General features: G+C 39.9%; 1 long non-coding RNA gene and 1 pseudogene across 5 annotated transcripts; one reads left to right on the top strand and one right to left on the bottom strand.

Annotated features, from left to right (window-relative positions):
- Positions 1–234: 234 nt before the first annotated feature.
- 4930562F17Rik lies at positions 235–56,433 on the bottom strand. Of its 5 annotated transcripts, none has more exons than XR_373639.2 (5): positions 54,543–54,759; positions 53,536–53,713; positions 39,877–39,951; positions 23,158–23,320; positions 17,006–17,156 (listed from the first exon to the last, which is right to left on the bottom strand). It is a non-coding gene; the product is annotated as an RIKEN cDNA 4930562F17 gene (long non-coding RNA). The 5 variants fall into 5 exon arrangements; XR_373638.2 differs by lacking the exons at positions 17,006–17,156; positions 54,543–54,759 and adding exons at positions 22,653–22,970; positions 55,987–56,433; XR_373637.2 differs by lacking the exon at positions 17,006–17,156 and adding an exon at positions 22,653–22,970.
- Gm4953 (predicted pseudogene 4953) lies at positions 20,361–20,934 on the top strand (annotated as a pseudogene).
- Positions 56,434–121,896: the final 65,463 nt, after the last annotated feature.

Below are 121,896 nucleotides of genomic sequence, written 5' to 3'. Positions count from 1 at the left end.
GATTTTATGCGTGCATCACAACATCTGATTTTTCTGCTATGCTAGTTAGCTTTTCTTTTGTTTGCTTGAAATCTCAATTGATAGAGTAAATGGATAGTAATAATGGTTCACTTTTGAATATTCACATTGGACCTCACATCCCAGCAACGTTTATGTAGAGATATTTTGTGAATTATTTGTCTTTTTCTGCATACTCCAACACGTCATGTGAAAGCTCACTAGATAAAGGTGCTTACCATCAATTTGATGATTTGAATGAAATCCTGGAGACTCAGATGGTGGAAGGACAGAAGCAACTCTGGCAAACTCGTTCTAGGACCTGTATAGATATGCCACGACTCAAGTGCACACGTCTGTACACACATTCTATAAATAAATGAGAAAAATGTTATGTGCAAATAATAGTCATATTTCCTTATTTCCAATTTGTCTTTTTTTTCTTCTTTCCAATTTGTATGCCTTTAATTTTTTTTGTCACTTTTCACTGGACAAAAAATGTCACTCTGAGAGTATGATATGAAAACCTTCTTATGGCTAATCCTATACCTTTTCAGTTTTCTATTTCCACTATTTTTTTCTTTTTGTTTTTGTTTTATAACTTGAGCATACTTAGGCAGCTAAGAATGTCTGGATGCACTTCATCTCTAAATCCACTGTCTGCTTTCTAGTTGGGTAAATTAGAATGAGGAGGGGAAAGTAGAATTTATGGGACCCAAGTAAGTTTCTTGATACAAAGACAAGAGAATGTGATTTAATTCCTACAGAGGGACTCAAGAATAGATGATATGGAGTGCAGAATTCCACTAACTAAAACTGTTTTGATCTGAGGCTAAAGTGGAAGCACAAGGACCCAAGACATAGGTAGAAGAGAAACAACCAAGTAGAAGAATCAATGGATACTGTTAGTTATGATTCTGGCTTCAGCTGATATAGTTGGAAAACAGTAACTTGTTTGATCGATTATTGTGGTCCCTGCCTCAGAGTTGGGGACATATCATGAGGGGAATTCAAGGGCTTTTCCTCCCCTTTTGGGAAAAGGGAGCTTTCTATGATGTTTTAATCAGACTATGGAATTGTGATTAATAGTCTAAAAATGTTTTCTAAATTACTTTGACTGACAATGAAACTAAATTATCCCTTCCAACTTGCAATATGTTCTCATTTGTAGTTTACAATGTTAAGTATTTGACTTTCTCTTATGGTTTCCATTTGGTTATGGTGTTTTACTGCTGAGTTGATTATGGGTGATAACAGACACGGCTAGATGTTGTCATACAAACACCCTGAAAGCATCCTGGTGCTGGAGGGTTGGCTTGTTGTTAAGAGCACTGGCTGTTCCTCTGGAGGACTTGGCTTTGTTTCCTAGCACCCACATGGCAGCTCACAACAATTACATGTAATTCCAGATCTAAGAGATCTGACACTCTCTTATGGTTTTTTAGCCACACATAAAAATTCTGAAGTTTGTAGAGTAATTAATACAAAGTCATGTATTAGATTTGTATTTAAACTTACTTCATTTAGTGTCCAATGTTCAGAGATCATGATGAAGCTTAAAAAAAATTCAATACAGCGAAACAATAAAAACGTTGTATAGAAGCACAGATTAATTAATATAAAGGTAAGACAATGTTCTAAATAAATCCAAGTCAAGTAGAGCTGTGTTGTTGTGTAAACTTGTGGGAAGGGCTAGTAGTTGTCACTGGGGTAGGGTTCTAAACACCATTATTCAGTTAGGTGCATAGCTATGTGTTTAAGCCAACAGAAATATTAGTTCTTGGGCTGTAGGAATCAGAAACAGTAGCATGACCAGTGAGTATTGGCAATAAGGGTGGTAAAAGGCTGCTATGAGTTGTTGATGGAAATCTGGAGCAAAGAGCATTCATGATTTCAACTCTTCCTGTTGCTCAATTACTTAAGGAAAAAAAAAAACAACTTCCAGTTGTGGAGGAGACCACAGTATTATCACAACATAGACACGTTCTAGTTTGGAGAACACTTGCAGAAAGTTTTGAAACTCTATAAGACGGTCTGTCCCTTTCTTGTGTAATACCCTTGAGGCCTCTTAGGTCCCTGTGGTTCCCCTTTTGGCCCCAGGTCAAAACAGTTTTAGAATTACTGGGATCCTCCACTCCAGTCCTGACCTCTTATGAGTCCAGCTACAGGGCTTAAATCTGTTGTCTTTGTATGAAGAAATTGACTTGGGCCCCGTGGATTCTATTTTTGTCCACTCAGTTGTAGTTTTACTCAACTAGCTTGCTTTTGTTTTTAATCCCCTGAGCCTTTCTATTTTTTCCCCTGGACCACACCCCTAGCTTTTCATTGATTTAAGCCCATGTACAAAGCCATTTATAGTATGCTTTTCTCACTAGTAGAGTGAATTATATCCTCCCATTTTTCAACAGTTTGGTGGAAAAATCCCCTCTCGGCTCTCATCCAGCTTCTTTGTTACTGCTGCTGTATATTTGGGACTCAAGCATCTTTCTTTTTGTTTGTTTGTTTGTTTGTTTGCTTTTCCTTCAGGGAAGAAATTGGGAGATACATGCTGATGCTCTGCTTTCTAATAAATTGAGAATGCACGCAGTGACATTTTTGAAGATGTTTGCCCAGCTTTATTTATAAGCTAAGCATGTCCTTCAAGGCTAGGATTTCAGTCTGTTTTCTTCCCTTCCCGTCAAGAATGACTGACAGTTTGTTGTGAAATGTAATACACATGCCTGGCTTATTAATCCTTCACAAGGCCCCACTGATTCTTTACCCACTGGACCACTAATGAAGTGATGAACATGTTTAGTTTTTTGAGGTACCTAAAGATGACCTTTTAAGTTATGCTCTCATTTTCCTTTCTAGAGGTAGGGGCTGTGAATGTCATTCTTTAGACTCTAGACTTCATACTTGTTCTTCATTTATCTCTATAATAAATATAAGAACTGTCTTAACTATCCCCTGGTCTAAACTGCAGGGCCATTCAGGTCTAAACTACCAATTGTGTTTAATGTGTGATTCCCTTATCTCTTAATTTTCATGGACTTTGTATCTGATTGCACAGGCAGTGGAAATTTTGGCCACTGTGGAACCTTTCCACAGGTTTCTTCTCTAAACTCAGCTGTAGAAAAAGAGTGAAAACAGGTTAGAGAAATGGCTCAGAGGTAAAGACCACTGACTGCTCTTCTAGAGGTTCTGAGTTCAATTCCCAGGAAGGACATGGTGGCTCTCAACCATCTATAATGAGAGCTGGTGCCCTCTTCTGGACTGCAGGTATATACACAGGCAGGAAGCTGTATACATAATAAATAAATAAATATTAAAAAGGAGAGAGAGAAAAAAGTGAAAACAATTGTCTGAGACCTTTGTCTTCTCTGCTTACAGTCTCTGCATTCTGAGGTGAGATGGTAAGGATAACTGGAACTACTTTAAAAGCCCTAGAAATAAGGCCTGAGATATCTATCTATCTATCTATCTATCTATCTATCTATCTATCTATCTATCTACCTATCTATCTATCTCAGGTATCTGAATCAGGGGTCTCTGGAAGAATAGTAATTATTCTCAATCACTGAACCTTCTTTCCCAGGCTCCAGATATAACTTTCTACAGCACTTATTTTTATTTTATTTTATTTTTTGTAGAACATGATTTTAATATTTGCAACTGCTAATATTCAACAAACAGAATCACTATTTTAAGATATATTTTGTTGTTATGTCTTCCTTTTCATTTCTGATTTTGTTAATTAGGATACTGTCCCTGTGCCCTCTAGTTAGTCTAGTTATCCATCTTGTTGATTTTCTCAAAGAACCAGCTCCTGGTTTGATTCATTCTTTGTATGGTTCTTTTTGTTTCTATTTGGTTGATTTCAGCCCCGAGTTTGATTATTTCCTGCCATGTACTCCTCTTAGGTGTGTTTTCTTCTTTTTGTTCCAGAGCTTTCCGGTGTGTTGTCAAGCTGCTAGTGTTAAGCACTCTTCAGTTTCTTTTTGGCAACACTTAGACCTATGAGTTTTCCTTTTACCACTGCTTTCATTGTGTCCCATAAGTTTTGGTATGATATATCATCATTTTTATTAAATTCTAAAAAGCCTTTAATTTCTTTCTTTATTTCCTCCTTGACCAAGTTATCATTAAGTAGAGCATTGTTCAGCTTCCCTGTGTATGTGTGCTTTCAGTTGTTTTTGTTGGTATTTAAGACCAGCCTTAGTCCATGGTGATCTGATAGGGTGTATGGGATTATTTCAATCTTGTACCTGTTGAGGCCTGTTTTGTGACCAATTATATGGTCAATTTTGGAGAAGGTACTGTGAGATGCTAAGAAGAAGGTATATTCTTTTGCTTTACGATGAAATGTTCTATAAATATATGTTAGATCCATTTGGTTCATAACTTGTGTTAGTTTCACTGTGTCTCTGTTTAGTTTATGTTTCCATGATCTATCCATTGCTGAGAGTGGGGTGTTGAAGTCTCCCACTGTTATTGTGTGGGATGCAATGTGCGCTTTGAGCTTTAGTAAAGTTTCTTTTATGAATGTGGGTGCCCTTGCATTTGGAACATAGATGTCAGAATTGAGAGTTCATCTTGGTAGATTTTTCCTTTGAACAGTATGAAATGTCTTTCCTTATCTTTTTTGGTAACTTTTGGTTAAAAGTTGATTTTATTCGATATTTAGAATGGCTACTCCAGCTTGTTTCTTGGGACCATTTGCTTGGAAAATTGTTTTCCAGCCTTTTACTCTGAGGTAGTGTCTGTCTTTTTCCCTGAGATGGGTTTCCTGTATGCAGCAAGATGCTGGGTCCTGTTTACGTATCCAGTCTGTTAGTCTATGTCTTTTTGGGGGAATTGAGTCCACTGATGTTAAGAGATATTAAGGAAAAGTGATTGTTACTCCCTGTTGTTTTTGTTTTTAGAGGTGGAATTATGTTTGTATGACTATCTTCTTTTGGGTTTGTTGAAAGATTACTTCCTTGCTTTTCTGTGGGTGTAGTTTCCCTCCTAGTGTTGGTGTTTTTCATCTATTATCCTTTGTAGGGCTGGATTTATGGAAAGATATTGTGCAAATTTGGTTTTGTCATGGAATATCTTGGTTTCTCCATATGTGGTAATTGAGAGTTTTGTTGGGTATAATAGCTTGGGCTGGCATTTGTGTTCTCTTAGGGTCTGTGTGACATCTGCCCAGGATCACCTAGCTTTCATAGTCTCTGGTGAGAGGTCTGGTGTAATTCTGATAGGTCTGTGTGTTACTTAACCTTTTTGTTCCCTTACTGCTTTTAATATTCTTTCCTTGTTTAGTGCATTTGGTGTTTTGACTATTATGTAATGGGAGGAATTTCTTTTCTGGTCCAGTCTATTTGGAGTTTTGTAGGCTTCTTGTATATTCATAGGCATCTCTTTCTTTAGGTTAGGGAAGGTTTTTTTTTTTTTCTCTATAATTTTGTTGAAGATATTTACTTGCCCTTTAAGTTGGGAGTCTTTGCTCTCTTCTATACCTATTATCCTTAGGTTTCGTCTTCTCACTGTGTCCTGGATTCCTGGATGTTTTGGGTTAGGAGCTTTTTGCTTTTTGCATTTTCTTTGACTGTTGTGTCAATGCTTCTATGGTATCTTCTGCACCTGAGCTTCTTTCTTCTATCTCTTGTATTCTGTTGGTGATGCTTGCATCTCTGACTCCTGGTCTCTTTCCTAGGTCTTCTAACTCCAGGGTTCTCTCCCTTTGTGATTTCTTTATTGTTTCTATTTCCATTTTTAGGTCTTGGATGACTTTGTTCGTTTTCTTCACCTGTTTGATTGTGTTTTCCTGTAATTATTTAAGGAATTTTTGTGTTTCCTCTTTAAGGGCTTCTAGCTGTTTACCTGGGTTCTCCTGTATTTCTTTAAGGGAGTTATTTATGTCCTGCCTAAAGTCCTCTATCATCATCATGAGAACTGATTTTAGATCCGAATTTTGCTTTTCAGGTGTGATGGTGTATCCGGGACTTGCTATGGTGGGAGAATTGGGTTCTGATGATGCCAAGTAACCTTGGTTTCTGTTGCTTCTGTTTTTATGCTTGCCTCCACCACCTGATTATCTCTAGTGCCTCCTGCCCTTGCTATATCTGACTGGAGCCTGTCCTTCCTGTGATCCTGGTTGTGTCAGAACTCCTCAGAGGTCGGCTGTCTCTGTGCTCCTGTGATTCTGTGATCCTGTGATCCTGAGATTCTGGGTGTGTCAGAGCTCCTGGGAATCAGGCTGCCTCTAGGACCTTGAGATCTTGGTGTGACCAAACTCCTAGGATCCTGGCCTTCTGAGATCCTGTGGTCCTGGGTGCGTTAGAGAGCCTGGGAGTGGAGCTTCCTTTGGGTGTTGTGGGACTGGCTGTGGAGTTTGTGCCCAAGGTCTGCTCAGGGTACCAGTCCAGACAGGAAGGAACCTGTGCACGGGTTGGGTGGAATTCCTGGGTGCCTGGGTCCCGCTGGTCTTAGCTACTCCCAGTGTTTGGGCAGATATTGTGTCCTCCTCACCTCTGATCCTATGGCACTTATTTTTAAATTGTCTCTGAAAAGAGGATAGATCCAAAACTTGTCGATTATTTTAATTGATGATGTTGAAAAACATGATTATTCATCCTGAGATCAAGGCTATATAGGTAGAGTTTAGTTAATTTAGGGAAGCACCAAATAAATAAGAAATCTTTGGCTTGTCCTGTCCATCTGCAGATTATAAATGCTATCTAAAACCTCAAGCACCTTTGAAGGTTATGCAAAACTAGGTGCCATGGGGCTAGCTGCTGTAGTGCTCCTCTCCTGAATTTCACAATGTCTATACTTTAGCTGTAACAGTTTTGAAACTTGTTCCACTGTGGATCATGTTAGAAATCAAGGCTATTAATCAAATTGCACTTTGGAGAGTCTAAACATTAGCAAAGATGACTCACTAGGGTTGTCACTGGAATGACCTCCCTAAGATCAACTTGTCAAGTAGCTGTATTTGAAGTTTTGAGGATTTTCACAAGTACATAAATTATGCATACAAGACACAGTATAGCAAATGATTTTCTCGTCATGGATCAGCTTTGATTTATTGGTGACAGAGATTTTGAGACAAAATCTAGTTTCTGTGCTAAACAGTTGATCTGAAGCAATCTATAGCATTGGGGTGACAGCAAACTTGAATTCTTATCATGCTCAGTTATGACTAGACTATGTGAAATATCAGAGACAGTTCAACTAGCTAACTATAAAAGAATGTGGTTAAAGATGACGAAAGTAACCTTACCCTTTTCTCAGGTCTGAAATCAATTTGAACATAAAGCTTAAAACAGTGGGAAATAAATTGTTTGATGTCACTAAGAATTTGTCACAAGGCTAATGATAAAGAACAATTAATAAAATCAGACCAAGAATAAAATGTGAAAGGAATCTGTCTATCTACTTACTTGTCTGTCTATCTATCTATCTATCTATCTATCTATCTATCTATCTATCATCTATCTATTATCTATCTATAGATGGGGAACAAATTTTAGGTTTTTCAAAATACACAGCTCATATTTAAAGAGTTTTAACATTTTTTTTTTTAAACCAGAATCTTATCTTGTAGTCAAGGTAGGTTTTGAACTTACAGTCTTCCTGCTTCAACTTCCTGAGTGATGGGTGTTACAGGCTTAGGAAGAAAATTAAACTTCATCTTATTTTCATAGAATTACCGAGGAGGCAAGATTGAGGGATTTGAAAACAAAGCCACTATTTCATGAAGAAGCGGGTGTACTATGGTCTGGTAAAAGAGTAAAAGTGAGCGGCATTTCACTTTTTATCTTCTGATTATTGAGCTGAATTAGCAGGTGGCTTGGCTACATAAACAGCATAGAACAGACCACACTACAGCCTGGAGATTCTTTATTAGATAACAAACCTTTAGTTGTAGAAATTGCTTGTATGGTCACACACTTTGAGACCTTTATTTCCCCCAGCAAATTAAAGCCCTGGAGAAGAATTATTTAGAAATGCAAAATGCTAGAGCTTAAGTTCAACAAGTACTAAGGGCTGCCAATGGGTACATGTCAGAAGTTATACTAAGGGAGAGTTGAGCATTTCAAATAAGCACAGCCATGGTGTCTATAAAATTTCATACATTAAAATAAGAAAACCAGAAGAAATACCAGTCTTAAAAATAATTTAAGAATATATAAAGAGGTGAAAAAGTGAACTGGAATCATTCAGAAAAGAAATGAAAAGTAAAAAAACCCAAACATTTCAAGAGTATAAGTAGCTGAAAAAATTGGGTCTATAGAAGACAATGTTGAGGAACATTTTGCAAAATAGCAAATAACCTTAAAGTCAGTGAAAAAAAGGGAAGAGCTGGAAATTGTTAGAGAGAACAATGTGCTTATAAGGCAGGTCAGAGTTTGTAGAGGCAACCATGACGAATAAACTAGACAGTAGTTGGAACTAGGGAAGTTTACTATAAAGGTTTTGACTATAGTAACTGGTTAGAATCACCAAGGATTGGACAACATACTAGTTTTCTAGGGTTTCTACATCATAAAGCACTTCAAGTTGTAATAGTTGCACAAAATCCCATTTATTTTACTTTTATAATTCTGGAAGCTGTAAGGCTAAGACCAGAGTGTTGGCAGGACTGCCCTCTTCTGAGGCCCTTTTCCTTAGCTGCCTGTCTCCACCTGTCTGTCTTCCCTCTGGCGTTTCTGCACAGTTTTCCTTCTGTGTCTTCAGATGATTTTCCCTCTATCTGTGTTTGTATTCCAATGTATTCTTCTTTTAAGAGCAACAAACCACATTCATGGCTTTATTTTAACTTTCAAAAGATCTCATTTATCCCAAATACTCATATTTGAAGTACCCAAGGTTGGAACTTCAAATTGTGAATTTAGAGAGGACAAAATTCAGCTCTTAACATCTAGCAAGAAGTAAAAAGCACTTAAACCCATGAATACACAGTAGATGTAGATAGTTATCACTCCTAGATGTAAGGTAGATTATTTAAGACATAGATGACCCATGCCCTGGGAAACCTTCCTTCTCTATTGCTATAGTTTGGATGATGAACATTCTCTCAAAACCCATGTAATGGAAGAGATGATTCCTGGAGTGATGCTCTTTAGGCTTCTGGTAGACCATGAAGAAGCACTTAGTGAGAAGTTCTGAAGTCATTGGGGGATAGCCCTAGAATGAAATTAATTGGCTTTGGTGACTCAGTTTTCCCTTTTCTTTCTGGTTTGAGACATGAGCATTTGGTCTAGTAAATGTCCTAGCTAGTAGGCCAATCAACAGATAGACTTGGTCTTGGACTTGAGTCTTCAGAACCATGGGCTAATATATTATTTTTTTTTACTTCATATGTAAGTTATGTCCAATATTTCACCACAGTGATGTTCACCTGACTCATATGCCTTTCTGCGTGTCTATAATTTAAACATTCTGCAAAGATTGCATATGACTTACTGGAAGGAAAACTTTTCTTTTCTTTTTTTAAAATTTTTTTTATTATTACGTATTTTCCTCAATTACATTTAGAATGCTATCCCAAAAGTCCCCCATACCCCCCCCCCACTTCCCTACCCACCCATTCCCATTTTTTGGCCCTGGCATTCCCCTGTCTAGAAAGATATACTGAGCTAGACAAGGACATTCTAGAGAGATTGCTTGTGGAGTTTCTATGTGGTTCTAGTATAAGGGAAATTCTCTGTACTTCTGGTCACCAAAAGCTACTGGAACTTGCTGCTGAAAAAGCCATGTTTGCTGCTGGGTCAGGATACTGCTGAATCTGCATGTGTGATAGAGTCTGGAGTAGAAGAAAGAGAAATTCCTTTCTCCTTTAGTGTCTTCCCAGTATCCTCCATTAACGTTATGCCAGTTGACAACAGAAAAGTATAGGATTTAATTTCATTATCACAGAACATGCAATGAGGTGGATTTTATGTGTAAAGGCGATAAGTTTAATAGCTGGCACAGGAGATAATCATGGCATTTTTGCTATTAGTGTTACTTAACATGGCAACAAATGGAACAGAAAATACAGTAAGAAGGAATGCTCAGGTCTACAGACCCTACAAGGGTAGTCTTTGAAGGTCATCAACTAGTTCTATAGTGTATTATATGAGTAGCCCTTTGAATTAAGTTCTTTAAATGTTAAAAATTTCCACAAAATTGCTCGTGTTCTTGTTTAAGAAAATGCCACTCCTGTTTTACATGCAAGGCAGAGGAAAGGGTAGCTGAAAAAGTCGGGAAAGATGAAATTCAGACTTTATCAGTTTTTTCTTGTATAAAACATTGACATTGCTGTCTTTTATGTCATTTCTCTTTGGGATATGAAGAGATATCACAATGTAACATCAAGCTACATCTAGAAACGACTGTCTCTTTTGACCTACGTTAATATTGTTTCAAAGAATATCCCATGGTAAACACATACATTTGTCTACATCTATCTATGTTTATATTGGAAACTGGTTTTTTTACTGCTTTAGGCACATTTCTCATGTTTGGATATTAGTTACTGATCATCATGATGATAAAATACTTGAACATATATTTGTAAAGAAGTAAAGACTTATTTTGGCTTCTGGCTTCACAGGTCTCTTTCATGGTTGTCTAACTTCTTTTCAGGTGTGTGATGAGGCAGAGCATTTCAACAGTGGCATATTGTAGAGGAGGCTTCTTATCTTATACTTGTCAGGAAACTGAGATAAAGAGAGGAAGAGCCCATGGCCAAGACATACTTTCAAAGGCATGCCCCAAGTCACTAATTTTCTCTAGTTGAGTCTGACTTTTTATTTTTTACAGGTTCTACAACCCAATGAGTAGTTCATTTTATTATGATTGCATTGTTGGGTCTGTCCACTTATTAGGTCAGTGCTCTCCTAATACAATAATTTTCCCAAAACCTTACCACTGAATATAGCTTTAAAGAATAGCTTTTTAACATAGCAACCGTTTTGGATGTTCTACATATTCAAAGTACAACAAACCCCAATTTTCACTGTATTATTTCATCCAGAGAACTACTTGCTAAATACTTAAGAAATACTTGTTGATTAAGATACTGACCAAATCATTGGAGGCCAAAGGGAATACAGAGAAAAGTTCTGGAGTTTTGCTTGGTTGGTTCCACTCAATAAAAACGCAGAGTCTTTGTACCACCAAGAGGTGCTAATAGATTTATTGGAGACTCTCATATTAGCCCACAAATTATATAAATGAACATGAAACTTCACTGTCTACAAGAACAAAAATATCACCAGGAACACAGAGGAAATTAAAACAATTTTATAGACTAATCAACTCTAAAGAAATGTATTTGAAAACGTAGATGAAATAGCTTTGTAAGAAAATATTAATCATAAAAAGTGTGATGATAAAAAATGTAAACAGACTCATTTTCCTCTAAGAAATAACTTTGTTCAAGGATTGTCTAGTAGGAAATATCAAGTCTTACTGATGTAGAGATGGAACAACAGTTAAGAAAATTGGCTGTTCTTTCAGAGAACTAGGGTTCGAGTTCCAGATCTCACAGGGTGGCTTTCAACTGTCCACCTTTAACTTGAGTTCTAGGGGATCCCTTGTCTTCCTTTGGACTCCTTGGGCACAAGGCATGTAAGTGGTAAGTAGATGTATATACCGGAGAACACACATTTAAAAAAAGACAGATCAAGCACATGGAGGAAAGATATTAATCTTTGGCCTCCATACACATGCACATGTCCACACTTGTGTGACACTATTCCTGAGAGATGTGATTAAATGCCCACTCACCAAAGATAGGGACCTAATGACAGACAGAAATATGGATATCACCAAATGCCAACTTGGTGAAGTGGGTCTTATTGGGGTCAAACAATCAGTTTTATTGGGGTTACTTGCAGAAATGTGGGTAAGGGTTTATTATAGGAGCAGAAGTGACCAAAGACAGCTATATGTCCAAAGCCTACTCCAGTATGCATAATGGCTCACAAAAGCTGGAAATCTGGAGTACACTGCACAGCCTGCAAATTGCTCAACAGGTTAGAGAGTGTTCTTTCTCAGTGGCTTGGAAAGGTCTGATCCTTTTCCAAGCAACTCATCTTATCTGAGAGTTCCCTAGACACTTTGACTGGTCTCTGCTTCTTTCAAGCAGCTGGGCATGTATGCGAGTGACTCTCAACAGTCTTCATTGTTTCGATTCTCTTGGGGAATAAGAGGCCTCGAGAATCTGCTCACTTTCAGGAACTTCCTGAAGTTCTTTTGAATTCTTTGCTTCCTGTCTTAAGCAGCTTTCCTAGTGATGGAGTATTTCACCTCCCTTTAGAATATCCTGTTGCTTTACTTCTCTTTGCACATCCTATGTCTTAAGAAGTTTCTCTCCAAAATGGAAGGTTTTACTCTTAGAGGAAACTTAGAGACAACAAGGCTTTCCCCCACACACACAGAGTACACATACACAGCACACTACAGACAAAACAATTAACACACAATTAAGAAATACCAAGCCTGGAAGTATTCAGAGATGATACCTCTCAAACCTCCAGAGAATAATCTCAGTGTTTTTTGTTTGTTTGTTTGTTTGTTTTTGTTTTTGTTTTTGACAGGATTTCTCTGTGTAGCCCTGGCTGTCCTGGAACTCACTCTGTAGACCAGGCTGGCCTCAAACTCAGAAATCCGCCTGCCTCTGCCTCCCAAGTGCTGGGATTAAAGGCGTGCGTCACCACCGCCTGGCTGTGCTTTTTCAACTCTTAGAGTTCACAAAGAATAAAAACTTTCAAATATGCTCCATGAGAGCAGAAGGCAACTATTCCAAAGGATATTAGATGTATTTGAAATATGAAACCCATTGACAAGTGTGACTCGGGAGCATCAATATGAAACTGTTAAGTGGTTAGTTAACCGCCAGTTGTGCCAGAACCATTTGTTGAAAATGCTGTCTTTTATCCACTGGATGGTTTTAGCTCCCTTTTCAAAGATCAAGTGCCCATAGGTGTGTGGGTTCATTTCTGGGTCTTCAATTCTATTCCACTGGTCTACTTGTCTGTTGCTCTACAGTATCATGCAGTTTTTATCACAATTGCTCTGTAGTACAGCTTTAGGTCAGGCATGGTGATTCCACCAGAGTTTTTTTTTCTCCTTGAGAAGAGTTTTTGCTATCCTAGGTTTTTTGTTATTCCAGATGAATTTGCAGATTGCCCTTTCTAATTCGTTGAAGAATTGAGTTGGAATTTTGATGGGGATTGCAATGAATCTGTAGATTGCTTTTGGCAAGATAGCCATTTTTACCATATTGATCCTGCCCATCCATGAGCATGGGAGATATTTCCGTCTTCTGATATCTTCTTTAGTTTCTTTCTTCAGAGACTTGAAGTTCTTATCATACAGATCTTTCACTTCCTTAGAGTCACGCCAAGATATTTTATATTATTTGTGACTATTGAGAAGGGTGTTGTTTCCCTAATTTCTTTCTCAGCCTGTTTATTCTTTGTGTAGAGAAAGGCCATTGACTTGTTTGAGTTAATTTTATATCCAGCTATTTAACTGAAGCTGTTTATCAGGTTTAGGAGTTCTCTGGTGGAATTTTTAGGGTCACTTATATATAATACTATCATATCATCTGCAAAAAGTGATATTTTGACTTCTTCCTTTCCAATTTGTATCCCCTTGATCTCCTTTTGTTGTCAAATTGCTCTGGCTAGGACTTCAAGTACAATGTTGAATAGGTAGGGAGAAAGTGGGCAGCCTTGTCTAGTTCCTGATTTTAGTGGGAATGCTTCCAGCTTCTCACCATTTACTTTGTTGTTGGCTACTGGTTTGCTGTAGATTGCTTTTATCATGTTTATGTATGGGCCTTGAATTCCTGATCTTTCCAAGACTTTTATCATGAATGGCTGTTGGTTTTGTCAAATGCTTTCTCCAAATGTGGTTTTTGTCTTTGAGTTTGTTTATATAGTGGATTAGGTTGATGGATTTCCATATATTAAACCATCCCTGCATCCCTGGAATTAAACCTACTTGGTCAGGATGGATTATTGTTTTGATGTGTTCTTGGATTCTGTTAGTGAGAATTTTATTGAGGATTTTTGTATCGATATTTATAAGGGAAATTGGTCTGAAGTTCTCTATCTTTGTTGGGTCTTTCTGTGGTTTAGTTATCAGAGTACTTGTTGCTTCATAGAATGAATTGAGTAGAGTACCTTCTGCTTCTATTTTGTGGAATAGTTTGTGCATAACTGAAATTAGATCTTCTTTGAAGGTCTGATAGAACTCTGCACTAAACTGTCTGGTCCTGGGCTTTTTTTCGTTGCGAGACTATTAATGACTGCTTCTATTTCTTTAGGGGACATAGGACTATTTAGATCATTAACCTGATCCTGATTTAACTTTGGTACCTAGTATCTGTCTAGAAATTCATCCATTTCATCCAGGTTTTCCAGTTTTGTTGAGTATAGCATTTTGTAGAAAGATCTGATGGTGTTTTGGATTTCTTCAAGATCTGTTGTTATGTCTCCCTTTTCATTTCTGATTTTGTTAATTAGCATGCTGTCCCTGTGCCCTCTACTGAGTCTGGATAAGGGTTTATCTATTTTGTTGATTTTCTTAAAGAACCAGCTCCTTGTTTGGTTGATTCTTTGAATAGTTCTTCTTGTTTCCACTTGGTTGATTTTGCCACTGAGTTTGATTATTTCCTGCCATCTGCTCCTCTTGGGTGAATTTGCTTCCTTTTTTTCTAGAGCTTTTAGGTGTGTTGTCAAGCTGCTAGTGTGTGCTCTCTCTAGTTTCTTTCCTCTTAGAAATGCTTTCATTGTGTCCCATAAGTTTGGGTATGTTGTGGCTTCATTTTCATTAAAGTCTAAAAAGTCTTTAATTTCTTTCTGTATTCCTTCCTTGACTAAGGTATCATATCATTAAGAAGAGTGTAGTTCAGAGTCCATGTGAAAGTTGGCTTTCTATTAATTATGTTGTTATTGAAGATCAGCCTTAGTCAATGGTGATCTGATAGGATGCATGGGACAATTTCAATATTTTTGTATCTGTTGAGGCCTGTTTTGTGACCAATTATATGGTCAATTTTGGAGAAGGTATCATGAGGTGCTGAGAAGAAGGTATATCCTTTTGTTTTAGGATAAAATGTTTTGTAGATATCTGTTAAATCTTTTGTTTCATGACTTCTTTTAGTTTCACTGTGTCCTTGTTTAGTTTCTGTTCCCATGATCTGTCCATTGATGAAAGTGGTGTGTTGAAGTCTCCCACTATTATTGTGTGAGGTGCAATGTGTGCTTTGAGCTTTACTAAAGTTTCTTTAATGAATGTGGCTGCCCTTGCATTTCGAGCATAGATATTCAGGATTGAGAGTTCCTCTTGGAGGATTTTACCATTGATGAGCATGAAGTGTCCCTCCTTGTTTTTTTTGATAACTTTGTGTTGCAAGTCGATTTTATTCGATATTAGAATGGCTACTCCAGCTTGTTTCTTCAGACCATTTGCTTGGAAAATTGTTTTCCAGCCTTTCATTCTGAGGTAGTGTCTGTCTTTTTCCCTGAGATGGGTTTCCTGTAAGCAGCAAAATGTTGGGTCCTGTTTGTGTAGCCAGTGTGTTAGTCTATGTCTTTTTATTGGGGAATTGAGTCCATTGATATAAAGGGATATTAAGGAAAAGTAATTGTTGCTTCCTATTATTTTTGTTGTTAGAGTTGGCATTATGTTCTTGTGGCTGTCTTCTTTTAGGTTTGTTGAAGGATTACTTTCTTGCTTTTTCTAGGGCTTGGTTTCCGTCCTTGTGTTGCTTGTTTTTTTTTTTTTTTTTTGTTTTTTGTTTTTTGTTTTTTTCCTGTTATCCTTTGAAAGGCTGGATTCGTGGAAAGATAATGTGTGAATTTGATTTTGTTATGGAATACTTTGGTTTCTCCATTTATGCTAATTGAAACTTTGGCTGGGCATAGTAGCCTGGGCTGGCATTTGTGTAGGCTTCTTGTATGTTCATGGGCATCTCTTTCTTTATGTTTGGGAAGTTTTCTTCTATTATTTTGTTGAAGATATTTGCTGGCCTATTAAATTGAAAATCTTCATTCTCATCTACTCCTATTATCTATCGGTTTGGTCTTCTCATTGTTTCCTGGATTTCCTGGATGTTTTGAGTTAGGATCTTTTTGCATTTTGCATTTTCTTTGTTGTGCTGATGTTCTCTATGGAATCTTCTGCACCTGAGATTCTCTTTTCCATCTCTTGTATTCTGTTGCTAATGCTGGCATCTATGGCTCCAGATTTCTTTCCTAGGGTTTCAATCTCCAGCATTGCCTCACTTTGGGTTTTCTTTATTGTGTCTACTTTCCTTTTTAGGTCTAGTATCGTTTTGTTCATTTCCATCACCTGTTTGGATGTGTTTTCCTGTTTTTCTTCAAGGACTTCTACCTGTTTGGTTGTTTTTTCCTGTTTGTCTTTAAGGACTTGTAAGTCTTTAGCAGTGTTCTCCTGTATTTCTTTAAGTAAGCTATTAAAGTCCTTCTTGATGTCCTCTACCATCATCATGAGATATGCTTTTAAATCCGGGTCTAGGTTTTCGGGTGTGTTGGGGTGCCCAGGACTGGGTGAGGTGGGAGTGCTGGCTTCTGATGATGGTGAGTGGTCTTGGTTTCTGTTAGTAAGATCTTACATTTGCCTTTGCCATCTGGTAATCTCTGGAGTTAGTTGTTATAGTTGTCTCTGGTTAGAGCTTGTTCCTCTCCTGATTCTGTTAGCCTCTGTCAGCAGACCTGGGAGACTAGCTCTCTCCTGAGTGTCAGTGGTTAGAGTACTCTCTGCAGGCAAGCTCCCCTCTTACAGGGAAGGTGCACAGTTATCTGGCATTCGGATCTGCCTCCTGGCAGAAGATGAAGGCCTGAAACAGGGCCTGTCCCAGAAGCTGTTAGCTTCTGTAGTCCACACTCTCACCTGCACAGACTAGTCTTAGAGGGATCCGGGAACCAAGATGGCTTCCCCAGGTGCTCAGGCAAAGCCCTCCTGGGCGGGGAGGACACCTGTCCCATGGCAGGGAAGGTGCCCGGATATCTGGAGCCTGAAAGGGGGTCTGCCTCAGAAGCTGTCCTCTAGGCACCTTGGGGGTGTCCTTTGACTCCTCGCCCAGGTGACCTGGTGCTGGGTCCGACCTGAAGGGACTTGTCATACAATGCCTTTCTATAGGCTGTCCGTCGTTATTACATGCATTGCTGTAATGGAGAGAAAGAAGGATAAGTAAGCTAATAGGAAATAACTCAATTTAAAAAGCAGAAAAGCAATGATTGTGAACCTGTGGGTCATGAATCTTTTGGGGGGAATCTAATGACCCTTTCACAGGAGTCAAATTCTAGATATCCTGAATATCAGATATTTACATTACAATTCAAAACAGTAGCAAAATTACAGGTATCAAGTAGCAACAAAAATAATGTTCTGGTTGGGGTCACCACAACATGAGGAACTGTATAAAAGGGCCGCAGCATTAGGAAGGTTGAGAATCACTGATGGAAGGGTTTGGTCGTAGAGATCCACTCTGCCATTTACTGATTGTAGTAACATCTTACAGTGTCCAGGGGCTTTTATGCTGACCAAGAATATAGGCATTATTCCTAAGTGATGAATGGTTTTGAAAGAGCAATGATGTTCTTGGTACTTTTGCAGTTGCTGCAACATTAGTTCACTGATGTCTAATTGCAATATTTTCCGTAGGTTCTCATCTTCCTGCTTGCTTGCCTCTGCCTTTTCCCCTGGGAAGGGCATGCTTCACTGCCTCGTAAAGACAACTGAAGGAAAGCTGAAACTGTAGTATTTTTTACAGACTCTAGGAATTTGATTTGTCCACTCTGTTGTATAACTTTTCCTAGGTTTTTAGTGGCTTTGTATGTTAGAGTTACGGAATGACTTCTTTAAGTGATAGTGCAGGTACCGTTCTCAGCTTGGTAAAATCAGTTTGTGCTGATGCACAGCCCTGGCCATCTCCTGTAGGTTATTGTTGGCAGCAACTCAACCCCTTGGGTTAGCAAAGTTTTCCCATCTGTGTGCCTTCCACTTAGGATTTCTGTACAGTTAAATGGCTTTTATGTAAAAAGGACTGTCCACAGTTCCTGACACATAGTAAGTGCCAATTAGATACTAAGAAGTAAGGGCTAATTATTATTAAGTGATCCACACTAAATATTTGTGTTGAATTTGATGTGTATTAAACACTTGTAATTTATGCCTTTTCCTACCATTCCATGCCATTAACCGACTGATAGACCCTCTTTCCTTGTTAAGCTCTAGCTAGGGTAAAATTGCTTATTGAATTTGAATAATGCATTGGTCTCATTTAGGAATGTAATAGATATTTATTAAGTGGGATGCATGTAACATACAAACCATTAAGGGTGAGTTTGTCCTTAAGTATTTTCCTGTGTAGGAAGGGAGCCAAAGTGTTTTATTGACAACTTAAACTGAAACCCTAGTGCTGCAACATTGTAGCTGGACCATGAAGATGCATAAGTTGGGTAGAGTAAAAAAGTATTTTAGGTGGAGGAAACTTCAAAGGCCATCCCACAGAGGCAATAAGCTTAGCTATTTATGGGAAACAGTTCATTCATTTCAGAAAGATTTATAAAACACCTGGTATTTGACAAACACTGTTCTAGTCCCTGAAGCCCAGCACTATAAAAGGAAAATAAGTGTTTGTTTTGGTGGGACTTACACTCAGAGAGGCAAAGCATAAATGGAGAACAGATCCATTACATAACTTCAGGTTGTGATAAGGACCGGGAAGCATTCAAACCAAGGTGCCTTAGAATTTCTGTTGCTGTGGTAAACTATCTTGAGCCAAAGTCACTTAGGGAGGGAAGAGTTGGTTTGGCTTTTGTATCATGATCAGAGTTCACCACAGAGAGAAGCCAAAACAGGAACTCAGATTTTCAGCTTTTTCCTAGATTATAGAGGGCTGCCATTTTGCCTCATCTCTCTCTCTCTGTCTCTCTTTGTCTCTCTCTGTATCTCTCTGTCTCTCTGTTTCTCTGTCTCTCTCTCTGTGTGTGTTTCTCTAGTGAATTTCTCTGGTATCCCTTCTAAGGATACTAAGTTTCATTAATTTCATTCTTAGAGTGACATATCTTTAAATAGAAGCACATTGGGGATTAAGGCCTTAAATATAAATGCTGAGGAGAAATGGCATTTATCCCATAAAATATAGAAAAGAGGATACAATTTCTCTCTGAAGCAAAAAGTAGAAACGTATTACTTCAATTGAACACCAAACTCACCCTGACAAAAAGAAGTTCCTTGAGGCTTGTGAGCTCTTGTCAGTGGGAAACCTTTTCAGTGTTACATACCTATTCTCTAGCATCTCCTCCTGGTTAAAGCAGTTTGACACTGATTGTACATTGACATGCCTTCTGTATGCTGGTGTGGGGAGCAGTGGGTTCTGTGGCTGTTAAGTCTAGTACACTCTACTGAGTTTGTTTCCACCTAGGATGCTGACTTCAAACCCTGACTCCATCTATTGGAGCTTGTGTGGCAGAGGTCAGATAGTGTATAACCTGAGCCAGGATTTATGCCATCAGAATGAGAAATTAGCATCTTTGAAGAGGTGCTACTACAGAAGCAAGAACAGAAAAAAACAAATGACAAATCTCAAACTCTGTGCATAGTGACATTCTCAAACTCTGCATTCAGTTTCTTTCATAACAGAATTTGCAAATCCATGCCTGATTCAAGTTAGCAAGTATTTTACAAAACAAATGCCAATGAAAACCAACTTGTTAATTCTTTTGTATTTAAGTGAGTTAAAATTATTTGACTCTTAAAATTGCCCATCTGTGAGACAACTGGAGACAGATTTATTGGTCACGAGCTAAGGCTGTTTTTATTTTGGATGCTGTGAACCAGTCAGTCAATGTATACAGTGCAGAGGGTTACACAACAACTTGAAAGGATGCCTTTCAGAGTCAATTAAGAGTTCTAGATGGTTTTCATCATTCTATGATTTGTGTAGCTTGTCTAAAGCTTTCCTGGAGTTTAACTTGGTTCTGAAATCCACTTTGCTGTCCAAAAATCATTGATAAGGGTAAAACAGTCCCTAGCCATTGGCATCCTTTCATTTGATCAATGCTTTATTGAATGATTTCTATGGACAGGGTATTTCTAAGCCCCAGGAAGGGGCTAGCTGGGGAGACATCTCAGTTGATAAAATGCTTGCCTATATAAGCATGAAGACTTGAGTTTAGTCCCTATAACACACATAAACCAAGGCATGGTGGTGTGTGTTTGTTATTCTAGCACCGTAGGAGACACAGATGGATCTCTAGGGCTTTCTGGCCAATCAGCCTAATGTAAATAGGTAAATCTGAGGCCAGTGAGAAATCCCATCTTAAAAACATACTGATTAAAAATTGCCTACTTGGGGCTGGAGAGAGAGCACTCCGCCGGGGGTCGGTGAAGTATCCCAAGATGGTTGGGTGTAAACTTGCTCTAAAAACCATTGATTGGGTATCTTTTGTGGAGATCATGCCCCCAAACCAGAAGGCAATTGGAAATGCCTTGAAGTCCTGGAATGAGACCTTCCACACCAGGTTGGCTAGTCTGTCTGAGAAACCACCTGCGATTGACTGGGCTTACTACAAGGCCAGTGTGGCCAAGCCTGGCTTGGTGGATGATTTTGAAAAGAAGTATAATACCCTAAAGATTCCTGTGCCTGAGGATAAATACACAGCCCTGGTGGACCAGGAGGAGGAGGAGGATGTGAAGAACTGTGCTGAGTTTGTGTCTGGATCTCAGCTCAGGATCCAGGAGTGTGAGAAGCAGCTGGAGAAAACGAGGAACATAATTCCCTTTGACCAGATGTCCATTGGTGACTCGAATGAGATTTTCCCAGAAACCAAGCTGGACAAGAAGAAGTACCCGTACAGGCCCCACCAGCCCATCGAGAACCTATGAAGCATCCTGGGACGGAGCCCTGGCTGACATGAAATAAAACATTTAAATAGTGCTGGCAAAAAAAAAAAATTGCCGACTTGGTAGAACACATCTTTATCCCAGCACTTGGGAGGTGGAAGATGGGATTTCTCTAAGTTCTAGGCCAGCCTGGTCTATATAGCAATTTTCACATCATTCAAAGCTATCATAGTGAGACTCTGACTCAAATCAATCAGTAACCAACCAGACAAAACCCAAAGCTGAATGGTGCTTGGATGATAACAAAGGTTGGTCTTTTGCCTACCTCTCCACCCCATACCTCACACAAAGAAAACAGCTCCCGATAAGGTAGTTGTTGTGATGGTGAATCTCAGTCATTAACTTGATAAGATAAAGACTTGTCTTGCCTTTGGTATGTCTGTGGTAGATTATCTTTAAAAGGTTAGCTGGCCTGGGATGATATCCACTGTGGATCGTACCATTCTCTGGTCTGGGATCTTGGACCATATAAAAAGGGGGGAAGAATACTGACAGAAGCACTCATCACTTCCTTATTTCTGACCATAGATGCAATGTGGCCAACTCCTACAAGACACCCCACTCCCAAGCCCAGGCGCTCAGTGCCTTGACTTCTCCACCACAGCAGAGTATTCCTCAAACTGCTAGCCAAAATAAACCCTTCCTCTATTATACTACATATTATGTTTTTCAAGATATTTTGTCACAGTAGTAGGTAAAGTAACTAAGAAAGTTGTCTTCTGGGACTTTTGCAACGGCAGAAAGTACAGGTGAACAGGCCAATAAAGAGTTGATGTGCAATGGATACTAGCCATGTTACCAGAACACTTACAAAGGCCACCTTTTCTAGATGTGGCCAGTTAGATTTGCTTCTGGGAAAAAAAAATGACTGGGAGCTGAAGGTGAAAAGGTTCAAACTATGGAAAGATTGCTGCATGCACAGAAGAAGGTAATTCCAGGCAGACCACCAATAACTTGAGGTGGCACATGTGTGATAGTGAAGCTGAGAAAGAGGTTGAGTGTACTATGAGGCAAGAGATATGGCTGGAAGAGAACTTAGAATGACATTCTAATCTGGCACCTTTCCCTAAAATCTCTGATGATGCCTTTAAGGGGTTTCTCCCAATGGATTGACATGCTTGCATCTGCTTTTAAATGACAGTTCCTGATGTGTTAAAATAGTGGCTTGAATCTGAACACAGCACACTGGGTCCAAACAGTTCCATGTGTGAGAGGTTTGGTTTTTTGTTTGTTTGTTTGTTAGCTAGTTTTTTGAGAGGCGGGGGTAGGGGAAGGTTTAGGCAGAAAGAGAAGGGGAAAAGAAAGAGAGGGAGGGAGGGAGGGAGGGAGGGAGGGAGGGAGAGAGAGAGAGAGAGAGAGAGAGAGAGAGAGAGAGAGAGAGAGAGAGGTGTTCCCCTTACTTATATGGAAAATGACGTAATTCAGGTAAAGGTGGGAGGTGAGCCAAGTGGATCCTGGGAATATGGTGCCTGTTGTCTTGGGAACAGATCTGCGATGTTATAGGTTTGGGGGGTCCTGATGCCAACAGTTCCAGTAGGAGTGTGGTATTTGTACCGAGGGTGTGACAAGAGGATAACGGTCCAGGATAGTTAGGAACCGTCGCAGTGATCTGGGCAAGTAATGACGAGGTCCTGAACTAGATTATTGCTTCCCAAAGACATAAAAATAAATCTTTCACACAGTCTTGGGCCAGATCCCCTTTGTGTTGTTTACAAGAAAGCAGATAATCATATCTACATGCAGGAAGAGCTATTTGATTTTTTTTATAAAAATAAAACAGGGACCTGTCAACACTGTCTCAAAGTTCTGTGATTTTTCAGATCTCTTCAGCAGGAAAACAGTTGAGCAGACATTCACTCATCCATGCTTACAGTACGTCTTCTCCTTTTCTAGGAAACCCTATGTAGATTCATCGGAACTGAATACATAAATCTTAATCAGGGCATATGTTCTGCCATCTGCCGGTGTATCTTCAAGCCTGTGCAGGTATGACCTGATGCCACAATGAACGAACAGACTAGGAAGATCAAAGTTATTTCATCGGCTCCTGTGATTTATAATTTCCAAATCTATGGGAAGAGAAAACAGCAAGCATCAAGCATCCATCTCTGCTTGTACCAGGTCACACACTGTAATGCTATCCAAGCACAAGTTTCCATGGTAAACAGGGTAAGACTTGCCAATACCTCACAGGGTTCCAAAAGGAGGCAATGTCCCTCTTGGGAGAACTTTGTAACTGGAAAAGAAAATCTTTACCAATGAAATCTCCAGCAAAAGGAAAGTCACAGATGATATTTTTGCAAATGGCTTCTTGCCAAATATCTCCTCAACAAGGATGGCTGGCAGTGACCCATTCATTCGACTGCAGAGGTGGTAAAGATGCTCTCGCCAATACTTGTTTTCATTTGGACCCAACTTCCTAGAAAAAGGAAAAAAAAAAAAAAGAAGAAGAAGAAGAAGAAGAAGAGGAAGGAAAAAAAAAGACTTACTTTGAGTTGAAAGTTTCTATGTTTCATCTCAGTCCAAAGGTGACTTAAAAAGATTTCTTTTGAAAGTTGAATTAATTCAAGTGACATCTGTAAAATTTAGTCACTTGCAAAGGTACATCTATAAGAAAAATCTGGGCAACACCAAAAAAATTTACATTTTCCTATTTTTTGTGACTTTTGGAAGATTAATGATTTTTAACTGTTTCTCTTGAAAGAGTTTAACCCTTTTAGTTTCAGGCAATTTGTCCTTTTGAAATCATTTGATCCAGATTTTTTTGCCTATGATTAACATAAAATAAGTTATGAATTTAGTTTAGTTATGAATTCACTAGGTCTTTTAAAAATTAGGGTGCATAGCATATGTTTAACAGAAAAAAAATCTTTTTATAGATAAGAGTTTAAGTTGGGCACGATAGTGCACACTTGCAATCCTAGAACATGGGAGGTTGAAGCAGAGGGATGGAGAGTTTGAATCAAGCCCGTCTCAATAGAACAATAGAAGGAGAAGGAGAAGAAGACTAATTCAAGAATAATACAAAGCTTTAAAAGAGAACTTCCTGTTGGAATATTGTCTTAGTCATTGTTCTATTGCTGTGAGGAGTCACTATAAACATGACAGCTCTGTGATGGAAAACATTTAATCAAGACTGGCTTATGGGTACAGAGGTTATCATCAAGGTCGGAAGTATGGCAGTGTGCAGGCAGACATGAGGCTGGAGAAGAACCTGAAAGTTCTACATCTGGATTGGCAGAAAGACAGAATGAGACACTGTGCTTAGCTGTGCTTCTGAAACCTCGATGTCAATCCACAGTGAGTGACATACTTCCTCCGACAAGGCTACACTTACTCCTACGAGGCCACACCCACTCCTACAGGGCCACAGCCACTCCTACAAGGCCACACCCTCTCTTATAAGGTCACACTTTTAAATTTATTTCTTTATTTTTATTTATATGAGTACACTGTAGCTGTCTTCAGACAACACCAGAAGAGTGCATCGGATCCCATTACAGATGGTTGTGAGCCACCATGTGCTTGCTGGGAACTGACTTCTGAAAGAGCAGTCAGTGCTCTTAACTGCTGAGCCATCTCCCCAGCCTCCAAGGTCACACTTTTTAATGTCACTTCCTAAGTTTTCAAATGCATGAGTCTATGGGGACCATTTTTATTCAAACTGCCACAGATATATAAAGCTACTTCAAGTAATACATTATTTGATAGTAAAGAATAATAGGATAGTAAAAATGCAGTAAGTTTTAGAGATGAAGACTAAACAAGGTGACTTGAGAATGCAAAAATGGGAGAAAGTAATATTGATAGGAGGACAGATGCCGTTTTTTCTTTGTTTTGAGAGTTGGGGACCTAAAGGATGGGTGAGTTGGAGATGGCACTTCAGCTGAGAGCTTCCAGTGAACACAGACATGGGGGTTAGAACCTGGACTAGTCAGGGTAGCTAGTAGCATAGGAGAAGAAGTGGAAAATATAAGCTGTTTCTTACTGGGTGTGCTACTCATAGTTTGGGTGGGCAGATTTTTGACATTTTAGTGACTATGTTTCCTGATTTCAGCCTTTGAAAAGCCAGTACTATTCTTTGTCACAGGGATCACTACACATAATTGTTCCTTAATACTTTCAAACACTTTCCGGGAGGCAGTTAAATTGATTGAGTACATATAGGACACCAATTTTAGTTCTTAGGTGGTATGGGGACTGCATTATAGATAGCATGACCAGACTCATGAGTCTAAGAGTTGTTCCAGAGACTGACTCTGAGGAGGAAAACACCAGGAAACAGGAGAATCAGTTCAGCCTAAGCAAGAGTTAATGCACACTTGATCTAAACAATTTCGTCACTTTCCTGCTTGAAAACACTCATGGAAAGTTTTAAAAAGCTATTTTTTCTTCTAAAGCCCCACAGCACTACACTATAGAGCTCTTTCTGCTGTAGCTGCTTTCCTGTTTTCTGCTTTCCCCAAATTAATATCATATGTTATATTCAGAATTACAAAAACAAGATTCTTAGAGGGTGATCATAACACCCTCTCTACAACACATGTACTAATTATAGTATCAACACACGGGGCATGGAAAGCTTTGTTTACAAAAACAAGCCCGCTTCTCTGTTTTTTCTTAGATAGGATTTGGTTTCTTTCACTTTTTGACTCTTTCCCCCTCTTTAAAGGAAGACTCTGTTGACAGTACACTGAAAGATTTGGAGTCTCAGATGTCAGAGCAGTGGGAACTGAATGTGGAGAGGCATATGGAGCCTGTCAGAAGCACTGTGAGCAGCCAAAACAGGAGACAGTGCCCAAGGCAAGAGAGGCAAAGAGATGTTTGCTTTGCTGTGTGTGTGCAGGAAATCCAGGAGACTAGTGGTGACGGCCAGAGGGCCATGGCTGCCTGGCAAGCATTAGTCTGCATGTATCAAAAGGGTGTCCCAACTCAACACAGCTGTGACTTCATCTTGTAATGTGTCCCCTCCCTGCTGCTGAAATCCTGCTGCCTTCTGCTTTTCTGGAAGAACTTGAGAAGGGACTGTGTCAATGGGATATAAGGCACAGACATTTTATGGTTAGATTTTCCTCAGAAAATCCATTTCAGGTGCTTTTGTGTTTGTTTGTTTGAATCAAAAAAAGGGGATTTTAGCATATTCCATTGATGAGGTTTGCACATTTATGCAGCTGTCCTGGGACTTACCATCTCAAGTTTGAATCTGATTCTATTCATTAGCCAAGTTTTTATTCTTTATAACTCTTCTCTTGGTTCAAGTTCCTTTAAAAAAGTAACCTCAAAAACAAAACAAAACAAACAAACAAACAAAAACAATCCAAAGTCATTGCATCAAAATCCAGAGCTCAAATCTAAATTCTCCTCTGCATACATACGTGGTTCTGTCTTAGACAGGGCCATTTTCAGTGACTGGCATTCTGATGTCACGAATTAATTGTAATGAAGGAGAGATGTTTACCTTTCAAGCTTACCAAATTGGCTTGCATTCTAGATTTTATGGGTCTATATTCCCATCAGGATTCCTTGTGAAAATTCACTAATGGTTCTATTTATAGGGGAGGGGACACCCTGAAAAAAAAGTGATAACATCATTGTTTTTAGTTTCTCTGGCATTTTATATGGCATAAAGATTTTCAGATATGTTAACTCATTAAGTCCTCCAAACACCAAAGAAAGGATTGATCCAAAATCACAGCATCAAAATCCAGAGCTCAAGCCTAAATCCTCTAATACAGACTTACCTGTTTCTGTCTTAGGGTCATTTTCAGTGGCTGGTGTTCTGATGCCTTGAATTAATTAAGAATAGACTTCTGAGTAATGAGCCTTTCCAGTTATGACTTAGGGCTTGCAGCCTTGAATAATGAATTGATATTAGTTATATGGGAAGTTCCTGTCTTCTAAGTTCCTGTCTTCTGATCCCAGGGCTGGGAATGTAATTCGGCGATTGTATGCTTTATGGTTGGGAGTAAGAGTGAAAAGAAGGAGGAGGAGGAAGAAGGGGGGAGGAGGAAGGGGGAGGAGGAGGAGGAGGAGGAGGGGGAAGAGGAGGAAGAGGGAGAGGAGGAGGAGAAGGGGGAGGAGGAGGAGGAGATTTGTTTTGATGCCAGCTTTTGTGGATCATAGACCTAAGTGATGGAGAACAATGGATGGATGACAATGACAGCTTCTGGTTAGTTAGTATTTTCTCTACATTTTGTATATAATGACTCCCAGAAGTATTTCTGATGACTGTGGTAGCCTTCAGTTGCTCCTGTCAACAGTTCTTTGAAGATCTTGAGGGTCACTCTAGTCTTTTGCTTCCTGGGGTAGCTCTTTAGCAGGAAGAGGGCTCAGCATCACCTTGATGGCAGATCACATTGCTTGAGAACTTATCAATTTTTTTTTAGAATGACCCCAGAGTGAACAGAGGGATCAAGACTGTTGGGCCTGAGACTTTCCACTGCTTGAGAATTCCTGAACTCTGAGGTAGCTTTGATTCCTTCCTTAGAAGTTCTATGAATAGTCTTAACATTTCTCTCTACAAGCTCATTCTTTTTCTTTCTGAACATTTATGTGAAACAAATCCCAGGATCTGTCTTAGGCATCTTCAGGTTCTCAAAACTTCATGATTTTCTAGCATTGGCCCTGTGTTGAATAGAACTCAAATAAACTCCCATGACCACTTAGCAGCAACAATATGATAAAGTCTGTTAGGTTTGCTCCATGTGCCAATCGCCTTTTTAATGCTTTAGCGGCAGAAATCCTCATAATAATCATGATTGAAATACATAGTACGTGTTCTCAGAATTGGCCATTGTGGTCTCTGATAGCTGATTGGTATGCTTTTCCCTGAGAAACTTTCGTTTTAAAGACGACTTATATAGTGAAAAAAAAATGCTAAGAAGTAGTGAATGGGTCATTTGACTTTTGGTAGCAACTGGATTCTAAAAATTTCTAGTGGATAAGAAATATATGTCATAAAAATGAAATATATATCATATCAAAACACTTGAATGTATTCTTTTTTTGCCATGGAAAAATGGCACATTCTTTCTGAGCACAAATTTCTTGTGCCTCTTCTCATCTGGCCAGAACTTTTGTAGTCAACACTTCTCTTACTCAACCACCAGCTCTTACTTTCCTTTGAGAAAACCCCTGCCTTCCCAGGTAACAATGCTCTTGGCCTCTCCCATTCAGCCAGAGCAATCCTGATAACAATTCATTATCATCAAGGTGAGGGCATGGCAGCGTCCTGACAAGTATGGTGCAGGAAGAGCTGAGAATTCTACAACTTTATCTGAAGACTGCTAGGGAAGACTGGCTTCCAGGCAGCTAGAAGGAAAGTATTAATGCCCATGCCTACAGTGACACATCTACTCCAACAAAGCCACACCCATTCCAACAAGGCCACACCTCCTAATAGTGCCACTCCCTGGGCTAAGAACAAACCATCACATATTATAAAATAAAAAATGTATCAAAATGGTTCATCTACTGGGAATAATGGTGAATTTTGCTTTTGGATATTTTCTTTATTTACATTTCAAATGTTTTCTTCTTTGCAGGTCTCTCTTTTGGAAACTCCCTATCCCCTCCCCCGTCCCCCTGCCTCTATGAGGGTGCTCACCCAACCACTCACCCACTCTTCCTGCCCTGGCATTCCCCTACACTGAGGCATGGAACACCCTCATCCTCCCACTGATGTCCAACCAGGCCATCCTCTGACACATATGTGGCCGGAGTCACATGTGTATTCTTTGGTTGGTGGTCCAGTCCCTGGGAGCTCTGGGCCGGTTGATACTGTTGCTTCCCCCATGGGTCTGCAAACTTCCTCAGCTCCTTCAGTCCCTTCTCCAACTCCTCCATCGGGAGGTGGGCGTGGAGCAGGAGGGAGAAGCAGGCTGGGGGGGAGCTGTGCTCAGTCCAATGATTGGCTGCAAGCATCTGTCTTTGTATTTATCAGGGTCTGGCAGAGACTCTGGGGAGACAGGCATATCAGGCTCCTATCAGCTAATGGTGCTTTTTTTTTTTTTTTTTTTTTTTTTTGGTTTTTCGAGACAGGGTTTCTCTGTATAGCTTTCACTATCCTGGAACTCACTCTGTAGACCAGGCTGGCCTCGAACTCAGAAATCTGCCTGCTTCTGCCTCCCAAGGGCTGGGATTAAAGGCGTGCGCCACCACTGCCCAGCCACTATTTTTTGTTTTTTGACATTCTTTTAATCCCAGCATTTAGGTAGAAGCATGAAAATCTCTGTGAGTTTGAGGTCAGTCTGGTCAACATAGCAAGTTCTGGGCAAACCAAAATTACATAGTGAGACTGCTCTCACTATCAAAAGGCTCATCTAGTGATTTTTGTCTGTGTGACCCACCCATTCATATCACTTTGTATTAATAGTATATGTGTAGTCAGTATGGTTTGCATATTCATGTCTCCAAGAATTCAAGTGTTGGAACATTATTCCCCATTGCAATGGTATCCAGAGACACTGAGAACTTTAAGAGCTGGTTTGGGCTTTAAGAAGGATTCACCTATCTTGCTCTTAATGGACCAGATTGGTTGTTACAGTGCAATGCCCTTCCCCTTTCCTGTTGTGCTCTGACCTACCACCAGTAGCTACTTAAGCTTGGATTTCCAGCCTCTAGATTTCTACCGCTAGCCAGAGTGCGCATCTTTCCTTCTGTTTTTTCTAATCTCTGTTATTCCTTTATAGCTGCAGAAAATGGAGTAGTAATGAGCTATTTCAGGGAGTGCCGGAGGTGGGGAGGGAGAGGGACAGGGACAGGAAGAGGGTGAGGGTCAGGGAGAAGGAGAGAGACCATTTTGACTCTTGATATTTTTGTTACAGAGTTTCCTAAAAATAAACCTAATTGTTGTGTTAATATTAGATTAGGACATGCAGCTATGTGGCTAGTTGGGGGAATTTTGCCAACTGGATTAACCTTTTTCACACTGATCACCACACAGCTAGAGGCTGTGGGAAGATACACTCTCTGCTTCATTTCTTGGTAATGAGACTCCTTAATGGGAGGCAGGATCACGTCTGGAACTCAGTGGAGGTGGTGTTTAGGCATGGCTGGCTCTATTACAACCTCAATAACTGGCACCAAACAAGCCACTTAACCCTTCCAAGTGTCAGCTTTTTGTGTGTGAGGCTCAGAACTAACAGATGTATAAATTGTAGACTCTAAATCTTTTAGACATATGGTTGTTACCTTATATTCACATTCATATTACTGTCTAGCCCCTGATACTGACACTGTGGTATATTTGGATAGTATAGTACACTGTCACAGAAATTTTCCTGTCTCAGGCATAAGCCCATCATCTCATCTGTCTTGAGACTGCTGTAGCAATGTTTCCTTACATGAAGACTGATAGGTGTATGGAGAGAGGATTTCTAAATGATGCTTGGTCTCTGTATTGTTTGATGGTTAGAAATGCTATGAAACTTCCATCATGCATTTCCATATAGGTATGGCTGCTGTCATTCCCCAGCTGCACAATCACAGTTCAACAAGGTCACAACCTCTGTTCTAGTGAGGTCCTACAGAGGAATACTGCAAGTATTCCACTGGATACCATATGAACATGATATGGTGTCAGTACTTTAAAATCCCAGGATACAACTTCAATTGGTAGTACTGTACATGTAGAGCACATTTGAGCTTCAAGGGTCAGGCAGGAAATGAAGACACAGAGGTTCAGAGAGAACACAAGAGTTGCCTGAGGCTGCTCAGTCCATCAGCAGTCTGACGGGCTGGAACCCAGATCACCTGGTTCTCAGACTGGGTTCTTGCCAATATCCAGCATACCCTTATTTACACAGATGACATTAATAGAATTGCCCCTAGCAACTGCTCAAAGAAATACTCATAAAATACCAAAAGAACACAAAACCTCTAAAATTCTTAGATGATTTGTATGTTTTTCTTTTACACCATATGAAAGAAACATAGATAGTTAAGCAAGCATCATTTTAAACGATATAAGACTGTGTATACATAATTTAGTGGCAATTATTGACTGGCTTTGGGGACTGATACGGAAACATGACATTCATCAAACTAGTGAAAATTTACATTCAGATGTTCACATGATTCAAAGTGACCAGCTTCACAGACATCTCAGGCTGGCATTCAAAAGAAATCTTTTACTTGTGTGGGGCACAAGGTAAACATTTATTCCAGATCAACCACCAGGAGATAAGAGTCCATGAGAAATGTCTTGCAACACACAGCATGAAGGAGAGGTCATGGTGGACTAGCCAAATGTGAGTCCATAATGGATTATAGGGAAAACAAATATTATGTTTGGAAATTCAGACGGAGTCAGATGAATTCCAGCCAGAATTATAGTGATTTTCCTATTATTTTTTAATATTTGTCAGTCTCTTAAGTTAGCCCTGAGTCGACTTTTGTAGTTTCCCTGAAGAAAGTTGGTAAAATGCCAAAAGAACTTTAGACAAGGAAAAAACTGAGTTTGTTCCCTTGAAGAAGAAAGCGAAAAGCTCCCGATCATGTAAAGATGTTATAAAATGTTTTAGCTGCTCGAAGAGATGAATTAGAGAAGATCCAGAAAGTGCACCCGAATACAATGGTCACTGAAAGTGACACGCATAGGTAATAACTAATGTTTTGGGCAATATGTTATGGCAAATGCTGTTTGGGAATGATCCTATTTATGCTCACAAATCTATGTGGCACAACTAATTATCCATATGTATTAGATACATACATAAAGGAATTTTTAAAGAGTAATCTTTCTGAGCACTTATAGCTAGAGATATAAGAGAAAGTTTACAAGTTTTCCTCCTCCTCCTCCTCCTCCTCCTCCTCCTCCTCCTCCTCCTCCTCCTCCTCCTCCTCCTCCTCCTCCTCCTCCTCCTCCTCCTCCTCTTCTTCTTCTTCTTCTTCTTCTTCTTCTTCTTCTTCTTCTTCTTCTTCTTCTTCTTCTTCTTCTTCTTCTTCTTTTTCCAAGAAGAACCCTAGTGTTTTTTAATATTGGGGAAATCAAGTTTCCTTCCAGGAAGAAGGAGTGACTTCTAGTTTGTCTGATTCAAACATGGTGATACCTTTTTCTTTGCCAAGTACTTGGTTGTGTCCTGAAACACGAGATGGCGATTTATTTGTGCTTTTTTATTTTGGGACAGAGTCTTGCTGTACTTGTTCTCTTGAACTTGTACTCTTTCTATCTCTGTCCTCCCTGTCCTTTGAGTAGCAAGGATTATAGACCAGTGCTGCCAGGCCTTGCTTGGAAGGTTTTTTTTTTTCTTGCAGGGTTTCTCCCTCCATTATTAGCTTACCAAGCAGTGGTTTCTACAAGGTGCTTTCATAATCCTTTAGTTTTGGTTGATCTGCCCCATACTCACTTCTTTCCTAACTCCCTATCCCATTCCACTTAAACTTGTAATCCCAGCATTTCCCCTCTTTACTTTCATATCATATGTATTCTACTGTCTCCTCCCCTCCTTCCCGTTCTAATGGGTTCAGTGTCTGGGAGGAGCATATCCCTTTGCAGTTTGAACAGCTTGGGTTGGCCATGTAGGGCTGACCCGAGAGGGCTCCCAGCTGGGCTTGGACTCTCTGCTCTCCTGCCTGCTTTTCTACAGAGACTTCCCCTGGCTTACTAATTTCCTTTACAGACCTTGTTTCTGGCAGGAGAAGAACTCACTGTGTTCTATCCTGTCTGTGTCCTTTCTTGGGGTTTAAGTCATGAGATTCCTACTCCGCTGTCTTTCTTGTTGTTCTTAAGGAAGTGTCTTAAGGAGGCATGTTTTCTTTTCTGTCTCTGGTTGCTGTGTTGTGAAGTTCTATTATGTGGAACAGTGGAAGACCCAGGCAAGAGGGAAGGTGGCAAACCAGTGAGCAGAGGTGACATTCCAAGGATGGTAGCATAGACAGATGGAAAGACTTCCCTGAACAATAGACAAAAGAAAAGCTTCACTCATCTCAGGATACCTATGAGAAAGAATAAACACGCTTATCACTTAAGCCACTTTTTTTTTTTTTTTTTTTTGGTTTTCAGCTAGTGTTGCTGAATGCATTCTTGCTGACAAGGTAAAAACATTAATGTTTGATTTCATGTCTCGAAATTGCTAGAATCATGTTTTTAATCACAATAAAAACTTGAAGGAAACAAATCAAAATTGGATTTGCAAAAGCTAAGGGAAATCCAGGGACAAGGAGCAGATTAGTTGAAGCAGATTGCTTAGAATAGTATGGAAATTTTAATAGCATTAGTTCTTTTTAGGTATAAAAATAAAAAAAACCCACAGAATATTTTTACATTTATTTATGTTCTTTTTAATTTATTTCCTTAATGTTTATGGTTTTTAGCACATTGGTCTTTCACTTCTTTTGTGTTAATTTTTGTATTTTTTAAGACATTTTTGGTAGGTTTTATAAATAGTTTGTTTTCATGGTTTCCCTTTTTGGATAGTTTATCGGTATACAGAGATATTGCTTCTTTAAAATTGATTTTTGTATCCTACAACTTGTTGATTTCATTTATTCCTTGTAAAATCTGTGATGGAGTATTAACATTTCCTATTATCTGCAGAATAGTTTAACATGTTTCCAGTTTGGATGCTTTCTATTTTATTTTATTGCCTAATTCTTCTTGACTTATGCTGACTATAATGATGTGAATGGGCATTCATTTTTGTCTTAGACTTAGAGAAAAAGCTTTCGACCTTTCATAATTGAGTATGCTGTTAGCTGTGGGTGTGTCATATGTGGCTTTTTAAAAATTGTATTGTGATAGGCTACTTCTATAAGACATTTTATTATAAAAACATGTTGAATATTGTCACATGCTACGTGATGACCAGACCTCTGCCATTCATTCTGCTAATGTGGTTTATCGTGTTTCCTCATTTGTACTCACCCTGCCGTCCTAGGAGACATCTCAGTTGACTTTTCAATGTGCTCGTGAGTTTAGCTTGGTAGTATTTTTTTGAGGACTTTCTCATCTAGGAAACAGGAATGTTGACTTGTGCTTAAAAATATTTTTAAAGTGTTCATGTCTGGCTTTAGCATTAGCGTGATACTGGTCTGGTAAAGTGAGTTTAGAACTATTTTCTTTTCTTTAGTTGCTTGGGTTTCGTAAGGACAGTGTCGGTTCTTTAACATTTAGTGGAATTCAAGAGTGAAGTCACCTGACCCTGTATGGGAGACATTTAGATCGATCTGTATATATCTTCTATTTCTCATGACCGAGTCTTGTTATATTAAGGAATTTATCTATTTCATCTGTGTTATTTGGTTTGTTGTTAAAATTATTTAAAATATCCCCTTTAAAAATCCCCTGTTTTCTATGGTGCCAACTGTATTGTCTCTCTGATCTCTCTGATTTACGGTGATTAATGTGAATTCTTTTTCAGACAATTTAAAGACATCTAGGTTTTTTTTTGATATGGTTAATAGAAATTTGTTGGCTCCTTTGATTGTGTTTTCTCTTGCTTTTTCAGGTACCCATAAAACGAATGTGTTGCCTGTTATGTAGTTTTATAGACTGACTTTGAGAGGGAAAAAAACATCCTTATTTAGCAGTGATTAATATGAGGAAATGAGAGACTAATCCTTATCAGACAAAAACCTGATAAAAATAAATGAGTTTGGTTGAAAAATACCAGAACAAGAAGACAGTGTACAACTGGCACAAGGTCTTACAACTCAAGAAGAAAAGGCAAAACTTCTGTGGAAGGACACTTCTAACCAGGACATAAAAGATTTCCATGGATTGAGCTGAGAATAAGTAAAAACCCACACTCCAAAATTGTAAAGCACTAGAGAAACAATGTACAGTAACAACATATCAATTAATAGGACTATCATGTATAAGCATACACACACACACACACACACACACACACACACACACATATATATATATATATATATATATATATATTTAAATTACATGAAAGAAGGAATACAATCATGATACATAGGAGTCCGAAAATCAATAGACTATTTAAAAATAATTAACTAGAAGCCAAATGAAATTTTCAGTACCAGGATTGGGTTACATATAATTAACTTGCTGGCTAAAAAAGTTCCATGGGAACACCTCCCCCCCCACCCCCAAACAACCCAGGCTATTGCCAACACTACTGTTTGCTCTCCACAAAATTTCAGTAAGGTCCTATTGCTGAAGACAACACCCTCATAACTCAGTGAACACAGAGAAGTGGAGCTGGTGCCTATCTAAGAGCTTCTATGAGATGGAACCCACACCTGACACTGGGTGGCCAACAACCTGAACCGAGATAAGCCAGGAACCAAGGGGAAAAACCAAATGCTACCGTTCTGTTAAAGGAGCACAGCAATAAAATGACTCCTAATGACATCATCAGAGAGGCTTCCTCCTGCAGCAGCTAGGAGCAAATACAGAGACCCATAGCCAGAGGTTATGTAGAGAGTTTGAGACTTTGGGTCACTTAGTCTTAAATGGGATGTCTCTAACAATTCAACAATTCCCTCCCCTCAGAGCCAGAGGGGATGGAGGACACAAAGGAAACAAGGACAGCTCAATGCAGCAGGACTGAGCATAGATGAACAGACAGAGACTTTGGCAGCATGCACAGGGCTTGCATGGACTTGCATCATATGGAGTCTCTTATGGTTTGTATATGCTTGGCCCAGGAAGTGGCACTATTAGAAGGTGTGGCCCTGTTGAAGTAGGTGTGTAGCCTTGTTGGAGTAGGTGTGTCACTGTGGGTATGGGCTTAAAGACCCTCATCCCAGCTTCCTGGAAGCTAGTATTCTGCTAGCAGCCTTCAGATGAAGATGTAGAACTCTCAGCTCCTCCTGTACCATGCCTACCTGGATGCTGCCATGTTCCCTCCTTGATGATTCTGGACTGAATCTCTAAACCTATAAGCCAGCCTCAATTAAACATTGTTCTTTATAAGACTTGCCTTGGTCATGGTGTCTGTTCACAGAAGTAAAGCCCTAACTAAGACAGGGTCTCAGCACTGAGAGGGGAAGTGAACATAAGTTCCTATCTCTAACCCAGAAGCTAGCTCCAACTGATAACTACTGACAAATGATACTAGTTTTCTCCAAGAGAGTTTCACAGGGCAAAGAAACCACTCTTAAGGGCAGGCCCCATGCCCAGCAATAGATGACCAACACAAAAGGAACTCAATGGCACTTTTAAAGTTTGCTGTGTCTCAAAATGCTGTGACAGGGCCTTTTAAATTTATTTTTACTCTTTCTTCCTTTTTCCTTTCCTTTCCTATCCTTTCCTTTCCTTTCCTTTCCTTTCCTTTCCTTTCCTTTCCTTCCCCTCCTTCCCCTTCCTTCCTTCCTTCCTTCCTTCCTTCCTTCCTTCCTTCCTTCCTTCTTTCTTTCTTTCTTTCTCTCTCTCTCTCTCTCTTTCTCTCTTCCTCTCTTCCTCTCTTTTTCTTTCTTTCCTAATCTTACAGATCCTTTGCACATATATTATGGCTTCTGACTTTGTGTTTTTATGGGATTCTTATGTGTGTGAACATGTGCATACCTGTACCTATATGTGTTTCTTATGCTTTTTCTTTGGCTCTTTTTCTTATGTTTGTTTCTTTATTTGTTTTTTCCTATTCCTGTTAGTTTTATTTGATTTAATATTATTCCTTAGATGGCTGTTTGTTTCCTAATGAGAAACAGAAAGAGGATTGATCTGGAGTGGGAGAGGAGATGGGGAGGAGGTGGGAGAAGCTGGGAGAGAGAAAACTATAATCAGAATATGTTGTATGAAAAATATCTGTTTTTAATAAAAGAAAAAGGTAATGGACTTGGACTGTTAGAAATGAATCATAGACACTGAAATTAATAGATAAATTAAACAGTAGCTAGTATCTTCCAGCTGAACTAGAAGATAAATCTGTATATTATTTGGAAAGCAGTTCAAAGAAATAAAATATCAGAAAATATGAAACATTCTGGGATGCCAAGGCTAAGAGAAACTGAAACATATACTATGAATTTCATCAAGAAAGAATAAGAGAATGATAGAAAAGTAATATTCAAGATGGCTGTTCAGCATCATTAAAACAAACAAACAAACACCATGAATACTAGCTCAGTAGAATCACAAGTTTCTTGACAGAAGAAGTAAAAGAAATCTACATGTAGATGTATTTTAGTAAAACTACAGAGGTCAAAGTTAAAGCATAGTAAAAGCAACTTTAGGAATAATATAAGTTGCTAACAAAGAAAACCTGCTTTGGCTGGCTGGAGATTTTAACATGCTTTAAAATTTGAAACAGGACCTCGCCGGAAGATGGTGGCACACGCCTTTAATCTCAGCACTTGGGAGGCAGAGGCAGGCGGATTTCTGAGTTCGACACCGGCCTGGTCTACAAAGTGAGTTCCAGGACAGCCAGGGCTATACAGAGAAACCCTGTCTCGAAAAAAGAAAAGAAAAGAAAAGAAAAGAAAAGAAAAGAAAAGGAAAGGAAAGGAAAGGAAAGAAAAGAAAAGAAAAGAAAAGAAAAGAAAAGAAAAGAAAACAGGGCCTCTCTGGAACTCAATACAATTGAGGCTAGCCTCAAATTCTCACTATTCCTCTTGCCTCTGCCTCCTGAGTGGTTGGATCAAAGGTGTGCACCTCCAGGCTCTGTTGGTCGGAGACCTTTGAAGAGATGATGACAGATGATAGAAGGTGGGCAGATCTTCTGAGTTCTGCAAGAAAGTCATTATCAACCTAAATCCTGTGGCCAGATAAACTCTCTCAGCAACAAATTACTCTTCAAAACAAAAGCAAAGTAAAACACTTTCAGCAAAATACTTAGAAAGAATTCAGCACAAAAGGAATTTGCTAAAAGAAATACCCCAAACTATGATTCTGAAGAAAGAAAACTGAACCAAGAAGAAAGGAATAAAAAGGAACAGACAGCAAACGAACATTAACATTTTTCCTTATTGCTTTTGGAGGTCCCATGCCTTCTATAAGAGTGTGGGCAGGGTCATCATGTAGAGAGCAAGGTGGAAGACATAACTGATATTCATGCACATTTACTCATGGTGCTAGTGGCTTAGGTTCCCTTGCTGGCATTCAAAGCCTATCGAACTTAGGTTTTATTAACAAACAGAATTATATGATGATCAAGGGTGAAATACTTTGGCCCTTAAAGAATTAGAAGCAAAGAGAGCAAGAGATTTCTCCATCAAGTCTGAAATCCAAGAATAGTGGTAGTGGTAATAGTGGCCGGGCCATGGGGAGAGAAAGTAATTGGGCATCAGGAGACAGCTTCTCTAGACTCTAATTAGATTTTTCATTTTCTTCAGTGGTTACTGAAAATGTAAATGAACAATAACTCTGGATGAAAAAAAAAAAAGATAAAAAAGGAATGTAAGTGTTAACCAGCCGTTGGAGTTCGCAGAAAGGACCATTTTATCAAATGTTCCCCGAGTCTATCAGCCCAGCTGAGTTGCTGCAATATAGTTTAGTGCTCAGCTGTTTTTCTGGAAATGAACTCACGGGCAGACTTTCGATTGGGTGATTTATCAGGCACAGAATGCCTAGAAACCTGCTGAACAGGAATAAATGCCTGAGTCCGTCAGGGAGTGGGCACTGGATGTTAAGAGAAGGGAAAGAAGGGACAGACGCTCTGGGTTTGAGCCAGGAAGTGGTAGCAGGCTCCAGGAAGTGGTAGCAGGCTCACAGATATTCACAAGCCAGACCCAGGATGGGGCTTAGTGTCAGGGAAGGTGTAGTGTGTTAAGGGAATTTCCAGGTATACTGGCTGGTTTTGTGTGTCAACTTGATCCAAGCTGGAGTCATCACAAAGAGGGACCCTTGGTTGGCGAAGTGCCTCTGTGGGTTCCAGTAATGGAGGACATTTTCTCTGTTGGAGATTGGTGGAGGAGTGCCCGGTCCATTGTGGGTGGTGCTTCCTTGGACTGGTAGTCCTGGGTTCTGTGGCAGGGCAGGTCTGGCAAGTCAGGGGGGAAGAAGCAAGGCAGTAAGCAGCGCTCCTCCATGGGCCTCTGCTTCAGCTTCTAACTCCAGATTCCAGCACTGTTTGAGTTTGTATCCTAACTTTCTCCAATGATGGACTATGATCTGGAAGTGTAAGCCAAATATATCTTTTTCTCCCCATCTTGCTTTTTCTCATAGTGTTTCTTTCATAGTGTTTCTTTCGTAGTAGCAATAAAAACCCTAAGACACCCGGGTATGGAGCTCCCAGGGACTGGACTGTAGCCCAGCCTGAAGCAGGCTGATGCAGACCTTGTCGCCACTGAGGTGGGGCCACCTGCGGTGCAGCTTGGCTGGCTTCTTTTGAAGTGTCAGCTGACCTGAGATTCTGCTACCTGAAGAGAGGCTGAACCTGTCTTCCTGAGACATTCCTGAATAAGCAACAGCATGGCGACCAAGTGCTGACAGCATGGCAACAAAGCACCAAGGATGGACTGGCGGGGGGTGGGGTGGGGGGGGTGGGGGGGTGGTGGTTGGGGGGGGTGGTGGTGGTGGTGGTGGTGGGGGATGGGCCTTCCCCCTTTTAAGCACAGTTTCTTAGTAAACTTGAGGGCCTTGATCAGAGAAAAAATTGTCTTGGCTTCATTCTTTTCTCACCCTCTAGACTCTCTCTCTCTCTTTCAGCCCCAGGCTGCCTTCCAGGAATACCAGGTTCATGTAGGCCGTGGGCCGGCCTCCTACTACACTGGACCACCAACCAAAGAGTACACATGGAGGGACCCATGGCTCTTTCCGCATATACGGCAGAGGATAGCCTTGTTGGACATTAGTGGGAGGAGTGGTCCTTGGTCCTGTGGCGATTCGATGCCCCAGTGTAGGGGAATGCCAGGGTTGGAGTGAGTGAGTGGGTGGGGGAGCACCCTTATAGAGGCAGGGAGATGGGGGATGGGATAAGGGGTTTCTGGAGGGGAGACATGTAAATAAAGGAGAGAACTGTAAATAAAGAAAATACCCCCCCCCAGAAGACACCAGGGTAGCTGAAAATGGACAATTTTCTAGGAAAAGGACCCAACTAAATAGAAAAACTCACTTACCCTTTACCTATCTCCATACTCAAATAGAGATAAAGGATGTCGGTCAGGAGGTAGATTAATGCCTCAGAGCATCACCTGTTTTATCGGAAAGAACAGGAATTAGCAAAAAGCATGCAATAAAACCAGTAGCTTCTACGTGTACACAGTCCTCCCGAAAGCTTTTAATCACAGTCTTTTGGGTGGCATGGAAGCAATCAAGCTTTGGTCAGGGTGAAGGCATTATTGAATGTGATGTAGTGAAAGGAAGTGTGAGAGGGAGAAGTCCTTAAAATATACTGCTTTTCCACAAAGGGCTTCGATTTCATAAAGCTTCTCTTCTTAAAGAATAAAATAGTTAATATTCTAGAAAGATGCCGGCAAGCTTAATTAGCTTTTAATTGGGGAATAGGGATGTCATAATTAAGGAACTTGGCAGAACGGGAGCTGAAGAGCTGGCTTGAAGGGTTATGTTAATTGGAAAAGTCATTTATGCAGCATGATAATCTTACCTCCTGGGCACCCCCCTTTCCCCACCCCTCTCTCCCCCCTCCTTTCTTTTTAAGTCAGAAATGTGGGCAGTAGAGAGCTCTTCCACCTCCTCCTGCCTTCAGAACAGCGTCATTGCTACTACACTACAGGAAGACCGTTTTTTATTGTTTTTTTTTTCCCCTATGAACCTTTTATGATAGCAGGGGTTCTATTAAAAAAAAATCTTGGGAGATATAACAATTCAGATTAATATGTATTGGATGTTTATTGTGTCAAACAATACCCTAGGGACTGCAGCCATCAATATGGGACTATGTTCAGACGAGTGAGGGAGACACACAAGTGAAGTGATTGGTTGAGCAATGCATACTGAGGACAATGGGTCTGGCAACATTTTATGTAGCCTGAGGGTGTTATTAATAGGATCCCAATCCATGGGAGGGGGTTTCTTAAGACTGCTTATACATAAGAATTACCTAAGACATTAAACAATATGTCTTGTTCCCCAGAGTCTGATTTTTGCTCCAGGCAAGATTCCTTCCGGACGCTTCTTATCTTAGTACCCATCGGCTTTAATAATGGACCATTTTCTCCCAAACCTCAGTTTCCAATGTCATCATATCAGGTTTTAATTTTCTCCCTGCTAAATAGGATAACACTGGCATTGGAAGAGACATTCGCTGGCAGCTTGCTTTCCACGGGGAGTTCCTATGGTGCCTGGTCGGCTGGTCCCTTACATAGTGTCTATCTATGGTGAGAAGGAATGCATCATGGTTCATGCCTGGGCGTAAGAGTAACTTGCCTGACTGTGCTTTATAGAACATAGTAGGTCCATTAAGAATCCTTCTGGAACCTTGAAGATATGGGCACAGGGGAAAAATTCCTGAACAGAACACCAATGGCTTGTGCTATAAGATCAAGAATCAATAAATGGGACCTCATAAAATTGCAGAGCTTCTGTAAGTCAAAGGACTCTCTCAATAAGGGAAAAAAGCAACCAACAGATTGGGAAAAGATCTTTACCAATCTTAAATCCAATAGAGGGCTAATATCCAATATATACAAATAACTCAAGAATTTAGACTCCAGAAAACCAAATAACCCTGTTAAAAATGGGGCACAGAGCTAAACAAAGAATTCTCAACTGAGGAGTACTGAACGGCTGAGAAGCACCTAAAAAGTGTTCAACATCTTTAATCATCAGGGAAATGCAAATCAAAACAACCCTGAGATTTCACCTCACACCAGTCAGAATGGCTAAGATGAAAAACTCAGGTGACAGCAGATGCTGGCAAGGATGTGAAGAAAGAGGAATACTCTTCCATTGCTGGTGGGATTGCAAGCTGGTACAACCACTCTGGAAATCAGTTTGGCAGTTCCTCAGAAATTTGGACATAGTGGTACCGGAAGATCCAGCAATATCACTCTTGGGCATATACCCAGAAGATGCTCCTACTTGTAATAAGGACACATGCTTCACTATGTTCATAGCAGCCTTATTTATAATAGCCAGAAGCTAGTAAGAACACAGATGTCCCTCAACAGAGGAATGGATACAGAAAATTTGGTACATTTACACAATGGAGTACTACTCAGCTATTAAAAAGAATGAATTTATGAAATTCTTAGACAAATGGATGGATCTGGAGGATATCATCCTGAGTGAGGTAACCCAATCACAAGAGTACACATGATATGCACTCACTGATAAGTGGATATTAGCCCCAAATCCCAGAATACCCAAGATACAATTTGCAAAACACATGAAACTCAAGGATAAGGAAGACAAAAATGTGGATACTTCGATCCTTCCTAGAAAGGGGAACAAAATACCCATGGAAGGAGTTAGAGAGACAAAGTGTGGATCAGAGACTATCCCACCTGGGGATTCATCCCATAAACAGTCACCAAACCCAGACACTATTGCGGATGCCAACAAGAGCTTGCTGATAGCAGCCTGATGTAGCTGTCTCCTGAGAGGCTCTGCCAGTGCCTGACAAATACAGAAGTGGATGTGCACAGTCATCCATTGGACGGAGCACGGGGTCCCAATGAAGGAGCTAGAGAAAGGACCCAAGGAGCTGAAGGGGTTTGCAGCACAACAATATAAACTAACCAGTACCCACAGAGCTTTCTGGGACTAAACCACCAATCAAAGAAAACACATGTTGGGACTCATGACTCTAGCTGCATATGTAGCAGAGGATGGCCTAGTCAGTCATCAATGGGATAAGAGGCCCTTGGTCCTGTGAAGTTTCTATGCCCCAGTATAGGGGAATTTCAGGGCCAGGAAGCAGGAATAGGTGGGTTGGGAAGCACGGGGATGGAGGAGGGGATAGGGGATTTTCTGAGAGGAAACTAGGAAAGGGGATAACATTTGAAATGTAAATAAAGAAAATATCTAATAATTAAAAAAAGAACCCTTCTGGGAATTTGAAAAGACAGTGGAAGGAGCAGAAAAGAAATCACAGACAAGAGAACATTACAGAATGTGTATTTGAACTATCAGTGGAGATGCCTGGTCTTGAAGCCTCCAGAAGTTCACTTCCCTACCTATGCCAAGAGAGATCATCTGAATGCAGCCAACATTTAGAGCAGAATGGACCTTAGAAATCAAAATGATGACAGCATCCTGGTAACCTCATTCGATTCCATGGATCCAGCCTCTTCTGAAGCCAGGAACATCTATCTACTTCTGGGCTTTTCAGCTTTGAGACACAATTCTCTTTGTTGCTAAGCTATTTTGAGTTGACTTTGTTGTATTTGTTACCAATGGTTCTGTCTAGTAATAAATAGCTTGGGGGTTTCAGTGAGGGTAAAATGAAATAGTGTAGATAAGACACGATTCCTGGAATATTGTAGACATGATAAATTCTAGCTGTTGATGTCATAACTATAGTTCTTTGACCTCTCTTTTCCCTCAGGGTTCTCTTTCCTTAACTGACCTGCCAAGTGCAATGCAGCTTACAATATTCTCTCCTTTCTATAGTGTTTATTCAAAATAGCTAGAAGCCCCCCCCCACCTTTTTCTTTTAATCTTTTCCGTAGTTTGGTTTAGTGTTAGCCATGATTCTCTTTCCCATGAATTTATAAGACCACAGCTTTTATGCTAAACAGGCAGAGAAAAAGATATTATTTTAAGGACACTTTCTGCTATCTGTGTTTTCCACATTAGTTAAAAAAATCAGTCTACTGCCTACTCTGTGGCTAACTTGAAGCCCCCCAAAGTGTCTGCTGCCCAGTTATATCTGGACTTTACAGATTGCTCTTATGTGCTTCAATGCCTTTCCTTGCTTCTGCCCCTTCCTGTCCAACTAAGCCTGGCTACTTTCTACTTTCACTTCTCAAACACTGGGAGAACTGGCTTGCCTTTTCTGAAACCCCCTTTATATCCTATTATGGTTCATTATTTTAAAAATGCAATTGTCTTCTCAACAATACCTTACAATCACAGGCAAGGAAATTTTGTGTGCCTCTCTGAATCATTTACCTGGATCAGATTCTCTGACATTTGATTTAAAGCTACTATTCAAATTTGGCCATTTTCTTAGAGGCAAATAAGAGATATCACTATTGGTTAGGTAAGATGTTCTATGGTAAACTTGGCTTTAGAAAGCTACCTGCAGAGAATTCTACCTCAGAGAATCTGGGCACTAGTTAGATTGTTTGTTTGTTTTGTCTCTGTAGTTTGAAGCAGAGTCACCTTACATCTATCTTTTTCCCTTCATCATGCCCCTCTACTGCCATAGAACAGCTTAGGAGGTTAGTGTGAATGGGTAAGTTCCATTAATTTAGATATGGATCTTTATAATTTATTCCATTTTTTTACTTTCTTTTCTGTTGCTGTAATAAAATATCTAAAAAAAGAAAAGCAACTTAAAGGAGATGTTTATCGAGCTCACAGTTCAAGGTTATAGTCTATCACTTTAGTGAAATAACAGTGTCAGGAACTTGAAACAGCTAGTCCCATTACATACCTAGTAAGACCAATGAATGCACAGCTCACTTACTCCACTTTTGTATGGTTCAGGATGCTCTGTCTAGGTAATGGTGTCATCCATAGCAAGCAAGTCTCCTTACCTCAGTTAATATAACCAAGGCAACCCCCTACATGGGTAACCAGAAGCCAATCTTCCAGATGATTCTAGATTTTGTCAAGACGATAATACTATTATAATCATAATTGGAGCATATTCTAGGAGTTGATATCACATTCCCAAATTGTTGTCCTCATTTTGCTGTATCTATAAACTATGTGTACCACCCAGTCAGGTCATCCTTTTGTGTACAATAAGCAATTTCTGCCAGTTTAGACAAATTTAAATATTCACTTAAGATTTTCTCCTTAAATCCGATTGATCCTAAGGCATTAGAAGCAAGGATTAAGATTAATAGTTGTCTGATTCAATTTCTCCTTCAATCTTAAGTTCTTAGTATTTCCTTAGTGTTATTTAGACCGATTGTTCTCAAACTTCTTAATGCTGCAACCCTTTAATACAGTTTCTCATGTTGTTGTGGTCTCCCAACCATAAAGTTATTTTCATTTCTACTTCATAACTGTAACTTTGCTACTGTGATGAATTGTAATGTAAATATCTAATATGAAGGATATCTGATATGTTACCCCTGTGAAAGGGTTATTCAATCCTCAAAGAGATCACAATCCACATGTTGAGAACCACTGTTTTAGACACTTCTCTGTCAAGATTGTAGGCTATCGAAGTAGAGGATATTTTACCTTAGAATTCAAGAATATATTGGCAAAAGACTGCAAGAAGGCAAAAAGCATTTAAAACTTCTTTAAAAATTATAAAACATTACAAAAGTCAGGGCTATTCATATATTAAATTGTTTATGATTCTGTTTTATTTAGTTGTAGTGGCTATTCCTGGTTGTCAACTTGACTATATTTGGAATGAACTACAATCCAGAATTGGATGCCTCACCAGTGACCCTAATCTGGAGGCTGGGAGATAGACGTTTCTGATCTGAATCTTAGTATGGAGATCTTGAGGCATAGTGGCTATGGATTCCAGAAGATTAAGACAGGGAGATCTCCAAATTCAAGGTCATCTGGGATTAAAGGTGTGGTGGGACATACCTTTAATCTGGGCTACTCCTTCTGCTGGAGACCATATAAGGACATTGGAAGAAGGAAGTCTTGCTCTCGCTCCTTCGCCTGCTTGCCGTGTGGGACTGAGTAACTGCTAGATCCTTGGACTTCCATTTACAGCTTACTACTGAGCCATTGTTGGGAATAGGACTGCAGACTGTAAGTCATCAATAAATTCCTTTACTATATAGAGACTATCCATAAGTTCTGTGACTCTAGAGAACCCTGACTAATACAGAAATTGGTACCAGCATAGTGGGGTATTCCTGTGACAACCTGACCATGTTTTGGGGAGGACTGTGGAAGGACTTTGGAACTTTGGGATAGAAGATACATTCAGTGTTAAGAGCTCTGTCAGATGTTGTGTAGGAGCTTGGAAGATAATGTTGAGAACAGTGCAGAAGATGGAGGCCTGGCTTGTGAAATTTCAGAGGGAAAATTAAAGACTCTTCAGGGCCATTGTTATTTTGGAGTTTGATTATTCTGTGGTTCTGGTTAGCTGGGGCTGAAGAATCAGCTGTGATTAACAAGATTCCAGAACTACTAAAGCAAAACCTTTGCATTACTTGGACTATTGATGCTGGTTAGCTGGAGCTAAGAAATTAGTGGTGATTAAGAAGAGACCAGCATTGTTGAGGAGACATCTTCTGGGAAGTGTTTTCTGAAAGCACAAAGAGGCTGTGTTCCAGAGATAGCCAAGGTTGTACTCCTGCTGCAGCGGGACTTGGTAATGTGTAAGGGTCACCCAGGTGGTACTGGTTTTGAAGGCATGAAGGGGTCACACAGAGCAGCTGAGACTCAGCACTGTGAGAGGCCATGGAAGGCCATTGGTGAAGGTGCAGCCTCAGTTGCAATTGACGGCCCAGGACTGAAGGGGTCATGCAGTGTTTTGGAGATGCCAATACCATGAGATGACCACCAAGAGCAGCAGCAGTGGAGTACAGGCATCTGGAGCCTAGAGGACAGCGCATGTGCTGCAAAGGGCAAGGCTGGAGAAGTGACACAAGCCCTTGGAGGAGCCCATAAGATCGTGAGTTGGATCCCAGACATTGGATGGTTGGAGATTGATTTTTGCTTTTGATTGTGACTGTGCCCTGATATTTTTCCTCTTGAAGAAAGAAACTATTTTAGTGGAGGCCACAGTTAAGAGACTTTTTAATTGTAAAAAGACTTTGGATTTTAAAAGAGATGGATATTGTAAAGAGATTGAAAATTTAAGGATATGTAAAGACTGGGACATTTAAAGTTATTTAGACCTTGGGGATGAATAAGAATGTAAGGTTTGAGGCTTACTAGTGATGTGTTTGTGTGTCAAGTTGACAAGGGGTCAATTGTACTGGCTAGTTTTGTGTCAACTTGACACAGCTGGAGTTATCACAGAGAAAGGAGCTTCAGTTGAGGAAATGCCTCCATAAAATCCAACTGTAAGTCATTTTCTCAATTAGTGATCAAGGGGAAAGGCCCCTTGTGGGTGTTGCCATCTCTGGTCTGGTAGTCTTGGTTCTATAAGAGAGCAGGCTGAGCAAGCCAGGGGAAGCAAGCCAGTAAGGAACATCCCTCCATGGCCTCTGCATCAGCTCCTGCTTTCTGACCTGCTTGAGTTCCAGTCCTGACTTCCTTGGTGATGAACAGGAGTATGGAAGTATAAGCTGAATAAACCCTTTCTTCCCCAACTACTTGCTTCTTGGTCATGATGTTTGTGTAGGAATTGAAACCCTGACTAATACATTAGTCTAAGAAGCTTTTTCTTCAGGTATTTAGTAAAACCACCCCAGTGTACACACACACACACACACACACACATACACAGAGTTTTATTGCACATGAAGGATGAAGGGTTTTTTTTTGTTTTTGTTTTTGTTTTCTGATAAAGCCAAATAAATCCAGTAAATATATATGTATAATTTAAAGGAAAAAAAGTTGATTCTGAAATTGCTAAAAGCAACTCTTGAGAAATCTTTAATGACATATTAATCCATCACATTTAAAACTATGAAACACACTGTTCTCTAAGATTATTGAGCATGGCATAAAAGACTATTTAAGACCATTAAATGAGTACAAATGGTAGCTTTTCCGTTATATATCAAATAGAACATTAGTTACCAGGATTGAGAGCATGTTGGCTAGTGTAAGGGGGATAGAGCTGCATCCTGGCAAAAACAGTTTTGTCAGCTGGGAAGGAAACCATCTTTGTTGATTGTTTTAAACATAGAAGAAACCAATTATAAAATGGGGAGAGGTTCTCTTCTGTATAAAAGCAAACAGAAAACAAGCTTGATTATCATTCTTGGTACACACTAGCAATTATGTGGTATACCTTTTGAACAGAAAAAGCTCAAGAACAAACATCAGTTTACAAACAATGATAGGCTGGACATCAGCGGGAATTGCTTCTACTGACTCACAAAATTGACTCTCTGGACAGTGACTTTATAATAATACCTTGAAATTCATCATGGTAGGAATATTTATACTTTAGAAACAGGCAATGCTTAAACATCAACACTCCAAACCCACATCTGGATGAAGAAATAGCTAGACACAAATGACTATCAATAGATCATAACTTTTTCCTGAGACTGCGGAACCAACTCGTAGTTGTTAGCACTGTGCAGTGTTGTGGACTTCTCCATTAGAGCCTTTGGAAATCATGCAGACAGTTTAATAATAAAGCAAAGATCTTTGTCCTAGAGCTATGCTGGATAATAGCTTTTGGATTACTTAATAATTTCAATAGATATTATCTTAGTTAAGGTTTTATTGCTGTGAACAGTCACAATGAGTAAGGCAAGTCTTTTAAAGGACAACTTTTAATTGGGGATGGCTTATAGATTCAGAGGTTCAGTGGGGAACATAGCAGCATCTAGGCAGGCATGGTGCAGATAGAGCTGAGAATTCTACATCTTCATCTGGAGGCTGTTAGAATAAGACTGACTTCCAGGCAGCTAGGATGAGGGTCTTAAAGTCCATGCCCACAGTGATGCATCTACTTCAACAGGGCCACACATCCTAATAGTGCCACTCTCCAGGCCAAACATATACAAACCATCACAGATACACTGTTCTTCAAACCCAAGACATGGGTGCATCACTTGTTTGCAAGGATTCTGGAATACCAGGGTCTCAAGTTTGCAGAGTGGCTGAACATTGTTTGCTTCATGAATGCTGTATTTCCACTAACAACACCCTCTTGTTGTCTGTAGTTCTCTGAGACGTTTTATTGTTTACATAACTATCAAGAATGATCACTCATTACCTTGCAAGGAGGATAAAAGCAGCTGTGTCTAATAACTAAGTTCCTGTCATCTTCAATAGCTTATGGTTTTGTTATAAATTTCTCTGGTCATGAGTGCTTCTTTGCTTTCAAAGGTAGGGGCTCCTAAGGTGGCTGGTAGGTCTTACTGTTTGGTCCACCATGGCTGTTTTCAGTCTGTTCTTTTTCATTTTTACTCTGGCTCCTTTTCTTTCTCCTTCTCTGCCTCCTTCTCCTCTTCCTCCTCCTCCTTTTCCTCCTCTTCCCTCTCCTTATTTTTCTTCTTCTCTCTCCTTCTCTTTCTTTCTCTCTCTCCCATCTACCCTTCTTCCTCACACCTCATTCTCTTCCCTTTTTTCCAGTTGGTTCTCATTACATAGCCCAGAATGATCTGGAATTCATGATCTTCCCACTGTGGTTTCCCAAGTATTGGGATTATAGGCATCCACTACCACTGCTGGGTTTCTTGTTCTTTTTCTAACTTTTGTTTCAAATGAGGTACTATTCTCTTCCCAGCAAATCTTTTCATCACAACATTGTGTGTGTGTGTGTGTGTGTGTGTGTGTGTGACTATAGACTCACGGATAACTAGCCCAAATTACTCTCTTGGAATTTAGATTTCAGAACCTATGTTAATATTGATTAATGGTGATTTGTAAGCCTTCCTTTCCCTACCATTCTCCAACTAATATTGGCTCCAGAACCATGCATGCACAGCATACACATATATGGGTTAGGTCATGTACTCAACAAATACATATTGAAGACATATCATACACAAAACTCTGTATTTAGGCTAGAGATGCCCTTATAATCTAGGAGGATAAAACTGAAAACAAAAATTGTTTAGAAAATTAAAATGTTTGGTGTGAGTGAGAATACAAAATGGAAGCAGTAGCCAGGTACACATGACCAAGATTCTGAACAGAGTGAGCCACAGCTAAAATGATGAAGAGGAACAAATCAAAAGGTTGAGACGGGTTTTTCCTTTTGTTTGTTTTGTTTTTCTACTGTGATAGAAGGAAGAAAAATGTACAGAAGTGTGTAGGGCTAGGAGTAATGGACCACTGTGATATAGAGTGGGAGTTAGAGGTCTTGATAAATTTGTGTGATTGCATATGTACGGGACAGCATTTGTTTATGTGTAGATGTTAACGTACACATGTAACATGTGTTCCAGTTCTACTCACTGGGAGGGAATGGAAACAGCAATTCCCCAGCACCCTTTACTCCATATCATGATTTCTAAATATCAATTTTGTCTTGAAGAAATGATGGATTCTAGGGCATTACTAGCAAAAGTGGAAAATGAACCAAGAACAGCTTCTTAAAAAATGTTGGTATGTGTGTGCTAGAAAGAAAAGAATATCAAAGAATGACATAGAAAACATAGACTGATTCTAGGACAAGTTAGGCATCAAAATAAACCATGATAGTGATAGATTATAAGTTAAGGAGTGAAGAAGAAATTGATGAGTCCCCATAGACACACAGAAAGAGATAAACTGGGGAATCAAAAGTTCTCCATTGTAGAAGCAAGCTGGAAAATAAACACAGAAGGAATGACGGTTTCAACAACTGCCATTGTTGGGACATCCATAAGAGTAATAATTGATCTAGACAAGAAACATAATACTAAGACTAGTGGCTGAAGATGGGTCAAAGAAACCTGAGAGATGGCTCAGTGGTTAAAGTGTTTGCTATGTAAGCAGGAGCGCTAGAGTTAGATCCACAATACTTACATAAATGTTGGGGAAGGAGGTGGGTCTGCTGCCTATAATCCCAGGGCTTGAAAGATGGAGACAGAGGATCCCAAGAGCAAGCTGACTAGATAGACCAGCAGATGGTTGCCCATCATGACTAGAGGGTAAGATTCTAAAATAAAAACATCAAATATGTTGATTGCAAGGCACAGAGATATCAATCTTGAATGACAAGGACACTCTCTCTTCTGACTAGCTTTCATGGGGGCTGGATGGTGCAATGGAGTCTGCCTGGAGGGAAAATAAATGGTTGTATTTTCATGCTAAAATATTGACTGGCCAGGCAAGAAGTGCACATGGGTGCAATAGTGTCACTGCTGTGTACAGAGGTAACCAGCCTCTCTTTCTTGATTAGATTTGAAGCCTGCTCCATAGGAGCATAATTCATGCTTGATACTTTACACGTGGTCAAAAAAACCTCGTCAGGGAAGCCGTGGGCCCTAGAGGAGAACCTGTCGATGTTAATTTCCTAAATGGCTATATTGTCAAACTGTATTCTTAGTATTTATGTCAAATTCATGCTTTTCCTTCCAAGCCTGATTAGAGATGCTTCTTATTGCAGCGGGTAGTAGTTAACACAGAGAAGCATTGTCGTTCACATTGCTGAGACTCAATGACTATGGGCATTCATCCATTGATGGGACATCTATACCAATCCCTACTCCCACCACATATCTCAGAAATGTAAAGGAATAGGGTGCTGAGAGAAGATAGTAGCTGAAGGATGGAGATGAGTCCTGTGCAATGCTGTCCCTTGGACACGATACAGATGTAGCATACAGGGACTCACAGCAGTTATGAGTATTTACACGAGACATGAATACAAATCAATCCAAGTAGAAATTTCAGTATGGATAGTGGAGGGATCTCCTGAGCCCCACCTCAATCTGTGGAGCTATTGGCAGTTAATGGCTGCTTGAGGGGGAGAGAGTCACTTTTCTTTAGGAATGTGGCCAGTAGTAACTCCCCCACACCCTAGTGAATGACCCAGTGCACATGTGCTTAGGTACTGGACTCAGCAGGTTAAACCAAAAACAAACAAACAGATAACTATAAAAAAGAGGACAAAAAGTTGTCAGGAAGATGCGCTAGATGTTCCTGGAGGGAGTTACAAGAGGAGAGCAAGGAATAGATATAGAAATAGAATTATCTAGATACACTGTATATATGAATGGAAATTCAAAATAATTAATAAAAATTAAACTATGGGTGAGAAGTGGGACTCTATACGGTCTCTAAACCAAAACATGTATTAATTTCAATTGAATAATGTCATATAGGCTAACCAGAAGGGTACCACATTGAGTGATCAAAGTGAATACTCACATCTGTTATCAGTTATGCCTTTGTAAGTATATTTTGGATGCTGTATGGACAGAAATGGGAGGGAGAAGGAACAGGATTAAGGGACGACTAGAAGAATATGCTAGAGATGTGATGGCTTAAGTACCAGCAACCATCATGGAAATAGAAGGGGGTGATAAGAATTGTGACATTGGCAAATGGAATTAGTAGGGTATGGTGATGGAGTTAGAGAATAAAACAGAAAAGGCCAAGGACTGTTTGTTGATTTTTGCATGAGCATCTGGGTGGATTATGGAGCTACTTGCTAAAAATGAGAAGCCAGAAGAAAGAGTAAACTGTGAGTGAGAAGTTGAACTATAGTGTGCTGTTAAGATCTATGTGAGTCATAAGTGGAGGCTCACAGTCAGCTATTGGATGGAACACAGGGCCCCCAATGGAGGAGCTAGAGAAAGTGCCCAAGGAGCTAAAGGGGTCTGCAACCCTATAGGTGGAACAATATGAACTAATCAGTACCCCCGGAGCTTGTGTCTCTAGCTGCATATGTATCAGAAGATGGCCTAGTCAGCCATCACTGGAAAGAGAGGCCCATTAGTCTTGCAAACTTTATATGCCTCAGTACAGGGGAACGCCAGGGCCAAGAAGTGGGAGCTTGGGGCGGGGGGAGGGTTTGGGGGACTTATGGGATAGCATTGGAAATGTAAATGAAAAAAATAACTAATTAATACAAAAATAAAAAAAAGATCTATGTGAGTCTTATTCTTTGGAGGATGCTCTAACAAAATACTTTCAGGTTGGTAATTTGTAAACATCATAGATTTCCTTCTCAAAGCTTTTAAGGTGGGCAGGAGGGAACAAAACTCCAGAAGGTGATGATGGTGGTGTAGAGTATTTTGTCTAAGGAAGAGTAATGAGTTTGTTTTATGAAAAGGCGATCAATATATAGGATATATAGTATAGGATGAAGTAGAGCAGATGGATGACAGAAAGCCCACATGCTCAAGTGGGCATTACTTCATAGAATCGCGGCAATGACACCAAGATGAGCAGCTTTAGGTCACCAGGGTGAGAGACATTGAAGGGTACCAGGCAGGCTCTGGATGCTCCAAGATCTGCTTGTTCATGTCACCTTTGGGTCTTGTAGATTCCGGATCATGGCTATCAGACATCCTTGAGTCAAAACTGAGAAATGGCTTTGTGAACAAAAGTCTCTGAAAGGTGGTTTTGGGAAAGAGATCAAAAGCAAAGAGCTGTAATAGTCAACATGGACACGGGGTCATAGATGAAGGTCAAAGGCGGCTATCTGCACAAAACTTATTGTTATAGATTTAAGAGTGTAATATGAACAGGCTACCAGAAATATAATGCCACACGATTTAGTATAATATTTATATAAAATAAAGAACTTTGTTCTTAGGTCTTAGATATGTGTGTGACTGGCAAAACACTGTAGAATATCTTGCTTGTATTTGTTTTACTAAATAGCAGATGTTTTCATTTGATCCCAAATCTGCCATTGTTTTCTTATTTTAAGTAAAAATGGTTCAGGAAGGTAATTAGACTGAATTAACTCATGAGTTAATAGTAGCACAAAGCTTTGAACTCGGGCTTTATATGTTGGAGCCCAGCGGGCCATTTTGCTACCAAGGGAGATCAGTGAAATAGGTTCCATCTGGAAGGATATGGGCATTGAGTCTAGTTTGAGATGGAGCTGTCAGCGCACAATGCAGACATCGGCCACCAGAGGGTGCTCTTACCTCAAGAGAAGTTTGATAATCCTTTTTTCCGCAGGAGAAGATGTAGCTGATGGATTTCTTTCCTGCCTCTCCTTCGAGGCAGCTGTGTCAAGAGCTGGGCTGTCTTAGACCAAAGTCTGCAAAGCGCGATGACGACATAGCTGCTTCAGGCTCTAAGAACTGCGTCAGAGAAGCATATCTGAAATAATCACAGATTATACTGGATGGCGAGAGAAAGAAACAAGTCCAAACAGCTCAGAAAACAGGTCTTTCGGTATCTGGAAGCGGAAGAAGGGTTTCCTGTGATTCTAATGAAAGCTGCCTTTTGATTCTGAGCTGATTTGTCAGCGCTGCTCTGAATGAAATTATATATATAATTTTGCCTTAATAGATTATAGATTTTTCTTTGTTATTTTTTGAATAATTTGTTTTTTGCCGAACATGTGCATTTAGTGTTACTCTCCCATTTATTTTGTGCCTTGTTTCCTGGTTTTCTTCTATTACTAGAGTTATTCCAGCAAAGGACAGGAACTCATTCATCTTGTGATTAAGCATCTCATGGCGGCCAGTATTTAGAGACAATACCAATTCATAAGAGAATTTTATAAAAGTTTTCTAAAATGAAGAGTTTCTGGGGGCAGGGAGCTGGAGGCGTATAGACAAGTGATCACCAGCATATTAGTGACATTAAAATTTACAATACTTGCACAGATCTTCTAGGGATGCTGTAAATCCAAGGAAAGCTCGAGTCAGAGCCCTGCATTTGCAGCATGCAGATGCCTGTGTTCCTAGGAGCACACCTTCACTAAAGCAAAATTTTAGGCCTTAAGCCAAGGGGCTAGACTTCTTTTAAAAAGCAAGTTTATTAATTGTTTGAGAATGTTATAAATTATATTGTGATCATATTTGCCCTTTCCCAATTTCTGACATATTCCCCCTTACCCACATCCACTCAATTTTGAATTCTCTCTCTCTCCCCTCCCCTTCCCCCTCTCCTCCCTCTCCTTCTTGCTCTCACTCCTTCTCACCTGTTCTCTCTCTTCACCCTGCTATTGGTCCTCCTCCTCTCTCCTCCTCCTTTTTCGTATGAAGTTTGCGTTGCCCAAGTACTCTGGGGAGTGGGCCCTGCCCTGGAATCAACCTACAAGGATCACATCTTTAAGAAAAGCCGATTCTTTCTTCCTTTAGCAGTTAGAAAATACCAACGGCTTTTCAGATCCCAGTGGGATTGTCTATCTATCACTCTTGCTCCATGGTGGGGTTTTTCCTCTATCTTTAGTTTACACACATCTTGTGCATGATGTCATAATTGCTGTGGATTCATATATGCAACTGCCCCATGTATCTAGAAAACATAGTTTTTGTGAAGTCATACTTCACCTCTGGCTCTTACAGTCTTTCTGCCCTCTTGTCTGTGAAGTCCCTGGAGTCTTGAAGGGAATGGATGGGATATGTACATTCCATTCAGGACTGAGTACTCCATAATCTCTTATTCTCTGCATATGGACCAGTTGAGGATCTCTGTGTTAGCTGTCATCTACTAGAAGCAGCAGCTTATGGGTTGAAAGATGCACTGTATTGCAGCAACAGCATTAAGCACTACCAGTCACTTTAACGCTATGTCCATTTATCAGAATAATAGCATTAGGTTATCCTTTGTGTGTGTATATAACTTCATGTTCTTGGCTCTGTTAACAATGCATCTGTTTCTATCTCAGACAGTAGGCCATAGATCACATGTGAGAGTGGTTGGTTACTCACATAATGTTTGCGCCACTATTGCAGTAGTGGGCATGTCCTGTTAGGCCCATCATGTTGTAGTTTGCCAACTTTACAGTTGGGTTAGAATGGTGATTATTATTTTTCCCATCTAATAGTATGAATGTCATCTTCCAGCACTATGGAAGCTAGCTTTTAGGGGTGAAGCTTCTAAGTGAATACTAGCTTGATTGTCTGTGAGTCCAGTGTGTGGTGTCTTCAGAAATAGGGTCTTACCCTGAAGTTCTGTAGGAAATGAAATGTATTGGCAACAGCCTATAATGGTTTGAGGATTAAGGAATCCCATTGACCATCAATATGCAAAGAGTCAACCCATTCCTTAATACTGAGGTTTTTATTTAAGAATATGTTCTGTCTGGTTGGGGATTGTGGAGCATCCAAGATCCTGGATGATAAAGAAGTTGTATGGAGACCAGAACTTTCTACCTGGAGTTTTGCAGAGATATTTTCTCACAAACAATCTTGCATTTGGCCTCCACCTTATAGTTAACCCTGGAAAACCCCTTTCAGGATCATTTGTTGTTCTTCAGGAAATGTGATTTATCCCAGAAATTTTGAAAAAAAAAATCCCCCTTGCTCCTGGTTTTGTTTGTTTATTTGTTTGTTTTTCTCCTATCTTTACAGCCACTTTCCAGATACCACAGAAAACAGAAACATCTAGGGCCTAAATAACTGAGATGCCTCTCTACTTACCTCTGGTGCTCCAGGCATAGCCTTCCTTTTGGAGTGTCCTCTTTCCAGCCAGTGTTTATTGTCTTCATGCTATAGCAGGACTCAGTCTGGACAGATGAACCTTAACAAAAAGAACTCCAGATTGCACTTAGGATAAAAACCTGTTGTTAATGTGAAGGTAGAGGTCTGTGACAATCTTCCAGGTGGACAGTAGTTCTAGGTCTTATTCCTGTTTTGTAAAAGTCAGGAGACATTGCCTAATTTCTTCACTGGATCTAGCAACTTTTCCTTATAACAGATACTTTTCACTGGGGCTTGGCCCACAGTATCAAGGACATAGAATCAAAATAGCACCAGTAGCTGGGGACCAACATATTCCCATGGCAGACATTACATGTTCAAACCACAACATAGAGTCACTCTTCTAAGCTTACAGTCTAGAGGTTGGACAGACATGACATGTTCAAACCATGGCACATAGTCACTCTTCTAAGCTCACAGTCTAGAGGTTGGGCAGACATTACGTGTTCAAACCATGACACATAGTCACTCTTCTAAGCTCACAGTCTAGAGGTTGAGATGACAAGTCAACTGTTCGAGTGCAGAGATAGAAATGAGAGTCATGGGATGCTTTGGAAGGATGGTCTACTGTCAGCATCCCCTTGATTTCAAATGACAGAAGACTTAACTCAAACCATGTCACACAAAATAGAGAATTTACTGATCAGTATGACTGGGTCAATGTTATTTCTGGTTTTAAACAGAGCTGTGTTTAGAGTTTCAGCAAGTTTTTTTTTTAAAGGGGAATATTTTTCAGCTCTTCTTCCTTTGTGTTCAAGGCCGATCCTCAACATAGTTCTGTGACCTTACACATTATCAGTTTAACAACCTTAATGGAAAGAAGTTTGTTTTGTCAACCGATATTATTGGACTGATTGGAATCATTTGCCAATTCCTAGATCAAATAGAAGAGATACTGGCAGTGATCAGGACCAGGTCAAATGATGACCCTGCAACTGAAGAAAAAGGAGATTAGCCACACTCATATAACATTGGCTAATTACTGAGGAAGATTATTGTGGTAAAAATAACACAGACTCTTCATACCAGTTGTAGAAGAAGTAGACAGTAGGAATCCAGGGCTGTTTTATTTTAAATCCCATCTAATAATGACACTTATAAGGTAAAAGATTAGTCTTCTTTTAGAACATATCTTTATTAATTCTTTGAGAATTCCATGTAGTGTATTTTGATTGTATTCACCCTCAACTCCTCACAGACCCCTGTATCTCTTACTCTCCCTCCAATATCATGCCTTTAAAAGGGATAACTGATTGGTGTGAATTTGTGCTGTCCATATAACCTAGGTATAAGGATTATGGTAGATGATCAGGAGACATACCCTTAAAGAGAACTGACTATCCCTTGTTCATGAACTGTCAATAGCTCCTCAGTTAGGGGTTGAGATTCATGAACCTCTCCCACTTCATGATATAATACTGACTATCTGGATTTTATGCAGGCTTATGTAGGCAACTTTAGCTGCTGTGAGATCATGAATAAAGTGATTCTGTCATGTCCAGAAGATGCAGCTTTACCTCAGCCCTCTTGGACTCTTGGCTCTTATAATTCTAAGTCATGGGGAGGGGTGTTATATAGATGTCCTGTTTGTGGAGAAGCACTCCACTGATATTTATTCTCTGTACTTTAATTGGTTGTGAGAGTCTATGTTAGCCACCATTCATTGCTCAGAGAAACTTCCCTAATGAGGTCTGAGACTTGCTCTAACTTATTAGTAGTCAGATACAAATTTAGCAGATAGTTGGGTACTATGTCCATGTAGTAAAATGACCATAGTAGGTTTCCTACTTGGGTCTGGAAATTTCCCAACAAGGTTTAATCTCCTATAAAATCATTCTTTTCTCAGGTTCAACTGCAGGTTCAGATCATCTATTCATTTATCCAACTATCTATCATGTTTGGGATTTCTATAGTTCCTCAAGTTGGATATTTTACTGAAACAACCTATAAAATTTGTGAAAGTACTATATTTAGAATAATACATTACTATACAAGGTATTCTTTGTCAAAGCTGGGTAGACATACAGGGCTTTGATAGGTGGTTCTGGTGAAGTCAATACACATTACCCATATGGAACCTTGTGATGGTTAATCTTGATTGTCAATACAATGTGATTTTAGAACCCCTCTAAAATATATCTCTGAGCATGTCCTTGTAAGATCATCAAAACTAGGTTAATTGAGATGGGAAGACCTATCCTAAATTTGGGCAGCATCATCCCACAGGCTTGGGTCCCAGACTGAATTTAAAGGAGAAAGCAAGCTAAGCACAAGCACTGATTCTCTCTCTCTCTCTCTCTCTCTCTCTCTCTCTCTCTCTCTCTCTTTAATGTATTTTCCTCAATTACATTTCCAATGCTAGCCCAAAAGTCCCCCATGCCTTTCCCCCCACTCCCCTAACCACCCTTTCCCACTTTTTGGCCCTGGCATTCCCTTGTACTGGGGCATATAAAGTTTGCGTGTCCAATGGGCCTCTCTTTGCAGTGATGGCCGACTAGGCCATCCTTTGATACATATGCAGCTAGAGGAAGGAGTTACAGAGACAAAGTCTGGAGCTGAGACAAAAGGATGGACCATCTAGAGACTGCCATATCCAGGGATCCATCCCATAATTAGCCTCCAAACGATGACACCATTGCATACACAAGCAAGCGTTTGCTGGAAGGACCCTGATATAGCTGTCTCTTGTGAGACTAGGCCGGAGCCTAGCAAACAAATAAGCTCACAGTCAGCTATTGGATGGATCACAGGGCCCCCAATGGAGGAGCTAGAGAAAGTATCCAAGGAGCTAAAGAGATCTGCAACCCTGCAGGTGCAACAACAATATGAACTAACCAGCTCTTGACACTGATTCTCTTTGCCTTCTTACTGTGGAGTTAATATGACCGTGAGTCTTCTTCTCCTATTGTGTTAACTTTCCTTCAATGATTAAGTTGAACTATGAGCCAAAATGAAGCTTTCCTTCCTTAAGTTTTCTTTGTTAGATATTTTGTTACAGTAGCCAGACAACTAACTAACACATACTTCAATGTGTGTAATAACCAGGAGCTCTATGAACCTCTATGTCCACAGTTTTTGTTGTTGTTATTTTAGTTAACTTTGTTCTTTGACAATTCTATTATTGTATTGTATTGTCTATTATTGTGTAGTATATATTATTCCATTCTAATTGCTCCTGCCACCCACTCTCCTTTATCTCCTTCCTGCCCTTTCATCTCCCTGTCCTCTCTACAATTTTCCCTACCTTTATATTTTCTATTTTGTTTGTGACTCACTGAGTTTAACAAAAACTGTCTGTGTAGCCATGGGTCTGGATCTATGCCCCGGAGTTTGTCAGGGTCACCAGTGGATACACAACTGAAGACAACAACTCTCCATCCCTTAGATTCTACTGGAAGCTAATAAATCAATAGTTCTTTTTAAAAATGAAACTCTGTAGGCATGCTCATTAAATCACTGGTCACGAATGAGTTCAATCTCAAGTTCTGTTCTTTTCTTTGGGAAGCCCCGTCACTAAGAGCTCCAACTCACTTCTGCTGGACTTTATCATCAAGTAGAGATCCACTGTGCAACATATTACTAGCACAGCAAAGGCTTTCTTACTAGGAAAATTCTAAGAATACTTGTGTCTGTGTGCCAGAGCTCCAAGACCAGACATTTCTCTTATAATATAGAGAAGGAAAGCTTCCGGTAGAGATGGTATTTAGGTGGAGTTTTTTTTTACATTGGCTGAGACCACGTTTTTGGTAAAATCACCAATAAACTTTTAGAAAATAAAATAGTTTTAAGAGACAATAAGTACAGCGAGTGGTGTAGAAGAGGAATCTGTAAAGATCAGAGTGTATCCTGGCAATGCTTCACAAGTCTGCTTCCAGCTTGAACAAACTATGGGTAGCCATTGAATCACCGGGATTTTAGTTTAAATCCATGGTAAGGTGTGGAGAGTGATAGGCAAGAAAGCAATACAGAATGAGGTGAGAGCAGTAAAAAGGCAGCATTGAGGGTCCAGAGGCCCACAGCACCTCTTTGTTATGCTGCCAAGGGCTTGTCTTTTTGTCCTAGTGTCCTAGGGTAGCTGGAACAGTTCACCTTAACCAGTGGCTTTAACAGCCTCATAGGTTTGGAGGCCAAAAGCCGGAAAATCAAGGTGTTGGACAGACTGATTCTTCTCGGAAGAGCGTGTGTTCCAAGCCTGTCTCCCAGCTCCGCTAGTTGCCAGTAATTCTTGGCATTCCTTGGCTTTCAGATGGATCATTCTAATCGCAGGGTTTGTCATCACACAGTGTTCTTGCGTGACTCCGTCTAAATTCTCTTCTTATAAGGACAGCAGTTACTGAATCCAGTCCCACACGACTCCAGAATGGCTTCATCTTAATTTGGTTATATCTATGAAGGTGCTGTTTTCAAGTTTGGTCCTAAGGTCCTGGGGTTAAGACTTCAACATATTTTATTGGGGACACAGTTCAGCTTGAGTCACATGCCTTCCCGAGTGCAGAAAACAAAGTGATGGCTTCTCCTGTAGTCTCATCACTTCACAGCTGTTCTCCTGGCCTCAAACAACTACGCAGCTCCAGCAGACACCTTGGGTGGAGTGTCTTTGGCTTTGGTAGCTGGGCCGAGCCGAACTGTGCGACAAGTACTGCCTTCACTACTTTCGATGCTTGCTGCTTCTTCCATTTTTATTCAGTGTGGGGGATGGGTGGAATTTAAGACCTTCTCTCCACCGAACACTAATCTGTAACTCTTATAGCACTTCACATCTCTCTGGAGAGAATAAATAATGGATGACTTAAACCCCAATGACTGCTCATCTGTTACTGGCAGAGGAATGACTGCATGAATAATTATAATGATGATGTCCTGTCTTGACTTCTTTCACTTGCTTTTCAGTTGATACATTGGATGGAATGCCTCAATCTGCTGTCCTCACTGTGTTTAAATTGTAACCCTCATCATAAAAGTGTTTTACTGACCACGTCTTATCCTGAGCATGTAGCTGTGTATTGGGAGTCGTAAAGTTGCTTGATCAGTATGGATTGAAGCTATTTCCAATGTGTAAGCTATGTCCTGGGAATCACTTAGACACATTTAGGGAACCAATTTGTTAAATGGCATGCCATTGCCTCAAAGAGACTAGGGCCTCCAGGCAGAAGCTAAGCAGTTGAGGTCATGAATGGTCAGGTGTTTAGCCTAAGGGGGCTAAATTTCCTGTCTCTCTGGAGTCAGCATTGTATCGTCAGCCACGTCTGATGTCTCTGTAGTTGTTTTTAAAAAAGATTTTGTACATTTCCTCCTATTGATTATGGACTAAGGTAAAAGAGTTAAACTCTTAATAAGTTATTTTATAGTTGGGAGAAATAAGGTATATTTAGGTAATTTGAATTTTCTGTGTTCATATCATAAGGTAGTTTGTCCTGGGCTTTCCTAGGTTTCAAGTTAAGAATTCCAACTCCCCCACACCTCAACTGATAGAGCACAATAGAGCAGACCCTGGTGACATGGGCATGAGAGAGCAGGTAAGCAGGCCCCACCACTCACTTGGGCAAAGTTGGAGAGCTAACAGGCTGACAAACTTAGCTACTACCCAGGCCCAGATCCAGGGCTTTGTGTTGGCACACTACAACATCTATCCCATCTACGAACTGCTGGAATGCAGGAAGGAGCCGGTCCTACAGATCCAAAGCTGCAGGATCTCCATGATACAGGGCATTAGGATACCCAAGAGGAGTCCCTGTGAGGACCCGGTATTGATGGTGTAGTGGAAGCCACAGGGCTCAAAACAGATCAACTGCTCATTGCAATGAACCTTTGCAAATAAAACTGTTTAGGCAAAAGGGTAAACTGTGTGTATCCTGTGACACGCTGCAGCTTCCACAGTGAAATTTTTCCTTCCTTTCTTCCTTTCTTCCTTTCTTCCTTTCTTCCTTCCTTTCTTTCTTCCTTCCTTCCTTCCTTCCTTCCTTCCTTCCTTTCTTTCTTTCTTTCTTTCTTTCTTTTTTCTTTTTCTTTTCTTGTTTTATTTTTGTTGTTGTTGTTTTTTTTTGTTTTTGTTTGTTTTTTTGAGACAGGATTTCTCTGTGTAGCCTTGGCTGTCCTGGAACTTACTTTATAGACCAGGCTGATCTTGGACTCAGAAATCTGCCTGCCTTGGCCTCTCGAGTGTTGGGATTAAAGGCGTGTGCCACTACTGCCTGGCCAATTTTCATATTTTTTATTTTATTTTTTGTTTTCTTTTCGGGGGAGGTTGCAAGGGAGGACAGTCACTACCCAGTGGTACTGGGATGCATGATGTGGAATTCACAAAGGATCAATAAAAAGTCAAAAAATAAAGAAGAAGAAAGGAAGAAAGGAAGAAAGGAAGGAAGAAAGGGAGAAAGGGAGAAAGGAAGAAAGGAAGAAAGGAAGAAAGGGAGAAAGGAAGAAAGAAAGGAAGAAAGGGAGAAAGGAAGAAAGAAAGGAAGAAGGGAAGAAAGGAAGAAAGAAAGGGAGAAAGGAAGAAAGAAAGGAAGAAAGGGAGAAAGGAAGAAAGAAAGGAAGAAGGGAAGAAAGGAAGAAAGAAAGGGAGAAAGGAAGAAGGGAAGAAAGGAAGAAAGAAAATCTTATTATGTAAACCAATCAAACAAACCAAACAAACAAAAACACTAAAAGAGCCTGAGCTCTGGAGGAGCCCCTCCCTCAGACACCATCTACTTTAAACAGGAGTACCGATTCTTCACTAGCAAAGATTTCATCGCGTGTTCTTCATATTTACCATCTTATTTCTTTTCCTCATTATAATATCCAGAGTAATTTAACAAATATCTTCCATCCAAAAGAACATAGGCTTCGAAGCTGTGTTTGAAAACCGTGTAAGAAGAGCCCGACTTCTGGTATTTGACTTTGTTTCTTTAGCATCCCTAGTGCTGCAGAGGCCAAGGCCAGAAGGAAAAGCATGATGGAGATACAGGATGTGGATGTGAGCTCAAAATGCTAATTATAGTTTAGGAGGAGTCTTCTGGTGCCTGGCTTTTCTCCAAAGGTCAAACAGCTCCCAAATTCCCGAGGAAGCCCTGTGAAAGGAACTTTTTCAGGAGTAATTGCCACGTAAATTTCCCTAATGAGATCAAAGCAAGTATCCCTTGGTGATGTCCTGTTCCATTTCCTTTCACCCCTGGGGATCATCCCTCTGATGCAATTTACGGACTGTGATAAACCAAATACTTGTCATAATTTCATAGTCAAAGTGTATTTACATGCTTGTTGTTATGGCAACCATCAATAATATTAATAAAATTCTGTCCAGTTGAAACAGATGAATGGGACATGTAAACACAGACAAGAATAATCACCTCAGATGTCAACATAGAAAAACATAAACACAATAGTCTACACTAGTTTTCACCTTCTACTGTGCCCACACAGCCACATCTTTGCCTTGTTCATGTCTGAAACACTCATTGACTTATCTAATGGCTGTGCAAATAGGTAGAGAATGGAGAGAGATTACTTTTTACCTCAGAAATGAAGAATAAGGAGGAAGAGGAAGAGGAGGAAGGGGAGAAGGAAAAGAAGAAGAGGAGAAGGAGGAGAAGATGAAGACAAAGATGATGACAGCTTACCATAAGTTTATTATTTGCAAAAACAGGGACTCCCCTGTATGATATTTGTACATTATTCACCAATTATGGTCATCATAAGACACATTGTCTACAAAGCTTGTTCTTATTAAGCATTCATTTTGCACATGTTGGTGACTTAAATAGTACTTGATTTCAGCTGGAGGGTGAATGGACACAATAGCCTGGTGATCACCACATTTAATCAGATCCCTTTGCAAATAGAAACCTACCTTAGAGACTTTCCTGGTAATCTGTTGAGATAATGGAAACAAAGCCACTAGTAGAGTGGTATCAGTTCTTAGCAAAACAAATTCCACCAAAGTCTTTTTCATAATGTGGTCATGGACTTTGGAGTTAGTTGAAAAGTCCATGGCTTTCATCTTCCAGCTATGCTTCCCTGGGAAAACTTTCTAAATATTTCTCAAGCTCAAAAAAGTTTCCTCATGTGCAGGATAAAGGATTAAATGACACTGTGCACCAAAGGTGTTTACTCAGTCCTTGAGCTTTGACCAAGCCTTCACTAGGCTACAGTAAGCAGAAACTGTTGTTGGTATTACCTGTAATAGAGGGTTATGCTATCACTTTGGGGTGCCTGGGATATGAGAAAATAGGGTTAGAGCAAAGCATTGAGTGAGAGAGATGCTTCAGTGACGTGTTTCAGCAATGGACAGGGTTGTGCAGATAATGTATGATGTTGTGCATTTTCCCCTTTTCAACTTTGGTCTGCTGTGGTGCCACAAACCCAGTATAGCTTCAAAAGGTTCTCAGCTTGTTTCAGCAACAGACTGCAAGTACTCTTCTTAGGAGGTATTTCCAGTTTTTAAATCTCTCTCTCTCTCTCTCTCTCTCTCATATCCCCCGGAATCAATGAGTGTTATCAGTAATCAGATGACCGTATCCTATTGTTTATTTACTGTATTTTAATGAAGGCTTTGCATGTGTGGGGATCAGAAAACTTTTCAGGAGTCACTTTTCTCTTTCTTCCTCTTTGAGGCTGGGTTTTTCATATTTCTGTGTTGCTCACCCCAGGCTATTTGGCCTGCAAGCTTCTGGTTAGCTGTCCTGCTATCTCTACCTCCCATCTTGCTGTATGACTCCTAGAATTACAGATGTTCACCACTGTGTCTGGCTTTTTATGTAGGACCTGGGAATTAGCTGAGGTCATCTGGCTTGAACTGCAACTGCCTTTACTTGCTAAGCCTTCAGAACTTGCTACTTCTTTGTGAATGATGTATCTTCTAAAACAGTTCTAGCTTCTAGCACCTATTTTTGCCAAAGCTTTGCACTGTCTGTCATTGCTTTTGCTATTTCCCTTTACATATGTCACTCTCTACAGCCATCATTCTAATTGTGTATATTGTTTAGTAGTCAGAAAACTGTATTACCAAGGAGGGGAATGGGACGCTATTATCTTGACAATCTTCAACCATGGTGTTCCATGGTGTAGGGCCCTCAAACCTTAGTCACCCTCTTTCTTTGAATGCTCTTTCCTCAGCTCAACTAAGAAAGCACATTGGTTTTAAAGATGACCCACTGTTCCCAACTTCTTTTTTTAAGCCTTCACTAGGAGATTTATTGAAATGCAGACTTTTCCTAAAACACACTTACAGCAATTTGGGCTTTTTCTTAGCATAGTCTTCTACACGCAAAGCCACTCCCACACCCTAGGTATTTATTACAGTTAGTCATATTAGTTACTAATTATCCTAGGACTTAATGATTTTTAACAACAAAAACTGCCACAATTTTTGTGGGTATAGAACAGCAGTGTTGCTTTGCTAGCTATCTCTATTTAGGGTCTCCTATAAGCCAGCCATTACTTTTTTTTTTTTTTTTAAAGCTAGTGCTTTATTTCATCAGAAAGCTTGCTTGAGGCATGATCCATTTGCAATGGATCACCCTTATTGACGGATTCAGTTCTTCATGGACTACTGAACAGAGCTTCAGACCATCACCAGCTGTTGCTTGGGGCCTCCATACAGTTTCTTGCTGTATAGCATCTCCAAAAGTTCAAGTCCCAGAATCAAAGGAGAATTTTGTTAGGTCAAGGAAAAGGGAACATTGGTTGCAAGGCTCTTATTTTGAACCTAATCTTGGATGTTATGTATTATTGTGTTTCCTGTGTTCTGGGTTAGCAGTAGACCACAGGGCACACATCACACACTCAATCACCCTGGTGATCATGAATTTAGTAGTTCAGGAGTACTAGGATGTGGGGGTCCTGTTGGTGGGTGGCTTCCATATACAGCCATCATTAAATATGCATCAGGTAGAGGGAAGGGACAAGGTCTATAGAAACTTAGAGATGAGACACCAACATGCCTTCACTCCCAGATATATTTCTAGAACCTATTTGTCTTTGTGGGAATCAAATCTATTGCATGCCTCCAGCTTCTGTAATACACTCATAATCTATGTAATAAATTATTATTTTTCCATAAGAGACCTTGAGTGATTGCTATTGTTTGTCACTGGGAAATCCTTGACTGAGGCAGGATTATGCTTCATTAACACAAATCTAGGTCCATATTAGAGTCTCAATTATGGTTGAACTAATTAAAATGTTCTTTTTCTAGGGTATTCATGAAAAACTGTGGATGGCATTACATTAAAAATAAATGAACACTGGCAGGAAGAACTTCCACCTCAATGTTTGGTGTCAACAACTCAATCTAAAGGATACAATTTCATGCAGACTAAGGGGTTAGGCCAGGGCCTGGTAGTGTAAGTTTCTTGTTTCTGTTTTTGTTCAGATTTCCAGACTTAGTGTGAGAGGGAGACTTGCTGTCATGAGCCTCCACATTCCATGCATAGATGATAGTATTGAGGGGAGATGCTGAGGCTGTAATAACTGGGGAGAGAACTGAGAGCTACCCACAATACATTCCTTGCTCCAAATAGTCTAAAGCTGAGGCAGGGGCCTTTATCATTAGTCTCTGTTTAGTCCGATGCATTTGAGAGTTTCATTCTTCTTGTTACCACTGCTCTGTCACTAGAGTCTGGCTCTGTGGTAATGTGGACTGATGGTACAGGATTCAAACATTCCATGTTTTGGCAAAACGTGGAAATTCTTCTGAGTACCACTGCGGCTCATTGTCAGAGATAATCCTTTCAGGAATTCCAAGTCTGGCAAACAAGACCTTCAGTGTTGGACTCCTGTGGTAAATTGGTATTGTTCAGGCATTCCAGGCCTGTGATTTTTTTTTTTTATTGTAGTTATCCACTCTAATGATACAGTCTCTATTACTTTTTCTTCTAGATAAACATCCTGGTGCCAGCGCTCTGTAGCAGCCTGGTTCTAGAGGTTTGGGATGGCATTAATTAATACATATTCTCTTCTATATTTACCTTTCCAGTGATGCTACAAGTTAGTTGATACACTGGCCTATTTACTGATCAAATCACTGAACTATGAGAGTGGTCTGCTAGTGGTGGTTTGCATCCTGCCTGGAACCGTGGCAGAGCTGGACAACTCCTAGAGAACATAGGGATTACCCTTCTCACCAGTGCTCAGACCAATCAGGCTTCGAGGATCCAACACTTGGATGGGATTCACATTGCTGGCTCTCTACCATACTATTTTTAACCTCAGCTAGTCTATTATATGCAGACAAAAGAAATGGAACTTAACTTTTCAATGAACATACAAGTAATCTCTAATTCAACTAATACTACATTAAAAAAAAAACCTCCCAAGATATTAAATTCACATTTTCTTAGAAGCCAAATGTAACTTAATGTTCCCTAGTTCTCCAGACTAACCAATCTTGGCATTTCTGTGCCGTTCGGATGACAATGATTGGATTCCCCAGAGTTATGTGGCTGTAGGAAGTTCAATTCTTTAAATATTTCTGAGAATGTTTAGATTGCAACAGGAATGACTGGCTATCACCTAGTTACTCATTTGCTCTATCCCATAACACAGACACGCCAGCCAGAGCAATCCACCAAGCTTTCCACCAACAGTATGATTTGCATGCTATTTCTGAAGTCCCTTTGGTCTTCCCCTCCGTGTGGTTATGTGACTAGCTAGATACATATTTAGGTTTTTAATTTCATTTTCTCTTAACATTTTTGGAAATGAGTTTTTGAAATGTCTTACAACTATGTGCATGATCCCAAAGTTAAATCCATAAAACAAGACATATTTAGAGAGGTCCCCAAAAAAATCCTCATTCCACAACATTTTTCCATGTAATTAATTCTGAAAACTATGATTTATCTCTCCATTTTCTGCTTGCTTCACAAATCTATTATACAAATATATTTTGCTATGTAGTTTTTTTTAAAGTTAGAATTTTATTACAACCATTGGTGAAAAAGATCATTTTTCACCTTGAATTTCTAATGTGGACAGGGTTTATAGTTTTCACGTCTAATTGATTTGTCCAGGAATTCTAAGATGATGTTGTATCAGTGGTGAGACTGTGCATCCTTGCTTCATTCCTAATCTTAAAGGAGAACACTTCCATCTTCTCACTCTGAAGCAATATGGTGGCTGTGGGTTTCCAGAGACATACACTGATTTTGAAGAAAGTTCCTTATTTCTCATTCGCTGCTTATGAAGAATGATTATTAAAGATTGATTATTTATTTATTTATTTATTTATTTATTGCATCCCTCCTGCAGGTTCCCCTTCCTCCTCTTCTCCCAATCTCTCCCCACTACTCCCCCATTTCTCCTTCTTCCACCCCTCCCCCCCCATCTACTCCTTCTCTGCTTCTCTTCAGAAAAGGAGGGGCCTCCCATGGTTATCAGCCATGGCATATCAAGTTGTAGTAAGAATAGGTACATCTCCTCCTATTAAGGCTAGACAAGGCAACCCAGTAGGAGGCTGGGATCCCAAAGGCAGGCAACAGAGTCAGGGACAGCCTCTGCTCCCACAGTTAGGAGCCCCATAAGAAGACCAAGCTATACAACTGCAAGGTATGTGCAGAAGACCTAGGTCAGTCCCATGCAGGCTCCTTGGTTGGCAGTTCAGTCTTTGTGAGCACCTATGAGCCTAGGTCAACTGATTTTGTATGTTTTCTTGTGGCGGTCTCAACCCTTCTGGCTCCTATAATCCTTCTTTCTCATCTTCCACAGGGTTCCCCAAGCTCCACCAATAGTTTGGTTATGGGTCTCTGCCTCTGTTTCCAAGAGTTGCTGGGTGAAGCCTCTTTGATGACACCTGGGCTAGGCACCAATGCATCAGTAAAAGCAAAATATCATTAGGGATACTTTCTTTTTCTTTCTTTCTTTTTTTTTTAAAGATTTATTTATTTATTTTATGTATGTGAGTACACTGTACCTGTACAGAAAGTTGTGGGCCTTCATGTGGTTATTGGGAATTAAATTTTTAGGACCTCTGTTCGCTCCGGTCAGCCCTGCTTGCTCTGGTCAACTCCACTCCTTCAGTCCCTTCTCACTCTGGCCCAAAGATTTTTTTATTATTATATATAAGCACACTGTAGCTGTCTTCAGACATAACAGAAGAGGGCGTCAGATCTCATTGTGGGTGGTTGTGAGCCACCATGTGGTGGCTGGGATTTGAACTCAGGACCTTCGGAAGAGCAGTCAGTGCTCTTGACCACTGAGCCATCTCGCTAGCCCTAGAAATAATTTCATTGACATTTTTTGTCAGTTATGTTTGGTTATATCCCAAGTCTCTGAGATATCTAGCCTGTGATTCTTGGCCTTCTAAGTAGTGTTAGGGATGGCTTCCTCTCATGGGCACAGGTCTCAAGCTAGACCAGTCATTGATTTGCCAGCCCCACAATTTCTTTGCCACCTTTACCCCAGCATATCTTGTTGGCAGGGCAAATTGTAGGTCAAAGGTTTTGTGGCTGGGCTGATGTTTCAATACCTTCACTAGAAGTCAAGAATGATTTCTAAACCTCTGAACCTGTAAGTCAGCCCCAATTAAAATTTGTCCTTTAAAATCAAATACTTTTTTGACCTCTTAAAATTACATCTAGTTTTTCTATTTTAGTTTGTTAGCATAGTGAGTATGATGGTTTGTATATGATTGTCCCAGGGAGTAGCACTATTCAGAGGTATGGCCTTGTTGGAGTAGGTGTGGCTTTGTTGGAGTAGGTATGGCTTTGTTGGAGTAGGTGTGGCTTTGTTGGAGTAGGTGTGTTACTGTGGGTATGGGCTTTAAGACCCTTGTCCTAGCTGCCTGAAAGTAAGTCTTCCACTAGCAGCCTTCAGATGAAGATGTAGGACTCTCAGTTCTGTCTGCATTATGCCTGTCTAGATGCTACCATGCTCCCACCTTGATGAAAATGGACTGAACCTCTGAACCTGTAAGTCAGCCCCAATTAAAATTTGTCCTTTAAAAGACTTGCTTTGGTAATGGAATCTGTTCACAGCAGTAAAACCCTAAGAAATTGGTACCAGCATAGTTGGGTATTTCTGTGACGACCTGACCATGTTTTGGGGAGGACTGTGGAAAGACTTTGGAAAATTTGGGCTAGAAGAGCCATTGGATATTAAGAGCTCTGTGGGATGTTCGGTAGGAGCTTGGAAAATAATGTTGAGAACAGTGCAAATGATGTTGGCTTGTGAAATTTCAGAGGAAAGATTAAAGACTCTTATCAGGACCATTGCTATTTTGATTGTGAAGATTCTGTGGTTCTGGTTAGCTGGGGCTGAAGAATCATCTGTGATTAACAAGATACCAGAACTACTAAAATGAAACATTTGCATTACTGGGACTATTGATGCTGGTTAGTTGCAGCTAAGGAATTGGCACTGATTAAGAAGAGACTAACATCATTAAGGTGAAATCTTCTGGGAAGTGTTTCCTGAGAGCACGGAGAAGCTATATTCCAGGGGCAGCCATTGTTGTACCTCATATTGGCAGCCAGACTTGATAATGTACAAGTGTCCCCCAGGTGGTACTGATTTTAAAAACATGAAGGGGTAGCAGCTGATGCTTGGCACTGTGAGAGGTCAGGAGAGGCCATTAGTGAAGGTGCAGCCTCAGTGGCAATTGAAGGCCTCGGACTGAAGGAATGATGCAGAGAAGTTGAAGCTTAGCACCATGAAAAGAGCCTATGAGCAGCTATTTGTGAAAGAGCAGTCCAGTTGCAGCAGAAGACAGAAGTGTTTTGGAGATACCAGAACTATGAGGTGACCACCAAGAACAGCAGCAACAGTGGAGTACAGGCAGCTGGCATGTATCAGACAAGGTGTGTGTTACAAAGGGCAGAGCTGGAGAAGCAACCCAAGCTCTTGGAGGATCCCAGAAGATCTTGAGTGGATCCTAGACATTGGATAGTTAGAGTTTGATTTTGCTTTTGATTGTGACTATGCCCTGATATTTTTCCCTCTTGAAGGAAGAAAGTATTTTAGTGGAGCCCACAGTTAAAAAAAACTTTGAATTGCAAAAGAGATTGGATATTTTAAAGGGATTGAAAAATGTAAGAATTTGTAAAGACTGTGGAATTTTTAAAGTTATTTAGATCTTGGGGGTGAATAGGAAAGTAAGTTAAGGCTTAATAGTGATGTGTTTGTGTGTCAAGGTGACAACAGGGTGGTTGTACTGGCTGGTTTTGTGTGTCAACTTGACACAAGCTGGAGTTATTATGGAGAAAGGAGCCTCCCTTGAAGAAATGCCTCTGTGAGATCCAGCTGTAAGGCATTTTCTCAATTAGTGATCAAGGGGGGTGGTGCCATCCCTGGCCTGGTAGTCCTGGGTTCTATAAGAAAACAAGCTCAGCAAGCCAGGAGATACAAGCTAGTAAGCAGCACCTTCCTTCGCCTCTGCATCAGCTCCTGCCTCCAAGTTCCTGCCCTGTGTGAGTTCCTGTCCTGACTTCTTTGGTGATGAACAGTAATGTGAAAGTGTAAGCTGAATAAACCTTTTCTTCTCCAACTTGTTTCTTGGTCATGATGTTTTGTGCAGGAATAGAAACCCTGACTAAGACAAATTGATTGGCTCTCAAACCCTAATCAATCTTACATTTGGGGTCATATGATAGTCTTTTTATTTTGTGAGATTCAATTTCCTAATTGTTTTCTATGTATGTTCTTGATGGGCATTTGTATATAATTTACCTTCTAAAAATGGTTTCATCTATGTACAAAATTAGGATAGACTGACCTCACTCAGTAAAATAATCTTCTCCTATTTAGATTCCTGGAGGAATTTGTATAAAATTAGAATTAACTTTCTCTTAAATGTTTGATGAAATGTATCAGTAAAACATGTGGAGTGGATTTTTTGTTAGTGAAAAAATTTGAAGTATGGATTAAAAATTTAAGCTGTCATGTCTTTTTAAAAAAACATTCATCAAGTCCAATTTGATTTGCTCATATCATCTAGGATGTGTGCCCTTCTATTGGAGAAAAACAGAGGATACAGACTTGGGTAGGTAGGGAAGGGAGAGTGTGTCTTGGAGAAGTTTGCAAGGGGAAGAATATGATCAAAAGATATTGTACAAAATCCTCAGAGAACTAATAAAAATGTCTGCAATAAGTCATAAAGATGACTCCAAAAATTAATGTCTATTCAATATTTTATTCATCTTGAGTAAACCTTAAGTTTGTGCTTTTCAAGAAATCAGTCTGTAACATATGTTCGGTCAAAGTTCTGCTCCGAAGACATGCATAACACTCCTCACTGTCTTGGTATCTCGAGAGGCTGTTGTGAGGCCAACTAACCATTTCTCACACTCAGAATGTTTTTCCTCTTTTCTCTTATTTAATTTAATAGTCTTGCTAAATATTTGTAAATTTCATTTATAATTTTGAACTGGTTTTTTATTCAGTAATTACATTTCTTTTATATATTTTAATAGTTCTTGTTGCATTTTATATTTATGTGTTATTAATAGGATGGGCTTAATTTGCTCTTTTTCTTACAGTATGACAGGCTGAGGTGGAAAATGAGGTCATTTAATATAAACTTTGATAATTTTATTTCGTTTAAATTTTTTATTAGATATCTTCTTTATTTACATTTCAAATGCTATCATAAAAGTTCCCTATACCCTCCACTCGCCCTGGTCCCCTACCCACCCACTCCCACTTCTTGGTCCTGGCGTTCCCCTGTACTGGGGTATATAAAGTTTGCAAGACCAAGGGGCCTCTCTTCCCAATGATGGCTGACTAGGCCATCTTCTGCTACATATGCAGCTAGAGACACAAGCTCTGGGGGTACTGGTTAGTTCATATTGTTGTTCCACCTATAGGGTTACAGACCCCTTCAGCTCCTTGGGTACTTTCTCTAGCTCCTCCACTGTGTTCCATCCAATAAATGACTGTGAGCATCCACTTCTGTATTTGCCAGGCACTGGCTTAGCCTCACAAGAGACAGCTATATCAGGGTCCCTTTAGCAAAATCTTGCTGGCATATGCAATAATGTCTGGGTTTGGAGGCTGATTATGGGATGGATCCCGGGGTTGGGTAGTATCTGGATAGTCCATCCTTTTGTCTTAGCTCCAAACTTTGTCTCTGCAACTCCTTTCATGGGTATTTTGTTCCCTATTCTAAGGAGGAATGAAGTATCCACACGTTGGTCTTCCTTCTTGATTTTCTTGTATTTTGCAAATTGTATCTTGGGTATTCTAAGTTTCTGGGTTAATATCCACTTATCAGTGAGTGCATATCTAGTGACTTCTTTTGTGATTAGGTTACCTCACTCAGGATGATATCCTCCAGATACATCCATTTGCCCAAAAATTTTATAATTTCATTGTTTCTAATAGCTGAGTAATACTCCATTGTGTAAATGTGCCACATTTTCTGTAACCATTCCTCTGTTGAGGGATGTCTGGGTTCTCTCCGGCTTCTGGCTATTATTAATAAGGCTGCTATGAACATAGTGGAGCATGTATCCTTATTACCAGCTGGAACATCTTCTGGGTATATGCCCAGGAGAGGTATCGCTGGATCTTCCAGTAGTACTATGTCCAATTTTTTGAGGAACAGCCAGACTGACTTCTAGAGTGGTTGTACCAGCTTGCAATCCCACCAGCAATGGAGGAGTGCCAGGATCTGCTGTCACCTGAATTTTTAATCTTAGCCATTCTGACTGGTGTGAGGTAGAATCTCAAGGTTGTTTTGATTTGCATTTCCCTGATGATTAAGAATGTTGAACATTTTTTCAGATGCTTCTCAGCCATTCCGTATTCCTCAGTTGAGAATTCTTTGTTTACCTCTGCACCCCATTTTTTAATGGGGTTATTTGAATTTCTGGAATCCAGCTTCTTGAGCTCTTTGTATATATTGGCTATTAGCCCCTTATCAGATTTAGGATTGGTAAAAATTCTTTTCCAATCTGTTGGTGGCCTTTTTGTCTTATTGACAATTTCTTTTGCCTTACAGAAGCTTTGCAATTTTATGAGGTCCCATTTGTCAATTCTCGATCTTACAGCACAAGCCATTGCTGTACTGTTTAGGAATTTTTCCCCTGTGCCAATATCTTCGAGGATTTTCCCCACTTTCTCCTCTATAAATTTCAGTGTCTCTGGTTTTATGTGGAGGTCTTTGATCCACTTAGACTTTAGCTTTGTACAAGGAGATAGGAATGGATCAATTCACATTCTTCTACATGATAACCACCAGTTGTGCCAGCACCATTTGTTGAAAATACTGTCTTTTTTTCCACTGGATGGTTTTAGCTCCCTGGTCAAAGATCAAGTGACAATAGGTGTGTGGATTCATTACTGGGTCTTCAGTTCTATTCCTTTGATCTACCTGTCTGTCGCTTACCAGTACCATGCAGTTTTTATCAAAATTGCTCTGTAGTACAGCTTAAGGTCAGGCATGGCGATTCCACCAGAGGTTCTTTTACTGTTGAGAATAGTTTTTGCTATTCTAGGTTTTTTTATTATTCCAGATGAATTTGCAAATTGCCCTTTCTAACTCAGTGAAGAAATTGAGTTGGAATTTTGATGGGGATTGCATTGAATCTGTAGATGCTTTCCGCAGGATAGCCATTTTTACTATATTAATCCTGACAATCCTGAGCATGGGTGATCTTTTCATCTTCTGAAATTTTCTTCAATTTCTTTCTTCAGAGACTTGAAGTTCTTATTATACAGATCTTTCACTCCCTTAGTTAGAGTCACACCAAGGTATTTTATGTTATTTGTGACTATTGTGAAGGGTGTTGTTTCCCTAATTTCTTTCTCAGCCCATTTATCCTTTGTGTAGAGAAAGGCCATTGATTTGTTTGAGTTAATTTTATATCCAGTTACTGCGCTGAAGCTGTTTATTAGGTTTAGGAGTTCTCTGGTGGAATTTTTAGGGTCACTTATATATACACTATCATATCATCTGCAGTTAGTGATATTTTGACTTCTTCCTTTCCAATTTTTATCCTCTTGATCCCCTTTTGTTGTCGAATTGCTCTGACTAGGACTTGAAGTACTATATTGAATAGGTAGGGAGAAAGTGGGCAGCCTTGCCTAGTCCCTGACTTTAGTGGGATTGCTTCCAGCTTCTTTCCATTTATTTTGATGTTGGCTACTGGTTTGCTGTAGATTGCTTTCATTATGTTTTGGTATGGGCCTTGAATTCCTGATCTTTCCAAGACTTTTATCATGAAGGGGTGTTGGATTTTGTCAAATGCTTTCTCAGCATCTAAAGAGATGATCATGTGGTTTTTGTCTTTGAGTTTGTTTATATAGTGGATTACGTTGATGGATTTCCATATATTAAAGCATCCCTGCATCGCTGGGATGAAGCCTACTTGATCATGATGGATGATCATTTTGAAGTGTTCTTGGATTCTGTTTGCAAGGATTTTATTGAGTATTTTTGCATTGATATTCATAAGGGAAATTGGTCTGAAGTTCTCTTTCTTTGTTGGATCTTTGTGTGGTTTAGGTATTAGAGTAATTGTGGCTTCATAAAATGAATTGGGTAGAGTACCTTCTGCTTCTATTTTGTGGAATAGTTTGAGGAGAATTGGAATTAGGTCTTCTTTGAAGGTCTGATAGAACTCTGCATTAAACCTATCTGGTCCTGGGCTTTTTTTGGGTTGGGAGACTATTGATGACTGCTTCTATTTCTTTAGGGGAAATGGGAGTGTTTAGATCATTAATCTGATTCTGATTTAACTTTGGTACCTGGTATCTGTCTAGGAAGTTGTCCATTTCATCCAGGTTTTCCAGGTTTTTTTTTGAATATAGCCTTTTGTATTAGGATCTGATGATGTTTTGGATTTCCTCAGGTTCTGTTGTAATGTCTCCTTTTTCATTTCTGATTTTGTTAATTAGGAAACTGTCTCTGTGCCCTCTAGTTAGTCTGTTGATTTTCTCAAAGAACCAGCTCCTTGTTTGGTTGATTATTTAAATAGTTCTTTTTGTTTCCTCTTGGTTGATTTCAGCCCTGAGTTTGATTATTTCCTGCTGTCTACTCCTCTTGGGTGAATTTGCTTCCTTTAGTTCTAGAGCTTCTAGGTGTGCTGTCAGGCTGCTAGTATATGCTCTCTCTAGTTTCTTTTTGGAGGCACTCAGGGCTATGAGCTTTCCTCTTAGGACTGCCTTCATTGTGTCCCATAAGTTTGGGTATGTTGTGGCTTCATTTTCATTAAACTTTAAAAAGTCTTTAATTTCTTTCTTTATTTCATCCTTGACCAAGGAATCATTGTAGATTGATAGTAGTAGAGTGTTGTTCAGTTTCCACATGAATGTTGGCTTTCTATAATTTATGCTGTCATTAAAGAACAACCTTAGTCCGTGGTGATCAGATAGGATGCATGGGATAATTTCAATACTTTTGTATCTGTGGAGGCCTGTTTTGTGAGTAATTATATGGTCAATTTTTGAGGGGGTACCATGTGTTGCTGAGAAGAAGGTATTTCCTTTTGTTTTAGGATAAAATGTTTTGTAGATATCTATTAAATCCATTTGTTTCATAACTTCTGTTAGTGTCCATGTTTCTCTGTTTATTTTCTGTTTCCAGGATCTGTCCATTGGTGAGAATGAGGTGCTGAAGTCTCCCACTATTATTGTGTGAGGTGGCTGCCCTTGTATTTGGAGCATAGATATTCAGAATTGAGAGTTCGTCTTGGTAGATTTTTACCTTTGATGAGTATGAAGTGCCCCTTCTTGTCTTTTTTGATAACTTTGGGTTGGAAGTCAATTTTATTCGATATTAGAATGGCTACTCCAACTTGTTTCTTTGGACCATTTTTTTGGAAAATTGTTTTACAGCCTTTCACTCTGAGGTAGTGTCTGTCTTTTTCCCTGAGGTGGGTTTCATGTAAGCAGCAAAATGTTGGGTCCTGTTTGTGTAGCCAGTCTATTAGTGTATGTCTTTTTATTTGGGGAATTGAGTCCATTGATGTTAAGAGAAATTAAAGAAAAGTAAGTGTTGCTTCCTGTTATTTTTGTTGTTAAAGATGGGAATCTGTTCTTGGGGCTGTCTTCTTTTAGGTTTGTTGAAGGATTACTTTCTTGTTTTTTCTAGGGTGTAGTTTCCATCCTTGTGTTGGTGTTTTCCCTTTATTATCCTTTGAAGGGCTGGATTTGTGGAAAGATACTGTGTGAATTTGGTTTTATCATGGAATACTTTGGTTTCTCCATCTATGTTAATTGAGAGTTTTGCTGGCTATAGTAGTCTGGGCTGGCATTTGTGTTCTCTTAGGGTCTGCATAACATTTGTTCATAGTCTTCGGTGAGAAGTCTTGTGTAATTCTAATAGGCCTGCCTTTATATGTTACTTGACCTCTTTCCCTTACTGCTTTTAATATTCTATTAGTGCATTTGTTGTTCTGATTATTATGTGTCTGGAGGAATTTCTTTTCTGGTCCAGTCTATTTGGAGTTATTTGGAGTTCTGCAGACTTCTTGTATATTTATGGACATCTCTTTCTTTAGGTTTGGGAAGTTTTCTTCTACAATTTTGTTGAAGATATTTGTTGGTCCTTTAAGTTGAAAATCTTCATTCTCATCTACTCCTATTATCCATTGATTTGGTCTTCTCATTGTGTCCTGGATTTCCTGGATGTTTTGAGTTAGGATCTTTTTGCATTTTGCATTTTCTTTGATTGTTGTGCCCATGTTTTCTATGGAATCTTCTGCACTAGAGATTCTCTCTTCCATCTCTTGTATTCTGTTGCTGATGGTCACATCTATGGTTCCTGATTTCTTTCCTAGGGTTTCTATCTCCAAAGTTGTCTCCCTTTGTTTTTTTTTTTTTATTGTTTCTACTTCCCTTTTTAGGTCTTGGATGGTTTTGTTTGATTCCATTGCCTGTTTGGTTGTGTTTTCCTGTAATTCTTTAAGGACTTCTACCTGTTTGGCAGTGTTCTCCTTTTTAAGTTAATTATTAATGCCCTTCTTAAAGTCCTTTACCAGCATCATGAGATATGATTTTAAATGTGAGTCTTGCTTTTCGGGTGTGTTGGCTGTCCTGGGTTCTGATGATGGTGCGTGGTCTTTGTTTCTGTGAGTAAGATTCTTATGTTTGCCTTTCACCATCTGGTAATCTGTAGAATTAGTTGTTATAGTTGTCTCTGGTTGGAGCTTGTTCTTCCTGTGATTCTGTTAGCCTCTGTCATCAGACCTGGGAGTCCAGCTCTCTCCTGAATCTCAGTGGTCAGAGTACTCTCTGCAGGCAAGCTCTCCTCTTGCAGGGAAGGTGCACAGAGGTCTGGTGTTCAGTCCTGCCTCCTGGCTGAAAATGAAGGTCCGAAACAGGGCCTGTCCCAGAAGATGTGTTGCCTCTGCAGTCTGCACTCTCATCTGTGCAGATTGGTCTCGGAGTGACCCGGGACACAATATTGCTCCCTCACCTGCTCTGGCAGTCAGGACCTTCCCAGGCAGACACCTCTCCTTTGGTGGGGAACGTGCCCGGATATCTGGAGTCTGAAATGGGGGACTGTCCCAGAAGCTGTGTAGCTTCTGCAGACCGCTCGCTCACCCTCCGCAGTCTGTGAGCTGACGTGGGCAGACTGGTCTCTGAGGGACCTGGGACACAAGATGGCTCCCTCACCTGCTCTGGCAGTCTAACTTTGATAATTTTATAATGAAGGTATTTGTTTCTATGAAAGTATCCTTGCTTGGCTGCATCTCATAAACTTTTTCTAACAGAAGATTTTTGTTGATTATTATTTTGTTTATTATTTCCTACCATGCTTCCCAATCACACTCACTTCCCCCTCCCATGTCTGCTCCTTCCCCTTCCTTGTGACCTCCTCCCCCTAAAAAATGGAAGAAAAAAAAAGTAAGCCTAATTTGTGTTGCTCATATGCTCATTGGAGCATGTGAGTATGTAAGCATGTGGTCACAAACTCTCAGTGGCTAGCCCCTTAAAATACTGAGTTTTCCATACCTGCACCCCTGCCAGAAGCCATCAATGAGTTACACATCCTTCTCACATCAGTATCACAACTTTTTAGAGTTCTTTTTGATAGCTTTCTATATAGACTGTTACTTTTGGGGGCATGGGTGTGGGGATAGGGTTGTCACTAAACCCTTCTATGGCCCCTTTTCTCAATTGTGAGTCTGAAGTCATCCATACCACAGAAAAAATAGCTTCCTTACCCTTTACAGTCAGTGGGAGCATGGAGCATGGACTTCTACATGGTTTCTGGTGACAGCAAACACTGTGGACATCCATGTCATCTCCCATAGCATAGGCCACAGACATGGTCTTCGGTGGTGGCACAGAACATGGATGCCAACACGGTCTTCTGCTGCAGCAAGGTCCAAGAACACCATCATGGCCTTCAGCAACAGCACAGGCCAAGGACATCAGTATGACTTTCAGGGGCTCACAGGTCACTGTAACCAACATCAACATACTCCCTGTCAGCCCATAGAGATAAACATGGTTTTAGACAGCAGCAAAGAGCATGAACATCTGCAAGACCATTGGTAACATGAGCTATGGCCATCAACACAACACTAAGCTGCAGTAGGACCATAGACCGCCCCCCCCCCCAACATGGTCCTGAGCAACTCACTCCACAGACATGAACATGGCCTCCGATGGCTGAATAGGCCACTCTCATTAACATGGCCCACCCAGTGGTAAGCACAAAGAATGGATCCTAATATGGCTTCCTGTGGTGACTCACACTATAAACATCCACCTGGCTTCTGGCAGTAGCATGGGCCTTGGATATCCACTTGGCCTCCAGTGGCAGCTTAGACCATAGACATCCACATGAACCTCATGCTTCGACACAACTTGGGTCAATGGACCATAGATACCAACATGGTATCTATGGTAACACAGACTATAGAGGTCTTTTGAGGAGGTTCACTCTAGAAAATGAACTGGACATCCTGTTGTTGCTCAGCCAGGACAATTGCTTGATCGCTCTCTACTGGGCAGTGGGTTTGGTTTCTGAAGCACCATGAATACTGGACCATTGCTGAGACTCTTTTCGATATCCTGCTGCCTTCTGTGCAAGCTCCTGGCTGCTACACTTTGTGCTTGTAGCCTGTAGGCGGCACCGCTGGCCCCCTCCCCTCCCTCCAGGCATATAAGCAGCTGCATCAGCTCCATGCTGGGCGGCCAGGTGAAGGGCCTAGGGCCAGTCCTGTTCAGTAATGACATCTGGTTCTGTAGGACCTGCTCCTCCCCATGCTCTAGGAGCCCATATATGGTGTATATGTTGGGGTGATCTGACTCAAAGCTCTGGATTTAGGCCCAGCATCTGCCAGCATCTCAAAAATTTAAAGATTTTTTTTCACTTTCACAAAGCTAAAATACACATTAAGTTCCTGTTCCATTTCTTCTTTAGTTCATAGTTTGTTTATATTTTCTGTTCTATAGTTTTCTGTTCTATAGTTTCTGTATTTCACTTCTAATTTAGTTCTCTTGTGGTTTCAAGCATACCTTAATATGATTCAGATTCTCTTATGTTCATTAAACCTAGGTTAGTATGCATGTAAATATTACATGTGTCACTGAATATACGTACAGCATATGTGGAGCTGGTTGAAGTGTTTTTTTTTTCCTGTTAAAAATCTTTATTGTATGTCCATCAGTGATCTACCTGCATGTATAACTGAATGCTCTGAGCATGGTCGATTCCTGCTGAGGCCAGAGAGGATGTCAGATTTCCTAGAACTGGAGTTTCAGATAGTGGCAAGCTGCTCTATAGATACTGGAATCTAACCCAGGCCCTCTCAAATCCTCTTAACTGCTGAGCCATTTCTCCATCTCTGATTAGAGTACCTTCTAAAAGTCAATTAGATCAGGTTAGTTCAAATATTATTAGAGCATCATAGAGTTGTGTGTTTTCTTTTACAGGTTAACTCCGTTTTTTAAGAACATTGATGTTAAAAATCTCTGTTCTGTGGGTCTATTGTCTTCAACATGTTTGTTCTAAAGCTGTGTTATTAACATAATCATTTAAATTGTTATGCCTATTTGATAAAATTATTTCTTAATGATTATGAAATAAGGTTTATTTCGAGTGATTCCTTTTACTATGAAGACAACCTTGTGTGGTGTTAACGGGGCCACTTCAGTTTTCTTTTGATCAATGTTAACTACTCCCAGTTTCTCCTTTCCTCCTGTTATTTTTAACTTACTAATTTTTTACTTAAAATAAATTCTTTGTGTTTTGAATATTTGAGTCTGAGTTTTAAAATCAAATTGATAATACTTATCTCTAGTTTGGATAATTTATGCCATTCACAATGATTGTGATTACAGAAGTAGTTGAATATGAGTGGATGTGTTCTGTGTTGTGTATTTGTTCAATCTGATTTGTGTTCCCTTTTCTGCCACTTTTTGCATTCATTGTTGTTTATAATTATTTTTTACCTTTTTTGATAGTTTCTAATCCATAATCCCGTTTTTCTGTTTGTTTTTTTTTTTTTACCTTCTTTTCTCTTTCTCTCATCCAATCTCTTTTATTCCTCTGAGACTGGTTCATATTTTATGAGACACGTCTTTAAATTATAACAGTTTGCCTTCAGATGGAATTATATCACAAATTCACACACTATGAGAACCTTGTAACTGTATATTTCATCCCTATTCCACAGAATTTTGCTATTATTTGTACATATTTCTGTTGAGGTTTGGTCTGTTGCTATGTATTGTAATGCTAAATATTGAGCCTGGTTGCCCTCAGGGTTGAGGAGTTTCGCACGTAGACCCCAAGAGTCATGTAACCTTGCCCCCCACCCCCAGGTTATCCTTGATTGATAAATAAAGATGCCTATAGCCTATAGCTGGACAGAAGAGAGATAAGCGGAGTTTCCATTTTCAGGGTTGGAGTCTTGGTAGGACCATGACAAGAGGAGAGAAAGAATGTAGAGAGAGGAGAAGTGGCCATGGGGTTGACGAGTCATCAAAACATGGTCATGAGGTCTGGCCAGTTGGAGTTCAGAGCAGCCTAGATAGAATATGGCAAGTTATAATGCAGGGTTATTGACATAACAGCATGGAGGGTAGATATCTGTCCAGTTCTAGTGCACTAAAGGCTTATAATAAATATAAAGGTTTTATCTGGGAACTGAATGATCAAAGGTGGGGTAGAAAACCCTATAGAAATTAAATAAATGTAACACTTATTTATGATAAGCTTTATGATATACAACTATTTTAAATAATATTTGAAGAGAATTTAAAGAAGTTAAAATATCCTTTTATACTTACTCAAATGGTTACACTTTTAATATTCTTAATTTAAAAATATTTGTATTTTATTACATTTATTCATTAATTCATTCCAATTATAATTTTATAATTTCACTATTTTTCTTTTACCTTTTTATTCTTCTTGAATATTGTAACCACCTGGCTTTCATGCTATCTTTATATAGGATTCTAGATTGAAAGCATGTTCAGCTCTTTAAACGTGTTCTGTTATTGAGCTTGTCACTTCTAATGACACTCTGTCCCTTCTGTGTGCCATCTTTAGGGTGATTTAAGGTTTTTGATTCTTTATGAATTTAAAAGAATTCTTTATCATATTACTTTATGTAGTTTTCTTTTCTTTTCTTTTTTAATATACTTGGAATCATTGAGTTCTTGTGATCTGTAGTTTTCACCTTTAACAAATCTGGGTAAATTTTGACCATTATTTAAAAGCATTTTTCCCTTTATTTTAATTTCAGAAGTATTTTTTCCGTTTATTGTTACCTGGGGACTTAAATTACATGCATATTATGCAAGTAGCCTTCAGATACTAGTTTTAAAGACTCTTTTCTACATGGTTTATTTTGGCTAATATCTAGTGCTCAGTTCTCTAGCTCATGCATCTTTTCTTTGAAGCTTATTTTTCAAATCTATCTAGTGTAGTCTTTAACTCACATTTCATCCCTAGAAACTTTATATTGCAGACTTTCTACATTTCCACTTAATACATTCCATGTTTCCTTTTGTTTTTTCAATAAAGAGGATATTACAATTTTTAGTGTGCTAGACAATGCTTAAAGTCTCCTTCTCAGGAAACCAAAGAGCATAGCCTTGGTTTATCAAACACACTTTAGGTGATCCATTAATTATTTTTAAACAGCCAACATGCCATCAATAACTGCATATTGGGAAGATATGTACAATGGCAACAGTATTATATAGAACCTTTACCTTGTAAGAGAATAACCATAAATAACACCAGAATTTCAGGGTATACTAAAGTAAAGCAAAAATAACCGATAAGTACTGACTCTTAGTATATAGTACTTTTCCTTTAAATATAAACTAATCCTGTGATTATTTAACTTTTCAAAGATGACTAGTAAGCCTTGTACACTTCTCAATAATTATGGATACCTGAACAATTGACTCTATAAGCCTGTATAATATCAATCAGGCACAGCTCTGGATAGTAATCACTTTAATATTCTACTAGTTCTCTATGACTGTTGGGTCAGTTTCAGATATATATTTTTTTAAAACTTCTTATCATGGGTCACATTTCTCTTTTATATTTTCCTAGAAAATTTGAATGGATGGCAGATATAGTGTTAATATTATCTTGTATGCCAGATTATTTTATGTATTATAAATAGTATTTACTCTTGTTCTGTGACTCAATTTAATTTCCTCAAAACAATTTGATCCCCTCTCATTTTTATTTAATTACTTTGTAGAACCATAGCAATATTTATTAAGAGTTGATTTTTCTCCAACACCATGACTAGAATCTTTTGAGTGTAAATACTAAATCTCTGATGTGTTAATGTCTACATGTTGGCTGGTGGCAATCACAGCAATGCCCCAAGAACACCAGGAATGATTCTCCCAAGAGGCTTCTCCTCCTTCTAGATGGTGCTTGCTTTGGTTTGGGTACTTTTCTTGAGTGAATATGGTGACTAACATTTAGTTGAGAATTGGAGGGGCCCTTCCTTCCCATCTCCAGATGCAGTAGTACTAATTACTGAAATTACAAATTCTCTCATTTCTAATCCTTTTTTTGAGTCCCATGTTCTCTTTTTCAGGCCAGTAATTATGATGTATGCTGTTCTCTTAATGCTGCATTATTTTCTTAATTGGTTTCTAGTTCATTTAGAAATATTAGGTTATAGTTCTCATGTGTTTTATAGACATGACCTTTTAGCGAGCTTTTGTTGCTTGAAAGGATTTTATTCTACTCTTTATTTCCTTTTTAAAAAGTATAACATTTTATGGAATTGGACCGCAATCCTTGTTTGTGGCTCGTTTTAAGAGAAATGAGTTTTTCTGTATTTTCAGAATGGTGGGTTGGGTTGAGTCGCCTTTTCAAACATCTTGGCTCACAAACTTCCTGCCCTGTTGTTTTCACAGAGTGACTAATAGATGGCCTTACACTTTCTGAGCTCTCCTTCCCTTATAGTAGCACCCCCCTGGCTCCAGTTTCTTTGTCCTGTTCTACTTGAATAGGCTCTAAGCTCATCTCCTCTTTGTCAGGCATTAGGTTTTAGAAATTCTGTAGTCTTGGAAGACCTGGCTCCTTCTTGCTCTGTTCTGACTCGTTTTGCTTTTTGATGCTTTCTAGTTCAGCTACTGTTAAGTTTCTCCATCACTGTTTGCTAGTTTGTGCCTGGAACCCTTCAAGAGAGCAGCACTCCTTGTTCTTGGCCATGCTACTGTTTTTAACTCTTAGATCCCACACCATGCAGGCAGCCTTTTCAGTTACTGCTGCCTACAGCCCGCCTGTCTCTGTGTCTGTCTCTACTGCTGCCTCCTTTTCTCTGTGTTTAGGACAGTTTTTTTTTAAATCATTTAATTTTGTGGCTTATTTGTCTATGAGAACTTGTTTAGGGATGTGTGGAGGGAGAATAATATCCCCATTCCCCAATGCATCCCCATTCTAATTCCACGAGCCTGTGCTTTTGTTACCTTGCATGATAAAATGGACTTTGCAAAGGCACTTAAAGGACTTGAGATAAGCAGAATTTCAGTCATATTGTAAAGGATAGAGTCCTCTGTTAGTTTCCTACCTCCACGTGCTTCACCCTCTCACACCGTCTTAGTCCATTTTGTTCCTGTTGCAGAATGCCACAGACAGGCTAAGGCATAATTAGTAGAAATTCATTTTTCATAGTTTTGGATGTTTGAAGTTCAGGATCCAGGGGCTAATATCTGGTGAAGGCATTCTTGTTGCATCATGCAATGATGGAACTGGGAGGGAGAGAGAGGGAAGGGGGAGAGAATAGGGAATAAGGAGGGAGGGAGAGAGGAGAGGGACAGAGAGAGACAGAGACATAAACAGAGACAGACAGAAACAGTGGCACAGAGAGACATACAGAGATAGAGAGACAGAGGTAGACAGTGAGTACTTATTGTTGTAATGATGCCTTTAGTGACAATAAATATGCTCTTGCCTGCTGCTATGGTAGCAATCAATTCACAGTTTCAGGGCCTAATTGCTTCACAACTCTATTGCTTTGGAGATTAACTTTACAGCCTGTGTTTTCTGAAAAACACATTTGAACCATATTATCCATTATTAACAATCTCCTACAGAAGTAGGACATTTGTTATAATTGATGAAATTGTTGCATTAGTTTAGCACTATAGCAGAGACTGTGGCTGAAGGCAGGAAGAAAGGTGGAAGGGAGAAGGGAGAAGGGAGAAGGGAGAAGGGAGAAGGGAGAAGGGAGAAGGGAGAGGAGAGTGAGGAGGGAAGGGGGAGGGACAAAGGGGAAAGGGAGGAGAAAGGGGAAAGGGGAGCATCTTTGTGAATTTCAGATCAGCTTGGTCTACATAGTGAGTTCCAGAATAGCCAGAATTGCGTTGCAAAAAGCCAAAAAGCCAACAGCCAACAGCCAACAACAGCAACAACAGCAACAACAAAAAGATGAACATATACAATTATTTGTACAGTTGATTTTAAAAGTTGCTTATAAAACATACACTTTCAGATTAACCAATATCTAATCATTTATCTTACTCTGGAACAGGATAATAAAATCACTATAAAATATAGCTCCTTTATCGAGCATATTTTAAGTTACCCTTGTGGGTTTAAAGAAAATAATTAGAAAACTGGAGATTTTAGAACAAAATATTATGAGCTTTTACTTTCTCTATGGCTGGGTGCCCATGAAAAATAATCCAGAGTTACTTAAATGTTTAAAAATTGGTACTATACTGAAAACTAGCTGGTACCCAAATGAGAAAATATGCGCAGAATGTTCACCAAATGTTTGGGATTGTGGTACTTTTAAAGAGTAAAAAAATTAAGGAAAAAAAATACTCCAAATTTAAAAGTTTCAGTGATTTCTTTTGGTTCCATTGCTGGTTGGTTTGATGTGTAGTCTACTCCAAGGCATAAACTTAAATGCAATGTTATATTTAAATTTTTTTGTCGGGACAGTTTCATTGCCAGCATAACTTACAGGGAGCTAGGCAAGCGTTCGATGAAATCAACATCGACAAACACTGCCTGTTTCTTATATACTTTCTGTAAATCATTCATTGAACCTGTTGGGACTTAATTAGACTTAGCCTCTAATCTAGATATGATTAAAGGATTTTATAGCATATAATACTGGGTTGTGCCCTCTAATGTTTTTTTATTTATTATAAGGCACCTTTATTAAAAAACACATAATGTTACTATTTTTATGTCCTCATGAATAAAAGTCTCAAAGAAAAATAAAATGAAATATTAAACTGGCTGTTTTAATTGCTTTAAATGCTTATTATTCTGTGAGCACTAGATTAATTTAATTTCTGGTAGCCATATTTTATTTGTGGTCTGTCCTCTAAAGCTCAGAGTCTCTGTGTTTGATCTTATGACTGGTTTCTGAGGACTTGGAAATAGTCCTTCTCAGTCACTTGGTACCACTTTATTACCTTATAGTTGTTTTCTTCTCCTTTCCCATCTGTCTAGCACTAATTCCCCTTTACCCTGTGGCTTCTACAAACATCCAGTCCTTCTCCTTATGTAGATTTTTAAAGAGATACAAAAAACAAAACAAAACAATAACAACAACATCAACAACAACACACCACCACCACCAAAAACCCATTCTATGACCAAGAAGTAAAAGAAGAAAGGTAAACTGAGGACAGAAAGAAACAGAACTAGCTTTCTCTCTCTCTCTCTCTCTCTCTCTCTCTCTCTCTCTCTCTCTCTGTGTGTGTGTGTGTTCTGGGAATAAAATAAAAAAGCCACTAGAACATTATTGAATTGTTGAGGAGTAGATGAGAATATTAATAGTTGCTGAATATCATAAAGATCTGTACAGCATCTTTCTTACTCACTCTGTTGATGAAAAACTTATTACGACCATGAAATAAAAAAATAAACACAAAAGTTATCAAATGAATGCAAGAGAGAGTACCCACCTGCTTTAAAAATATTTTCCTTTAGACCATGAGAAAGTAAAACATGGATAGTGGCAGGATTTGGAAGTGTACCTATGTTATGGCTGCTACTAATTATTATTTTCTTTTGAGGAAAAAAATGGCAAAGCAAAGCAGCTTAGTCCATTTTTGCTCTGTAACCCAGCATCTGGGATTGAGTAATTTTTAATGAACAGAAATTGATTGGCTTGTTGTCCTGCAGGCTAGGAAGTCCAAATTCATTAGGCTAGATTCTGGTGAGGTCCTACATCATATGCCCTAACATGGTGGAATGTTTTGTGCGATGAGAGTGGGAAGAGAGAGAGAGACCCCCCCTCTTCATAGCAAATCCTCTGTGAGGATGAGAATTCATCCACTGAACTGGAAAAATGGCTCAGCTGTTGAGAGTACTTCTCCTTCTTCCAAATGGCCTTGAACTCATGTCAGGAAGCTCACAGTCACCTGTAACTCCAAGTCCAGAGACTCCATCTTAGACCTTTCAGCTTCTGTAGGCATTCACATACATGTGGCATAAATCCTCACAAACACATGCACATCAAACACATGAATAAAAAACAACCAAAAAGACAAAACAAAACAAAACAAAAAAAAACCGTACTAAATCTAAAAAAGAAAAAAATAATTTATTCACTTTATTTATCTTTCTCTACTTGCCAACATCATTACATTGTGGATAGAGTTTTCAACACATGAGCTTTGAGGAACACTCTCAAACCATAGCACAGATTACAGCCAAAACTCAAAGAAGGGAAATAAAGTCCAACGATGATTAACACAGCTGACCAGGACACATTTATCCATGCCCATTTAAAAAGTATCAAGAGTGCTAGGTGGTGGTGGTATAGGCCTTTAATCTCAGCAGTGGGCAGGCAGATCTCTGAGTTTGAGGCCAGCCTGATCTCCAGAGCAAGTTTCAGGACAACCAGGGCTACATAGAGGGATCCTGACTCAGAAAAAAAAAATCACAGAGGGTAATTGGTATCCTATCCTGGTATCAGCCACATATTATTTCAATATCAGATTTCCTTTTGTCTTCCAGAGGAGGTTATAGCTATCACATTTTAGAATGAACTACTAAACAAATACCTTTAGGGGTTTAGAAAAGTATGCTATTCTTTTTTCTAAGAGCCACACAAGTTTACTGGTTAAAACATCAGGTCAAACCAGCTTATTTTGCTCTCTGGATAATGAAGTGATATTAGGAATATTGTGTTTCAAAAAGATTCCAAGATATTGTAGACTTTTAGAGCTGACAGGGATCTTGAAGAGCCTATAGTTGAAAATCTCTATCTCTAAGCAAACAGGAAGACCAGAGAGAGGACTTATAATACCTAATATCACACATCATGACTATGGCCATGGAATTGGGGACATTCAGAGTCCTTGTCTGGAGCTGCTTTCTTACACATCAAGTTCTCACAATATTGTTGTTGACAAGAGTTAAAGAATGAATGAAGAAACACAAATAAGAAAATAGTTGCTACAATAGGCACGCTAAAAAAATGTTTAAGAGGTTTTTGACAATTTGAAGAGGGATCTCCAACGATGTGGCTCTGGTTTCTGGCTCTGGTTCGGTCTCTGTGATTATAACATTTTAATTATTGACTTGGAAAGAAGACAGAAGAATGCTCCTAAAATATTCAAACTTCACAAAGCTCAGAGGAGTATCTAATACCCTGAATGGTAAAATGGAAATCTAAAGATGTTTGACAAATTGGAAGAGTGAGACAAATGAGTAAAGTGAAACTTAGAAATAGCAGGTAGGTGTTATAATTAAGGTTTTCAGGTTAAACATTCATTAATTAAAGTGCTTATAATTATATCATTTTCTTCCTTTCCTTCTTTTCCTCTTCAACTGCTCCCAAGGAGTACTCTTGTATCATGACCTCTTTTTCTTAATTGTTCTTTTACACACATCACACACATATACACACAATGCATACGTACTACACACACTCTCACACACATATACACACATATCACACACATACACACACACATATACCACACACACACACCACACACACAATACAGACACACAAATACACACAGATACCACACACACTCACATCCCGCCACACACCACACACACACACACACACACACACACACACACATATAAGTACACACACACATATACATACCACACACATACATACACACACATAGACATATATAAGTAGAGTCTTATAAGCTTAGCCTGTATATGATTTCAGGCTGACATGAAATATGACTTGGTTTGGCTAACCAGTTGGGGACCTCTTCCCTCAGGAAGACCTTTTCTCCCACTCTCACATTCCTTAGTTGCTTGTAGTTCTTGGGCTAGAGCCCAGTGAGATTTCCCCCTTCTGTGTTAGCATGCCTATTGATGTCATCCTTCGTGGGTGTAGATTTCCTAACATTTCTAGGAGATGTGTTCTCACAGCAAACTCCCTGTTCTGTTAACTTACAATCTTTCTGTTCTCTTCAGTGACGTTCAGTGGGTCTTTGGTGCAGAAGCTGTGTTGGGAGTATATCAGTCGGAGCTGGCCACCACATGATCCGTTGTTCTTTGCATTTTGATCGATTGCGGTTTTCTGTAATGGTCTCCGTCTGTTGCAAAGGAAGTTTCTTTGATGAAGTATGAGAGCTATGCTTATCAGGCTAGACCCTGGTGCAAGATGTGTAGGAACTGGCTGTATAGTTACGTTCTGGAGGATAACTGTCTTGTGAGTGAAGATATTATGGCTCAGGTGTAAAGAGTGCTAGTTCTTGCAGAGGACCTAAATTCAGTTCCTAGTACCCACATAGTGGTTCACAATCTTCTGTAACTCCACCTCTGAGAGATCATGCTCTTTTGGCCTCTATAGGAGCCTGGCATGCACACAGTGCACAAGCATACATGTAAACAAAACACTCATATATGTAAAATAAAGTATTTGAAATAAATAAATCTTTGAAAAAAGTTGATTATCTTAATTCAAGAGGGAATAATTAGAAGTTTTAAATTGGTCTAAGTGCAACTACAGTTGGCCAGTAGTGTTTGGGATGCAAAATAATAATATAATAATAGTAGTAGTAGTAGTAGTAATAATGCCAACAATAAAAACAAGCAAGCAAATAACAACAAAAATATTGCATTCTCACCTTGCCTAAGAAGTACTGAGTTCTGACTAAAGGTTCTCTATGAGTGGAGGATGAGTTGGCAATTAGATGCCACATTTTAATGAGAACCTTGACAGCTGTAGTATGTCAGTGGACTGTTGTGACAGGATCTGTGGAGAAAAACACTGGAGACATTTACTTTAAAAATGAAGATTCATAAGTAATGTGCTAATGATACACTTTTTCTTAATAATTTTTAATTAAAATATTATATCATTTCCCCAGATAAAGTTTGCACGACCAACGGGCCTCTCTTTCTACTGATGGCCGGCCGACAAGGCCATCTTCTTCTTCTCCTTTTTTTTTTATATATATTTTTATTAGGTATTTTCCTCAATTACATTTCCAATGCTATCCCAAAAGTCCCCCATACCCCCCCTCCCAACTTCCCTACCCACCCACTCCCACTTTTTGGCCCTGGCATTCCCCTGTACTGGGGCATATAAAGTTTGCAAGTCCAATGGGCCTCTCTTTCCAGTGATGGCCGACTAGGCCATCTTTTGATACATATGCAGCTAGAGTCAAGAGCTCCAGGTTACTGGTTAGTTCATAATGTTGTTCCACCTATAGGGTTGCAGATCCCTTTAGCTCCTTGGGTACTTTCTCTAGCTCCTCCATTGGGGGCCCTGTGATCCATCCAATAGCTGACTGTGAGCATACACTTCTGTGTTTGCTAGTCCCCGGCATAGTCTCACAAGAGAGAGCCATCTTCTGATACATATGCAGCTAGAGACATGAGCTCTGGGGGGTACTGGGTAGTTCATATTGTTGTTCCACCTATAGGGTTGCAGACCCCTTCAGCTCCTTGGGTACTTTCTCTAGCTCCTCCATTGGGGGCCCTGTGATCCATCCAATAGCTGACTGTGAGCATCCACTTCTATGTTTGCTAGGCCCCGGCATAGTCTCACAAGAGACAGCTATATCTGGGTCCTTTCAGCAAAATCTTGCTAGTGTATGCAATGGTGTCAGTGTTTGGAAGCTGATTATGGGGTGAATCCCCGGATATGGCAGTCTCTAGATGGTCCATCCTTTCATCTCAGCTCCAAACTTTGTCTCTGTAACTCCTTCCATGGGTGTTTTGTTCCCAATTCTAAGAAGGGGCAAAGTGTCCACACCTTGATCTTCATTCTTCTTGAGTTTTCATGCGTTTAGCAAAACGTATTTTATATCTTGGGTATTCTAAGTTTCTGGACTAATATCCACTTATCAGTGAGTACATATTGTGCGAGTTCTTTTGTGATTGGGTTACCTCACTCAGGATGATGCCCTCCAGGTCCATCCATTTGCCTAGGAATTTCATAAATTCATTCTTTTTAATAGCTGAGTAGTACTCCATTGTGTAAATGTACCACATTTTCTGTATCCATTCCTCTGTTGAGGGGCATCTGGGTTCTTTCCAGCTTCTGGCTATTATAAATAAGTCTACTTTGAACATAGTGGAACATGTGTCCTTCTTACCATTTGGAACATCTTCTGGATATATGCCCAGGAGAGGTATTGCGGGATCCTCCGGTAGTACTATGTCCAATTTTCTGAGGAATTTTTTGAGTTTCATGTGTTTAGCAAATTGTATCTTATATCTTGTGTATTCTAATACAGCAATCTGTAAAAGAAAGGGCCTGAGGAATTTTCTTTTCTCAGAAATCATCAACAAGTCAAAGCTTATGCAAATGAGTCTTCAAGGGGGCCAGGTTTCATCCCAAGCAGGCCAGAGTTTGACATCTTCTTCCTTGTAAGGAAAGCCACTGAGGTCAAATGTTCAGCATGGAGGCCCAGAGAGGCTATGTGTGAAGTGTCGAAGGTGGAGCCTGGACTGTGTTGGAGTACTTAAGGTGGTGGAGATGGCCAGAACCATGAGATACCTGCCAAGGAAAGTTATTAACAGGGTGTGCAACCAGCCAAGAGAGAGAAGTATGTTTCAGTCAACGAGGCTGAAAGGAGTTAGAGATCTGAAGAGCATTTGACATGGAGATGCAGAATTTGAAGTTTGCCCTGTTGGGTTTTGGACTTGCTTTGGTCCAGTTTTTCCTCACTATTTCCCTTTTTCTCCCATCTGGAATGATAATGTATATTCTATGTCATTGTATGTTGGAAGTATGTGATTTGCTTTTTGCTTTTAAAAGGGGTTTCAGTTCATGAGATTTGAGTCTCAGAAGAGACTTTTTTAAAAAGTTTAATTTTATTTTTAATTCATTTTTTACACTCCATATTCCATTCTATAAGCTCCCATCCACCCTCCAATTGTTCCACATCCCACATCGCCTCCCCAACCCACCCCATCTCTATGTGGATGCCCCCATCCCTCACTCCACCGGACCTCTAAACTCCCTGGGGCCTTCAGTCTCTTGAGGGTTAGGTGCATAATCTCTGAATGAACACAGACCCGGAAGTCCTCTACTCTATGTGTGTTGGGGACTTCATATCAGCTGCTGTATGCTGCCTATTTGGTGGTCCAGTGTTTGAGAGATCTCAGAGGTCCAAATTAATTGAGACTGCTGGTCCTCCTACAGGATCGCCCTTCTCCTCAGCTTCTTTCTGCCTTCCCTAATTCAACAACAGGGATCAGCTGCTTCTGTCCATTGGTTAGGTGCAAATATCTGCATCTGATTCTTTCAGCTGCTTGTTGGGTCTTTTGGAATCTGAGTAATAGCCTCAGTAATAGTGTCAGGCTTTAGTATCTCCCCTTGAGCTGGTCCCACTTTGGGCCTGTTGCTGGACCTTCTTTTCCTCAGGCTCTTTTCCATTTCCATCCCTGTAATTCTTTCAGACAGGAACAATTATGGGTCAGAGGTGTGACTGTGGGATGGCAACCCTATCCCTCACTTGATGTCCTGTCTTCCTGCTGGAGGTGGGTTCTATAGGTTCCCTCTTCCTACTGTCAGGTGTTTCATCTAAGGACCCTCCCTTTGAGTCTTGGGAGTCTCTTACCTTCCAGGCTCTGGTGCACTTTTAAATAGTGTTGAAACTGTGAAAGACTATGATAAAATTAGAGATTGGACTAAATGCATTAAACATCTTCTTTTATGAGTTGTTATGGTCATGGTCTCTCTTCATACCAATAGAACCAACAAACAGGCTTCCTAGTGAGCTGTGGACCTTTCTTCCTGGAAGTAATCAGGAAAAGGTTTGTTAAAGTATGGGCCTCTAGATACATTTCCAGTTCATCTTGATCTGCTCACTTTATTATGGAAGAGACTAGTCTGATTTCTTAGCATGTGGACCACATTTTCTTATGGACATGTTATCACATAAAGCTCTTCCTTTATTAGATTAGAGATTTCTTCGTGAGTCAGACAGGCAGGCTTTTCCTCCCAATGGGGTGGGTCCTCCTGGCTCATGGCAGTCATTATGCAACATTTTAAAATGTATGTATTACAGGAACAAAATGGGGACCCCAATTTATATGGAACATAAACTGTATATTCCATTTATTTATTTATTTGCTCTGGAAATTCTTGAAAGAGTTCCATTAAGTTCATGAAGCAACTGTTATGTGAAATACCATTTTGCATGAAACGTTATTAATGGACAAATGTCTGAGCTGGAAGACAGATGTATCATACTTCCATTAATACATAATACAGTTGGCATATATATGAGAGGTAAGATTTGGACTCTGACAGAATCTGTGTGGCTTTTAGTTGGAGATTTGGACCATTAACTCTTGAGTCTTAATGAATCCTGGATGCTCTAAAGCTTAATTTATTTCTAGAGCTTGTTTAACATTATTTTAACAGTTTGTCCACCAGTCTGTTGACAAGTAATGCTCATCTGCAGTGGCTAGACCTCGGTCTTATTTTTGTTTCTATGGGTTTAGGAAACTTCAGAAAGATGAGATCTCACATATATTCAGTATGTTGCTTTTATTAATTGAGCAGATTATGATACACACTGTGGTACTCTGACATCATCTTTCTTTGAGGACTAGAACTCTTACTGTTCCAGTTGCTAGGAGTTGACTATCAATAGTGAGACCCCTTACTAAAGATTCTTCTCCCCTTAATATCACCATAACCAAATTGCCATTTCCTCTTAGAGAGAGTCAACATGGTTGACATAGAGGTACAAAACTTATACCAGCTACCACCCTTAGGCCCTATTCTGTTATATGTATGTTGAAGCATACTGTGCATTCCCAGCTTTGCTCTACTGTTCATCTCAGGAGACTGCTGCACTCTACTGTGGATGTATCTTCTCACTGCAGATGGCTGTAACACTAGTCACTTTGGTTACAAGCCTTTGCAGAGTGACAGATCTGTTTCCCTCCTCCACTTCCTTTGATAGGGAATTCTTTTTCCTACTTTTCAGAGATGTTCTCTATCTCTATCTGCTCTCTTAGGGTTCTGCTGATAGGCCATCATGCTTCTCTTCTTATGTCTTGTACCTTCAGAGGGTCTTGTAACTGCTTGCTTCTCTGGTAGAAAAGTCTTCCCTGATTGATTACCACCTGGCTCATGTAAGAGGTCACTTTCTCCTCAAGATACATGTGTACTTGAGAGATTCATTTCTTTCATGTGTTTATTTTCAAGCAACAATTTTTTTTCTGCCCTGAATATACAGACATCCCTGGAGGTTTGTTGGAGTATATGGAGACTGTTGCAAAGATAGCCTCATACTATACCCAGAATAACAGATCCCTTTCCAACAATCAGTCCTCAGTTCTAATTCTGTCCCTTCTGACTCCTTCCTACTTAGAGCAACTTTTCCTTTGGTGACTTGGTTGTAGCTTTTTTAGAGCATAGCTTCCCTTGGGACCTTCCCAATCTATCAGAAATGTCTGTATTTGTCTAGACTTCAATTATGGATGCAGTTCAAGTCCTTTCCCTGGGGGTCCTTAGCCCCATACCACTAAGGGGATGCAGCTAGATTCTTATCTAAGTGTCTATAAACATTCCACTGCAGTTACCCTGAATAGCATGGTGCACACAGATGACCTCAGGACTGGAGGACGCCTAATTCCACATGGAAACATATCTGAATCTCAGCCAGAAAGCATTGCTGCGTACAACTTCGCAGCTCTGTGACAAGATGATGTGTAGTGGGAAGTGGATGAACCTGCAGCTAGGAGATCTAGAGACAGTGCTGATAATCCTGAAAAAATCTATAGCTTTAACTCGTTGGACCTCAGTTTCCTCCACAACGAACGAGGGAGTTAGACTAGATTAGTTCTAATACTTCATGGTTCTTTCTAGCCATTTGTGTTGTCTTTCTACACCCTTTATTACCATGACTTTAATTGGGTTTGGCATGAACTCCTCAGAGGGATGATATTTCCAAAACAGTTTGCTGCTGGAATGTAGATGATACTTTTCCAAGGTTGAGACATATGCATTTCTTTGTGTGACCTCCGAAGCCCAGTACAGAATTTTCCATCATAGTCTCTCTTGGATTAATCACAAGAGTCCTATCCAGGATGCCCCCTGAAATAGTCTTAATAGCAATTATAAGGTTCACCTTGTGCCCAGATAATAATGGGAGAATTTAGTGGGCTATAATACTATTTAATAGAGTTACTGCCTTGATACTAAATTTCTTAGTGTACTGTGCATCAAAATGCAAAACATAACAATGAGTGGATTGTATCTACATGCAACTCACTAGGAACTTGGTGGTGTGTGTACTCATAAACTGGTTTTATATGATTAAAATGTCCTCAGGGAATGATGTGAGTGCTTTTAAACAGAGTAAAAAGCCAAAGATAGAAAGGCTGGCAATAACTGTGTGGTGGCATCTGCATCCCCCCCCCCCGCGTCTTTTAAACAGGTAAATGAATATCAATTAGAGTGTCTCAGATGGAAGATGACCAGTGTTACCCATCTATAGTCTTCTGGAGGAAGCACTTTATCTTCCTTATAAAAATTGACCAACTAGAAAGATGCTGCTACAGTCTCCATTCAGAGGTGATCTTAGGCAGAAGAGTACAGTAAAGCCAACCATTTTTGTTCTCTACTTTTTATGGCTTCAATAAGTTTTTCTTTTTTTTTTCCCAAATACCACTTGAGACTGTTCCCTTTACACACATTGTTTGCCTTGGTTTAGCGTCTAAGCCTTAGCTCGTCATCATTTCCAATCTGTGTCACTGTAGTGGGTATCAATTCAACAAGCTTCAGCTTAATGATGTCAGTGGGAAAACAGGACCTCAAGCAGTACCTAATACTTCCACGTTCTTTAAAAGCACACGGCCAACGTAATTCTGTGGCCATGGGGCACATATTGACTAGGAACATCTTCAACATGTTAAGGGGTGTTAGAGAAATGAAAACTCAGAGAGTGCTGGGCCTGAAAGGACCTTAGAACTGTGCATGTTATAACCTGTATTCCTGGGACTCACATGTAGTTGAGAGGCAGGTGTGACATTACCTGGAGCTGGATCAGATGCTGTGACCCACCTTGTTTCTGTTCTATGCATAGGTATAGTTTTTCTATTGCTTAGTTTGCACTCTTAACCCACTGTGATAATGGCTGCCAAAGTGATGTTTTCCTAAATGCAAATCTTAACATTGCTGCTCAGTCTACTTGAGTAGCTCACAAGCTGCCTCACTGTCCTACTTAAACTTTGCATAGGAACAGATAAAAACCTTTGCAGTTCACCCATTGGTTAGCCTCTTCTGTCTCCCTTTGTTGTACTACCATGTCTTTATACACGTTGCCCTCCTGGCCACCTACCCATGCCCACTTATCCAGATCTCCAGGTACTTTCCTTATTTCTGCAGCTTTCCACAGAGTCCCGAGCTTGCCACTCGTGAGACCTTGAGCATCATCGTGCATTGAAGTCACCTTTTCATGTCTGTCCTCTCACCTGCAAGGAAGCTTCCTGGGGGCAGAGGAAGCTCTCTCCATTTTAGTTGTATAGCTCTATCACTCACAGTTCTTCAGAGTACATGATGAACAAGTGTGGGTTAGTTACACGAGGCCTGAGCATCCCTAACAAGGAAAATCAAATGAATTTTGTAATGAATATGAATTTAGCTAGTCATGCTTCTGAATTTATTTTAACAGACAGGTATTTGATTTTAAGCTATATTGGACCATGAGGGATGAGAGTCTAAGAAAATAGCTGCTTTTATGTAACAGTACCCATTTTTATTATCTGGGTGTTATATTTGGTAATTTTGATCCTTCTCATGGTTCAGTGCAGATGATCCTCCATCTAAGATGTTCTTATAACTCAAACATTTTACTGTCATAATTTAGTTCTGCTCTCTATGTTTATTTTTTTAAAATTAGATATTTTCTTTACTTACATTCAAATGTTATCCCCTTTCCTAGTTTCCTCTCTGAAAATCCCCTATCCTCTCACCCTCCCCCTGCTCCCCAGCCCACCCACTCCAACTTCCTGGCCCAGATATTCCACTATACTGGAGCATAGAACCTTCACAGGACCAAGGGCCTCTCCTCCCATTGATGACTGACTAGGCCATCCTCTCCCACATATGCAGCTAGAGCCATGAGTCCCACCATGTGTTTTCTTTGATTGGTGGTTTAGTCCCAGCGAGCTCTGGAGTTACTGGTTAGTTCATATTGTTGTTCCTCCTTTGTGGCTGCAAACCCCTTCAGCTCCTTCAGTACTTTCTTTAGTTCCTTCATTGGGGATCCTGCACTCTGTCTAATGGATGACTGTGAGCATCCACTTCTGTATTAGTCAGGTACTGGCAGAGCCTCTTAGGAGACAGCTATATCAGTCTCCTGTCAGCAAGCTCTTGTTGGCATCTGCAATAGTGTCTGAGTTTGGTGGTTGTTTATGGGATGCCCCAGGTGGGGCAGTTTCTGGATGGTCATGCCTTCAGTCTCTGCAATGAACTTTGTCTCTGTAACTCCTTGCTATCTCTGTTTAAACAATTGGATCAAGTTTATTATTCACGAGAGTTCTCTAGAATCCTAAACTCTTTTTCTATTGCAATTATTTGTTTTATGTCTTTGCCTTCCATCAGGAATTAACTATTGGGTTGAGAAGACTTGAGGGAGGGCTAATTCCAAGAATGACCAGATATCAGAACCAGGGAATGTCAAAGCAGGCCCAGGATTCAGAATGTCTTTCAGTGTCATGGGTATCAACACCATAAGTTATGATAAGGCAGTGGGATAAATACAGTCAAGGGAGAAGAAATTCAGAGAAGTCAGATATCATACATTAGGAAAAGACACAACTGAGAGTCTAAAGGCTTGACAGAAATAGAATGGTATGTGAGAAGAGAAGAGAAGAGAAGAGAAGAGAAGAGAAGAGAAGAGAAGAGAAGAGAGAAATATAATAGTGTGGTGGTTAGTTTTGATCAAGTTGACAGCTAGAATCATCTTTAAAAACGATCCTCAATTTTGGATTGTCTAGAGTAGGTTGGACTATGGGAATGTCTGTGAGAGACACCATTACTTTAATTGTTGTTGGAAGAGGCAGTTTACTTACGTCAGCCTACTGTGAGAGACACTGTTCTCTAGGCAGGAATCCCAAAAGGTAAGCAACTAAAAACTATGCTGAGCACTGTGTATACATGCATTTATTCTCTCTCTGCTTTTGACTTTGCAAATGAGTGTCTTAGTTAGACTTATTATTGTCATGATAAAACATCATGACCAAAGCAAGTTGGGCAGGAAAGTGTTTATTTGGCTTACACTTCCACATCACTGTTCATCATCAAAGGATCTCAAGACAGGAACTCAAACCGGGCAGGAACCTGGAGGCAGGAGCTGAAGTAGAGGTCAAGGAGGGGAGCTGAATTCTGCCTTTTTCAGCCTACTTATAGAACCCAGGACCACCAGCCCAGGAATGGCCCCACCCACAGTGAGCTGGGCCTTCCCCCATTAATCACTAATCAAGAAATTTCTTTATAGTCTTCCTCACAGTTTCATCTTATGGAGACACAAAACTCCCCAGCACAGAGGGTGTCTATGGAAGTTCCTGCATTGACTTCCTCAACATGATGGACTAGAACCTGGAATTTGAGCTAAAATAAACCATTTCTCCCATACATCACTCTTCATCATAATATCACACAAATGACTGTGGAGGTCAGAAGAGGGCATCATATTTATAGATGGTTATAAGTTATCATGTGTGTGCTGACAACTGAATGTGTACCCTGTGTAAGAGCAACCGTGCTCTTAATTGCTGAGCCATCTCTCCAGCCCCAAGAACCTTGATTTTTAAGTAGAGTCTGAACTCTCAGAAGATTTTTTGATGTTTTCCAAGCAAGCAGATATTAATGTCACCACTAATTCAGTCTAGACATAAGAGTGGTATTTTTCATGTGGCTGGAGGCCATCTGATTGTAGCTAATAGGATCAAATGACTCTTAGAAAGCTGTGACATTTCTCAGGATATTTTTACTTGTTTCATAGTTATTCCCAATGCTACCTAATGCCTTTTATTAAATAATGCATTCTGTCACAGGAAAAGCCATGGCCTTTATCTTAAAACTCCCTGCTTCATTTGCATATTACATATTTATCTATATCTACCTGATAACTCAGTCATAAGCAATACATTGAATTAAAGCAATGAGGTTTTATTACTAATACCATCTGGATGTAATTGGGAGAGCATATTTGCTTGATTGTAAAATGTGCACTTGAGTCCTATGTAGACGTCTTTATTTTTAATGCCCGTTGCTTATTGTTTTCTGGACAAATTGAATACTTGAGGTCTGAATAATCCTGGAATAGTTGACATTCTTTTAGGAGATACCTTGACATCTCTGATGAATCAAAGCAAAAAATGAATTTTGCTCGGACATGTTCTTGCAAACTGTCTGCTTATTGGGTGAGACTATCAGTTTATATGTTCACAAATGGATCACACAATGACAGCAGCAGGGTAACTTTATGATTTAAATACAGATTTACCTATCAAAACTAAAGAACCAAGTTGTAAAAATTTTTGCAGCCCACCCCTTCAGGTCATCATACTTGGTCCCTCTGTAGCCAGTTGCATACTCTAAAAGGTATAGCTGTAATTGGAAGCACTGAATTTTTCAGTAGCGTGCACTTATAGTTTAATGTTAGAAAAATCCTGACAAATGAATTCTAGAATCTTGTAAGGGGTGCTCCTCGTTTTATTTTTATAAATCTATTCACACACAAACTAATGTTAAAATTTTGTTTTACTTGCTTGGTCCTCAATTACTTTTAGTTGTTTTCTCTTCTTGCTAAGCTACGAGTGATGGAAATCTACAGTTTTTGGGTTTGAAACATGGGGCTCAAAGCTAAACAAAGAATTCTCACCTGAGGAATACCACCGAATGGCTGAGAAACACCTGAAAAAATGTTCAGCATCTTTAATCATCAGGGAAATGCAAATCAAAACAACCCTGAGATTCCACCTCACACCAGTCAGAATGGCTAAGATCAAAAATTCAGGTGACAGCAGATGCTGGTGAGGATGTGAAGAAAGAGGAACACTCCTCCATTGTTGGTGGGATTGCAGGCTTGTACAACCACTCTGGAAATCAGTCTGGTGGTTCCTCAGAAAATTGCACATGGTACTACCGGAGGATCCCGCAATACCTCTCCTGGGCATATATCCAGAAGATGTCTCAACCGGTAAGAAGGACACATGCTCCACTGTTCATAGCAGCCTTATTTATAATAGTCAGAAGCTGGAAAGAACCCAGATGCCCCTCAACAGAGGAATGGATACAAAAATGGTATATTTACACAATGGAGTACTACTCAGCTATAAAAAAGGATGAATTTATGAAATTCCTAGGCAAATGGTTGGACCTGGAGGGCATTATCCTGAGTTAGGTAACCCAATCACAAAAGAACTCAAATGATATGTACTCACTGATAAGTGGATATTAGCCCAGAAACTTAGAATACCCAAGATATAAGTTACAATTTGCAAAACACATGAAACTGAAGAAGAACAAAGACCATTGGGAACAAAACATCCATGGAAGAAGTTACAGAGACAAAGTTTGGAGCTGAGACAAAAGGATGAACCACCTAGAGATTGCCATATCCAGGGATCCATCCCATAATCAGCCTCCAAGCGCTGACACCGTTGCACACACTAGCAAGATTTTGCTGAAAGGACCCTGATATAGCTGTCTCTTGTGAGACTATGCTGGGGCCTAGCAAACATAGAAGTGGATGCTCTCACAGTTAGCTATTGGATGGATCACAGGGCCCCCAGTGGAGGAACTAGAGAAAATACCCAAGGAGCTGAAGGGATCTGCAAACCTATGGGTGGAACAACGTTATGAATGAACCAGTACCCGGGAGCTCTTGACTCTAGCTTCATGTGTATCAAAAGATGGCCTAGTCGGCCATCACTGGAAAGAGAGGCCCATTGGACTTGCAAACTTTATATGCCCCAGTACAGGGAAACGCCAGGGCCAAAAAGTGGGAGTGGGTGGGTAGGGGAGTGGGGGGGAGGGTATGGGGGATTTTTGGGATAGCATTGGAAATGTAAATGTGGAAAATACCTAATTAAAAAAAAAAGAAACATGCTACCCCCATATGAAGAGTGAGTTTCAAGTAAAGAATTCTATTTTCAAAAATAGTTCGTGCAAGTTCCTTGAGTCTAGTGTTTCCGTTTACTCACCAGGAACATTCAGTTAGTCTGAGCTGGATTTTGCTGGTTAACTTTTGCGCTTTCTCTTGTCAGGCAACATTTTAAGTCAACATGGAGTCTGAAATCATCTTCCAGAGTCGTAGCTGCATCACTCATTAACTAGATGAATGTGGCTAATCAAAAGGCTTGTTTTTCCTTTTGGCAAAATCAGAATAATAGCCCTGCTCCATGTAGATTAGAAGAAAGACTGTGGAGAGTACACTTATCCCTAGTTGACTTTGTTTCCTTGGAAAGCTCTTTGAAGCTTGGGGGCACCATACCACCTTATCTTTCTATACACAGTCCGTAATGTCAAATGCAATCAATTAGAATGAAAATAAAAATTACCACCAGCATTGTCAACACACAATACAAGATATGCAACAATAGTGCCAGTGAGACGGCTCAGTGGGTAAAAGAATGGGCTGCTCAGCCTGGTGACCTGATTTCATCCCTAGAATCCACATAAAGGTGGAAAGAGTAAATTGATTCCACAAAGTTGTCCTGACATACATATGCCATGGCATGTGCATATATCCACTTCATAACAACACACATACACACATACATACATACACACGCACACACACACAAACACACAGGTGCACAATAATAATAATAATAACAACATTAATAACTTTAATAAAATATATACATTAATAAAAAAATTACTAGACCAGGGGCTGGAGAGATGGCTCAGTGGTTAAGAGCACTGACTGCTCTTCCAGAAGTCCTGGGTTCAATTCCCAGCAATCACTTTGTCGCTCACACCATCTCTCATGGGATCTGATACCCTCTTTTGGTGTGTCTGAAGACAGTGACAGTGTATTACTCATATACATAAAATAAATAAATAAACTTTAAAAACATTTACTAGATCAAGAGTAAGATGCTCTACTGCTTGAAGGGACAAATCAGTGGGATGCACAGCTATGTGTGGACAAGGTTGCTCACTAATTCAGTGGAGAAAGTACCACTTAAGTATGATCTAAAGGATAATAGTGCTTTTTTGTACTACAATACAATTCTGTTAATAATTTACAGTGGAAAGTGGTAAGAACATGGGACAGTGGTCTGCCTTAATCTTTTCTATAAGTTATTCAGTTGCCTTGAGCATTTATAGAATCTTTGGATAATGGGGCTAGGGAGATGGCTTAGTCAGCAAAAATGCTTATAACCTGAGTTTGATTCCTAAAAACTACATAAAAACCTGGGCTCACTATCTTTAAAATCCCCTGGTGAGAATGTTTGTAATACCAGCAGTGGAGAGGAAACCAAAACAGGCAGCTCTCTGGGCCTCAGTGGCCCACTACTTAACAGAATTAACAAAGGTTCATGCCAGTGAGAGACCTTGTCTCAAAAAACAAAATATAAAAAACAAAAAACAAACCAAACTAACTAACCAACCAAGCAAGCAAAACAAAACAACAAGAAAAAAGCCACCATCATCACCAACAAAACAAAACCCACAAAAATGAAACAGGTAGATGGTTCACAAAAAATGACATCTAAGGTTGGCCTCTGGTCTCTAAATGTACACATGTGAACTTGCATCTGTACATAGGAGAAAACACATGCAGAGAGGGGTGGTGGTGGTGTGGGGGGACTTGAAATCTTGGACAATCAAATGTAATATTGAGGATTTCAATGATCAACATCTAAAGATATTTAAAAATGATGCCTCAACTTTCTAAGTTTCGATTTTTGGCATGCATATGAAGCTGCTGTACCCAAGGGGAGCTGTGAGAAAGCAATGTGTATTTAAAACATTCTCTGCCTTCACTGTTGGTTGGGGACTGATTGCTGGTATGAACTAGTATAGATGGTGAGCAGAGTGTACTGAAGGACAAAGATCGGCTTCAAAACCCATGGGCTCAAATTCTATCTTTACAACAAATAGAATGGATGACTAGTTGCTTGGTTTCTTCTCCTAGCAAACATTACTAAGCTCATGATTCTTGTTTGGCGTACTCTAAGGCAGTGCTTCTCAACCTTCCTAGTGCTGTGACCCTTTAATACAGTTCCTCATGTTGTGGTGACCCAACCATAAAATTATTTCATCGTTACTTCATAGATGTAACTTTGCTATTGCTATGATTTGTAATGTAAATATCTCATATGTAGAATATATAATATACACATACCTCCTAAGTGGTTGTGACCCACAGGTTGAAAACTGCTGCTTTAAGGTCTAGTGGTATATAATCAGGGAAACATAGCTCTGACCTTCAATTTGCTAACCAATAGAGTACACAGGGGTGCATAGGGGGATGTTTCAGAAAGAAGTGGGGTGATCAGCTACATGGCTGCCCTTGTCTTCTCTAGTTCTAATAGTCTCACATTTTAAATGTCTCTCTAAAAACATCACAATCCCACGGACAATCAATTATTAGCAAGGTATAGTTTAATTCTCTTGCAGTTTGTTGGAGGTCCTGTTTTACACTGACCTTACTATGATTGAAAAATCACTTCCCAAAGTTTTCTTGGCCTGTTTCTGGTCTCTCCCACCATGGGAGAAGCATATAATTTCAGAAGGGATAATTTTGATGTACTGAGTCTAGGTTGTTCATATCCATACAGCATCTCAGACTCATCAATAATATTAACCGTCACTAATGCCACTATTAATTAATCATCTTCTATCATACACTAAAACCAGTCTAGAATTCCTCAGGCAAATTTAGGCATCGGTTTAAAGATATTTTTTTATTACCTATTTTCTCCTTCTTATTTTCTTTCCTCAATTCCTCCCTCCCTTCCTCTTCTCCTTTACCACAATACTATTACATTTTTGTTATCTTGTTGTCTTCTACTAGCCCAGTGTCCAGGTCTTCTACTTCAGTGAATACCCTGGCAGTGAACACTCCCTGCAGTCTCTGGGCTCTGAGGAGACATTAAGTACATGTTGGTTAATTGAAAGAATGAATTTGATTATCTTTACTATAGCACTTTGAACAATGGGGACTTTTAAAATAATAATTTCTCAAGAACATCCAGCCACATTCTGCCTTTAGGTACTTGAGCTTTATTATTGCATTGGCGGGCTGGTGGACATTATACATCTGTTTATGTTTAAAGAAAGGGACTCTAGTTTTATGTCATTGTACAGACTCTTAAATAAATATGGCTTAAAAAAAGAATTTCTTTCTTGAAAGAACCTATTGTCTCTATGATCTGAATTATCCAGCTCCCACTTCTCCTTTCTTATAGTTCCTTTTGCTTATATATATGGACAATACATGTTGTTTGTTTGTTTGTATTTGGCAGAATTTTAGGAAGAAGTGGAGACAGGACCCATTTAGGTGACAATGAAGTGAAGTAGGATCCTACTCCTTTTTTGTTTTCTGTTTGGTTTCTCATTCAGTTCTGCAAAGAAAGCCTGAATAAAGCAACCTGAAGACCGATTTGACAGTATGGGACATCCAAAAGGATGGGCAGGGGGATTGGCTGTGAATATGCACAAAAGAGTTTGGATCCTGACCCATCTTTCACCCAACAACTGAGCAAACATTCCTTTGGCTTCCCAAATTTACTCATGAATTTTGTATCTTGGAAAAAGCTTATTTTGTGTTGGGGAATGTCTAGGCTGCTTCTCTGTTGCTGTGATAAGACACCATGGCCAACGTGGCTTAGGGAAGGAAGCTGATTGAGGGAATATTGTCTGAGAACGTGAGTCCATGACCATAATGGCCTTGAGCATGGCACCAGGCAGGCAGAAGCTGAGAGTTCACATCTCACTCCTTCAGCACAAAGTAGAGAGTTCATGTGAATGAAGAAGCCAGGTCCCAGTGACTGGACTCCTCCAACAAAGTCCCAGTTCCTAATACTTCCCAAATACTTCCATCAGCTGGGGACCAAGCATTCAATTCCATGAGCCTATGGAAAGCCATTCTCATGCAAAGCACCACAATAGGAAATGGGCTTTACTTCACTGAGTTTTTCCTGTTTTCTCTTTTCTTCTTTCAAGACTCTCAACCTTTTCATAATCTCCTGCTTGAAGTATAGAAATATTAAAAAGCCTTAGCAGATTAATTGTCATTTTCATAGTTTCCAGGGCACACCGGCTTTACTGTTTGAACCCTTCTATAACACTTGGATAGTGTGTTATTGTACAGATGTAAAAGCTGTTGTACAAGGTAATTTGTTCAAGATCACATACTAGCAAGTCACAAGGACAAGGCGTATATAGATATCTTATTCTTTAAGGATATTGTTTTCCCTAGCATTTCAACAATCATCTGATTTGGGACCTCAGGCAGTTTACCTCTATCTATTTTCTTTGTTTCCCATGAAAGATGACCTCTGCTATTTATGCTATGGTTAACTCACAGCTTTACATTTTATATCTAGAAATATAATACTTAACTTGAAGAAATATATATCTAATGATACAATTTCAAGTGTTATGACATGCTTATTTAATAAACACACTTCTATCTATTTATTTATTAATTCCCCCTTTTAAATGTATGTGTAAAAACAAACTAGGACCCAGAAGCTTAGCATAGTCCACATAAGGGTCGGCCTCCTCTCCTCCATATTGTAACAGCCCTGCTATTTCTGCCCTACCCCATTCAGCATTATTGTGAGGTTCAAGAATGAACATTTTTTGAATGTCTTTGTAAAGCATACATTGCAGTGTATACTATCATATTTTGTGGTCATATGAAATATCCATGGAATGTGCCTACTGCATTGAAGAATTTTGGTTGAAAATGAGTTCAATTCAGGAGGGATGGTGACATGAGCTTTCACTTTTCTGGTGCCTGGTTGGTCAACTTACTTCACCTGCCTTTGTCATTGTTTCTGTGAAGATGTAAACAGTAAATGGCCCTGGTGCCTTTAGTTTCAGCAAAGAAAACAGGCTGAAAGAACCTTGGAGGAAGGCTGTGCTATGAAATTATAATGATTCTTTCCAGATTTTTCTTGGTATATACAGCATATTTCTACCACATTTGAATTCTAAGGAGAATTTGTATACCCCACATGATGTTGGGTAACAAGTCTAGTCTTTGTTCTCCAAAAGAGCTGGAGGAGACTCAGGATCAATGTTCTGCAGGATAATTTATGAACAGGAAGTGTGTAGAAATAGGAAGGTAAAAGACAACAGACTATTTGATCTTCAAACAAGATATAAGAAGAGACAGACAAGACACAAAGAAGATGTACTTACTTCAAGTAGAAAAATTATTTAGGAGAGGCGATTGCAACAGGAAAGGAAATGTTTTTGGGAGTGAATGGAAGAGTCTGATAAAAATAAACTTCCTTCTCTCCTGCCTATCATTCTACCATAGGGAAGAACCACCCCCCCCCCCCCCAGGAAAGAGAGCCTTGCTCATTCCTTGTTGCTGTCAAAAAGCCAGGAAGTAAGAGCAAAGTGAGAAGTTAATTGGTAAGGCCATTCATTGACTGTCCAGAGAAAAGTGAACAGTCCGGGCTTGAAAACCAATGAATCAACTTGGCCATCTACTGGGGTAGAAAAGTAACAGATAGGAGAAATGAATGAAGTGGCCAGAAAGTGAGGATGTACTGGAAAAAAATAGTCATATATTTTATAGGCATGGTTGAAGATTTGAAAGAAATATGGTAAGGACTCTTTTTGTTCTTTATAGTTCTTTCTGTTCACGGCATGGCAATTATCAACTGTCATGACACCGAGGTATGTAGCACTTGGCATTAAGTGGTATTATAATGAGAAATGAGGTCTATCTGAGGTCATTTCGGTGGGTATCTTGTATTTAAAGGGTTTTCTCTGATGTACTCACTAAACTCTATGAGCTATAAACATTCTATTATTAAACATAAACAGACTTAGGAGTAGGTAAAAGTTTAACCAGGATGTCTAGTTGTTACTCTGGTTAACAACAGGGGACGCAAGGAATTTAAGTTACTTTTCGAAGGCATGGGGACTGAAGGAAGATGCCAATTGCATTATTTATGTTTTCAATATAATAACAGAATAAGTAGAATAAAATGCTACTATGGTGAAGAATAAAGAATAGCAAGTGTTAAGTCTAACATATTTCTAGAAAGTTTCAATTTGGTGTTATTGTTTTGTGAAAGGTTGTTTTTGTTGTTGTTTTTTGTTTGTTTTGTTTTTAATTTACTATCTTCTCTCTGTGTGCAAATACATTCCTTTCAGAAAATGGCTCACAAACACACCAATCTGATGGATCTTAGGAAAACTGAAAACATGGCCTAAAAATGGAAATCTTGTACGCGTATGTTTATCAGACTAATGCTAAGGAAATGATGGTATCTTCAGAAGTGACAAATTTGATAGGTCAAGGGGTTATTCTCTCCCTTCTCTTAATTTCATGTTCATTAGAAAAGCAATCAAAATTGTGATGCCATAGTTTTGGAAGGGGCTTGAATTAATCTCAAGACTTCTTGCATCACTGAAAGAAACTTCTCTTGTCAAAAAGATCTTGTTTATATGTCTATTGAGGGCTTCCCCATTAAAGGTCGATGTATGAATGCTCGTTCAAGTAGCATCATTCTGAGGCTATGGTCAGTCAGGACTGTCCCTTTTCCTGTATCTGTGAGCCCTTTATAAGAATGCTGAGGTTTGGGGACTCCACCCTGAGGTATCCAACAGTAGCTTCAAGGAGCTAACCAGTCAAGTACAGTAACAAACCTTCATCCCAATGAGCTTGTTAAAAACTGAACCTCAGCTTTGGCAAGGGTAGACACTATTGTCTGGAACTTGTTTGTGAACTCTCAAAGTGTGACAGGATTTCTCCATCCCCCTCTCATCCCCTCAGAACAGAGAATTTAGCAACAAAAGAGATTTTCAGAGACCCACAGAGCTGTGATTTACACTCTACTTACTATCAAGTTGGCTATGCAATGGGATGAAGGGAGTAACAGCCAATCTCTGTTCTAATGAGCCTTGTGGGACTTGTGCTGTGGTGCATGTGGAAAGTGGGAGAGGGGTCATCCAATCTGTTTCATGCAAAGGCCTCTTTGTAGTTGCCTTTGACTCTGCGGAAACCAACTCCTACCCAACCCAAAACTGTTTTCAAGTGCTATCAACTGCCCATCCTGGGACTCTGAATCACCCACATTTGCCTTGTAAAGGTCCTCTCTGGACTAGAGATGATATATTCAGAGCACCCACAGGAATGAAAGTACTTCGGGGGATCCCACGGAGTTAACAGGATTCAGGGCCCTGCTGCCAGCGAGAGTGACTGAAACAGTTAGTTCAATACAAGTTCCTTGTTAATGTGGCCAAGGTTGGAGGGTGAAAATCACAAGCAAGAAGTGCAAGAGATGTGATGTGAAAGTTCTGAGGTGTTTGTCGTTATCTATTGCAATGGACAAAGGCTCACACTATGATCCTGAGTTTGAACTGCTAGGTGAATACCTCAAAGAAACATACCAAATATGGGTACAAAAATGTTTTTAGTAGTATTTTTCATAATAGCCAAATTCTGGAAACAACACCAATGCTCATCGACAGTAGAAAGGATAAATAAATCATGGAATTTTTACACAATGGAATAATATACAGCAATTAGAACAAATGATTTACAACCAGATTCAATGACAGGGATGAAGCTCAACAAATAAATGTTGCGCAAATGAAGTCAAGCACAAAGGAATTCACACAGTGTGAGTCCATTCATTTAAAGGACAAAACAAGGCTAAACTAATCTATGAGGTTAGAGGTCAGGAGAGTTTTACTCTCGGGGTGTGTGTGTGTGTGGAGTTATTAGACAAAAACACCAGGAAGCCTCCTGCTGTGGCAAATAGACACTTTCAGTTTGCTTATTTCGTTTGTGAAAACTCATTAAGCTTTACAGCCAGACACCTTATATGTATGCATTATAAATTGGTAAGGAGGAAAAATAAATGAAAGACCTAGGCAGTGTTGCCTAAGAAAGAAAGGTATTGCTACTACTTGTTGGAGTTGGTGGCTAGCTCACAGTAAACCTATCTGCACAATTCAAATGGAGAATTCAAATAGTACAAAAACCAAAGCCAAAACTTTCACTATCCCCATTCATTAGTAATACTGCTGCTCCTCAACTGAGCAGTGCACATTTGTTCCTGCAAGGTCAGACGACTTGAGGTGTGCTCTTGTGTTCAAGTGGGAAAGAGGAGCAGGAAGGTATCTGCCTAATGTTGTCTCCCAGGTAAAGCCGTGGAACCAGATGAGAAGGCTCTTTGCTTTGCAACAAGAGGAGTTTTGGCTGAATTTCATCTCCAGGTATCTTCTCCATCTTCATCCTTGGTAAAGTCAGATGTTCGTTCTCTCTATTGAAAGTATTTTCTGGGCTGGAGAAATGCTACTGAGTGGGTAAAGATGCTTGCTGCAGAAGCCCAATGACCTGCATTCAAGTCCTGAACTGACTAAAGTTGTCCTCTGATCATACACGTGCCGTGTCCTATGCATCCCCACATTCACACATACATACCTAGACAGAATTTTTTAAAAATTAAAGAGTAAAAGATCATAAAGTTGGGACAGGGATTGGGTTGAGGGAGAAATTGAAGGAGGGAGGAGGGATGAATATGATCAAAATATATTCTGTCTGTTATTAGTCACTGTTCTCTTGCTGTGAAGTGACACCGTGGACAACTCTTATTTACTGGGGTCTTCTTATCGCTTCAGAGGATCAGTCCATCATCATGATGACAGAAATCACAGTGGGCAAGCATGGTTCTGGAGCAGTAATTGTAAGGTACACTCTGATTTTGGGAGGAGAGAGAGAGAGAGAGGAAGGAAGGAAGGAAGGAAGGAAGGAAGGAAGGAAGGAAGGAAGAAAGAAAGAAAGAAAGAAAGAAAGAAAGAAAGGAAGAAACTGGGCCTGGTACAGGCTTTTGACATCTCAAAGCCCAGCTCAGTGACACACTTCTTGCAACAAGGCCACACCTCCTAATATTCTAATTCTCAAGCCACTCCCTAATGGCTAAGCATTGAATATATGAGCCTAAGGGGGTATTTTTATTCAGACCACCACATACACATAAGTGAAAGTATTAAAGGAAGATAGAAAATATTTTATTAAAAAAGAAAATACTTTCTGGTGAGTTGTAGCAAATTCACTTCAATTTTCTTGAAAAGAGAATTAACACTAAATGAGTTTTGGCTTATGTTTACCCCTATCTCACTAAGCAAGAAGTTCTTCCAAGCTGGCAAACATCCTAATGGACCACTATAGCATAAATGATAAAGTTATATCATTTCTACTTCTAAATATCTTGGAGTGGGAGTGAGATTTGCCTGTAGTCAACTTATAAATATTTATCATCTGCTAAATAAAATTGGCCTTTGTATGGCAATTATTTCTTCATCCACTAAATAGGTATTTATTGGATATTTATAATGCTAGGGGCATTGGTAGCTGTGAGGTAAACATTTCCCTTCCTATCAGTGGACACTAGCCTAAGTGCTTAGTTTCTCCACTGAACGAACAAACATACTTTACATGATAAACTAACATTGAGAAACATAAATTCTATGACCCACAAATTGGAAGTTGGCTGAGATACTGAATAGATGGGTATAGGAAAGCTCCTTCTTTTCAATGCTTAGTACAGAAGCCTATGCTGTGATTATATCATAGATTTGGTTTTAGTGGGAGTAACCTTTAAAGGTGCTCAACAGCAATTTCAGTACACCCATTCCGAATCTGGCTCGTACCAGGGGCTTGTTTCTTACAGTTATAGTGGACACTGACCAAGCTTGGGATCTTAGGCTCCCACATGGAACTTCATGGTTTATGTGTTTCTAGTGACTCATCACTGTCACCTCCTCCAAGGAACTGCCTCTTGTTCACTGGCAGTGATCAGTCTATCCTTCACTGAGTCAATGGGTGACTTGGGAGTTGAAAGCTAGATTCCAGGGTCTCGAAGAGGGACATTCTGAGGCTGTAACTCATGCTCCTGATCTCTCGGAGGAGTGAAGTCTAGGCTAGACTTTTTCCGATCCCACCCTTGAGTATTTCTGATTCCCAGTTTTGCTTACCTCATTTCCTTACCATTTTCTCTTGAGAACACTTCTTTAATAAATCACTTATGTAAGAACACTCATTTCCAGGTCTCTGTCAGAGAGGCCCATCTGAAAAGCAAGTCCTTCTTGCCACAAACTTTTATAGACAGTATTTTCATTTAGGCTGAGAACATATATCTATCAGATAGAGAGGATACATAGACACACACACACACACACACACACACACACACACACACACACACAAACACACACAAGAATTGCTACTTGATTTAATACAAAGCAGTACCCAAATGAACCCAAGGTTTTACAAGGAAATATTATGATATCACTTAAAATCACTCCTCTCAACAACAACAAAAAAAATTATTGTGCACCTTACGTGTGCCAGATACTATACAAAAGAAGCTGCACCTAAGGGAAATATAAAATAAGAGAGACTCTTCAGTTTAAGAGATGAATTTAGGGGTAAGTTGTTAAACAGAGATAGGCAATGTGATAAAAATGGCAAAGAGAGCAGTATGGTAGTAATTGTGTGATCCATGGAAGAGTAAGAAGGAGATAAAGTCAGAGAGAAGACATCACTGGGAGATCTAGATCCCATCCATAATGACCCAGACTAGGTAGGTGTCATTTAGGAGGGCTGGTGGGGGTCTAACAATTTGTATCCTTTAAAGTCGCTGTAGGTGATACACCCATATGCCCCAATTTGCACATCACCAAGAAGAGAATTTACTCAAGTTGTGAAGGTGACAGCTAAGGGTGTTATTGTCTCGGCCAATGTGTCTTTAGAAGAAAGAAGGGGTACATTTATCTCATATTTCCCAGAAAAATATTGAAAGTCTAATTGATTTTGGATGACTTTGTAATAAGTCCATTGAGTGTGGAGACAGTGAAGATTCAAGTATTTTTCTTTGGCAAGAAAGCTTTCTTTTTTAAATAAGTGGATTTTTAAGATAGGTTCTCATGTAACTCAGACTGGCCTCAGACTTACTATGTAGCTGAGGATGGCCTTAAACTCTGGATCCTCTTGCTTCTACCTCCTGAGTACTGGGATTACAGGCGGGTGCCACCCATACCTATCTTAAAAAATATCAATGCATAACATATTGAATTGACATTTTTATTTTATTAAAAATTGATTAAGTCTATAATCTCTAATAATAGAGTTATGATCATCAGCCAAAACAAGAAAAAACAAGAGACAACGCAAACAATAATAAAACAAAGCCATTTATTTCTGTATTCCCTTTGTGTCTCCACTCATGTTGTCCCTCCTTCATATGAATGTCTTTTTTCTGGAGTTCACTGTATTGACTTCCTCATCACACCCTGTTGCTAGATCTCTTCATTGTTTCCCAGTTCCTTTTAGAACTTAGTCTTACCGGCTTTTCCAAGCTTTTCCTAGAACTAGACTACAGCAGTCTCTGATTATGTGATTAAGCTCTGCATTTGTTCTCTCTTCTGGAGATGCCATCCCATTTTTTTTTTCTAGAAGTAATTCCTTCTCTACTAGCCTATGTTGTCAAATGGGAACTGGTGGTAGGCAGACAAACAAACATAGGCCCTACTAGGTAGAACCCTCTATATTCTGGTCACTTGCATAGTCTCTGGAATAGGATAAGCTTAAGGATAGGACAAAGTGGGGTATGGGTCTGAATCTGGATCTGATACAGGAGGAATTAGATTCTTTCAATGTAGGTGCTAGAAAAGTAAATTACTTCTGGAGACCTGCTCCTGGAGAACAAACATATGGGTGAGAATGAAGCTGACCCTAAGGGAAGTAATCCTGAGAGGTGGAGGAGAAGAGCCGATTGCGTCATCTGACTGCTTGCTGCTGCATTAGGAGTTTTAGAGCTGTTTTTTTAAATATTATTATTATTAAATTAAATACAAAAATAATTGACAAGGGTTAGTATAGGGGCAAATGCATGCAGGAGGGTAAGGAACAAAAGCCATATTGTCAGCCCTGGCAATGGGCAAGGAGGGTGGTGGTAGTGTTCTTATATCAGTCAGGGCTAGAGTAGATGTCAGTCCTTTGTTCATCTTAACTTGGTGCCTGGCTTGGTCACTGTGGCGGTTTGAATAGATGTGACCCCCATAGATTCATGTGTTTGAATGCTTGGCCCTAGGGAGTGGCACTTATTAGAAGGTATGGCTTTATTGGAAAAGGTATGGCCTTGTTGGAGGAAGAAGTATGTCACTGTGTAGGTGGGCTTTGGGACAACCTTTGATTAGACTCTGCACCTTCCTGGATGCCTTTGGATCAAGATTTGAAACTTTCAGCTCCCATTTCCAGCACCATGTTTGTTTGGATGCTGCCATGCTTCCCACCATGATGATCATGGACTGAACCTCTGAAACTGTAGCCCAGCCCCAACTAAATATTTTCTTTTACAAGAGTTACCTTTGTCATGGTGTCTCTTCACAGCAATAAGACCCTAACTACAACAGTGGCCAAAGGTGTGGTATACCTAGGACTCATAAAAGTCAAGTTAAGTCTAGATAGCACAGTGCAGAAGGAAGAAGACTGATGTGTAGACTGCCATGCCACCCACAGACCTAGGGACCATAGACAATGGCTTGCTACCATGCAGTGTAGATATAAGTTGTCATTTGGAGTCTGACAACTAGGTGGCCAGCCTGCAGCTGGAGTCATCACAATGTACAAGTATGTGGTGGTCACATGGGAGGGAAAGAGAAATAGAGCAGCCTGAACATGAAGAGAGAAAGAACTTGAGACTCAAGGATGGAGAGGAGTAATCTGTTGTGAGTGGTCAGCCCTGCCGCATGGGTCCATGGTTAGGTCCCAGCCTGAGCTGCTGCAGAGGGCCATGCCTGATTCCCTAGGTAGGCAGTAGCAGGGGTTGGTGTTAAAGTCCATGGCTCATATTGCCACTAGAGAACATGGGATGCCCCTGATTAGACCATTTGGATGTCCAGAGGCTGTGCATAACTGGCCCTAATCCTCACAGAATGTGGTACTTTGAAGAGCTGGCTCCATCTCTCACTGCTGGCAGCATTTGGGAAAGCAGGCCCTGGACCTTGCCCAGGCAGCACAGTGGAGCTGGCCCTGATGGGGGGAAGTGTGTGTGAGCCATCTTGAGGGCAGGAGTATAGGAGAGAAGACCCTGTCTTCTGTGTGTGGCATAGGCATAGAACCAATATCCCCAACCCCCTTGACACTTCTAGCAATTGGAAAAGATGCCCACAGGATCATTCATGAGTTCAGGATAGCTATCCCTGCCTACCTCCAGCTATAGCACTAGGGAGAATAGGCCCTGCACTTATCCTGGACCACACAACCAGGATGAACCTGGTGATGGGGGTACAGCCAATCTAGCCCCAAATGCAAGAGTGCAAGAGAGCTTGTTCTGCCACTGGTCTGCTGTAAGATGGCATGGGTGCAGGATTGATGCCTTTCTGTTTACCCCTCATTACCTGAAGGAGTCAAGAGAGCTGCCCCTGGGATCATGAGAGCAGGTGATCTGATCCTGTCTCTTGCTGGCTGCAACACACAGTGGGCTATGCACCTTCTCTGAGCAGGACAGTAGAGCTGTCCCTGGTGGAGAGGGTACAGGTGAGCCAGTCCTAAGGGTGAGAGCTCTAGAGAGCTCTCCTAGACTGCAGAACTTGAGAGAGGAGGTCCCATGCCTTGACTGGGCAGCACAGTGGAGTTGGCTCTAGAGGCTTAAATGTGGGTGAGTCACCCTAAGGGCATGACAGCAGGAGAGCTGACCCTGACTCCTGCTGATGGCAGCATTGTGTGTCCTAGCCAGAGACATCCTGGAGATCTGAGCCTAGTGGTGTGGATGCCAGAGAGCTAGAGGACTTGATCAGTTCTGTTGCCACCCAGGCCCAGATCCAGGGCTCTAAGAAGACCCACTGCCAAATCTATATAACCTTCGAATGGTTGGTATATGTGAAAGGGCTAGTTCTGCTGTTCTAAAGCTTCAGGATCTCCATGACATGGGGAGACAACAGATAACCAGGAATCCCAGTGAGGATCCAATATTGATGATGTCACAGAAGTCAGAGACTTCAAACCAGACCAATGACTCATTTGCAACAAACATTTGTAAGTGAATATGTGTGGACAGAGGAATATACTGTGGAATACACTGTGACATCCTACATCTTCCATGACAAAATCTTTTTTTTAACCAATCAGATTTATGTATTAACAAAAATCACAATTTACAAGATATCAATACAATAGTTTCAGAGCCAATTGATAATAATAAAAGTTTTATCCCAATTATCCAACCCTTATAATATCATAACTGTGGCTGGTTCAAGCCACGCTGGTTCACATCTGCCTCCATTCTCCTTCCTGCTTCTCCCCAAGACACTCTCTGTCCCTCCCACTCTTAGCTCTGCCTCTCCTTTCCCTGTCCAATCACAGGCCTCTTGCTGCCCTAATGTAATTGGACAGGGAAAATCCTTCAACATTTCACCCTTTCTGTTTAATAATAATAATAATAATAATAATAATAATGATATACTTTCTCTCAAAATATAAATTGAGCACAACTATTAGAATTTTGTAATTAATAAAGTACACGATAGACCTAACACCCAATCCAACATTTTTGTCAATAAAATAAAATACTGACCTTTATCCTAACTTAAAAGACTATAATTCTGCACCTGACTGATGTCCTGGCTTTAGTTCGAATGATATCTGAAAACCATCCTCTCAAATCTGTTCTCTCAAAGTAAATAGCCTGGGTTGTCTAGGAGACTATGTAGTTTTTCAACCCTGTCAGAAAGCCAAGAACAACTAATATTACCTGAAAATATGAGAAGCACAAAATATAGCTTCCAAAACTTAGCCAATTTATAGAGACCACTGATCACCTGGACAGTCCTCTACTTCAAAACTTTGGAGCATCAGTCTTCAGCCTTCTGGCTCAGAGTCAGCATGAAAAGATCTTTAATATCCTTTGTTATTCTTGGTTGTTTGCTTTTTATTTGTTTGCGTTTGTTTTTGTTTGCCTGTTTTTGTAATTGTTGTTCGTGTGTTTTTTTTATTTTAGCAGGGAGGTTGTGAGGGCAAAGGTTAGATGTAAAGGAATGGGGAGACCAGTGGGACTGGGGTGCATGATGTGAAACTCATGAAGAATCAATAAAAAGTAAAAAAATGTTATGTGGTTTTTCAAGGACACAGAATTGTTGAAATGACCCAGTGGTACGTCCACAATTGATAAGGACAGAAAAAAAAAAGCTCATGGATCACTATGCCATATCTTGGAAAAAATGATTCAGGGAGAGTCACTCTTTCAGATAGAAAATCGTAACCACAAGTAGTGACGATTATGTAACATGAGAAGAATAAGAAAACAATTCTATGTAATGGTATAAAAGAATTAAAAGCAGATCCATGCTTATCTGTAGACTTCCTTTAAGATTGCATGGTGTCACAATATACTTAAATGGATTATTTAAATATCACTTAGAAAAATCAGGGCATAATACATAAAAAAAAGGCTACATTCTTAAAAGAAACTAATAACACCCCAAAAGAGTTAAACATAAAAGCTATTGGCAAAGGATAACTTGGTGAGTTTGGAGTGAGTGAGGCTGTTTAAAACTAAAATTACCAGAGCACAATTCACACAGCAACAAGCTCAGGTATTTGGGTATAGCCAAATGTAGTGTTCCTTTCCAGTGAAAGTAGATCAAGTCAATAGTCTGATTATACGAAACAGTAATAAATGACTATGGGTGAATAAGCAATTCACACAGGGATATGGAATGGCCAGCAAGTATGTGAAAACATACTCAAACCAGGAAATCAAATGGAAACAACAATGGAATATTATTTGTACTCATTAGAATGGGAAAAGTTATAAATGGTGAGCAAAGGACTGAGGACTTAGTTCAGTGGCAGCATGGTCGATTAGCATGTGCAAGATCCTAGTTTTTTTTTTTTTGCTACTTCTATTCTAAGACATGCTGATGAGAGCTAGGGGTACTAGAACGCTTGGGCACTACTGGTGAACCATGCCACAATGTGCCCATTCCAGATCTGGCAGTAGCTAGCTAAAGAGATTTCTGTAGTAGGCACCATGTAGAGCTTGAGAACCCCAGGGACAAGGATATACCCCAGAAGAGTATTCCACACCTAATCAGAAACGACATATGCATGTGTTTTCCCTGGATTATTGTTCAGGGAGGCAGAAACTTGGAGGCATGAGCATGTAGAAAGAAAGAGAGAAAGGAGAACGAAGTGAAACAGGAAGTTCATAATGAAACACCCAGCCTAGCATCACTTAAGTGCATCAAAATCATGAGCATACACCATATTATTATTATTGATGATAACCATGTATATGGAGATACATATACAGATATCTTACTAATATATCAGACACAATAGGGAATTTAGATAGAAGGGATAAGGGAAATGAAAAGTGGAATCAGGTCAAAAGGAACCCAACACTATGCACAATATCTGCACAGTGATAAAGTGGCACACTAAGAGAAAGTTCTTTCAAGAGTGGAGATAACAGCAAGCTAGGAGATGAAGAGTATAATGAACCTAAAACTTACAATTCAGACTATTAAAAGTGGTCTTGAGGATCCGAGCATCAGGAATACGAGCTGTTTAGACACCGATGATGTGATGATGTGTGTGGGTGATTGTGTGCAGGGCACCTCAGAGTAGCATGACACCCAAAGTTCCTGAACTTGACATGAAGATGCTGGATTCTTCCAAAGACCTCCCTGGTGGAAGGAGAGTGAAATTCTATCCCATCTATAAATCACCCTTTGAAAAGTAAGACATTGTGAAGTTGCCACTTTTGCTTCTGGGATCAGACAAGAAACAGTATCTATTTTAGTTTGAAAGCAAATAAGTTGTTTGAAAGCAGTTTTCTATTATCTAAAATTGTTGACTTAAAGACAGTGCTCCTGTCTTTGTAATAACTTTCAGTTTTGGATTTCCTAAAATATTCAGGATTATGCAAGCTTGAGCTGCCCTCATTAGCTTATGAAAACTGTCCTATGTCCTTTAGGTGTGACATAATGAGGCATTCCAATGCTATCTAACACTTCTTTCTGGGTTTTGGACCAAAATCAAGCATATACTTAGAGGGCACATAAGTCTACATAACACAGGTGCAAACAGATGATCTCTCTTCCTCCATGAAGTAAATTCTGCAAACATACAAGTAGGATGAAGGTCAAAGATCTGGAAAATTTGATCAGAATATCCTAAGCATGTATTTATGAAGGTGTCCACTGAATCTCTTCACGTCTTCATACCTGAATCATAATGCTGACAAATTGAACACACACAGACACACACACACATACTCATACAAACACACACTTATACACACAGTAATACACACCCTCATACACACACATTCACACACAGACTCATATGCACATTCATACACACACACTTTGTGGTTGTGGAAGCTGAACCCAGGGTCTGGAAGTTGAACCCAGGGCCCTGCATACACTAGACAAAGCTTTCTCCACTGAATTACACCCCCAGCTCCTTTCCTTTTATTGAATTAGCCACTCAAGCTAAGAGTGATGGCCCATGACTGTAATTCCAGAACTCAAAGGGCCAATGCAGGGGGATCTTGAATTCCAGACCAGCCTCAGCTAAATAGTGAAATCTTGTTTCAAAACCCAACCCAATCCAGACTAAACCAAAGAAAAACAAAAACTCCACATTACTGAAAACCAAAATTAAACTCTATGCCAAAGAACCCCCATATGAGTTAGTTCCATTATATATATTTTTTTTTGTCACTAAAACCTCCTGATGTATTGACAGGAGTGTATGATCTGCAAGAATTGAGAGAGAGAATAATAAAGAATTAGCAGGGCAAACACAGGGAGGAAGGCACAAGAATAAGCCAGTCAACACGTTAGCACCAATAACACGGTCTGAAACCTAATAGAGAAAAGAGACCAAGCGAGGAGCTCAGGAGGAAATGGGGGACCACCACACAGCTTGTGGATACAAAGCTGTGGCCTGCAAGCACAGCTCAGGGTTTTGGGGGTGGGGCAAGATATTTGCAAAGAACTGGCCTAGGGAGAATCACCCATAAAGTTTTGCTGGGGGAATCAGAATCTGAGAGCAAGTCACAGTGGAGGCCTGTTGTGCTGAAGGGCTGCTAATGAGACTCAGCCTCTTCTATGCCAGAGGAGGCTGCAGGGAGGGGGTGAATGCTTCTGCAGAAGGTACTCTGAGTGGAAAACTCCATCCCAGACTCAAGGAGGCCAGAAGGATGCCCATGTACGTGAACGAGAAAATTGTGGCCAAAAAGCCAATAACACAATGATGGAAATCCTCAACTCTGCGTCCAGGGAAGCTTGGTTTAGCAATCACTGTGAGCGAGTGGAACCAGCTCAAACAGCGTCAGCAATTTGAAGACATCTGGTCTTTATTTTTGGACTTTTGTACACTGAAGAGGATTATGGTTATATGATGTAGGGGCCATTAGTTTTGTCAATCTACAGAATTTCTTATAATGGAAATCCCTCACACTGAGAATAGAACCATTTTCTCCAGAGTCTCCTTGAGATGTTCAAACATTAACTCTTTATTCTTCATAGTGACTTTCTAACCTCAAGAGAGACTGTGTTAGGAGAGTAGTTGAGTCACTGAGGAGTAATTTATTTTACCAAAGTGTAATCTAATAGTTGGTGGGGCCCCCAAGAACTTCAAATGTCCAGTGATTGACAAAAGTAAATTCTCTGTTCTTCTTGCTAAACCTTCATTTCTCTTCTCTCTGTTTTGCCTTCTCTTCTGGCCTCTTTCTTTAACTACTCCTAGCTACACATGTTGTAGGAGAAAGTGCTTGTGTGGTAAAGTCATTGGAGACTTAGCACTTCCTTCCCACTCCTGTCCTTCCTGTTCCTTGGCTAACCACCAATGTTTCCCTGACCCCAGCCACAGCTCCATGGTCCCTTGCTTCTTTCACCCTTGGGACTCCATCATTCTTGACCTTTTCGACTTCTGCCATTAGCACCTGTGTTGGGTTCTGTTGCCCAAGGCCCTGCCAGGTTCAATGACTGTACTAGATCATGTGTACCAAAGCTGGTAACGGCCTAAACATGGTCCAGGGACTTCCCCTTGTCAGATAAAAATTGCATTTTTATTTTCTGGATTTAATGTTAAAGTAGTTCATTGGGATTTTTTGTAGCATGGTGGTCTTCCCTGAGCCTCCTTGATTCCTTCCCATCTTGCTGCCCATTAAACTCATCTTTAGATCATTCCTGTCTCAGGCTTGGTTCTCATTCTCTCTCATCCTCTCTCTCTCTCTCTCTCTCTCTCTCTCTCTCTCTCTCTCTCTCACACACACACACACACACACACACACACAGAGTTTAGAAGCAAAGGCACAAGAGAAGGCAGGTGGCAAGAAGGAGGGAAAGAATGTTGTTGTACCTTCACATTTGATCTGTGGAAGGGCCTTTGGGCAGCAGTGATATTCCCGTGAAATAAGGAAAATCCATAGACATTTAGAAATACGTTTTCACCTTAATATATCAGGAACAGTCACTCTGCTATGCCATGCCTGAGGCTTTATGGCTGGCTGGGGTTAATGGTTTGAGGTGCTATTCTTCTCTATGCTTCATTAGTCCCAGGAAGTGCTTGTGTTGGGGTGGTTTTTTGGTCTCCTTGGGCCGCAGACACACCCATCCTTCTCATTCCAGCTCTGAAGTGAACTCAGCCTGAGACACACCAGCACTCAGCAGTTGCTTGGGCTCTGTCTACCTTTCTGGGTGAGTGACCCTACAGAGGGCATGATGAATTCTAGGTATAGTTTTACAACTAGGTTTCTATGTTGCTGCCTTCGCTGATCTTCCCTGTCTTCTTAGCACCCTCATTCACAGAAAGTTTTCAAGGAAAAGATGTAAGTGGCTC

The sequence above is a fragment of the Mus musculus genome, chromosome 1 (assembly GCF_000001635.26).
Source record: "Mus musculus strain C57BL/6J chromosome 1, GRCm38.p6 C57BL/6J".
Lineage (NCBI taxonomy): Eukaryota > Metazoa > Chordata > Mammalia > Rodentia > Muridae > Mus > Mus musculus.
This window is presented reverse-complemented; position numbering and strand designations above follow the sequence as displayed.